A 113,292-nucleotide genomic window follows, 5' to 3' on the forward strand; every position below is an offset into this window, starting at 1 on the left:
TTCAACATTCTACTTTTGACCATAAGATACAGTCACAGAGAATATTTATCAAGCGCTTTGAAATTTTTAATCTCAGCCATCACTTCCTTGTGCTGATGGGGAGGGACACGAATATCATCAGGACATCCCGTGGTCCTCTGGATCCTTCTTAGTCCGGTGGACGACTGCGGTGTAGGATGTCTGTACATCACCACCAGCATCTCTACTGACTGGCTGAGTTCTGTTTGTCATCAGGTGAGATGCTAAACACTCTCACTGTCATCGACTGAACTGCTTGAGGTTGCAACTCTCCCGACTATGTACACCAGCGACAAGAGCTCCACCGAGAAATTGTCTTCACCATGCGACTGTTCAATTCATTCATGACGGCTTCAATAACCGCCACGGATGGGGAGCAAGATGAGGATCATTTTTCCGAATGGGTCACTTTCCTTCTCATTAGCGGGATTAACGATTGACAGTGATTCGTTGGCTTCGATAAAATCACATCTTGCAACGAAACAAAGCCGTTAAACTCAGAGTCCGGAATCATTGACTCTGTTGTATGAAAGAGTTTCCCACAGTCAGAGTTCAAAGGTGGATTTCGCTATCGCCGTTTTAAATTTATTTGAAGGTTCTTTTATATAGAGAAGGTCGATGAAATAGATTTTCTTTGCCTTCATTTATTTTTTCATTCGTTTATTCATCTCTTCTCTAGTACCAATGGCGGAATGTTTATGCCCGGGGCTGGGGAAAGTGGAAAGATGAGGCAGCTGACAAGGCCGCTGATGACAGTCTGAACGACATTCACGAAGCTCACTACAGACAGCGAGAATCGATGAGAAAAATCACTCGAAGTCAAATACTCCAGGGTAAACCCAAAAACTTTACATCCAGCGAATCCAGATGTAAAATCCCAGAAAGACACAATTCTATCACAAAATTTTACGATGTTAATTCAAAACTTTACTTTTAAAGCAAAGTTCAGAGAGGGGAAAGAAGTGACCCCTGGTATTACATGGTTTACCGAAGTGTGTTTACGTGTTTACCCTGTGGTCTGTAGTTAGTTCAGTCTGTGAACCAAACCTACCTTGTGGAGAGATTGGATGAGGGTGGGAGGTCATTGAAGATGAAGTGGATGGGGCTGTACCTCGTGATCACAGAAGGGTCGATGGTATTTAGATGAGCTTACTGGGTTGTTCTTCGTCTGCTGATGCTTTATTCTTCACCTGTCCACCCCACTGCTAACTTAGCATAGTCACAGTCTCTGTGCTGAAACACTCGCACTGAATTGTTTTAATTATTATCAGAGATGTTTCCCATCGTGGAATCCGACATCGCCAACTCCAAATGTTGTTGTACCATCGCCAAGCAGTGACACGCATGCGACTGATGAGTAGTTTTAAGAGTTCAATATCAATCACACAAATTGACAACTGCCGAAGACTGAAGCAGGGAGACTTATTTGCACACAAGTACAACCAACACGCACCGGAAGCACGCAGCGCGTCAGAGACAATCACCATGCCGCTTCGCGGAGCAGCTGAGTTCGACTTCACAGAAGTGACGTGAGTGACGCATGATGTCACATGACACGTGATAATATAATGGCATATATTTTATGCCATGTCACCGAATTCGATGCAAGGAAAGTGGATTAACTCGCGCTATAAGGGGAAATAACCCAACCTGCTATCGTGCGTACCAACCATTTCCAGGGAACAACTTTTTGACTTTTTTTTTTGTTTGTTTGTTTTTTTGTGTGTGTGTGTGTGTGTGTTTTTGTGGGGAGGGAGGAAAGGCTTGAAATATGGAGGGTTTACTTTTAATCACGGTCTCATAAAAAAACCCAAAAATATGTATTGAACTGAGAGACGGCGAAAGATCAAAGAGAAACGGCATCTTCTGTAGCTGACGTTCTGTGTGAAGACATCTGAAAGATGCCAACCCACGTTTCTAGGAGAAAAGCTCTGTCTTCATCAGCACGGCTCAATAAAATGCACACTAGCTTCACACACGTGCATGATTATATAAATACACACAGAGGTATCCATATACAAACATACAAACATCTAAACAAAAAAAAAGACAAACAAAAACACATACATACGCACGCACGCGCGCGAACGTGTGATATTCTGTCACAAGGTGGATCGTAAACAAGTCCTAAAGTTATGGAGAGGAAAATATTAAGTGCAACACTATTACGGCCAAGATCTGCCATTATTATATTTCCTGTTAACATTTATGACATGGCTACCACAAACCTACTTTTTTCATCATTTGGATGGAACCGAAACGGAAAAGGGAGAAGGTGGGCGGCCATCCAGTTATTTGAGTCCGTGGGTGTGAGTCCCACGACGGCTGTAACTCCGTTAGTGGCCGACTCCACCACCATAAACTGAGACATCAGTGAGGCCAGCAACGACTTCTCTTACTGTTTTGTGTTTCGTTCTAAAGTAGTTTTCCCCCTGACCGGGTCTGGAACCTGACGGTTCTTGTCTTGATCAGACTTGTGAGAATAATGTAGGTTATTCACTAGCAACCCTGTTTAGTCGGATTCAGTTTTGTTTTTGAATTAGCAACTATTTAAGTTTAGAAAAAAATATTTGAGTCTTCTTGAGTCAGCAAGTGTTTCTCTCGTTCAATTTTTTTTTTTAACTTCGTGTATGAATTAGTATTATCTAGTGATTATTAACCAAATTAAATTATTAATCAAAGAATATTTGATGAGCAGTTTCGTAAATTTAAAACTAAATAATTGCTAGATTTTTACAGACTGCATTTTCTTGCACAGGATTTTTATTTGTATTTCTTCCTTAGTACGCCTGATCTTTGAGAGAGGCAGCAACAGGAAGAAAGACTGTAGTGTCTGAGTTCTTTTCATTTTGAAGCTCGGACCTGACCTGAGGGACTTCAAAGAGGATTTTCGACAAAAGTGACTGTAATGGTGGATGTTTTTTCTCTAAATGTGGAATTATTAATGTGTCTTAACGTATATGTGTAAAGTGCGTTAATCATTTTTTTTTTTTTTTGCTAAAGAATTGTTTTGATATTACATTTGTAGAAGTAAATTTGTTGGTGTTTATCTCGTCTGAAAGCTACTGTAGAGTGATGGGTGACGGCAACCAAGGTCCTAAATGTGGGCTCAGTGACTTTGAGGTCAAAGATCATGGGGATTGAAAGTCCTAAAATCTCCATCTCCACTCTCTCACTATCACCACCACCACCACCACCACCAGCATCTACAGGTGCTGCACCAACAAGCTGAGGTGGCTCACCCGGGTGTTCAATGCCCACGGCAGAACACGCCCAGTCGTCACTTCCGGTCTTTTGCTCACGCGCAGCCTCCCTCTCCGCCCATCATTCTCCAGCCTCTCGTTGTCGCCGTCTCATCAGCCAGCTGCTCGCGTCATTGACCGCACGTGCGGCACAACACCAACTCGCTAATGAGTGCTGGACGTGCGGCACATACACAGTCAGACCTCGCGCTGCTTGGGAGACAGTCCTGAGCCCACAGTTTAAAGGCCTACCCTAGTGCTAATTCTCTTGACTGGCTGAACTCGGTACAAAATCATATTATTTTCCCGATAGTACATTATTCTTGATACAAACTTTCTCATCAGATGAAGTGGAGAAGTCTCTGATGCCATTGAAGTCGACAGATGTATCCCATAGCTGGATGTGTGTGCTGATTAGGCAAAACTGTGGAATTCTGTGACACCCCCGACAGAAGAAAGATTACACTTTTTTTTCAACTTTTTTTTTTTTTTTTTTTTTTTTTTTACTCAGGACTAGAATCTAAAAATAACTGGAACTTTCGGACAAACTGCCGGCATCCAAGATTATGTCAGCAAATTATTTGTACTCCTAGAAAGGTCATAAACTTTCAGAATGAAAAAGTGCAAAAAAAAAAACTGTTTACTTTATCTGAAATATTTTGAGGGATAAAAAGCAGTCTTTGGTCTCATATTACTCAAAAATTGTTGTGAATAATATATATCGAGTTACACTGCGCGTTTTAAATATTTTTGAAGTTAAGAAAAGTAAGATCATGATGGCACAAGAGGGGTGTGATTAATACAGTGTATTAGAATAAAATATATTTTACAGCACATTAGAACACACCTCTTTATACAAAAATGAGGGGCAGCTAAGACTAGGTCAGGGCAAATAGTCATCCCTGTAAATAGATGCCATATGTAGAGAAATAACAGAGTGCCTGACACGAGATATGAACCCTGAACAACCAATCCTCACTGTATGATGACAGGCGCTAACCGTTGTGTCACCAGACCACCCAACAGTATGCAGTACAGTATAACAGAGCAAGATATCCAGCTCATCATAATAAATGAAGACAAAACAAGGTGTATGTGATCAAAATATACAGCACTACATCATGATATGACTCGCCGACCCCCAGCTTGTCAAAACAAACTAATTTCTCGCTTCTCCTCGGCTCCAGGGATGTCGCTGTATGCCATGTCTAGCGGAAAATGGCGATCGGGGAAGACACATAGAGATTTCACGCCTGTTGTGTCTGCTGAAATGGATGGCCTGTGGTGGTCTGTTTAATGACACCCGCTCCCAGAACCTCGCCAGCCATGAGTACCTCCCAACACACACACTTACTGATGTCCTGCGAGGACCAAGGACTGGAAACAACGGTCTTCGCTGTCGTCCATTTACACGACCACCACTGGCCGGCCATCAATGTTAGTGCTGACGACAAGGCTGATGAGTTGCCAGCGACCTCTCAAGTGTACAAAAGGGCACGAGGGTGGGTCATGAGGCTAAAAATAAACTAAAAAGCTTTCGTGTGCCACTTGTTCCGGGGGAATGGTGAGGAGTGCGAAGAAGAGCAATAAAAAGAGAAAGATAAAGAAGGCACAGGAAGTATGGGAAAGATATCGCAGGTCTAACAGAATTATAAAAATCTATATGGAGATGAACTACACGAACGATTCCATATCTCTCTTTCTCTTTCTCCGTTTTACATTCTTCATTCCTAGAAGATAATCCACCATTGAAAACGCAAGACACACATCCGACGATGATTTTTCTAGGTGACCAGATAAGAATGGTATTCTGGATGCAGTGGAGAAATAAAGTGAAGGAGAAAAAGTGATGAGATCAGCCTGCCTCTTGGTGGTCAGACAAAGACATATCCCCCACAAAAAAAAAACCAAGCAACCTGTCCCAGTGACTCAAGCGGAGAAAGATTTTTTGTCGTTCTCGAAATCGCGAAATTCTCATTGAGGCTTCCGTGTCATTCAGGGTGATTGGCACTCTCGTAATGCTATGGATCCTTCTCCTGAAGAAGATTTTACTCCTCGCAGATATCTCAGAAATGTGTCAGTTCATAAAGTGACATGCAGGGTTTTTCTGAGAAATTCTATCGAGCATTGGCTTTGGAAACATGCGATTTAAAAAAAATTCTATCGTCCTTTTAAGAGAGAAAACACATCGCGTTCATTATCTTTCTGGAAGGCATCAAAGTCTCTAAATCCCTGTTTTATAGTATGTGTGTGTGTGTGTGTGTGTGTGTGTGTGTGTGTGTGTGTGTGTGTGTGTGTGTGTGTGTGTGTGTGTGTGTGTGTGTGTGCAACATATAAAATATACAAGCTATGTATACTATATATAAAAGAGTGCACCTAATGGTACACAGGGTACTAATGATTAGGCCAATGTGATGGACAATAAGGACATTGCAAAAAGTCTGTCGTCTTCCTTCTCTTACAGACTCACATTTCCAATCATTCAGTAGCTCAACCATCAGCCAGCTCACCAAATCACTCTTGGTATGAACTTTATTTTTCAGCCTCTTCCACAACGGTCTCCTTCTTGAGAAAATTATATTTCGAAGAAGCAATAAATTGAAGTACACTTATCGCTTTCCTTCTCTCTCTCTCACACATACATGTGTACAACAGTAGTAAAAGAATGTACCCACCCCACTAATTCAGTAAAAGTGCCAAAGATTTCAAAACAAGAGAAATAAGGACGAGAGTTTTGTGGGAAGAGAGACAGATGAGAGTGACGACATCCTCTAGGCCAGAGACTGAGGGAGGACGAGCTGGCGGCGAGTAACTGCTCTTGTCATGTCGCATTAGAGGAGAGGAGAGAAGGAGCCAGTGGTTCAGGCACTCAACATCTACCAGCACCAGGCCAAAGTCTGGAAGGACAGAAGGTCAGAGTGCGAGACAAAGTGGCGGGTGGGGGGAGTAATTAAGTCTCGAGGTCAAATCAAGTTCAGGTCCTTGCGTGCAGCCCTGGATTAGCCACAATGGTGGACACGGAGACCAAGACACATTTATACTCAATCAGGGCAAGCCAAACGACAGATGGACATATATTTGCTGGATAGAGAGACATTGATCTGTGGGGATGTTTGTCTCGTAGGCCCCACATTTCTAGGCCAACAATGTATAGGTGAGTAGTTTAATATCTTCAAGAGCTCCAGTGTTTTGTAGCAATCAGTTGTTTTGGGAGCCTAATGCAGCCTGCAAGTCATCCATCCATTGACTTTCATGATGGCAATACAGGAAGGTTTTAAGAAATTTAAAGCTTTTCAAATATTTAAGCAACATCTTTTTACGACATTACAAATCAGAATGTTCCGAAAGTGTGTGAGCATTCAGAACAATGTCATCACGAGGGTTAGGGAGAAGAGTCGACCACGGCACGAGTCGATACGACCACAACCCCCCGTAGTTGGTTTGACCAAGACCACAATTTGACCCTATCATCCACTTTGCGATAATTGGGCCATAAAATAATTGGATTTTGATTTAATCATCATTATCGTCCTCCGCTGATGCGCAAATCGATCTTGTTTGTGTGTGTGAGAGAGAGGGGGGTGGAGAGACTGCTTGGAAGAAGTGATTTTTTAGTATATTTTAATGCAGCTTCTATTTGTACGTAGCGCAAAATGTCCAGGATTTTTTAAAAGACTTCCCGAAGGTGGGTCTTCACACTTCACAGGGAAGAAGTTTCAAAGAACTTTGATAACAATGCCGGCTGAGCTCCGTGTATTGAATGGCTGTTGTATTGAACAAAAAGGAGTTTTGTTTGATTTAAATGCGATTAGCAACTGATGCATCATTACCAGGAAGAGCAATTTCGCTGGTCCAATCGACTCAGACATTATCCGTTGAGAGATACTCCAGACGTTGGCTGAGACACAGAACAAAGGTACGCAGGTTCACACAGAGGTGAAGGACGAAGGGTCGAGAGGCAGAAGATAAAAAGCAGCTTGGATGGTGGAGAAACAAAGATCAGGTATACAGACTAAAGTGAATTAGCTGCCAGTAAGGACAATATCCACAGCACATACTGCAACTTCTGGTCAGAATACTTTAATCAGCATCTGTAACATATCCAGCAGCTGCTGTCCCTGTAGATGGCGGCCTCTCCTCCTCGTCTAACAAGGTGATGGATGCAAAGTTCTCTCGCCTCGCTCCCGTGGAATGTCCTTTCTCGGACACTAATTTACTTGACGGCCAGGCTACAAAGTAATCAGCACAAACAGATTTGGTTTAAGGACCACCTGCTACTGGCCAGGCCAAACCATACCATCAAGAAGAAGAGAAGAAGAAGTTTGCTGTGTAGCACAACATTCCTGCCAACAGGCAAGCTCATGTTGTATTTACGAAACAATTACAATGATGTAATACAGGAACAATGCGGAGATCATCTTAGGACAAACGAAGAACAAGGAGGAGAAGAAATAAAGTTTAGCTTCTGAATAAGAGAAAGTAGTAACAAAGCAAATGAGGTTGTCACTTGTCAGACAGGAAGATATATTACTTGACATTCGAATCAACAAATCAAATCAAACACATCCACAACACAGAAAATAAAATGCAAGGCGAGTTGACATAACTCATCATCTCGTGAAACAAATGTCAAATAAGTTTTCACATTATTTTGCTCGGACGGCCTGTGGTGGAGCAAGCACGGTTACCTCAGGAACAACCTAGTTATCATCTTTTTATCTTTCTCTGAAGGAGAAGGAGAATATTTGTTAAAGGTCTAGAGCAGTACGATTTTTTTCTCATGGTTTGATAAAAGATGCAAGATATTTTTCTAAACATAGTGAAACCTACTTTCTTTCTAGAAATGTACACCTACAAAACTCAAAATAAGCAGAAAGAGGCCAAACTCGTGACGTCACGCTTGTCCACAGATACGTTTTATTAATATACAGTCCCAGCTTTCTAATTGGCTAGAGTCTTGACACTTCGAACTTATCCATATCTCATCTCGATATTTGTGCTGTTGGAGTCTTGCTGTGCATGGTGATACTAAGAGAGCTGTTCACTCAGATTTGGGGAAATAGTATCGTGCACTAAACCTGACCTAGTCATCTGGAAAAAAAACTTTTACTCCTTTACAGTCAAGGAGAGTAATGTAGGAATGTTACTAGCAAGTAGAACAGTTTAAGCTTTATTGGAGCAGGTAGAGTACATACAGGGTCTACCAGGGAGATCTTCAAGGAAATTAAAGGTTCACAGGTCGACAAGACATGTTTTGGTAGAAAGGAATAAACCGCCACTAACTGACTGCGAAGAAGGGTCACTTAACCATTAAAGTCTTTAAATGCAGAAAAACCTGTTTACTGTGCAAATGCTTTTGTCGAGAAATTGCCATTAAACTATCCTTTGTTCGCACAGACCTTCTCAGAAATTATCAGGAAATTGTAGTCTTCTTTATGATGGTGTAGTGAACTTTGTGCACTGGCAATGGGAACTGTCACAACTGTCAGGGGCGTCGGTCTGCCGAGTGTTTTAGTGGCTGCTCGGTGCCCTTGAAGTCCAACTGCAGATCGTGGAAATTGTTTCCAGTGTCCTCCTCACCAAAAGTGTCGTAAAATCCTGGAGGAGAAGTCGTCACACCCCGAGGTCTGTAAGCCACGAATAGGAGTATTCCCCGCGGCCACTAACTGTCGCATTAAGTGTGGCTAGAGAGCAGTGAGAACTGACACAAAAATGCATTAGAATAATTGTCGAGGGGACTAAAACAGAACTTTGCAAATAAAGAAGTTATGGTAACATAAAAGCAGCTGGCTTTGTATCAGAGTTGCTTCCCCCTTTCTCAATACCTTTCTCCCCGAACACCCTTGTGACGTCACAGCTGGCACTCTGTACGAGATCTTGTCTTCCAAAAAAAAAAGATGAATGTCATCTGAATTTCTCAGAATTCGCTGCAGGATGCTTGAGTTAGACAAGTTGATGCCCCCACAGTAATCCTGGGTGTGTACCAGAAGTGAGCCAGAACTTCGTGGCATCGTCGATGTGGCTGCTTATATTGAAGAAAATTTTAAAATAGCATCTTGGCCCATGTTGTGCAAGCTCCTGCTTCATTCCACATTGGACTGGAAGTCGGTAAAATCTTGCTTCAGATCGTCAATTCCTTACTGCACGTGGCGTGAACAGCCAGCACCACCACCACCACCACCACCACCACCACCACCACACCACCACCACCACCACCGCCACCTAAACTTTAATTTGGAAGAGATCCATCACTGGAAGAACAGTGACTTAACACTACCTATGCAACCATCTTATATTTTTTAACACGTTTCTAAACTTTCTTTTCCCTCCTACCCATCCTCGTGCTTCCAGACGACCAGACGCTCCCAGCCTCCAGGGAAACAACATCACCTTCCCAACAAGTAAACGACAACACGACTTAGGGAAATAACTCTGACACAAAAGTTATGCCCCTGAGGCCAGTCGCACGACACATCTCTAATTTCAAATACTTTGGGGCTTTAAGTCTATTTATGTAATCAGTTTTATAGAAAAACTGCGCAAAACGAGATGTTAGAACTTTTTTACTTTCGTCCCATCATCCCAGTTTTTCGGATATTTTTGTGTAATATATCCAAATGGTGTAGGACGATTTTTCAAAAAAGAAATTCTGAATTTGCTTTTTTAGAAAAGTCTGCCTCTATCGCTGACATGCGTATTGAGTACATAAGATCACGTGCAAAATAATCCCGCAAGGACGAAGAATTTGAAAATTTGAAGAAGAGCTACTGACCCCTAAGATGTTCATGTCAAAGAAATAAAATTTATTGATGTCAAATAAAGTGTTGTGGTTTTTATAAGTCTAAGTATGTTTCAGGGAGACTTTGTATAAATCTTCTGTGAGCGTCTATTCAAGATGCGAAAAAATATCAGAGACTCAACTAATGTCTGCAACTAATGTCTGAGCAGGTAACTCACGATAACCTCTGTTATTACTATTGCTCGAGTCCCTAGCTGAATATTTAGCGATTCTGAAGTTTTCTTGATATAGAAGCCACACCTTGGCTCTGGGTTTTGTACAGGTCACAAAGAGACATAGCTGGCTGCATGAATGCAGACATACTAGTATGCTCTTATGTTTGATCATAAGGCTAGTTATCAAGCTTCTGAAACCATTGATCTCCGGAAAACCCATGTCCCTCCCCATAATTTCGTGAAGACTTGCAACGTATTCATCGAGTATTGAGGATGGTGCTGATGTGACTGGTACACTAGGCTACAGTCAATGAGTGTCATGTGTCTTTATGCCATGTGTCTCAGTCTCGCAGCCACCGTCACAAGGGATGCAGCGTGAGACTGAATCACTGCTGAAGGAGAGAAGGACAAGGAGCATGTGACAGAACCTCCGCCGGGGGCTGGGAACAAGAAGATTAGAGTACAGCACGAAGGCAGAATAATAAAAATGAAGCCCGATGATGCTCCGCCCTGTCTCCGGGTTGCTGATGTCCCCAGTTCAGTCACGTGACTATGCCAAAGAAAATTCAAAAATGCCCAAGACCTTTTAGGCACGACTGGCTGGGTTTCTCTCTCTCTCTCTCTCACACACACACATTGATAGCATTTAGGAAGAGTCTGTCCCCCCATCGTTTAAGTAAATACAATAAATTGCGCTCAAACATACAGAAATTGTTGTTTAAACTTGTAATTTTTGAATTAGGTTTATGATTGTGCTGACTCAATACGTTGGTCATTATTGTGCATCGTTGGTTCACATGAGTGAAAACGTCTTCCTTCTCTCAAAACCCTAACACATTTTCTGCTCAGTGCTCCTCCCTCGGTGAGGAGGATGTCGACGATAGAGATGGTCGACAACTATTCTCTCCACCACCGCACGGTCAGAAGTGGAAGAGAGACACAGACATTGCTGGACTCTTTGACGTATTAAACAGAATTCATCACGCTTTGTTTTCATCGTTTGGCTTTGTCTCTACTACACCCACCACCTCAAATTCCTATTTCACAAAAATCACAGAACCGTGAAAGCCATTCAAAACTTCTTTTTCATTTAAATCACTTTTTATCCATGTCAATGAAGATGAAAGCTCGTAGAAGATGCTGGCGGTGGTGGAATGCTGCAAGCTCCACATCCACCCTGACCCACCCACCACTGTCCTGGCTTGTGACAGTAGGAAGACTGCTAAATGCTATTGGATGTTGCCCTGGGACATCGATACATTGCCAGTATGGATTCTACCGGCACGATAAAGGCAAATATTATCATCGTCATCATCACGAGACCTACCCCTAGCATCGATTTCGCAAATGAGGAATGGGACAGAATGGGAAAGTAAGACTCTTGGTAAGACAAGTGTTAGAAAGGGTCCGACAAAAAAGTGAAGAGGGTAGGAGAAAGCAAGTAAAGAGGGTAATGGGGAGAAAGAGTGAAGGACGTCTAGAAGGATAAGAGGCAAGGAAACAAGGGTACGAGACAAGGGTACTGATTACAAGACACGAGGACCTGAAAGTGTGTGGAGTCATTAAGGTGAGGCGTTGATGAGAGAAAGAAAAACACTTTTATTCGTTACAGCCGCAGGTTTGTATACTTGTCAGTCTGTCTCCTCTCTCTGTACTTTGTGGCAGCTGTGTCTATCCTTAGGGCTGCGCTTCAAAAAGATAATTTTGCGACTATGTGCTGGGAGGGATGGTTCGAGATTATGAAGTGTGCCGTTCTTACACCAGAAAACGTGGGAAAGTGTTTAGATAACAATCATGTAAGCCTGTCCTAACATCCGTCCACATATAGCTACAGCAAGTTCTTTTCGCAAGTTGTGTTTACTCAAAATATTCACAAGGAGAAATTTCTGGAGCCCACTAAATCACACACCAACACATACTTAGACAAGTTCTTGCAAGTTCTAAACAAGCTAAACCCTTGTTTTTCTCTTAACTGACCAATTTTTGTGCAATTTTGTCTGGTTGTGGCTTTAATTATAAACCTCTGCAGGAGGAGCATGAAAGGAATGAACTTCTTGCTTGTCTTCCAGTAAGACTTCTTTATTTGCTGGATACAATTTTTCCCGTATTTTCATGTCAGGAACAACTGTGAGGCATTGAACTTTTCTCTAAATTGAAGCAAAGCACATTTGCAATTCCAGAACCTGTGCAAATCAGAAACAAAATTTACACAGGCCCAGCAGGTGAATAGGCAATGGACTTCATCGATTAAGGAAATGATGACTTTTTTGCTGATGTTTGGAAAAGAAGAGAATATAGTCTGGCCATGGACTGTTTGGCCAATTCAGAGGATTTTTGCGTGCAAAAGTAATTTTCATGCAGTTTGACTTCTTGGATTCGATTGGGCATCAAGTTTATCAGAGAAAATGAAATGTGGACATTGATATCATTCACACTGGAGTTGTGAAATCGGATGTTGATAAATATGTCATACAGTGAATTTTGGCACACAAACAAAATAACGAGATACACATGCTTAAACATTGTATGAAGGTTAAAGGTCACGGCTAGGTATGTAGACAACAACGACGTTAAAGAGATAGCATGTGTGTGTGTTTCTGTAGGAGAGAAATGTAAGAATTTGTTCTCTTTGCGACCAATATCTCAGTCTTCACACTGGTGTGTTCCAAACAAGTCTAAAGCCAATCCCCAGAACGCTGCTCCAGGAAAGACAGACAAGTCAATACAAAAACCTAGGAAGGACTCCGACATGCTGCGTGCTCTTCTTTATTATGGTTGTTATGTCGATCGATCTTCACCTGCTGTACGTGATCTGCTGCAGCAGCTTCAACACGTATCATGTATCAAAAATGCGGATGTAGAAGCAGAATTTTCGCAAAATCTGAAAAAACAGCAACCCACGGCAATTCTCTTAAAGCACCCAAGTCTTGGCAAAATATTCAGATGAAGCAAGATTTGCTAATATCCATTGTTATCCTTCCATTATCTTTGCTGCATGAGAAGAAATAATATTAAACATGACAGCGATTTACCATCGTCGTCTGTTGCTTCGAATCTGACCCTTTGCTGTTATTCTGAGGTGAATGGGGGTTAGCCGGCATGGGACTGGATTTGGGGAGGATTTCATCTTTCCTCACTCATGTCTGAAGAAGCCGGCAGACGCATCTTCAAAAGAATTCCTCCATTTGGGACTGGACTCCTGGAAGTGTGAATACAGTGAGCCACCATAATGTCTTGATTAGACGGACCTTTGTACAACGGGCCGTAACTCTTCTCGCCCCTTGAAAAGCGAGTGGTGGAGTTATCTGCCAGACTGGATTGGGCTCCAATACATCTCCTTCACTTACTTTACGGGGACCCACGTGTTTTGTCGTCTAATTATTCACTAGCATCCGCCACCCCACCCCAGCCCACCCACTCACTCCATCTTTGTCGGCTGCAGACAATTAAGCGAAGGTGTCTTTGACGATTGTGTGTGTGCACAGTACAAACACTGGGGACTACGATACTATGTCGATGTCATCAACCACAAAAACTGTTTGATTACAAAATCTTAATATCTGTCACTCAGGAAATAGAAAATTAAACACTTTTCCTGCGAAGTTCATGACTATTGCTATGATGCAGATTTGTACTGGAAATTTTGTGCGAATGTAGACAAAACCATGCTCTTTGAAAAAAAAACTGTCATTGAAAAAAATGCGATTCAACCTGTCGATGTTTTCTCCTTGTGTGAACGAGTTCCACAAGAAACAATGGATCTTGGAAAGTCATCATTGTTTGTATCTGTTTTAAAGACGACGACTGGTATTGCTAAGGGATACAGTTTATACTTCTAAAAGAAAATTTCTAAAAATTACAGTTGAATCAGACACGAAGTCCAGGGCGTGATATTACGACATCTAGTGACTACTCATTGCGATTCTGGCAAATGGCGAGCTTACTATAAAAGTGCTGTAAGGATTTTGAAATTTTCCTTCTATGATTCTTTTGCTCTCTCGTTATTGATTGTGTTTAAACGCATGTTTTTTATTTTGTTTTTTTTTTTTTTGTTTTTTTTTGTTTTGGTTTTTTGGGTTTTTTTTTTTGGGGGGGGGGGGGTTTCAGAGCTCTCGGTGGTCTTACATGCGGACATCAGACGATTGTGGACTACAGGAGATTACAGAAGTAAACAACATTCAAACGTCTGTCCGTGTTTCGTTAAACGCCGCATTAACATAGCTTGATGAATGTTTTACTTGAATCAGCAAGTTGTCACTTGACATTAAATGTATATCAATGGTGGATATGTGAGTGTCTTTTATCAGCAGACTCGTGTGTTTGGTTGGTTTTAAATTTTCAAGCTATGTAACAAAAGATTCATACCCCTATATGTCAAAGGTCAATGCTAGACAATGAAGAAGTCGACATCAAAGTCAGGCGATCAAATCCGGTTGCATATTGAATGAAAACGCATGTTTACGTCGGGCGAACACACTGTTGAAGGAAAATAGTCACAGAGACCAGGATTTAGTCTGCAAGATGCTAGGCACGTGGCATTGGCATCTGAGAAATTATAGGAAGCGGCGGCGACTAATCAGCCATCAGAATGCGAGTCCCGGGTACATGTGGACTGAAATAACCGGTCAGATGAGTCCCACAGGTTGGCCTGCAGGATTCCTAAAGACTAAGCAGGCTAGTTTCCAAAATATTCTGAGCACACATGTGGATAATCACATTTCTAAGTAATGGACAGGTCTCCCTTCATTACTGTGCCCTAGGTAGATTCACAAACAATACCAGCGCACACCTAACACACCTAACACAAACTCACTCGCATATAAAACATCATCATACATACGGCCATACAGTTTCATATTTATGTGAGCGATTCTTCATTCAGATACCACTGATTTCGAAAGGCTCCCGATCATTATTAGTGCATTCATGAATGGATACATAGATACACATACACTAAAACACTTTTATGTATACACTCATACGTACGTAATAAGTACATGCGCTCTTTATTTTCAAAGTAACAAGCTTTATATAATTTTTCAACTGGTCATCAAGGATTTAATTTACAAATACAGACATTTGTGTAGAAAGGGAGATAAATGCTGTATCCTTTTGCACAACTCACACTGAGAGGTTGTCTTTCCCTTAAACTGTTTACTATTTACGCTGTGAGCATGTATCAGCGACAACAAAAATTATGGAGGTGAGGATGACGATGACGATGATGAGAATACAAATATTAGTAAAACACTTTTCCTAACGATCCCAATCTATTTAACTGAACGTTGCTACAGATCCTAGCCTAGTTTACTCACAGTTGCTTTTTGATGTATCTTGAAGCAGCTAATGTAAACAGAAGAAAAAAGTATCTGTTGGGGACGAACACACGTCACAGACAAAGCACTGTGTCCCACATGTGTTCTGTCTTACCACAGATTACACAGACCTGTACGTGGGCTTACAATTCTCTGTTATTCGGGAGCTTGTGTTGATTTGAGGGGAGGGCAGTATATTTCACATAACTTACATCAATACATGTGTGTACTTTATATATATATAAAACGAATGACTACACCAGATAAGCCACAGAATGACAAAGGTTACTCAACCTACATATCTACATATATAAATAGCACATTGTCATAAGCGACTCTCAACCTTCTATCTCCTGTTCTTCCATCTTGCTTCGTTTCAATCTTTGCCAGCCATGAAACTTGTTACCGCGCTAAGTTCTACAACTTTTAAACACTACGAAGGCTGCATAAAGTTAACTGCAAAATGGTATATCTGCAGACAAGTAAATAATTAAGATCCACAGATATACCATTTTGCAGATCACAAAAAATGTTGATTACCACTAATGGAGATTTTCAGACATAGCAAGCATCAAATGAGACATACCTCTAAAAATGGTTTAGTTTGTAAAAAAAAAAAAAATGGAAATTTAGACCTACATATATTTTTGTAGGCACAAGCTAGATGTTGTGTTATCTGGCAAGAACCCAGCAAGCGTTCAAAAAGCCATCAGTGGTTTCTTCCGCAATGCTGCCAAGGACTCACAAGAAGGATATCTCACTATAGTTGATTCCCAGGTTGTCTATATTCATCCTTCAAGTGCTCTCTTCAACAGACAATGACAATGACAATTCATTATTTACGAGAGATAAAATAAGCAAGAAAATTATTTTTTCCATTTAGCCCTCGACGTCGCAAGATCAACAGTGACTGGTGGGCTGTTTCTCTCCAAATTGCTCACTGGGACAAATAAAGTTGATCATCATCATGCGTTCCTATAAGCGTTGAGTTAAGGGTGACAACCCATGTTTCTTAAGACAGGCAAGGGGGGTAACCCCATTCCTAACAGTATATTATTGATTTCCTTTTTGGAAGAGACTTTTAGAGAAAACCTTTATTGCGAGAACATCAAATTGTTTCTCTTATATGTTTAAGTTTCATGACAGAAAGCAGAAAAAAAGATACCGTATACCGTATCTGCTTTGGCTTTAGACGGAGTCGTCACTGGACGTCATGGTGATGCAAACTTTGTTTAAAAATAAAATTAGAACATTTTATTAAAAGCGCTTTCTTGGAACTATCAAGTGTTTGCATTACTTTTTTTCACTATCTTTAAAGCTCTTAACATGAAAGATCTTGTTTAGAATGATCAGGGTGAGATCGGTACAGAACGTGATTGAAACATGCAGATCTGATCGAATCCCAACTTCTGTCCACTTTGTCACAAAGATATAATCAGGTATGAAAACTGTCACGTCACAGAGATACAGTTCTATAAATAGCACTGTGCACAGCCAGGTATCAAAATTGACACGTCACAGAAATACCTATTACCGTAATTTTTCCTGTTCTCCCTTTGGCTGCAGCATGGAGAACGTAAGCTCATCGTTACACATTGGTACTGTGAGGCTTCTCACGTCTGTCCTGAATGCGGATGACTGTAGATTTGTCTGACGAAAACAACATAGACAATTTGGAGATAATCTATCTTCGACTGACGCAATAAATTTGAATTAAGAATTTTATTTCTTACTGTGGTACACCTTGAGTAAACAGGAGAATAGATCCTTTACAACCGCAGAAGTGAATCGCCGCCATCATTGTTGTCTCCAAGGAAACACGCCAATGACAGCGACATCGTCACATCGTGCGTCAAATGTGTGGTGACGTCATTGTGGGACTTTTGCGTCACGTCGAGGCCTGCGGACGTCAGCACCATCGTGAGTGGCACCACCTGGCAGACACAGCAGTGAGTGCAGCAGTTACATCCATGTCACTCACTACCGCACACGGAGGCCAGCATTCAGTCAGCATGACAGTATGAATCCTCGAACCACCTCAGGTAGGTGGGTGCCGTCTGTCTACCTGTCTCCCTGTCGCCTCCTTGTCGGACGGCGTGCACTAGCGATAACCGATTAAATGGAGCGGAGGAGGTGTGTGTGTGTGTGTGTCCCACCATCTTTATTCTCAGATTTGAAATCAGAAGTTATGTTCTCGGGCGTATACATGCTGCTGCATTTATCGTATATTTCATGCTTTATTTATTGTATATTTATCCTTCCTTTGATGTATATTTATCCTTCCTTTGATGTATATTTATCCTGCCTTTACCCTGTTTGCTGTAACCAATACCTTACAATGAAGGTGTGACGAAAATGCTTTATACATGTTAGTGTGTACCTCGTGCAAGGTCTTTGTCAGATAACAGTCAACACGCAATTTGATATCGTCTGCAACATTTCTACCTCGCTCCCTTATCTGCTTCATTACATCTGCTCCGAGTCTAGGCTTACAGGTGTAAAGATGAGGTTCTAGTTCAATATCGGATCACGGACCTATGTTAGTTCGTGATTGGATCAGTCTTTGCTGCTAGTAAGTATATCAATGAAACTTGGGATCACTAGTCAGTAATGCTTCATATTACTAGCAGTAGTGCTTCCTATTGCTATAGTCACTAATGCTTCATATTGCTAGTCATTAATGTTTGTTATTACTAGTCAGTAATGCTTCCTATTACTAGTCAATAATGTGTCATATTCCTAGTAATGCTTCATATTGCTAGTTAGTAATGCTTCGCGCACAAAAGACTGCAACTCTTCTTGTTTATGTCGAAGTTCTGCTCTTGCTGTAGCCTACAAGTATGGCTGTAGTAGTGAAATCCCAATACGTGTGTAGTTAATATAAAAAGGTAAATGGTTGTGGAATGAAATACTATCTACGAAATACTATTCGCGGTAATTTGTGCGTACATGCGAGCGTGCGTCTGTTTCAGTTTCCGGCTCCAGTCTACTTGTTCTCTTCGTTCGTTGTGTTAGAGTTCAAGAGGTCGTAATTACAGTTTCCCTTTAACCCCACTGAAGAGATTGCCAAATAGAATTAAGTTGTAAGACTTGGAGTTTACCGGCAGGCCACCAGAAGACTGTCCCTGTTTGTGTATGGAGAAAACATGACAGATGAGTGGTTGCCCCTCTTTAAAACAAAAATGGTGGAGTGCTCCCTAGCGCGAGGGTCGGTGCGCTCAGCTGTGAGCCAGAAGGTTGTTGCAAAGAGAATTGGTTTGGTCACTGGTTATAGGGCCCCTCGGACCTGTGGCTTGAAAAGTCCCCCTGACCACAGAGGTTAAATGTTGACCACAGAGGTGTTGTCCAGCAAAGAGGGTACCTGATTGAGCAGGGGAGACAAAGACGATAAAAGGAGAAGCTAGAGCTCAGCTATGCTCTAGATACGGTGAACCACTTGCAGCCACCTTTTGTTTGTCTTTACCAATGTAGAAAGCGCAGATGAGATAAACTCTTAGCTTCAGTCAGTCTCATGACAAACTCTCTCTTCTTCACAAGTGAAAAACGGTCCTCAACCGGGATGCGAACTCAAACCATTCGACATGTTCAGAGGATAAATCGCAACAACAGGTCTGGAGTAATGTCGCCTAGTCACCCAGAAGTGACACAAACTTGACGAAGCTAGAAGTGGGTTGGGGGAGAGAAATATTACATAAGGAACCCTTGAAAACCTGACACCGGCTTGTGATTGATTGTAACTCGTGTCTCACCCTCCGAGGGCAACCCACTCAATAAAACCCTGGGCTCGGCACGTTGCTGTGATTCGAGAGGCTTGCTTTGTTTTGTTTATTTTCATGATGAGGAGCTACCCGCGTTGACTGAAAGAGGGGTGGCCACTTCTCTCGACACCCAGTGTGGTCAAAACGTGTCCAGTGTTATCCCCATGAAGTTCTTTCTAGGGATGTGTCACCGTTGTCTCACAATGAAGGTAAATTTTTTGCTCCATTTTCAGCGTAAACGACAGGTAAGCACCCGCCTCTTCGTGTATGTAGGTAAACAAACAGAAGGAAAGAGCGGGGGTCCATAGACGGACAAATAAAAGAAAGAGACGTTAAAATGAAGGCAGTTTGATGTTTAAGTCTAGACACAGATAGACAGATGGATGTGATTTCTACATGTCAGTTAGAAGTCGTCATGATTCATCTGCTTCACCGGTATTGCTTTTAAAACGATGTCCTCGTTTAATATCTTGCGTATGTTCTACCATAGTACACAGTTGCATGTGTAACAATTGTCATATAGCTGGTTTTTACAGTCGTCATTACCTCTTATCTCAAACAAAGACTTTTTGACCCGGAAGATAAGTTTTAAGAGCTGATGAACACCGAGAGGGCAGTCCGGTCTGTACTGACTGACATACAAGTAGCTATACCGCTCCTTAAAATGTGGCAAACCATCATCCGCATGGATATACTATTCCTTAAAATGTGGTAAACCTAGCATTTACATCAAGCTAGCTGTATTTTTCATTTTTAAAAAACTTGTATGCACAAAATCTACACAGCTAAACACATGTTTCTTTAAAATGTAATTAGCTAGACTGCTCATTGAAGTAGCCTATCAGATCAGAGAGGACGGTTTGAAATCTGAAAGTTAAAGGTAAGGGAAATAGCAAAAAATGGGCTTAAATGATAGATACTGACTTAAATGATAGAAGCTGACGTTCTGAAGAGTTTCTCCTCAGCTTGTCGAGTTTTATTTATTCGCAACCATGTCTAAAGCACAACTTCAGGTGCACAGAAGCCGCCAAGTATTGAACTCTTTCACGAAGGAAACAGCCAGTTGACAAGAAATGGACAATAAACAGTGTACCGTCTGAGAACTGTGTATTGTAAGAAATAATTGTTTACAACCCACAATTTTGAGCGGAGACTATTTAACGTCAGTCTCTATCAGTGAAATCCAACTCGCCATTTCACTTGTAGTTTCTTTAATGAAGGCGGACTGGCTGATAAGATGACACACATACAACAGGATACATACATATGAATCATGCAAACACACGAGCGCAAGAACGTAAATAATTCTTTATATGAGAAAAGAGAAGAAAGGCAGTGAATGAGATGTGAAATGAAAGCGATTTTCATTCAGGAAAATTAAAGAAATACAAAATACAGAAAAATTCTTTTTTTTAAAAAAACTGTTCTAACTTTTGAAACCGAAAGTAAATCAAAAAGAAGTAGGTTATGACGATAGTGAGAACCTGAACAAACTTGTGTTTCCTCGGTATTTTCTGGCGTTGCTAGCGGAGAGTTTGAACAGGACGACGAACATAAAGCTGCTGGTTGAACTTGTATTTGCAGTTGAAGAGCAGTCTTACAAAGTCGAACATTTACACCAGTTCTTTCAAAGCAAGACGACTCCACCTGTATGATTTGAATGTAACTGCAATATTGACATTAAGCTTTATTACAAGACTGTGTGTTGCCGCCCTCAGACCTGCATTGCACCCAGACATCTCACCTCAGAATCACCAAAAACTCCTTCAGTCGTGATTCAAGCACACCCGGCAACTTATTTCAGTTTGCCTGGTTATGAACAAGAAGGCAAATATTTTTCAAATTTTCCTTACAATATTTGTGCCTGAGTGCGTCCAATAAACAATTATTTTATCATCTTCTGTTATCGGAGGTTTTCAACTGTATTCATAATATTAAAATCTTTTACAAATATAAACAAAGCCAGTAACAATGTACCTTCCTTATTGGCAGGAGGGATGCTCTGAATGACGCCAAAAAAAATATTTGGAAAATCATTTGCTTTCATGTGGACAAAGAAACAGCTTCATGTTCACAGTACACGTAGTCATACATTCTAGTTTCTGTGCATGTTCCTAGTGTATGGCTTATGTTGGTGATCTAATAACAAGGTAGGACGATGACATGTATTAAATGTTGGAGACTACTGAAGGTAATTACACTGAGAATTTTTCAAGCACAGATGAGAGAGCACTACGCGTCTGAAATATTAAGCAACGTTAACAAGGTTGTCATAGAAACCGCAACTGATTAATTCATGACTTCTTTCAGAGGAAACTATAGCTGTCTATTGTAGCTAACATCAGCAAAATTCACCATCTGGTGGCTTACATCTTGTAGAGATGATCGAAGCTGAAGGAAAACGGAACTTTCGATGACTATTATGGCTGAATAAGCAAGATTCCAAAAGCCATAAAAAACAGGAGAGGTCTGATAAGCTATCAGAATCAGTTTCTGAAAAGCCATATATCAATGGATTATGAAGACCAAATATTAAATGTACATATTGATGAATATAGACCTTTATCGTGGTATCAAAGTTAGGGGTTGCTGGGGATGGGGAGGGTTATTAGACAAAGCAGTCTGTTGCCAATGAACCCTAAAGATTTGTCTGTGTAAATATACTTGGAGGTGAGATGTACCTGCCTGTACGAATCATTTCGAGCTCAAATGTAAATTGAATGAGCTCCGATCTTTGATTAACCCAGGAAGGAAGAAGGCACAGGTGAGCTCAATCAATTGATCTGTCAATATTTACTAGCGGCAGTCAAGGTAACTGGGCCGCAGCCATGGTCGTCCTGTAATTACTCCATGATCACCTGTCCCGGCATCCTTGTTAAAGGTGTCGCTACTACAGCAATTTAGAGAACCGGTATAATTATGCTATTTTTACAGCTTATAATTATAAGAACTGCCACTTATTAAGGCTTATTAGTTTTTTTTTATTTATTTTTAATAATCAGGAGTTGGTCTGGTGTTTATAAAATCTATTGTGCTGTCTACCACAATGAGCATTCCACGTATGTAACATAACATCGTCCCTCAGATGGGGTGTGGCCCGATAAACCGTCCTATAGATTCCACTATTGCCCTACAAGTTGTCTCTGAGGTCGAACTGTAGTTTTAAGAATTGTCAGTCAGATTGGACCGGGGTGGAGAGTGTGTAGGGTCTGCAGATCGTGGAAGTGCTGCAGTGTCGGACGAGGCTTCTGCTGCTGCAGCCGTGTGTTGGATGCTGCTTGCTGGTTAAGGTAGCCTTCCACCATTCATCCAGGTTTGCTTTATTTGAAAGGAACGTGCCTGGCTGGGCAGGGCTGGGCTATTTGAAAGGAAAGTGCTTGATTAGTTTGGCTGATTTAATCGACGGTAAAATGCTTCTACCTCGCGGTAATTGTGCACTAAGCGAGGAGGGGGAAGAAGGAGTGATGGAGGGAAGAGAAAGTGGAGCACATGCCACCCGGCACCCATCGGTGTGAACAATTCACATCCAGAAAATGTGCGAGTATCGCTAACGGAGATTGAAGTCCAGACCGTCTGATTCTCATTTTAATGTGATAAACTTTACACTGTCTGTTGAGAAAATCTTCGAGAAGCAGGAGAATGGATTTAGCACATCACGTTAAAGCAGGTGATCGTGCGATGTAACACATCAGGCTAAGGCAGTAAAGGGGTATTAGCACATCAGGGTAAGGTGGGAGACTAATGTTAGCACAGGTTAAGATGCGAGAGCGGGTGTTAGCACATCATGGGTGGGAATGCACACGTCAGGCTAAAATGCGAGAGTGATGTTAGCACGTCAGGCTAGGTGGGAGAGCGATGTTAGCACAGCACTGGTAGAGTGGTTAGCCCGTCAAGCTGGAGCAGGCGAAGTGTAATGTCGGACATGACCATGGAGAGGTCACACGAGGTCACGCCTAGAGACGTCAAGCGTGTAATACCCCCACCCCATGCCTACCCCATCCCCACCCCACCCTTACAATCACGTGCGTGTAATCGAAGATCGTCTCGGGTGCACAGCTCGGCCCTCTTGCTGGCGGTCAAGGAGCCTATCGGTAATCGATGTTGTGGCATGTTGATGGGGAGTGCACAAGTGTGTCGATTTGGCATGTGAACAAAAAGCAAACGGAGAAGTTAGACAGAAGTTTGTGGGCCACACACACACAAGGATCGAAATCAAACCCTTGCGTAACGTCTAATGTTGAATCATTTAACAACATTCATTCATCTATCCATGGATATCCATTCATTCATTTATGTGCCGACGCGCAATTGAGTATACATACGAATATATTTATATACATTTATTTGGCATCACAAACATCACCTCCACCGGTGCAGGGGCCTAAACTCCAGCGACAGCATCACTCCCGCCTCGTGAGTTGCCAACAACGTCCACCGCTTGACGTGATGAACCTCTGGCTCCTGGCAACAACGACCTCAACTTGATGGTTAGAAGCCTCTGACTCTCCTGGCAACAACGACCAACTTGGTGTGAGAAGCCTCTGCCAGCATCCAGCAGCAAGAACAGCCGGACTCGAAAAATACTTTGTTGCTGAACGTGGGGCAGGGCACTGAGCGTGACGTTCTGGCCAACACGACCGTGCCCGCTAGCTGTTAGCTGAATGGCTAACGCATGTAGCAGTCAGCTACAAATATTTACAGGCTTTCCCCGATCCACTGATCCTGAATACCTCAGCCTGTGACCAGGTGGAGTTGAGTCACTTGACAGAAGCTTGCCTTTGGCTTCACGGCAACATCCAAGTAGTCGGCACTCTTGTTGCCCAGACCTTATCAACTTGTTGCTGAGAGCGAGTAATATGTGTGTATAAATGTTTTCCCTTGTTTTTAAGTCTTCATCGTATGTAGTGGATTTCAACAAAACAAGTATATATATATTTTTTCAGGACGTGTGAGGCAAGGATGTCCCACCAAGCGTTGTATGGGAGTCCACTCCAGGTAGGAGCTTTTTCTGCTTACAGGTAACATAGTGTTGCAGACTACCTGTACAGGTGGAGACGAATACCTGACTGCGGGGAGAGAAGAGGGGTGACTAGTGCACAGGGCTGTTCTAGACAGTTCTATCTGTAATCCTCCTACATGCGACTTAAACGTTCTTTATGTCAGATTGAGTTGACTACGCTAGATATGTATCCAAGCGCGCACACACCCACGCACGCATGGGCACACAAACAGAGAGAGGGAGAGACATAAGCGCACAAAAAAGGAACACAGACACACAGAAATGTACATGTCGTGAACTCCAAGGAATGAGCACGCGAAGATGGTCAGAGGTTGAGATTGCCACTGCCTCGGGCTCATCACACTCTCGACACCTCTACCAACTCACCCCGACATTTACATTGAATTGTTAATTATACTTTAATTGACTTTTGAGCCCAGGATATCTAGTCCAGGTATCGTGACCCGCTAATTACCATAGTAATACACACAGCACACTCACTCTAACATACACTCGCCACGTATCTCTTCGCACAAGTCTTTGCCACGTGGAGGGCCATCCGACGTTACTGACGTCTGAGAATCCGTTGTCGTATCCTCCGTCGAATCGTAGCGGCTGACATAACATACACACACTTTCTGTCCTTCCGTTACTAGCTATGACCAATCACTACCTTCCAATGGACAAAAGGACGGGTCGCAGTTCAGCTATTTGTTCTACTCTCCGCTTGTCCGTCCACCTGCGTGTCTGCTCGACGCGGGGAAGCAAGAGTGCGACACCAACACTACTATACTAGTTATCATATGACAACCCATACTTTCGTATGTGTAATACAGTTACGAGTAAGCGAGGGAGAGACATAACTAGAAGGTTCCACAGTGAACATGAAGTCATTCTTGTGATGTGACCCCCATGTCATTTGTGATTTCAGAAATCAACGGGCCCCCAGGCGAGTACGATCGGCTTTCGAGAGGATGCAAGGCTCTGAGGCCGCGCCACATTCCTCGCAGTTCCACAACTTTCGGGGAGGTGTCCTGGGGGCTTTACAGGGTGTCCGTTGTCAGGTGGAGCAGCTCTTCGAGAACAGCGCCAGCTTCCACGTACCACCGCTACCACACCCTGCCGACAAGCGACTGGAGGGGCAGGGAGCTCACCGCGTGACCAAGGCCTCCTCCGTGCTCTCCTCCCACACCGGTCAGGGCTTCCCCGCCGCCAACACCTCGCTACCGCGCAATGTCTCCAAGGTTAAGTGGGGTCAAGGACAGGGTTATGCTTCTCACTCGCTCAAGACAGACAGACAGAAAGAGAAAAGCTGAGGTTATGGAGACATTGCAGGCCAAGATCATAGACAAAAGTTGAGATCATGAAGTTGGGGAATGGGATAGGATCAGAACAAAGCAAGTTGAGATTATGATCAGCAGCTGTTTCCATAAATTCCAGTAGAAATAATGGGAATTTGCGAATGCGTTATTTTGTGAGAGACTTTAGCCTACCATGAGTGGTCTCTTTAAAGAAAATCCTACTGGGTGTGCGCAGGTTTCGCAGATCAAGCTGGTGCATCGCTCAGCCATTCCCGCCACGTCGACCGTGAAAGTGCCTGCTACGTCCTCCCCAACCTGCGTCGTGCACCGTAAGCCGTCAACCGTCGCCTCCGCCCTTGTCTTCGCGCCTGCGCAGTGACGATGGTGACCGCGCGCGCACCAGCTCCGCAACAGTGCGCACGCGCAGGGGCACCAGTGTCGTCTCCTCCGTGCGAGTGTCCGGTGAGGAGGCCCTGATCAAGTATGCCGAGAAATTGACGGAGTGGGAGAAAACAGAAATCCTGGATTTTAGGTCTGCACGCCATTCACATATAGATCAGTTCACTTTCTTTTTGTTGTTCTTCTTCTTGTTCTTCTTTCATTAGTTAAATAAAGAGCATGTATGTCCTCAATAAGTATTAGTTCCAGTCAACGCTGTGATGTTTCATGTGACGTGATCTGTGATTAAAGATAAGAGTAAAACAAACATCAAAGGTATCCATCTCACCCCTCTGCCTTACATCAGGACGGCGTCAGAACTATAGGAGCCTATTTGCAGGATAAGGAGGGAGAAGGGACGAAGGTTTAGAACTCGGTGTCTTCTTGTAGGACCGCGCCAGCACTTGATGTGTCTTCTTGTAGGACCGCGCCAGCATTTTGTCTGTCGTTTGCAGGGCGGTGTCAGAACTCAGTGTTTCTTTTTGCAGAACGGTGTATTTCCTGGGCAGCCAGGCCGCCAAGAAGTCTGTGCAAGGGGAGGGCGTTAAAAATAACGGCTTCGATGATGCCAGCGGCTTTTACATCTGCAAGCCGCACGACCACCTGTTGTATCGATATGAACTACATGATTTGCTGGGAAAAGGTACCTTCGGCCAGGTGAGAAGGAGGGCCTTTTCTGGGTTAAGGACTTTCGAACCAGACGTACAGGTCTCGCCAACCAGGGGTGGCCTTACGCATTTGCCAACTGTGCATCTGCACAGCGCCGCCACGCCAATATATATTGATTATTAAACAGAAAGAAAAATAATGACACAGCTGACGGCAATGTAGTCGAAAAACATCATTTCTTTGTTAATTAGTTCACTGTATTTACTAATGTTGCTAAATCGGAGCAGTAAGCTATGTGTAGTATTATAACGTTCTGCCCTAAAGAGAATATCATGGACCACCCCTTGGTTTTATTGACACTGGTGGGCAAAGGGGCCACCGATTGTTTCTGTGCCCAGGACTGCCACGAGCCTAGAGCCGCCCCTGCGCCAACATTCAGCTTAATAGCATAAAGAAGAAAAAGAACTGCTCGAACGACAAAAACAAGATGAAGAGCAAGAACAACTAGAAGAAAAAGAAGGCTTTCGTGGCGCAGAATTACACACAAAACAATCTCTGGATGAAAATAAACCATCAAAACAACAAGAAAAGGGCAATGTTTCCAGAAACTGAAGAACCTGACACAAATGATTCTGCTATTATACGCATTAAGTTCAGTCATTCTGAACAGAACAAAGGGAAGAGAGCTCTCTCCACTTTCCTCCTCAACTTGTTTGTATATTTAGAACTAAGCCTGTTGCTTACACCACTGCCTGCACATAAGACTGCTTTACTGTCGCAGGTGATGAAGGCCATGGACCACAGGACGCACTCGTTGGTCGCCATCAAGATAGTCAAGAACGAGCGACCGTTTCTGCGCCAGGCGCGCGAAGAAATCCGCATCCTGGAGGCCCTCCGCAGGCAGGATAAGAATGACTCCCATAACATTGTACACATCTTAGACAGTTTCACCTTCCGGGGTCACGTGTGCATCACCTTTGAGCTGCTGGGCATGAGCCTGCACCAGGTACGGAGAGAAAAGCGAAAGCCAGCTGCTTACATTGAATCGGGGATACACAGACATAGTTGCAGTTACTATTGTAGTCATAGCTAGAGATGCTGGTTCTTTCTTATCTCTGCTGGGTCTTTTTAGCACCACCTGGTCACTTAGATACCTGTCTGATGTAAGTATGTACGTCCAACAAGGTTTCTTAGACACCTTCCCACAAAGCTGGTACATTGAGTGTTCCTCATTCTGTGACCTCAGGTGCTGAAGAAGACCCGTGGGAAGGGGATGAGCCTCTGCCGGGTGCAAAAGATCGCTCGCGCCGTGCTCTTCGGTGCCTGGATGTGCTGCACAGGAACAACATCGTGCATTGCGACCTCAAACCAGAGAACATCCTGCTGCGCCGCCCCCTCCCCACTTCCGCCGGATGTACCGCAGGACTGCAGAACGACATCTCCATCAAGGTAATGTAGGACTGCGACATCGGCATCAAGGTACGATAGGACTTGTGACTGAGACCTAGAAGTGCTACTGTTCGAAACACGCGAATCAGTGAGGAACGTTTAGTCCACGTGACGTACCGAGTCTAGCCGCTTGTGTTTGGTGACGTTTGCAGGTAATAGACTTTGGATCCAGTTGCTACGAGCAGAAGCAGATCTATACCTACATCCAGTCCCGCTACTACCGTGCCCCGGAAGTGATCCTGGGCTTGCGATACGGATGCGCCATCGACATGTGGAGCCTGGCTTGCGTGCTAGGAGAGGTGCTTACCGCCAAGCCAATCTTCGCTGGCGAAGATGAGTTTGACCAGCTTTCCAGCATCATGGAGGCTAGTAAAACCTACCGATCTGAGCTAAAGTTACCCAGAGTATCTAGATGGCTAGATAAGATTATTGTTCTTACTTACAGTTAACTAGAGCCTCTTGACGCTAGCAGTGGCTCATGTTCATGTTCTTTTTAATGGCTCCCTACGACAGCAGACAATAAATACAAAAAGTGGGCTAAAGACGAAAATATGTGACGAGTATCAGCTAATGTAGTCAGAACAGACTCAAGAGATATTAAAAGGAGATAAGGCACTGTTTAGAAAAAGGAAGAGGGAGTCGATGAGCAGAAGCAGGATGTCTGAGAGGGAAAAACGAAAATAAAAAGTTGTGTCACAGCAAAATGCTGTTGTTCTATTTTTGTATCTGAAAGCCCACGACAACGGCAAATTAGATAATCTAGAACCTACCAAATATCGGAGACCTAGACCTCTGTTTTGATGCTGCAGGTACGAGGTGTCCCCTCTCGCTCTCTTCTGGACCGTTGCAAGCGAGCGGAGAAGTTCTTCACCGCCCAGGGTCAGCCCCGCTACTGCACGAGCGGCTCGTCACGCGAGAAGCCGCGGGGCCCTCCCATGAGCCTCCACCTCTCCTTGCTCCTAAAAAACACGGAGGTGAGGAGGACGTACATGCTGCCAGTCCTGGCCATACACAGTCCGCCACACCATCACCAGGGTTACAAGAAGTGACACAGAAACCAGCTGTTGTGTGGGACTGTGTTAAAGGATTAGTGGGTTGCACATTTTTTTCAAATCTTTAGGTAAAAAGTCACAAGATGTTATTTCCATTAATTTGGGTGAACACTGCCATTGTTCCTCTTTATACAGATTCTCTTGGGCGCTATTATCGTCTACTAGGATATCTAGACGTTGCAAAACAAGTAGAAAGTCTTCTTGTTTGTCCAGGATTTTCTGTTGTTTGTTCGTTTATTTGTGTCTGCATTTGTTTGTGTGTTCGCTTATTTTATTTATTAATTCGCGCAGGATGGTGTTTTCTTGGACTTTATGCGGCGCACCCTGTCGTGGGACCCTGCTGCACGCCTGTCCGCCTCCGACGCGCTTCAGCATCCGTGGGTGATGCGTAATGGCGCGTTGCAGTCCAAGGCGGTAACCGTCGGCGACGTCCTCAGTCCTTCCAGGGCAAAGGTCAGCGACGATAGCCACGGTCTGCTAGAGCCACATCTTATGTGTTACACTAGTGACAAGACAGATAATCCTTGGAGTCTTGCCCTGTGCTGAGATGTGCTAAATGAGGGGCGTGTCCACTGTTTTCCGTCCATTTCTCATAATTCCACTTTACTCTTCTGTTAATTGCCCGTAATTTCCTGCAAGATCTCCTTTGAAATTCCTAATGATTTGGAAATGTCACCAATGCCACTTTAACTTGCGTCTTTTCACCGTGGACTGGAGGTCATCATTTGGACCAATTAGTGGTATAATTATTTTTGGTGCTCCTAATTAGTGAATGTGGTGCTTTTTGTTTATACTCATCACTAGCATCACTTTCTTCGTATTTTTCTTCAGCTGTTGGAGAAGCCGGGGCAGATGGAAGCCTCCTCAAAGAGCTCCGTACGACTTCCTGTCGCCGAGAACACCTCGAAAGTATCCGTCACCGATACCCAGACCAGTCCTCTCAAAACACAGAGCGACACTTGTCATGTGTAGTCTATGCTCACCTGCACCTGGCCTTGTGCATCTATGGTTAGCCTGTGGGAGCGACACCTCCCTGGGGGCTCTGTGTTCACCTGCATGATGTCTCGACCTTCATTGCTCTCGTGATTGTTCACATGTTTGTACCCAAGCTGCTCCTACATCGCACAAGATGACGGGACCTCGGGGCACGCGAAGAACGATGGGAACATAAGACCACTTCTTGCATTTGCATCATGCCCCAGTCTCCAGATGAGGGACATTGTCTTTGTTCTCCCTGCCATCCACACAACTAGTGAAAAGTGTCAACTTCATCCTTAGATGTCCTAAAACTCGTTCGTCTGTTTGGCTTTGAAGGATTTTGTTGCGAGCCGATCTTTAGGAAGACACTATTGAAAGCATGTGGTTAAATGGTGTTCTCCAAAGAATCCTCTTCAATTGAATGCATGTTTTGGCTCAGGAAGATTTATAGTTGGTGAGACTGTAAGAGTTTGCCAAATAGTGAAAGCATTTTCTCGCCTTGTCCTGACCTACCCGAAGTGATATTCATTTCCTTGCCAACTCCAATTCTTTCAAGTTATAAAAAGCTGAACTAATAAAGAAAATTGGAGTTGTTAGCCTGTCCTGCATTGTGTCTGCAACTGGATCTTGCAAATAGTAAAAATACAGAGCACTTCCTCACTCTAGACATGACACCAACCGCCCACTTGCAGAAACCGTGATCTTGGGTGGCCTTGTCAATAAGACCTGAAAATTCCAGAGCTAATGGGGAAGATAAAAACTAGAAAACTGGAGAGGGACAAACACATGCATCATGCTCTGATGTGATTTTCTTTACCAGATATTCCAAGCAAAATAAAGACAGCAAAATCTCCGTTTCCTGCCCCTGTGATATTACCTCCTCTAGGAAACACAACATACCTTCATTGCAGACTTAGCATTCCTCGCCAACCCTCCAAGAAAAAAAGGTTTGATCTCCCTGTCATGCTAGTGTAGCAGCTGTACGCATCTGGCCAATGCAAGGGCAATCATCTTTAAGAAAGTATTTTGTTTCTTTAGTTATATGCCCACCCAAAAGAAAGTTGTATAGTGCTTAGTTTGAAAGCTATGGTCCTTGAGAGAAAGAAAGATGTACAGTAATTTCAAGCACCGGGATGGCTTCTCCATGTGCAATAATTATGCAAACTCTCCAGTTGCAGCATCAGGCAATCTTCCTCATGCAATCAGATTCCTGGGACTAACAGTGATTTGTATTTTTTGTTCTTTTGTGCACCTTTATGGCCTTTAGTAGGAAAATATCAGAAAGGATTTTCTTTCTCTGATCAGTTTCTGCTGATGTTCTATATAAAATGTGATTGAACATTAATGAGTTATTTAACTGTGGACTTGTGTTGGTTCCTGTGTTTGTGTAGGTAATGATATTTCATGTATAGATGAATCTATATTGGTTTGGAAAGAGATGCAGTATTTTGTTTGATGGCTGTGCAGAGGATCCTCAGCTGAGCCCTGACAGGTGCTAGCTCTGGTGTCCCTCACCCTTGTCCCCTTAACTGTTTAATCAACTAACACTAATGTGTGAGTGCATGTATGTGTCAGGGTGTACACAATTTCACACTTTATTGACTCATTTGGGACTCAAGGTTATGAAATATATGCAAGTGAAATATTATCTGCAGCTATGAGTTCATGCATGTGTGTATATATATACTCTTTCCTACCACATCTTTGGTGACCTGGTGATCTCTTTCTGTACTCATTATTTATACTGCCTTTTTCTTTTTTAAGGGTTAGAACAAGTTTAGCAGTAACAGTGAAAACAAACAGCCAGACACAAACTACCATAATGTCTGGTGCAACACCTCCAGCACTGTGTTCATAGCCATGCTGCCATGAAGCACGTCGCTCAATAAACTGTCCACAGGGTCATAAAAGTCGTTACTAAACATTTTACGGCACTATAAAAATCCCTGTCCAATAAAACATTGATTATTTAAAAGGTACAGTCACAAAGTCTTCGGTTATAAATAATACACACTGATACACAATGCCCAAACCATGCACAACTATAATATAGTGCCCATGCTTAAACAACCCTCTGGTTCACAACTGCAAGTTTTTCAGTCAAGATGTCTACCTGAATGTTAACAGTAAGTAAAGCTAAGCTCATGATGAACCTTTTCTTTTACTCAGCAAAAATCACCATGAAAAAAAAAATAGCTTGGTTGACTTATAGACCACTGAATCCTTTCTCAAGATTTTCACTTCTGCATGAGTCAATCATCACATCACCATTTCCCCATATCTTTGTAATGGTTACTTGTGAACTTTAGTAAAGGTAGTGCAACTTTTTGATTATATTCCTAATCCGATTATCCAGATAGCACTGTTAATAGGATTTGAGGACAGTCACTATGACCTGACTGCTGCAGTGTAGCAATATCCACACCATGTGTCCAAAATCATGATAATATTGCAGCACTGTTTCCCGATTAAATTGTATGCCAGGATGGAAACAGATTTACAGAAATTATCTGATCTTATCTCTGCCTACTTAAGGGCTATAAGAATAAAAAAAAAAAAAAAAAAAAAAAAATAAGATGGATGTAAAATATGCAAAATACAGAAAAAGTGATGCAACAATAGTTGTGTACCTAGCAACAGTTTGAGCAGGTCATAAACACTATGCTGATCAGCTGCTGAACTAGCCAGCAGCAGCAGGTATAAGTGGACTGGTGTAGATTTATGCTATACCATAACCATGAAACAGTCAAAATTCTGTTATGCCTTGTGAAATTGCTTATAGTGGAGTGCAAAACACAAAACTGTCTGTCAGTAGTCCCTTTAATTTCCTTCTTTCCCCGCAGTTTTGCACACACACACTCACACATGCACGCTCGCGCATAGGATTCATTTTCCTAGAAAACATCCATGAAAGTTAAGAATATAATAAAACCTTCATTTTCACCGTTTTGGCCATTTGCTTTTCAAGCTTGTTTTCTACAACATACTGTCTTTTTTCAAATGTCTCTAGAGATGAAGAATTTCAATGATCAGCGCATGTGCATTAAATTTCTCCTGTACACCCATAATTAGACAGCCACTTCCAAGTGTTATATTCCAAAGACCTTTGTTCTATGATCAAAATTCTTATTAAAATGTCTTTTTTGCTATCTTTCAGAAGAGTAAACTCCCCAACAGACACCAAAATTTTGACAAGATGAGCATCACACAGTGGTCTTTCTTCCAAATTTACTTTCATATGAAAACGTTCAGCAACATTATGAGACTATTCCCAGAAGTGTCAATAACTGCCATCATGATGCCTCTACAACATTAGTGTACACTTTTAGGACATCTGGGTGATCGTCTAACTTATCCAAAACCTTCGCTATCAGCTCAATGTCTTTGCTGCCCAAAGAAACATCATTTAATGAAAGAAACGTGACTTCTGCAGACCTTACTGGTAGGTTCTTTGCCTCCAGTTCCTTCTTTACTGAGTACACATGCTCTGGAGCACTGAGAAACTGGAAAAAAGTACAACTGTCAGTTATACACACATACAAACCACAACTTTCATGGGGATTGTCACATGTTAGTCACTGCATATCTCTCATTGTATACATTTTTTATTGTTTTGCTTGATCTGAGATCATTAAATTAAAGGTCTCGAAATAAAACACTTTAAAAGCTAAATTAAAAGGTCTTGAAAGGGAACTACCTGATAATGATGCACATCAAAATTATTACAATTATAAATATTTTGATACATAATTAGCACCATTCAAATGTTTATATTTTAATCCCAAGTCAGCGCTGAAGCTGCAATGCGACAAACTGGCCAGGCCAGTAAATGAAGTTTCTGATAAGTACCTGAAGAAATTTTTTTCCCTCCTCATCTGCTTCCAAAGTGACTTCCTCAGCACCAACTTCGATTGCAAGTTCAATGTACTCCTCCATGTTTGGAGTAGTCTCCCCTTGGTCTGGGATATCCACCATCACCAACCCTTTCTGTTCAAAAGTCATTCTTGCCAAAAAGCTATTTTCATAAAGTGAAAACCTGCAATGAAAGTGGTCAACTGAATAAAAAATATATGTTTTTTAGCAAAAAATAAAAAATTCTTTGAAATACTTTCCAACACTTTGTTAGGACACTTCTTATGCTGGTAATTTGTGCGTTTAACTTCAGCACTCGGATTCATGAGGCATGCTTTCCCAGCCTATTACGCTAGTCTAGCTAGGTAACTCTGTTTCCACTAGATAGTGCCTAAAACCATGCATTCAGTGTACGACTACCCAAATCATCTGTGATCTCATTCAGCGCAATGAGTCCCCCTTTGGCTAAAATACTGCGCTTTATAAATTCCCATATTATTATTATTACTTGACATGCTAGTTATTGGAAGGGGTCCCTTTTGAAAACTTTTTCTCTGGTAATATGGTAGAGATCATGCTTTATATAGTTCAACAGAACCAAGCAGAATTTATTTAGACCTAACAAATCGACTGGAAAGATAAAACAGAATTTTTTGGTGCTTATTGTTTCTGTCTAATTTATAATATAAGAGTAGCAGAAGCCAAAAATAAAATGAGACTGAATATTGCAATAGATATGGCGCACTCTGTTGGTTTTTTCCATTTGTCATTTTGTTTCATTGATCATTGTTCAGAGTGATTATGGCTTGAAATTTTGTTTTACAAAATTTTTTTATGTTTTAGTTGTAGGTTTCCTGCTTCACATTTGACAATTTTGGAGAATTCAATGCTGGTCAGTTAAGAAAATTCCCCTGCTCGGTGACTCATTGATCAGGTTAGTCTGTGTATCAAATTAGCCCCCTAGTTCCCTTCCCAAAGAAAGGATAGCTTCCCCCATGGTTAAAATACAATCCCAGAGCAGAATGTTGCTAGCTTGGGCTTTAATTTCTACATGCCATTCCACAGTATGAAGTCTGTGAATGGTTTATGAACCATTTACTCATCAAGAAACTGCTTTTCTTTAAACTTCCTGTGTGATCATCAATTTAAATAACATTGTGATACATAGGCACAATTGCCACAGATATAGTTTAGTAAAGCCACAAGACTAAATATTGCAATCAACAAAGTTCTGTTCCTTTTTTGCTATTATTCATTTAGGTTTCAATTGAAAATAAACTCATAATTTTGTTGTCTAATATATATTTAAGGAACATGTTTTGGTTGGAATGGGTAAATAGGAGTGTAGCTCCTTGGTTGCTTTCTTGATTTTTAAAAATGTTTCTGGTTTTTTTGTGGGTTTTTTTCTTTTGTTATTGTTTTCTGAAGGTAAATTTGGGCAGTTTTACCTACGAGTAAGCTGTCAATGTCCATTAATATAGGATGAGGTCATTACACTTACCCGCACTTTTTGACATAACTCTGCAGCTCTTGGCGTGTCTGGCTCTGGTTTACGGTCATTGCTTCAATTAGCATGATACTCCCCCCTGGACCCTTGGCTTCAAACACGGTTGGAGGCACATCTTTCATCTTACCCTGTGGAAAGACAACTTTGATAAACTTTTGTTAGTGTATGTTTTCAAGAAAGCACCATGCTTTATTCCAGTTGCACCAGCTATAACTATATAAATGGCCTTAAAATTTCAAAACAAATCTAAGATCTTGAGATTCCAATCCATTTAGTCTCTCCCTTAGATATCCTTCATGTGTATGCACATAACTGTAAGGGTAGCAACATCCAATACAAATGTTAAAGTTTAAAGTTGCTAATGATAACTAGCTCAACACTGTTACTAGAATACCATGTCAAAGACCCAGCCAATGGGAAAGTTAAAGAACCACAAATTTGATGAATCCTTGTTAACTTTTATTAAAAGTTAATAATTGCAGTAATTGTGTGATCTGATCCTGAACTGTTTTGGTAAGAATTAAAGATCTCAAGCAACAAATTCAATGGAAACCAAATAAAGGCAAAAGCAACAAAAAAAATGCCACTATCAATGCCCTAAGTAAATATTGTAAATATAAAACAAAGTCAGAATAGCTTAAAAGCTAGCAAGTTTAGCCAAAAAAAGTATATTTTCAACAAAAGAATGCTACTTTATATCTATATTTAACATAGTATAGCCAAGCATGTTTTTAAAACATACCATCTGACTCAGCACTCTTTCAATATTTGCATTTGGAATGCATTTTGACTTGGCCTCCACAAGAAGGCGAGCAAGTAGAGGATTATTCTTTGGGTCAGCTGAACCTTTCTCTGTATTTTAATAGAATATATATACACATATACATATACGTTATATATATATATAATTAGTTGAAAAACCAACTGATGATCAAACAAATGATCACTCATGAGTTGGACAAAGTAACAAAAAGATTGTGTATTTGAATACAAGCTGATATTCTAATTAGCTCGAAAAATTATATACAATTTGCACTTGTGCACAAATGTGCATGCTCCAGTATATTTTTTTTTTATGTTCACCAACCATCAAATCTAAGCTCATGTACCTATAAAGTAATTCAAACATGAGAATACTTTTGGTGGGAAAAGGGGAAAATTGCAACAGCATTGGTTATAAAAATAAATAGAACAATATCAAATGTGACTCTACCTCTTATGATTGCCCTTGCCCTTCTTGTAAAGTCTTGGATGGTCCTGGCTTTCTTGGCATCTTCAGCAGCCTTGATGTTCTTGATGTTCTGCCACTTGCTGTGCCCTGCCATGCCACGCACCAGCTGCACCATGTAAGAGCACTGGTTTGCTCTTATTTTCACCTTACTAGGCATGACCAAATGGTATGTACTACAGAATTTAGGCACGACTTGGTACCCTTCTGAATACACCTGCCAGAAGCTAGAAAAACTGTGTTGTCTCACAGACGACCTCTTACCTAAATTCCCATTAATTTGTAGTCTACTGACTTTAAACAGCTCTCTGCTCCAATTTTGAAATGCTTGGAAATTATTCTGGATGCTTCTCAACGCCATTGCTCCCTAACCTAATATTTTCATACAAATTTCAGTAAGGCAGCATTTCACACAAAAGAAAAAGTCCTAAATGTAATCTGGCTTCACAAAGACTAACCAAAGGCAGTTTGTAAAATGAAATGTTGATGTTCAAGATCTGCAAAATACAATGAACATAGAATGTCAGGAAAAAATGCGACCTGGATTTCACTGGATAATTTCCTATTTATTTTATTCCCTTTATTTGTAGTGCATTCAGCTGAGGCGTATTGTTAGATGCATACAGGTAAATTGTCTTTTAGAGCTACAATCCATATGTAAAACGCTCTGCTTCAGCGATCAGGAATATAATCATCATCGTTAATATTGACAAATAAACATTCTACTTAACAATCATCGCTCATTTCTTTAAACTGAAATGCTATAAAGTATAAACTCTGAGTTGTCTAACCCCAGTTTTGGATGTAAGATGTCTACACTGTTTCTCTCCTCTGAATAAATTTCTTTTATTTCATTGTTTAATTTTAATTAAGAACAGTTAATTTTAATTAAGAACAGATAACTGAACGGTTAATAGTGTTCGTGAAATTAATTGATGAGAACTCAAAAGACGAAACTAAAGAAGGAGAAAAACATGAAAAACACACCGTAACGGCAAGGTGCCCTAGTCGATAGGAAGTTAAGCATTCGGAGTTATCCTTCTGTCAAACAGCGTTATGTCCCTTGGATTACTCTCTCACGTTCTGACAAAAATAAACAGCTACATTTATTTATCCATGATGTGATTTCCCTCAGTGTTCTCTGATTTAAGACCTTTTTTTCTGACTTCTTTGTGTGCATGCTTTTCTGTCTTGTGTTTGTGACTGTTCACGTGTCTGTCCGTTTGCTGACGTGCTTGGGTCTGTTTTAGGTCAACTTTCTGTATATTGGCTTTTGTTGTAAAGTGAATTGAGCTTTCTGTAGGGGAATGTGCTATAGAAATTCCTTTAATTATTATTACGATTTCCACATGAGTGTCATTCAAGTACATGCACTTGCCTTTCCTGAAGAATAGAAATATTGCGCTTCTTCCCAGTCAAGATTTCTTTATCTGGGCAACATTATAATTATTCGTGTCTGTTGGTAAATGTATGTTATTGTAATAGTATCTTGTACTAAAAGTATCCTTTACTCTCTCTCACACACATACACGCATACAAACGACCATACTAAAAGATTCTGTAGTTCGTGAAGTTGAATTAATATTTTATTCATATTTCTTGGCATTAAGTTATCAGGCGCATCAGAACAGTTTCGTTTTTTACGAAAACACAAACTAAGCTATTTTGTCCCACGCGAATGCTTGGTAAAATATAAACAATTCCGACGATATGGCATTGACCAGTCAAGGCAGCAGGTTGGCCACATCAGACTGACAAAAAGTACAAATAAAATAAATAAAATAACCGATTCCCGCTGTGTACGGTCAACTTTCCGGCACTCTGGCAGGTGACAAGAATGAGGCGTCGAAGTTTTCCTAGACTTTACCTGGTACAATACGTAAAATGAGATGCAGACTTTTTGCATGATTACAGAAAATACTATTAGAATTATAAGTAGCTAAGACCATGTAGGGAGGGGTAAGGGTGATAAGGTGTAAGAGATGCAAGGAGTTAAAGAAAAAGATGATATCTGCTAAAATAAACTCGCTTTTATGAGTGTTGGAGAGGAGCGAGTGGGGAAAGTGAAAGATGAGAACTGCTCAACAGAATTTCACAGTTTTGTGTTGCAAACTGTTAACATTACATTGTGGCTCTTCGTTACCGCAACATAATTCGATTTAAAAGCTCCTCTTAAGCTATTTCTACGTCATGTCTAAATCTTCGTAGCAAACATACATTATCAAAATTATGCACAGCACAGCACCTTGTCGATATGAGGTGAACAACTTATAATAAATATGTTACATCTACAGATGAATTAATACCACAGGCCCTTCTTAGTATCAAGGGACAACTCGCTTTCGACTCGTCCATAGAATCTAATGAGAAAAAAGGGCTCGGATAAAATTGAGCTGCTGAGCAAGTTCCTGCTGAGTCAGGTCCTACCCTGAAACATCAAACAGTTCACACAAAAATGATCCAGTGTGCCGAGACGATGCATCAAAGCGATATGTACCTGTCGTATAAACCGGGGGTATTCCTGGTACGTTGATGGCTGCGAAAACATGAACTTTTTCGTGTTTCTTTTGCTTTTTGTTTTGTGATTTTCACTTTGTCCATTTTCAGCGAATATTTCTACAAGAAAACATTAGCCTCATAACTGAAAGTATAATGGTGTGTGAATGTGCGCCGTCTGTGCGTGTGTGAGTGAGTGTGTGTGTGTGTGCTGCTTGGGTTGAACTTCTCTTCCGCCGGCAGGCAGGTGGAAATCATCTGCAAAACTGAAATGTTGATGAGGATGAGAAACAGCAACAACAGCGCCACAAACTACTACACCCGACAGCAAAGACAAGCAGGCAAGTCAAAATCCAAAGGAGGGTTTGGGGAACTCGGGTGGACAACACGACCTGGCGTCTATCCTCCACTCGCCCAGTTAGCCCCCTCCGCTCTCCTAACTACACTCGCTCAGATTGAGGAGTTGTTTCATCAGTGGCGGGATGAAGTCCATGAACTGGCGCATGGCCGTTAAGCTCAGCTGCGCCGTCTGGCGGATCTCCACCACCTTGTCCATGATGGCACTCATGTAGCGCTCAGCGTACAGGAATGAGTACTCAGACTCAAGGTAGTGCTTCAGCAGGATGATGTACTTGTCCCGGAAAGTGTTGATCAGCTGCCGGTCCACGATGTTGGCCTCGCGCGGATCGAACATTACCAGGCAGTGCAGAAGGACGTAGAGTGTAACATCATTCTTCAGGATAATCTGCGACACGAACAGACGTTAAAATCAGCTGGAATAGTTTCTGGTGTAGCCTCCACCAAAGATCCACATATAAGTAAAATGTAATAATGCTTCTAACACAAAGAAATAAAATGGGTTGGCAAGCAATTAGACTGACCTTCACCGATCTGCAGAAGATGGACAATCTGCGAATGACATCCTCGTGACCAAATATCAGCGCCATGCTGGCCACGGTTGTCTCTCCGTATCTGGACAGCCAGGCGTCGCGCTCTACGACGAACAGGGCTGACCATCGCAAGAGAATCACGCGCAAGCCAGAAGCCTGGGAGAAAGAAAAAAAAAAGGAAAAGAAAAATGTCATACTGATCATAATATCGTGTGCAGTTTCCATTCTAAAGAAAGGAAGGCTGCACTCTCCAATCACCTTAGCCGGTCTCATAGCCTTGACAGAGCCACCCACACCAACACAGGTAAACCTTGTTTTAAGAAACCTTGTGATTGCTAAGGGGGACACGTGGAAACCGACGCACACAATCATGGCGATTTTATTTAGTCTGTCCAGAGAGAAAGGGAAAACTATTTAAGCAACCTCTTTCTCTGCCAAGATTTCATCAGCAAAGAGTATTTCGGGGAGGGAGGGGGAAGGAGGGTCTTTGTAAATAAATATGTAAGCCTCCATTTAAGGTACTGACAATGATGCTGCCAATGATGCCAACTCTGACAATGACATCACGACTGACGCTGACACCGATAATGACACAGGCATAGTGATAGACATGAAAATGATAATGACAGACATCATGACAGACGTGGGCCTTGTCAAAATGACATGACAATGTACAATGACGCAAGAATGGTGTTGTATAATGCCCATTCATACTTCCAAGATGGTCCCCATCTGTGAAGTCTCTCCATCGCCACACCTACCTGCAGTGTGGCGATCTGGTCGTCCTGCCGCAGCATCTGGAAGTCCCCCAGGCGCTGCACGAAGGTGACGATCTGCCTCACATTCTTCTCTGCCGTCTCAAAGATGTTCTCCAGTGTTCGTGGGGGCGGTGGGTTGCCCAGGCGGCACCCAAGCTCGCTGGCTGGCACGCGCTCGGGAAGGGTCAGGATGGTGTCCTGATAGGCGCTGGACAGCTGCGTCAGCAGAGTCTTCTCCTCCTCCGACAGCCGCCAGTACATGTGCGGGTCAGAGGGCAGAAGGTCGCGCGGCACGTGCTGGAAATCCGGTTCCAACGGTGCAGGCGCAGCAGAAGGGGCCGCAGTGACATTAGGAGTGTGCCGGCTGTAGGTGGTCGAGGAGGAGTGGGGTGAGAGGGGACTGTGGCAGGATGCCTGGGAGGTGAGTGACGGCGGCTGCTGCTGCTGCTGCTGAATTTGATGGAAGTGCTGCAGGTGTTCAGACAGTCGACATCTTGCCTCAGGTCCTTCGAAAGGAAGCAAAAAACAAATGGAAATTGTTTGTCTTTTTTGTTGGGGGATGAGGGCAGGAGGAGGGAGGATTGGATTTTAAAGCAAAACTTTATTGTTCTGTCTTTGACATGCTAAACAACTAAAAACCTGTCCTGCAACCTTTTAATCTCATATTTTGTGTTTTATTTGTTTTCCTCTAGAGACGTAATTCATTTTAATCTTCATACTTCACGGTGAAAGAATGTTGGGCATGGTAAAGCTGTTGAGTGACAGAGGACAGGCATGTGACAAGACCGAACAGGGCGGGGTACCTGCGACTGGCTCAGGCAGCTCGGTTGGGCGGCATTCGGGTGAAATGTTAATGCTGCTCGGATGCTGATGACTAGGGCCGTGGGCAATCGTCTCCTGTAGCGGTGGCTGCTGCTGAAACAACATGTCCTGCAGAACCGACTGCTGATGTTGCTGGTATACCAGCCCCACCGGGTGCGCGTCGGGGCTTGCAGCTTGCGACGTGTCGTCACGGGGAAGCGGAGAGGTCAAGGAGTACGACTGACTGGATGACCCTACCTGCAAGGGAGCCAACAAGCTGCTAATGAACACGGTTACGCCTTTTACCTGAAGCAGCCACAACGAGTTGTTCATAAAGAGTGTTGCTCATTTACCCACAAATCTCCCCATGAGCATTTACCCGCTTTGCCCCACTGTTAAAGGAGGGCTGAATGTGCTTACATAGAAGAAGTACGAGAACACTTATCAGTAGGCATCAAATGTCTTACAAATTCAGTCAAATCATTAAACACACATACACAAGGTAGAGGAAACCGGAGAACCCAAAGAAAACTACCGAGAGTTTTGTAACAGGTGTCACATTCAGAAAGATATTCCGGAGCACAAATACGAACCCACGACACTAGATTCTCACTGTCGTGGTGACAGGAACTTTAGCCACTGCGCCAAAAACCGCCCGACATACCACAGATACCCTCCACTTTCAGCAGGCCCATCTGCTTTAGCAAAAACAAAACAAGTTGCTCGTGAAGATAATTACACCCAACACTGACGTCACTAGAGTCTTTGAAGCCGCACGTGCACCCTTTGCCACGAGCAAATAGGCGTCGTCCAAGGTTTGTTGGTTGCAGGTACAGCAGGGAGTCAATAACTGAGACCAGTTAGTTTAACCCTGAAACCAGGGGATGCAGTCAGAGAGAGAGAGATCACGAGTGCAGAGGCGAGTTCTGTGACCCCACAACCCAGGATTCTTGCTGGCTGGGTAAGAAGCACTGCGCCGCTCGACTGCACAGTCGTCTAAAGCAAGGAAAGTACACTGAGAGCCCCCCTGATAAAGATAAAGACAAGGAGACAATCAGCCCCACATGTATTTATAATCCAAAAGGTTAATGACTAGTGGCAGCTATTGAACAATATAGAAATGCTTTCTTTGATGACTAACAGGACATGCAAACCAAACGAACTTATCATCCCGACCCCTTTCTTCGGTCAACGACTGACATTTCTCCCAGTGACTATTCAAAAATGTCTTACACACATTCTTCCCCCATAATTTGGCAGTTCACAAGATACCAGGATCAAACCGCCACAGTTTCGGATCTTACCTGAAGCATGTTTTTTGTAACACTGTCAGTCGCGGGGGTTTTTTTCGGGAACTACAATTTCCTAACCTTTCACTCCTCATTAGTAATACAACTTGACACCAGGTGAAGTCAACAGATCGTCACTACGCACCTGAGAGTCGCCCATGTCGTCCAGCGAGTCCCTCGTCAGGCGCTTGACGCGGTTCAATGTAACCTTGTCCATCCGGGCCTTGCGTTCACTCTCGTCTGCAACATTTGAGCACAGCAAGGTCAGAGGTCATCTCGTCATGCCATGGTAATCCACAAATCTTAACCATCCCAGTTCAACGATCATACAATTAAAACAACAGTGAAGAAAATGCTCACACCTAAAGACTCCTGACATCCACAAACACTGACACAAGAATAGGTGGTTGGTGGGGAGGGGACGCCAGAAAATATCGAACACAGCGAGAAGCTGGTGATGAACTCATATACTAAAGGACCTTAACTGGACACATTGTTGGATATTTTCACCAATCATTTCCAACTGTCATGTCAGCATTTTTCAATTTTAAGTCAGATTCGAAAACGTGTTGAAGAGGTGTCACAATCATCATAATATAAGTAGTGCTCACCCAGGATGAAATCGGCTTTCATGCCGACATCAAAACATTTCTTGAGGCGACAGGACGGACAGAATCGCCGCGTCTGAATCGTGATGGGGCAGTTGTTTTTGAACAAACACGAGCTGCGCTGCAACCAACGACACTTGGTTAGACCTCGCGCCATACTGGCGAGAACATTCATTTTCCTGACATATTAGTAAGATAAGACAACAGCATACCGCTGCACCGTAATGTATATTGACTTTATGTGTGCATGCTTATAAAAACTGTAAATAAACTTGAAGCAAATTAGTGCCTCTCCTCCGCTCCTCAACCTCTGCTTCCGGTTCCGTGTCAGGGGTCATCCTACCTCCGAGCGCAGCGCGTTTCTGCGGAAGAAGGCCTTGCACGACTCGCAGGTGATGGCGTCGAAGTTGTGGGCCAGGGCCTTGTCGCCGCACACCCGGCAGATCTTCTCGTCCTCCCGAGGTTTTTTCCGCTGCTTCTTGCGCGGCATGCGCCTCATATCGGCCCCACCTCCGCCCTCGCCAGCCAACAGGGTCATGGGCCAGGAGCCGGGAGCGGGGGCCTTGGCCATGTCCATCGTCACCAGTGTTACTGCCACCGCCTCCCGGTCGGCTGCCCGGTCAGGGTCGGACAGAAGGCTGCTGGACTGCGGACCTTTCTCTTCTTCTTCCTCGCCCATCTCCTCCATCTCCTCCACCTCCTCCAGTTTGGTCACCGCCTTGAGGGGGAATCGCGGGGCCTCCTGCGATAAGGCGTCGCATGGCTCCATGTTTGGAGACAGATCCAGAGGCGTGGAATCTGGCGACAGGTGAGCTGAAAAAAAAGCAGAAACTGTAGTCCATCAACAGATGGAATAATATTATCTCATAAATCAAGCAGACTGCGGAGATGTGTGTTTGCTTGTTTGATTGTGGCTGGTGATAATTATGAAAAAAATCAGTTTGACGGATCCTTACAACATTTGGTGAGATTATTCCTTTCGTCTAAGGCAGACCTGGGCAAACGCCGGCCCGCGGGCCGGATCCGGCCCGCCTCCTGTCTCTGACCGGCCCGCCCTTGCCCGCCCGCCGGTATATATACTATATATACAGTATTGGGTAAAACTGAGTTAACTATATTAGTCCGGCCCTCTAGAGTCTAGAACCATCCCAATTTCTCATCCGGCCCCTTGGGAAAATTAATTGCCCACCCCTGGTCTAAGGTCAGGACGTGGGGTACGTTTCGTTAGTGTGTGTTTCTCCGGAGCATGTTTATTTTCTCCGTTCTGTTACTTAAATCTCTATAATTTTTTTACCTACAGAGCCTGCTGCAGCATATCTCTACCGCAGGGCAAGCTTGGACAAAGTCGTAGTTTCAGATGCACCGATGAGAGATTTTGTATCGAAGGAGGAGAAAAAGATGAGGATGAGGGGAGGAATTGGAACGTAGTAAAGAGGCAACTAAGTCACGTGGCGCCTTCACTACAAACGTCGTGCTCCTGTTGCCGAACATAAGCTGTCAACCTGTCAAGTTAGGCAAGAACATATAAGCACAACTGTTTCACAACTGACGGTTGTTGACGTATTGTGAATATGGGTGAAAGGTGATAAGTTGTAAACTTTATTTCCATTTTTATAGTTGCTGGAGTTAGTTTGAAGCTGAGGACGCAAGATCACTAACTCATATCGGTGACTCAGAACGCCCCTGCAGCGCAGTTGTTAAAAAAAAACAACAACAACTCACTGGTCACGACGGTGACACCCGTTTACATAATTCATCTTTGAGTTTTGTTGGTATTTTTTCCTCTGGGTACCTGTTTGTTCGCACCTCCAATCTTCAAGAGAGTCGCTCAAAGTTCAAAGGATCTCTACATTTACCCACCCACTATTCCCTCAAATCATGAACTTGTATTACTGGACTGTTGGCAGATAATTTTTTCCCAGTTAACTACTAAAACGAGGCATGATACTACAAAGCTTCCGGTTTAGTCACACTGTTTATTTAGGCTCGCCGAGACTAACAGCGGAGAACTTCGCAAAAGGATAAGCTCTGGTCTTGGCAGACAGACAGCAGTCCATCTACACATGTCCGTGATCAAATACACCAACCACATGTTTACTATCAGCACTACCGCAGTAAACAAACTGTTTAAAAAAAATCAGGATGTTCAGGTGCATATATACCAAAATTCTACGTCGATTCTGAGTTTGTCACTTTGAGGTAAAAAAAAAAAAAAAGAGAGAAAAAAAAAGAGAATAAAACTTGTCCACAGTTTCAGAACACTTTTGTGCGAATGGTGCACGGACAGCAGGTCCGCTGCGTTACCGGTTGCCTAGGAGACGAGGCGATTAGATTGAACGCAAAAGCTGGGCATAGTTGTCTCAGAGGTAGGTGACTACACACCCGGCAAACCAGTTGGTCTGTCGATAAGACGAAACACAGTGGCCCGTTATGTGGACACGGAGCTAGCGGCCATTGTCGTCCCTGACCAAAAGCCAGAGATAAAGGTGAACAATATGATTGAATATTTCTGACAGTTACATCACAACGGCCGTACCGCTCAGTCCAGTTGGGTGACTACCTAATCTGAAATAGGCACCAGCCCTTCTCACTCTCTCTCTCTCTCACACAGGATACATATTTCTCTCTGGATGTGACACCTGAGGTTTTCTCGGAGTTTCTTTGCTATGGATCTCCCCAAGGTGCAAGTTGCCCGCTAGGTGGAGCCCCTTCCCCACCACATCGCGCACGAACGTACATGCACCTGCACGTGTCAAGATGTGACACTGGAGGTCACATTTTTTCCATAAAAGCGGGTACCTAGTGTGGCCAGGACCCACCCCACTACTTCTCTCATAACTTTGTGGCGTTATGACAACACCCGTTAATACTCCCACGACGCCCAGCAAAATGGCAACCAACACTTTAGTGCTTCTGTCCTCTCACTTCCTAGTAAAATGTCTAGTGATATGGAAAACCTGTGAAACAACTTCTTAGCGCCATAAAAACAACGAAAAAAATAAAGGGTGGGTCGAAATTCCTTCTGTAAGTTGCTAAGTCAGCAAACCTAAGTTTAAGTTCCTATCTCAGTTTGCTCGTGCACAGCAGCTTCGTGAGGAAAAAAAAATGGAGAAAAGATGGATAAAATTCGTTGTTTGGTTACTAAGGTTTCTAAACTATGTCGCGACTAGCCACCAGAACAAAGATCGGTTCAAAATGCCCGGCACCGAAAATTATTCCGATCATTCAAGCAACCGCATGATGATTTAGTCGCCACACCCGTGACACCCCGCCTCTATGGTCCATGTCGTCTGTCCCTGCTGCGCCACCCGACGGTGAGGAACAGAACTACATGTAGTATAAACATGAGAGAAGGTTCTTACTGACAGAACACGTTCAGCCTGAAGAAATCCTCGAGAAAGGCTTAATGAAAATAAACGCTTCGCCAGAACTAGCATACTCATACTTGAGAAAGACTTAAGCAATGTAAAGTGGTAAGGGATTTTTGTTTATTGTTTAAATGGTAGTGCTGTGCATGACAGAGAAAGTCTCACAAACTTGTCGTCCACAACACCATGTCCAACAGCCGCTTTCGTCCACCTCACTCCACCCCCACTCCCTTGTTACAGCTGGTTGGAAAAAATATTTACTTTCAGTATTAATTGTTGTTCTATTTACCACTCTTTGCTAAATTATGTGGATATTTCCGTACCGCTCGCTACTGCTGAATTGTTTAAATATCTCTATCAAACTGTCGACTAACCCTTTACCATTCATTGTCACCAACCTGCCTGAATACTTCATAAGTGTTCTGTCTCAGTTTTTCTGTGTATTACCACTCTATACCACGTGTGTGGATACCTCTGTACCACGTGTGTGGATACCTCTGTACCACGTGTGTGGATACCTCTATACCACGTGTGTGGATACCTCTATACCACGCATCTGACGGGTGGCGTTCACCTGCAATATGATTAAAGGAGGCTCAACTTACCTGCATACATCTTCCAAACAACCTGCTACCTGCACAATGTGTTTTCACACAAAGTACAATTTCTTTGTTTTACACTTTTAATCTTCTGAGTTCCCAGCCACGCTATCAGGATCTGTCGGACGACAAAATATTCCTCATTCCTTCCTTGTAATCTGTATCAATTCAGTCACTTGGTCCAACTGTACACTGTTTAGTTCAGTTAAAGGGTTAACCCAATCATCGCCGTAAATATAAAGTGATCTGTCCTCTGACTTGTAAGTTGTACACAAGCGCTAACTGTACACATCCGCCCAGTTGTAAACAGAACATATTCCTTCAGTTGTGAATAGAACACATTCCTTCAATTGTGAACAATACATATTCCTTCAGTTGTGAACAGCACATATTCCTTCAGATCCTGTCAGATGTGAACAGTAAGTGTAAGTCCCTAAGATGAGCAATACCGATCCACTCACGTATCTCGTACATATACCCATCCACTCAGCTCAGGAAAGTCTTCGATCATGTGGTATTGTTCACGACCTGTGACCTCCTGACACTGCAAGCCATGGCTTATGTCAATGTAAGAGGTCCTTTGTGTCCCTTCCTTCCCTGTTGCTGGTCCGGCGACAGTCCTCGAGCGTTTGAAATACAGAAGTGCACCCAGTGTGTGTGTGGCTGTCGCTCGGATGAGGACAACCCGCCTGGCGTACCTTTGATTTTTTAATTTTTTAAAGTGTGCTGTTCCCATGAGCACCGTTGCCTATCGGGAAGGCAACAGCAGGTAGACGATACAGTACACCTAAACTTTATCTCGCAGCGAGGACAAACAGGACGATCGGCGTGAACCCACACGGCGTGACACGTGGTCCCTGCTGACGCCATCATGCACACACGCCACCCCGTGTTTATGAGGCTAGGGAAAGTGGAGGTCAAAGGTGGGGGGATCAGGTGACAGTTGGAGGTGGGTGGGGGATGGAATGTCGAGATCCTTTCGTACCGCAAGTCAACTTTCTGCACCCTACCACCATAATTAATCGTTGCTGTATCAGCGACGTGTGCGTGTTTGTAGATGTTGAAGAAACATCGTATTTACCTACATGCATGTGGGCGTGAAGGTCAAGGCAGACTGATGTGATTAGTCATCCTCGTTGTCAGCTGCTAAAATATTCGCTGTATATCTCTGTACAAATGGTGTTCATACTACTGCTGTGGTGTTGCTGTCCCCATGCTTACTCTACAACAGTTAAAACAAAAACCTGCTTTGTTTTCGCTGCACATTGACTACAAACCGGGTTTTTGTTTTCAATGTGCAGTTTCAGTTGCTGTATACTGTATAGCATAATGAGGAGCAGGTTCGCAGTTCCCTACCACTACCCTGCGCGTGCAGTGTCAACTCCATGACATCCAGGGTGAAGTGCTCGTTCCAAAGTTCATCAAGACCTTCCTCTGACCGAAGGAGTACAAAAGCGATCGCTGACTCAAACCAAAAACAGTTTAGCAAACCTAGATTTTGAAAACAGCGATCTGCTGCGCCTGCTTGCCAACTGCTTCACAAACCGGTTTTTGGGGGGACTGCCGGTCACACAACGAAGGTTTGTGTGCAACAGAAGCTGATTGATAGAGTGCATCGATGCTGATCTCATAGTAGTGTATGTGTGTGAGCAGTGAAACCTCGGTTCTCGTCGATAATCCACCGAAAACAATCTGCGAAATCCCAAGCCGAAGAAAACCTAGGCAATCCTTTCCATATGAATCAATGTCAATTCAATTCATTCTAAACACTCTAAAGTACATACCGAAATCACATTTTATAGAGAATAAATATAGCCATTAATACTAAGCAAAATATAAAATGATATAAAGGACTAATGTGAAGAGCTTGAAAAGCAATGGAACTGTTTCGCTAGGTGCGCAGGGTGATGCTCACACAACGAGAAACATCGAGACAGAAGAGCGCGAGGGTCGCGAGAGTAGCGAGGTCACGTGGACACCGACAAAATCCGAGGCAACCGACGAAAACCGTACTAACACCATTGTTCTAGCTTGTTCTAACATTGTTCAATAAAACTATTGAAAAACATGTCAAATCAGTCATTTCAGCAGTTGTACTGCCGGCTGCACGAATGTTTTATATTTTCTGGAAACGAATAAGAAATTTTCAGAACGAGTTCTAAAGCAGCAAACAAAAGCCAAACAGGTTTACAAAACCGTTTGGAGAAAGCTGGCAGTGGAGATCACACGGAAAACATGGCTTTTTCGTGTTTTCTGACATGTTCCTTATGACACAAACAAAAAAAAACATCATTCAAAAGAAAAAAATACAGGAGCAAAGCTAGAGCATCAAGCAAAGCTAGAGCATCAAGAATAACTGGAATAGCCCCCCAAAAAAAAACAAACAAACAAACAAACAAAATGTTAGAACACCATGAAAACTTAGTACAAGAACAACAGAAAAAGCTAGAGCAACAGGAGGAACACGCTAGAACAAGGCCAAGAACAGCAGGAGAAGACAAACTCAGTCGTCCATGACGAGCCACACGACAGTCCATACAGTCGTCTACAAGCACATCCCATGGTTCAGTGCACCAGCACCGCGTTATTGAGCTGAACCTTGCGACACTCGAGTGGAAAGTGAAGAAGTGGTTGGATAAGTACTCGTGCACTGACAGGAAGAGTGAGGGTGTGGCAACCACCCGAATCTGTCGAGTGATAAAGTCCAAGGACGGCACACTGACCTTACTAAGGGCCGTGCACCGCCACAGAGGCTTCCTCACTATCAGCAAGTGGAGACTAGCGCCCTCCTCATTATCAGCAACAATAAACAGGCGGACACAAGTCAAACCCCAGTCCCCTCCACAAGTCTGAAGTTACAGAGCAGACGTAAGGCTGCCTCGGGGGTAGTCAAGTTATTATGGCGCCTCGGTCACTGTTGTCATGGAGAAATTTCCTCTGTCAAGAATGGCTAGTAATTACTCCCGGTCCACAGCAATTACTTCTGCATTAATAAAACAATTAATCATCAGGACAACCTGACAGCTGATAGGAAGCCTCTGTATATAACTTTCTTCACGCTTTATAAGTAATAAATCAACAAATGAATGTTCCTGAAGACTGTAGTGCGTGCTACCACAACCTACAGGCTGAAAAACTGTCTTGATGGACCTCAAAAACATTTAAAAGTGCACATAGCTCTTCCAACTCTTTAGCAAAGCAAAACAGACTGACTTTAATTCGTGAAGTAGGAGGTAGTATTTGTCAGTTAGTTTTCCCCAAGTCTTTTCTCAATGCACTCAATTTTCAAAATTGTGTGGCACGATTCCCAGATTCTAGAAGCCAGCATTTTGACGACTGCGTTGAGAATACTGAACGAGAAGGCTCCCGAGGGTTGATGCTGATGTCGACAACAACAACAAAACATGGCGGTCTGATGGACTTGTGTGTTCAATGTTGGTCTTGCGAATGTTAGTGGTGATGTCTTCGTATATACTATGTTGGCTATGTATGTGCAATGCTGGACTCGTGCCCACATAAGAGTTGCTGTGTGCAAGGTTGGTTTCTTATGCATCCTACCAGGAACCAGACATGAGAACTTGACATGGACTGTCGACATGAGACCTTAACATGGACTGTCGACATGAGACCTTAACATAGACTGTCGACACATCTGAGACCTACAGAGAGCACACACATACAGTGTTTGTTTACAGGACCCGCTAGAAAACATGCCGAGAAATTTTAATCCCTCCACTGAGAGACTTATTGCTGGCTTTGAGCTTGGGTAACTTCTTTCACATCCTCGATCCCTCCCTAAGGCGCGCATTTTTTTTTTTAATAGAAAAACACACAGAGAGAGAGAGAAGATTGTAATAAATGAAGCGTTAAGCCAGGAACTTTTTCATGCGATGCAATAACACAATCTTCAGGTCACACCGACTGTTGAGCGAGTGGAAGCCGGGTGGAGGCTACGGATGAGCGAGCAGCTGTTCGTCACGAGGAAGCGAGCCAAAACTCGCTACCCGGCGTGATGCTCAGTTCGTTAGCAACAAGAGGGTTAACCGTGCACCCGGTAAGATGCGCCGCTGCTGTTCCTCAGAGAGTGAGGCTGCACCGCAATGCACTGCCAATGATGAGGGGAGGTGTGTGGGGAGGAGGGGCTGTCGCTCCATCTTTTCAGGACGCACTCGACAGTGCAGGGTCACAGATGAAGGGCGCAGGATCCTTCGTGCGTTTTCAAGGTGCGGCAACAGCGGTTAGACAGCAAAGAAAGATGTGGTAATTAAAGATGTTTCTGCTAAACGAACTTCTTCACTTCATGGCTGTCACCATCAAATTAAAAGCCATGTCCGCCTGAACGTTACGGGTGGTCTGTCCGCTGACCAGAGCCCTCCACTCCCACCCGTCGCTAAAGATCTTAGTCACAGACCGCACACGAGGAGCTGTGTTTACTGGACAGGGAATTAAAGCCCTCGTCTCTGTCGACAGAAAATTCTTCTGTCTCAAGTCACTGATTAATGTAGACTATCCCCACAGTCACTAATCCTGTTGTTGTAACCAAGTGGTGTTGTGTGTCTTTAAAAAGCATGTGAATAAATTTGATTGTCAGATGTGTTCGCACATGATAAGAAACTGAAACCCCTTGCCTGGAAAACAAGAAAGTGAACGCCCTCAGTGTGTCCGGCATGCTTCGCTTGCAGTGTATCTGTAATATGCTGATTAGAGCAATTAGCATTAGTTCCTGCTTCGTGACGAATGTGTCAAACACGTGTCAATTATCTTCACTAACAAGTTCACTATTCTTTTATTTGTATCTTCCTCTTCTTGATTCTCATCACTTGCAATATCAAAATTAGGTACATTCTGATTTATACGATGCGTTATTATTTTTATAAATTATTATTACATTCCAGCCTTCAGATGAACTTTTGTGAGGAATCGATCAACGGGACATGAATCACACGTACAGCCGAGCGACAGTCCGCCATTTTGTACGGTCACGTTAGAAGCAACGGCGTGTTCATCTGCCACTGATTGGCCCTAAAACCCGTTGTGACGGATCCAAGATCGAGTCACCTGCAAGTGTCTACACTGTGACTCGACTAGATGCCCCTCCCCTACTCCTACTCCCACCACCCCCACCACCTCCTTGCCAGCCGCTGTAAACACAAGGACGTGTTTGTAGGCCTCCTCACACAAAAACTTGACGGCGTTTGTTTGTTTCACGGCGGGTCACCTTGTGCACCTTGGCAGTTGGGAATCCACCTGACAGGTACAGGCGAATACTGCCAGCCACTAAACAATCGACGTACCGTGAACGACGACACTGCCAGGAGAGAGTGATGAAATGTACGGGCAAAACAAATGCACAAAAAATACGCAAATATTTATTTGTGTTATTATACTTTTAAATTTTAATTTAACCATTTAACATTGTTTATCTCATTTTGAAAACTTAGTTTAATTGCAATCAATCAGTCTGTCAGACGGTGAATCTGCATTTAAAATTACTTTTAAAATCATGTCGGTTCGTCTGCTACAGATACTAGTACTGCCACCCAACCAATTTCTAAATATACTTAGCTAGGTTTAACCGAAAGACATTTATTAGAACTGGATTTTTTCTTTTCAGACGTTGTAAAACGTGCGTTAATGACCCACCGGTCTGTGCATTGTATGCAAGTGTGTAGGGTGACACAAGAGCGATCACAATGAACAATACAGGAACACATTATCTTAATGGAAATTCGCCGCGGCAGATGTACCCAGTTCGGCGCTATCAGGTCGCCGTGGCCTGTTTAGTCGCCAGGTCGTGGTGGTGGTTGTGGTGGGAGGGGAGAACGGGAGAACGCACACACAGACACATAAACACACAGCGGCTCACGTGACTGCCACGTGATGCTGTATTTCAAATGGCTGTGGGCCGAGTCCGCCATTGCTGTGTATCGCGCACTTCCCTAATGATCGCCTCGCTAGCCACGACATACCACACTCACACGGTATCTGCATCTGCAGAAAAATTCTGCAAGTAATATTCACAATCTCTCATCGATTTAACTTGTGAGACCACAAGCCAAAGCCAGACATCTGTTTCACACACCCGCATGGTTAGACGAAGGCCGACGGCAGCAAACAGGCCGACATATGCACTACCGCGCACCTCCGAGTGCCGAGTGTCCGACTGCATCCGTGCCGATCCGTTGCCAGGCGATCTTGACCCCCAGTGAAATGAAGATAAACGGACGGAACACTACAACTATTTTATGTAACCAACCCGATAATGAAGAAGTTTGAGAGACTAAAAGTACTCACCGAGCACGCGCTGTTATCGAAGCAGTGCTGTGCGCCTGGCTGGGTACACGTGTACCGGATGTGTTCGCGGCTGTTTGTCGAACTCAAGGCTGTCCTCCAAAAGTACACGCTGCTATGGAAATGGCGCAGCCGTTAAAAGCAGTGACTATTTTTTGAGAAGTGGTCTCTATCTCCAAATTATCTACCAAACAATGATACTGTGTCCTTTAAAAGGATGTCGATGGGTTCTATTTATTTAATTCTGATACTTGTTGGTTCGCAATAGCGCATGTCAGGCTACACCGACCTTGACATGTTTTCCTGTTTATTTTATTTTCGATGAAAGGTTGCAGACAAGTGTTTTTACTGAAATATCCAGGGGAAAGTGAATTAACAGCAGCAGCACACACTGATATAAAAACGATGGCTCGGTTTTGGTTCAGATTTCTGGCTATAAACAGCTGTTCTTTGAGCAGCGCCAACGGTCTGTGACTGAGGAGTTTGGTAAACCTTTACTCTCTCGTCGAGGAGTGGTAAACCTTCTGCACCACCGACTGTAGTTTGTTAGTCTGTCACTACTGTTCGCATTTTTGACCCGTCACACTTGAACACGCATACATTTGAGGCCGGCCATTGAATGGCATGACACGCTGCAAGCGCACAGGACTTTTTATTTTATTTTTCTTGTTTTAAATGTCGGGGACATAATAACTAGATTAAAATACAGTATGGTTAACCTACTTGCTGTATGTAATCACAAGTTAAGAGGACTTCTTAGAGTGCGATCATGTCAACATAAGATAAAAGCTTAGTATGGTATGGGTGACGTGTACGTGTATAGATAGGCGATGCAGCTGTTTCTACAGGTGTGGAGTAGTACAGGTGTTTTGTACTTTGTGAAGTCTCGTGTTACCTACGAAGGGAACCAACCTACAGGTCTCTCTGACATCTTTTCAGGTTACAGTGAACCTCGGGTGTGTACTTTTAATTATGTTAAACTTAGCTTGTGGGTGGGGTTCGTTACAAAAATATTCTGCGCGCGTGCGTGTGTGTATGTGTGTGTTATAAACATGCATCGTGCATACATGACAGCCCGTGCTTGCATGCATCACTAGTCTTAGAAACAAAATGTTCACGTGTTTACTTTTCAAACTGTTATTGCCATCGCACCCAGCCTGTCGACTGTCGACTAACAAAAAGGTTGACAGGGAGATCATTTACTGCTTATGGGTGCTTAGACATATTTGGCAACATTCACTCTTCACGAGTTGGTTTGGCAGCGTGTACAGACCATTTGTAGTCATATCTCATCACGATCCCTTTTATTCCACTTTTTTACCTCCTTATTGCCTTATTGTGTAGTTTTTAGTTGATTTATCACTATGACTTGTTTAGGCACAAACTAATATATATATAGTGAGGATGCTGCATCCGGACCCGCGGCTGTGAAGGGGGCCCGTGATGTAGATCCTAATGCACTTGTCCTGATGTCTGCAGTCTATATTATGTTACTAAATGAATGTAGATATTGACAATTGAATTTTAAGCATATTATATATCCTGGGAAAATTACGATTACAATAAAAAGGGGCCCTGAGAGGTCGTCTACCCTGGGGCCTGTGTTGGCTCTCGGCGACCGTAATGGTGATTGTGCTAATTAGTGACATCAAGGTGAATATATTATCTCTCTCTCTCTCTCACCCACACATGTTATTATCATTGTGTCGGTGCGGCAAGTAACCAGAACGACATGACAGCTTGTTATATGGACGAATGACTAAATATTTGCGTGGGCAAATCAACGAACTTTCCGGCTTGTTGACGAAATAGGTAGACCCTCCCGCTTTTATGTCCAAATTCCAAAAATAAAGTTCCATAACCGACTTGTCAGGCCTTTACAAAACATTATATTACACGGTTCATTGCGTAAACTATACGCACCAGCAGACAACTTGAGCATGCGCACACACACACACACGTTTTGCTAGAACTTGTTTCTAAGGATACTGGCACAGCTTCAGATGCTGTAATGTCTCCACATACGCCAAGATCGGTGATGAACACAAAACCAATGTGCGGTAATCAGCTTCGACTGCCTGAACCAGGTTCAAACCAGAAAGGATCGTTTGGTTAGGATGTCGCTGTAACTGGACACATCTCGCTAATTTGCTCTATGCCAGACATGAAGACTCTTGCCAGACCAGCCGTTATATTGTGTTTAGTTTAGGACATTCCTCAGGGCCACCTCAAGCCGGTATTTCACCCCCACCCCCTTTTACTTTGAGCGATGTGATTCGCCAAATTAGGATGCAGTCCTTGTATATTGAGAGATGTATTCCGCTAACACTAACGGTTGTCATTGTTTATTGATTGATGTATTCCGCTAGCACTAAAGGCTATCATTGTCACAGTATTCTGAGAAACACAAATTTAACACCGGAGTCGTCTCACAAAATATGCAAACACTGAAATTCTTCAAGTGAAAAAAAATTGAGCACGATTACTAAGACAAATTTGCCAAAAATAATAAGAGGTAGCATATTCGGGTTAAGTTGATGCAAAAATCAAGGCTATAACTCGAGCAATAAATTATAAAATTTGTAAAAATTTGCGGACTTTCCCCTTTGCCATTTCAACCTTATAAACGATAACCGTGAAAACTACAAATGAGGAATCGCTGACAGGTTACTTCCCCTGGCTTAACAGTGCTTCAGAAGGGGAGAGAACTGCGTCTTGTGTAAAGCCCATGAACATAATAATAATTAGGATAGATATAGCGCTTTTGCCAATGATGAGCTCAGACTGCTTTACAGAAATGATAAAGAGACTGAATCACCAACAACCATGAACCTTATTCGCATATAACAGACACGCTCACGTCTACAACAAAGTAAATATTGACGCACGTTATGCAAATGCATGCATGGTCACAGTAAAGTTCTACAAAAGATGTGCTTTGTGATAAGAGAATCCTTGTTCAGACCCAAAGATGCACTTTAGAAATGTCAGTTCGGGGTCAGCCCTACAGGTGCAGACAAAAACAAAGGCCAATATCAAGGCTCTTACTTGTCTACAGGCATAAGACTTGTAAGATGCTTTTACGGCCACCACCACAACCACACACACACACCCTTCTAATGCTCGGAGGATATGTAATTAGCGAGAAAAACTGCCTGCTGACAAGTTGATCAGGGAGAAGGGGGCTAGAATAAAAGATAAACATTAGAGAAGAAAGAGATTATAACGCAGGACATCGTCAACAATATACAGATTGGCGAACTAGTAAAAAAGAGAAAAAAAAGAAGAAATGTTAGGAAAAGGTGAGCACTTTCTTTTATGGATTCGAGTTCTGCATTCCAAAATGTCAAAAATTCCTAGACCTTTTACTTTAAATTTTCAAACTTAATCTTCATTTTTCTTCCCTTTGTACCTGATATACCTGACGGGCACCTGCTTGCTTTTGACGTCATTGTAACCAATGGCTACCCCGTTGTTACCATGACAACAATCGCCTATCCGCTGGATGTAGTGTGATGAGCCAATCACGTGGGAGGGCAATTAATCTAGTGATGACCACGAACATAAATAAAATGTAGATTCGAAGTTATCTCGAACATCTGCACCCCCCTGATCTCTAAACAGTTATGCGCCTACTTTGACATGATTTTTACATTTCCGCTTTGCGTAAAAGGTCGTCCATCAAAAATAAAGTTTTTCACACATAGACAAGCGTATATGCATGTGTATAGATATTTTCACACATGTAGGAGCGCACACAGACGGATGCACATCATGCATTTTTGCACACAAACAGAAGAGAGAGAGAGATGTAGGGGACAGATAGAAAGAGCATAGCAGTAAATATCTGATGCCGCAAAGGGATTTTAATTCATTTTATTGGGAGCCATAACAACACACCAGCACTTACTTTTAAACTGTCATTTAATTTTCTTTCAATATCACTAGAATCTAACTGAGCAATGGTATGAAAGATTCCAGAAGTCCTTGACCTACAGGAACGACCGTCTCCACTCACTTAACAACCAAATATAACCAACAATTACCTATATGCTTCAATTTGCTACTGGAGACAGGTGTTCAAGGGAATAAGTAAACTATCTAACCAACTCCTATCTGTCACTTTTGAAATGAGTTTTACTGGCTTCAAATGTGAAAGATTGAGAAGTGGGATTCAACCTGGTCATTAACACCGAAAACAAGAACAGCCGGCAACCAATTGTTTGTATAACCGTTTGGGAAGACATCCAAAACTTTGGTGAGTAGTGTTACTAGGCCAGGCTCAAGACCTCGATCATGAGAGGCTGGATGAGGGCCGTCCACTCCTTGAACATCAGTGTCATCTTCTCAGCCAGAACCTTTAGATCGGCCAGCTTCTCGCGCAGAAACTGCAGGTAGGCATCCGCGTAGGTGTAGGAGACCTGCGACTCCAGGTAGTGCTTGAGTAGCTGCAGGTACTTGTCTCGCATGGAGTTGACCAGCTGTCGGTCGGCGATGTTGGGTTCGCGGGGGTCAAAGAGCATGACGCACTGCAGCAGCGCATACATAGTGACATCATTCTTCAGCAGGATCTTCAGCGAGCGACAGAACTCCGCGTGCTGACGGATGAGTTTCTCGTGACCTGTGACCCTCACGAAGAAGGAGACCGGAAGTTCCCCGTACGCCTTGATCCAGGCATCGCGCTCTACCACGAAGCAGGCAGCGCCCTTGAGGATGAGGGTCCCCATGGCGCAGGCTTTCAGAGCAGCCAGCTGGTCTTCTATCTGAAATTTTAAAAAATTGCTAATCAGTGTTTTATTGCTTTATCGCATAGTGTGCATTTTATGTTCAATGGTGCACACTTGGATTGTCTAACCACTTAGAAACGCCGACTGACTACCCTTAGAATTAATGATTAGAAATTAAGAAATCAGCCCAGGAAAAGTTAATAACTATACGATACTACAAAGTGGAGAGAGAGAAGTAAACACTGGGATAAGCAACTAATTATGGGGGGAGGGGTATGTTGACAAGAATTTGGAGCAGGTCGCCTCCCTTTCGCTCATGGGTATCTGCAAGAAAGGAAAATGACGGCAGAAGGAAAGAGTTGGGCCAGGCTTTGTGTACCACTTAAAGTTGCCACTAGGCTTTTTTTTTGTACACGCATGGAAGAAAAATATATAAATGTATTTGTCTTATGAGACAATAAAGTTGCATTGTACCTACTGTATATATCTATTTACAAACCTGTTGTGATGCATTCTATGTGTGGTATGACATTGTATTGTGCAGTATTGGAACTTTACATCACTGGTTCGTCTGTGAATCGACAGACCGACCTCACCTGCAGCTTCCGGTAGTCGCCCAGGCCCTTCATCAGCTTGACGACATTGTGGGCGCAGACGTCACAGCGACCCAGCAGGTCCTCCAACGTGATGTTGTTGACGGCGCGTTCCGTCCGCTCGGCAGCGCCCCCTTGTTGCGGCAAACGCAAGATGGTGTTCTGGTAGGTGGCAGAGATGTGCGTCAGCAGGCCACGCTCCTCCCCTGTCAGCCGCCAGTACATGTGTGGGTCAGAGGGCAAGAGGTGGGAGGGGACGGGCTGGAACTCTTTGGCTGGCGGGGACGAGGGTATATGCCACGTGCCGTGCCCTGCGGCTGCTGTTGCTGGCGTCACCTGCTGGCTCACCATCGGGTTGCCACTCGGAGAGGGCTTCAAGGGACTGGTCATGTCGGTGCCGGGGGAGAAGTGATGATAGCTGCAGTCCGTGGTGTTGAGGCTGCTGCTGTTAATGCTGTTGATGCTGTGAGCGTTGAGCGTCTCGGTAGCGGCGGTGTTGCGGCCGTTGCTGTGGTTGCCGTTCCGAGGGCTGCTGATGGCGTGGTCGTTCTCCTGCTCGGCGAAAGCCTCATGGCGATGGTAATCATCACCAGAGAGAGGACTGTCGCCAGAAGTGACTCCCCCCACAGAAGATCCGTCCCGTCTGTTTCTTCTCTTGCCTCGCTTGTCCATTCGGAGTTGTCTCCTGCTGTCATCTGAAGCATCAACCGACATCTGACTCATCCTAGTTCTAACCACGAGCACAAATCGTGATGTCTCAACAACAGGTCACTAGCGTCCGTCAAAAAGTCTGATGTCAGGAACGACGGTATCGCCCCTGACTGTGTAACGGTAAGAACGAGTGGACCATGTGCATAAGTAAACTACAGGGGATCATAATAATAATAAAAAAGGATTAAACCATGTGAAATGGTACTTGGGCTCCTGTACAAGCCCAGCGCGTTAGTATTATACAATATTATGTCATATTCAGTTGTATTATGTTCAACTACTGACATGTCGGCTGAAGGCGACGGATTCGGTGCGTTAACCAGTATCCTGTCGCATTACACGTCGATTTCGAAACGCTACTTACCCTGTATCATGTCACCACGCCTACTAATGTCAAAACACTTTTTATCCAATATCATATCGCCATACATGCCAGTTCCGAAACATTTCTTACCTAGTATCATGTCGGCGCGCATGCCAATATCGAAACACTTCTTCAGGCGACAAGCAGAACAGAAACGTCGGGTCCGCACGTTGATTGGGCAAGACCTTTGAAACGCACATTCTCGGAGCTGAAAAAAATTGCAATAAAAATTATGTGTGTAAGAACAAAAGCAGATCATCTTGTATTAAGCGTCGTCCGGGTGGATTGTTAGTGCTTGTAAACTGATGTACCAGACGTAGACCAACACTTTATCGTTATTTTCGTGGATTTTGATACCGGTGTGAAATACATATTGCAAAACAAGCTTGACACGTGTTGGGATGATTTTAAAGATTTGATTTGTGTGTTTGTTTGGCTGGTGTTTCTCACCTCGTCGCGTTTAAAAGCGTTCCGACGGAAGAATGCCTTACAAGACTCGCAGGTGATCACATCAAAGTTGTGAGCCACCGCTTTGTCGCCACACACCCGACAGATTTTGTCCTCCAGGGGGCGCTTCTTTCTAACGGTCGTTGTCGTAGTGGTTGTGGCTTCCATTTCGATGTTTTCGGTCTTGGGAGGAGTGTCCTTAGTGTTTGCCTCAGGCACCCCGTCGGTTTCCTCCATGACACTACACCAAAAATTTGTATGCAACTTTTATATACCATAAAACTTGTAATTAAAGAAGAGATGATTAATGATGATGGATATTGGAGGATGGATGATGATGTCTCCTGGTTACTGTGTAGTACATCTAATTAATAAGGTTATACTAAAGGCAGAGGAAAGAGAGGATTAGGATCCGCCAAGATGCCGATGTGTCACAAAGCTAACTTCGCTTGCTGCCTTATCTGTACTATTATATACCTTAGCTTAGAACTTTTTACCCTGTTAGATCATCATTCGTGACAAAATTAACTATACAACACAAACATCGCTACATAGGTAACTATGCGACACAACTACAAACGTAACAAATGATACATAGCTACAAAGATAACTACCAGACACAGATATAACTACAAATACAAATATGCCTTTAACTGAACAGTTGAAGAGACACGCCCCACAGTGAGCTGTTTTGGGGGCACTTTGGTTTTTGTTTTTCTTTCGTTGAGCTACTTTGCTGTAATCTCTAAAGCGGTCGCCATAGGAGCCAGAACCACCTTTATCAGTTGACGTTCATATGTCTATCTCATTTGTTGCTAAACATCATGATTGCTTTGTGCAATGCGTCTGAATTAGACCTTCAAAGTATGAGGTTATCAGTAATCTACGGCAAACGTAGTGGAAAATGTCAAAAAATGGTTACTGAGTCATCGCAACTTCAATATTTTCATTGATAAGACAATGATGAAAACTAGTAAAATCCGAGCCCTCGTGTCCGAGTGATCCAAATATAGCTGCGTGACCTAAAAATGTCCTGAATCTATCACTCTCCATTACACCCTGGATATCTGGTAGTGCTGACTGGTTACCGTCCTCAGCAGCCGTTATCAAAGTCATACCAGGAATAAACAATATACTTTAATTTTTAATTTTTAAAAAATCAGGTACCTCTCTGCTGCCCATGCTGCACACTATACTTCAGTATACTACTATGCTCCTCAAAAAGTAACAAGGAATAAACTACTACATGTCCGTAATGTTATTTATCCTCTTTGCTTCGTTATCGTGTACACCCTAGCAATCGCACCATACAGATGATTTGATCGATAGACGAGATTGTATCCAAGAATCACTTGATGTGGTGTTATCACAGATTACTAGTAATGATGGCTTTGTAGATCTGAACGTCGACTGTAGAACTGTCGTCTGCGAACAGAGGCTGAACCACTCCATTCGCCACTTTCGGCATTTATGATCAGCTGAACTGATTGTATACTCTTGCGAGAAAGCAATATAAATTTGTTTTCCGAGTTATTCTTTTCTGAAGAAGATTATAAAATTGTTTCAACAATTCATAAAGTACATAAACAAAAACGACATACGAAACCAAATGAGTCTGCGAAGGAAGATAAGCTGAAAATGTCTTGAAAGTATTATATCGGTGGATTTGCAATTCAAGAGGTATGTCACAGACCACCCTATGAGCAGCACCAAAAATAATAAATATTTTTTTATTAAAATTTATAACTATTTTGTTCGCATCTATAGTAAATTACTGAAGAAAATGAGCGAATTAAAACGCATGAAAGTCACACGACAGATAAACTGGATCAATTATTTCTGTCATAATTTCTAGGTCTGTTATTTCGAACTTGCAAGACTTGTATTTCTTATTTTTATACTTTTTATTAGAGCATATTATGCATAGAATAGCTGTCGTGAAATTTATAAGAAAGAGCAGACTCGCAAACTTACAAATCCTAGAAGTCTGAGGCTGATCTGAAACTAAAGGATAGACCATGACTAGCCCTGCTTGAAGTCAACAAGCCGCCATCTTGATACTCGTTCAATGATACGGTCTGAGTATGGACGAGTAACACAAGTTTGTGGTCTGAGTATTTGGAATGTCCTGCTGAAGTAGTCCTTATATATATATATCAAATGTTAACGTTCTACACTTTTTGCTGTCTTAAACTGCTTCAGTTCTTTGATTTCAAAACTGAAGAGGCAGTACTGTCAATGTTCATGTTACATGCTATAAGTGATATCACGAGTCCCACAAGATGGTTGCGGGATGGCATCTATGCAGTAATTTTAGATGAGTGCTTCCACCTCACCTAATGTAATGTAGCGTTTCCCACACTTCGAATAGGAAGCTGCATACTACTAAAGACCTATTTAGAACGCACTAAATATTAACAAAGTCATGCGACAACAAATCTGGATAGTGATATATTGATAAACATGAGTTACGAATAAACATGGCTCCTCTTCCTGCTATCTTGCATTCTACGGCAGTGACAGTCGCCGGACAATGCCAGGCCGCAACATTTGCACAAAAGGTCCTCACACTACATCTTCAGTGTTATTCATTTCCCTTGCTGGCGACTTAGTTTAGAGAAGCAAAGCTTAAAAAAGGAAAGGTCAAAGTGTGACAATTACGGAGAGCAAAAACTCATGCCCAATGAAGCTGCCACTATGGCGTACTTACTGCAGGTGTACCAAGGAATCTTAGCCGTTGACACTTAAAGGGAAAACGTGATCTCTCAGATTTAGGTGAGTTACGGCGCACTGCAGCATGGGATATCGTGCACCTTCCTGTGGTTATCGATAAAGAGGTCTTGCTGTATCAGCTGGCACTGAGAGCGGACACTATGCCGTGTAGTGTTGACAGCTGTCATGTCAGTTGAAAGAAGCCCAAGCAGGTGACAGACGTGTGTCCATCTTTTGTTTCAGCTTATGCCAAATGAACATGCTGTCGCCGTCGTTGGCTTTTCTTCCCTACCTCCGTGAATGAGAAACAACAGTGAACATTTTAGACCACCCTCAGTGTAATATATTTAATAATCATGAGAGTGATAAATTAATCACCCAGTATGCCTGCTAACCAATTGATCCCAGGCATCAAATTGAATTTTGACCAAAACCTCGTGTCAGACATTCCTCTTTCAGGTGCAACAGCTCTGATGGCAATCTGTCCGTAGGCAGACAATTCCAGTCAGCAGCATGAGTTTTAAGAACACGTTGTTTATCACTTTGCAAAAAAGACAGAAAAGTGCATCTAGCCATCAGATTGTATTTTTCACCCAAGAAGAGAATTCAGGTTAGCTGCATCTAGAGATGCACAGCTATATTCAGGTGAAGTCTAAATTGGAACGCATCGAAAACACAATTTGTCTCCCTTGCTGCTCGAGCCAAGGAGGGTAACCCTGTCGGAGCTACAAACATTAAGTATCAGAGTTACGTTTCTTGGCTTGTGCACTACTACACACATTTTCTGTGATACTTTAGTGCATTGCATGTCTATGGACAGGTTAACTGGTAAGATACGATATTTTGCAATTAATTCCAATCTCTAATGGTGTCAGTCTTTAAAGATTTTGCGTTTGCCCGATGTTCTTGTTTTAGTAACACAAGGTTGTTGTCAATAGAATACCTGATTCCTTCGTTATTCTCTCCAGTAAATGTTCTACCTTGTTGTGAGGTCATGGCTGCGTTCAGCAGAAAGAGTGCAATGCATTGTGCCCCTGCTCCACAGAGCACCGACAAACATTAGCTTTTACAACAGATCTTTATACAAACACACTCAACACGAGTTAGTGGCCATGAGACCCCCAAGCACAGCATGTCATATACGACAAATATAATCAGAAATGTAAATGTGGTCTTACGGGTGGGTGCAGGGACGATTTGAAAAAGGATGTCAAATGGCGTAGGTACTATTCAGGTCGGGTGGCGCAAATCAAACATATTATTGCTTTAGACCGCTTGGTATGCAAGTTTTATTTGATTAAGGATGAACACTCGTACCCAAACCATTTCGTCATTTTTTTTGCTGTCAGGGGTGTCATTCGGGTGGACGCTATCACCAGGTATAGTTTAGGTACGTATAGTGTTAGAAACTCTCTAGTTCTATGTCGATGTGTGTGTGTGCGCGCGCTCGTGCATGCATGTGTGTGTGTGTGTGTGTGTTCGTAAGCAATTGTATATATGTGCACATACGTGCGTGCGTGAATGAGTGTTTTTACTTGGACGTCAAATGTGTCACAGTCCAGAGCAGTGCAGACCGCTCCTTACTTCCCTGACCTCCACGTGCTCTGCTCGTGTGACTCTTCACCCCACGCTATGGAGGTCGACGACGGGCACACACATGTAGAAGACGAGTATGATGACGATAATCGGGAACTGCCCCACGTGCCCCGACAAGGCTCGGGCTGGCTCACACAAACGACTGAAGACGTCCCGACCAGCTCATCCTGCGAGAGTTTTCCAGGTGGTGCTCCTGGCTGCGAACGAGAAGGTGCGAGAAGATCTTGCTGTGTCTGCGGCGACAAAGCCTCGGCGTACAACTTTGGCGTCTTGACCTGCGACACGTGCAAAGCGTTCTTCAGACGCAATGCCACCAGACTTGAGGTACGTGCTGATATTTGGTGGCTAGATTCCCCCATCTTTGCTGGCTCACTAGAGATGTGTTGGCTCAAGACCTGTAACTCGCTGGATACAAGCACCTTCGTTAGTTGCTTGCTGGCGAGATGCAATCATCGCTGTTGGCTCTCAAGATGTCGGCATCATTTATAACGTGGACAGGAGGGATGACAAAAAGGAATGTGAAGACAGACTTAAAATATGGATCACTTTACTGCCAAATTGATTTGCTGTGTAGATGGTCTTTAAATTTCTATCCATTTGGAAAGTAGTGCGTCTTTCTGAGTGGAAAGTGTGGGCTCAAGAAAGCTGTAGAATAAGTTGATTGCTATGACTGAAATGTATCTGAAAGTGAGACAGAGTTAAATCCGTTTATTTAAATAATTAATAAAATGGTGCAAATATTATTCTATGATCAGGTAAAGCTCAGTGCAAGATACATATCTCCTAATCTGAGTTAGTAACGCCTTTTCCTCTTTCGAGATACAACTCTACAAACCATCATGCACATAGAGAAGTCAGCAACTTAACATAAATATGTTTATGTTGGGATGACCTCAGCCAATGGAAAAACTGGGACAACGATATTGATTAGGCACGTCTGCGTACAAATATGACATCTTGATTTTGACCTTTTTCTGTCGTGGTGAGGGAAGCCATATTGATTAATATAATTTGAGTATTTACGGCAAAGACAGAATGTTAGACATCATCTGTTGTAGTCGAGGTCTGAATAGTTCAGGTATAGTCTCAATAGTTCTTAAATACGGTAAGAAGATGAAAGCAATCATAAATGATTTTTATTTCTCTTCCTGTTATAGGAGCTGAAATGTGTCTTCAACGGAAACTGCGTCATTGACACGGTGACCCGGAAGTTCTGTTCATCTTGTCGTCTTCAGAAGTGCTTTCGCCTTGGCATGAAGCCACAGCTTATACTGAGTGAGTACCGGGCTGTCTTCTTCTTCCTTCGCTTCTTCCTCAACCTTCTGGTCTTCGCCAACCTGCACTTTATTTTGTTTATTCTAACATTGCTTTCTGCATTGGTGTAAAGTAAATACTTGTTTTCCTAATATAGCTTTGCAATAAACAGCTAGTTAAACTGTTTTATCACGCGCAGTCAGAGATTAAAACTAGCAATGTCAGTTTTCTGTTTTATCTCTCGTGCACTCACGATGATCAAAGGAATTGTAAATATTGTGGCCGGTCTGTAGGTCATGTAAATACCTTCATGGACGGCTTATTATTATTTCTGTTCACTCAAGCAATAATAATAATAATCCGTCTAATCGAGCAGTTTCTCACCTTAATCGTGAAGTTTATCTGTGAGGGAACTGCATACAAGTGATGTAAAAATAGCTGTCATCTTGTTTCAGACGATGAGAGGAAGAAAGCAAGGCTGTCGAGAAGCAATAAACAACGAGAACAAGAACAAAAGTCGGAGAGCAGGTCTCAAATTACTCTATCTCAACCTTTAGAGAGCATCTGTCATTTTACTCAACCTCAACCATCGCGGTATCAGCATCCTGCCCTAACACCAGGTCCTCAGCCTTCACAGTCAGTGCCTGTTTGTGTAGCTTACTCAGAGAACAGCATGCAGGAATTCACTTCTGTGCAGTCATCACCGGTTAGTGAACTTTGCCCCATCGACCTCTTACCAGTGTTTGCCAGCGAGCCCTGTGGTTCATCGCACGTGGATTCAGCACCTGTACCTCAGGAAATGAGCGCATCAGCCCATGGTAAACGGTTTGATGACATGGCAGGCACGTGTCATGAAGCCTGCAAGTCACCTTCTTTTCAACACGTGTCACTCTCTGATTTGCCGTCCGACATCAAGCGGTACTGGCTTCTGTCGACCGAGGAGCGCACCCTATTGGCGCACCTGACTAGCAAGTACCAGGAGACGATGCTCCGGATCACCCACCGCGACCCCGACCAGCCCTTGGAGGTTATCACGGTCCTGCAAATGGAATCCTACCTCAAAGTTCTAGAGAAGGTCTGCTACCACTGTGTCAGCTTTGCCAAGGCGGTGCCAGAGTTCCGGGAGCTGAAGCAGGTGGATCAGATCGCCGCTCTCAAGGCCTCCTTTGTGCAAGCCTACGGTATATGCGCCTCCTCCTTCTTTGTCCCAGAGAGCGATGTCTGGCGCATCTTCCTGGGCGACATCAGCGTCAGCCAGCTGCCCTCCGACTTCCACTCCACGACCTTTACCCGCGATGGCGCTGACCTGTGCACGCAGGTCAAGGCCGTGGCTGGCAACGACTTGACCTTGTATGCGCTGCTGCACATCCTCGTCCTGCTTGACCCGCGTGAGGGCACCATCAACGAACCCACGGAGCTCAATACTTCCCGTGACAAGTACCTAATCCTTCTGAAACATTACCTGCAGTCCGAGTACTCCTACGTCTACGCAGACCGCTACTTCACTGCGCTGATGAACCGTTTGGTTCTACTGTACGATATGGGTCAGGTGGCCGCCAGCCACTTCAAGCAGTTCTCACACCTCTTTCAGCCGCTCTTGGCCGAAATGCTTTCGGGGGACTAGACTAGACTTCTTTACCACGTACTGCGCATCGTTGGATGACAAATTTCCTGCCAGACCTTGAGAAGCTGCTTGATGGCTACGCCAGAAGTAGACAATAAACTGTTTATATTCACCATGTCAAGATGACCTAGCCTGTTCATACTAAAGGTTTCACCATCACACTGACAGGAGTCAGGATGCCCCAGCCGGTTCATGCCAACCACTTCACATGTGACCATAGGCACCGGAATGGTCGCTGCCCTGACAACCACCATCGGGACTTCAGCCATGGGCAATGATAGTGTGTAGGATGTCATTTTGTTATCCTGAAATTGTAGTCACGCTAAAAAAGACAAAACTATTTACCTGTTGGCTAATGAATTTGAAACATACAAAAGTCTTTTATATATATATGTTAATCACAAATATAATAGCTTGCATAAACATGTATGATGGTCATATAGTAAATACTCAGAGAAAATGTTAATAACCTGTTGGTGTCATCAATAATCAGAAAAAATATAAAAATAACAAGTTAAGAAAGTTTTCAATATGTTGTGAGTGGCGTATGTATGTGTGTGTGCAAAAATGAAAGATTATCATACATTATTTAATCGAGTCTTCTTTCATAGAAGTCATTAACTATTCTAAGTAACATTTATCTGAAATAAATCTTTCACAGACAGGAACTACTCTAGACATGCACTAAGAATTTTATTATTTTAAACCTTGGGTTACACACAAAAAGCTTGCCTTTGTGTCTATAAAACAGAGATTATTGCAGTTGGCAGCATCTCCCACCCACTCCTTGAGTCTGGCTGAGCTCTGACTAGAGACATGATCAAGTGACAAATTACTGAAATACTGATACTTACAGTCAACAACTTTATATTCACTCAAAACACCATCAGGGCCGGCAGACAGCAAGAGAGCACTTCAGTCGTTGTAATCCCTGTTTCTTTTTTTGTAACCTCCACTGACGACTAACGATTTAAGAGTTCCGTGTTCACTTTGTTTTGTAAAGGCATTCTCTCTAAAACTTTGGTACAAATGAGTACATATAAATCTACCTCGGTCAGAGAATTTCTTTTCATAAAAACCTTTTTCACAGACCACCAAAACATCCCCTTCCAGCTCCTTGACTCCAGCTTAGACCTTCCATCAAAAATTCGAACTAGCATTCGGTCAAAATGTTTCGACTAAACCATCGTAAAGAGCTCACCCGCTTTCAAAAAGCTCAGAAGCACAAGACGAAGCAGAAAACCGGAAAGTGTCTTCACAGTGGTCTTTACCTTTAACCTCAATGAGTTTTCTTGAGTATTCTGGGTCACGGGATTACGACCCCAGTATCCGGCAATGAGTCTTGCCATTTCTGAACATGTCTTTCTTCCTCCCGTTCTCTGTCATATGTATGTGGTGGAGCTGTGTGGATGGCGCGTATGCGTGTGTGAGAGAGAGAGAGGGAAGAGCAAAAAGAAAAAAAAAGTGTGAACAATGTACAGCAGTAAAGGGTAACAGCGACCCAGGCAAATCTGTCAGATTCGGCACTCGACCTACTTTGTGCCCGAGCATACACATCAAGTTTCAAAGCTGGTAAGAAACTTTTTGAGCTTATGTTTGGTAGAAAGTGTTCCTACTGTCTTCAGTCCTTCTGTACTTTAATTCCTGCTCTGGTGCCAGCGAACTATTTAATCATAGTAAGTAGATGCTCTCACATGATGTATGTCAGATGCCCATACTGTTGGTTCATAACAGTTTTCGAAAGAAGTTTGTCATCATAAAGAAACCTAGTTCTTACCCATAGCCCTATAACCCAGCACTAACTCTTTACGTGTTATTTTATTTGTATCAATATTTTTCATGCTTTCGATTAATTGTTTGCTGGTTAAGTTTGCTTCTGGTGGCACAGAGCAGGTCAGACTGTGCTGCTGTCAGCTGTCATAACCAACACCAAAGACAGCACAACACAAGTCGGTGCAACCACGCCTAATGTATGTTTTATCTCGGTTATCGCCACAAGAACATATGTCCGCCATCGCGTAGAGAGACATCTCAGGTTACAAGGTTCAAAAGTTCAAAAGTTCGAAGTTCGCATCACGCAACTGCAGATGGTACAGTCCGTGATATTTTTATAGACACGCACATAATGCACATAATTTTTTTTCAGAGGCATTGCAAGGCAGGGCGGTGTGTCTGACCCAAGTGGTTTTATGTTAGTTGTTATCGCTGTGGTGCAGTATTGTTGATCACCCCCTTGAACCTCTCTCTTTCTTTTTTTTTTTTTTTTTGGTCTCTTTAAACACACATCTTCACCTCGCTCCCTCAGATTGTGTAAACAACTGCACTTATCAGCACATACACAGAGTGCATACACAGCCACAGCATTACAGTAACATAAATAATTCGGGATGAAAGGTTTCCATCAGTAGTCTAACTCTATAGAAGGATCCCAGCCACTGGGTTCAGGCGATCGGCAAATGACCCCTGACCTTCACAACGGCTATGTCAGTAAATCTGGGAAAGTTTAGGTGTAACTACCCACGGCTATTTCATTCGTTCTACAACGTGTGCTGCAAAACTACTGAACAGTTTTAGAAAAAAATACTACATCTCGTTCGGCACCTCGGCTGTTGGTTTTTGTGCTCCAGCTGTCTGCTCTCAGAACAAACATGACATAAATGGAACTCCCCCTGCTTTTGTGCACTGGCCTACAGGGTATATGAGTGCCTTCTTTCATCCTACCCTCCCCCCTTTCCGTCCCTTTTTAGTTTTTTGTCCTCCCTGAAGATCGTGTCTGTGATGGTTTGACATGGAAGGAAAAATTGATGAATAAGTTCATGCATTGGCAGGAAACTAGGGCTAGCTGTCTTCTGTTGGAGTGGTTGTGGCAGGACTGTCAACGATTACACTGAACACAGAGACTGTTTGCTTACCGTCACCCTGTAATTTTCACAACGAGACTCGAGGATCTGTGTGAACATGCAGGTGGGTAAGTGTTTCTCCACAGTTTGTTATTATCTTTCAAGCAATTACCGACATCGTTAGAGATGGACTAACGGCACTAGCTTGGCTGTTTTGTCCGGAATGCTTAAATTTTGTTTATGATTTGTTTAATGTTTGTCACTGTGGGACATTTTCACTAGGTCAGCCAAGAAATCATGCTCTCTGTCTCTCTACCCAAGATCCTGCAGGACTGCTTTATTGGAGTATTCCAGTTCTCACTTGCACGATCAACCACTCCCTGTCGACTGATGCTGTATCCTCGTGTCGTCTCACTGTCACCTGACCACCCGAGTTGGTTTCTTCTATCAGCTAGCGTTGACTTCTCGCAATGTCACGTATCAAACGAGAGAAATTTGGCAGACAGTCCTCTTTCATCTCTCGTCCCATCGTCTAGAATTCATCCCCCCCCCCCTTCTTGTTTTTCCAACTGTTTTAAGCCCATCTTAAAAACTCATCTGTTTAAGAAATTTCATGATCCATAATTTCTCATGCACTTTGTTTATATTTACCACAGTGTCTGCTGAAGTGTTTCTTGTTTGATTAATTGTCGGTTCTTTTGTTGCTTGTCTTGCATAGCATTCATCTCGCCTCCACACGGGAAAATGCGCTCATCTTTTTTAAACACCTTATTTTCTGAGTAGTCATGAACTTTGGCCGTTGCAATAATATTGTAACAGAGAGAAAGTAGACCTGGAGTAGAAGATGTTTAGTAAATATTTTTATTGTTCAGATCACTTCGTCCGCTCTGTCTGAAGTCGTGGGTCTGAAGGGACGGAGCGAAGCCATGGATCGGACCACCAAGCCTGGCCATTGCCCGAGCAAGCAAGAGAATAGGACCGAGGAGAGCGGCTCGAACTGTGCTCGTGCTGGCATCAAAAAGCACGCGCGATGTGGTGGACGTCGTCGTCAAGCAACGTCCTCAAGAACGTGCAGCGTGTGCGGGGACACAGCGTTTGCGCACAACTTCGGCGTCCTCACGTGCGAGACGTGCAAGGCCTTCTTCCGGCGAAACGCCATGAAAGAGGATGTGAGTTGCCTGCCCTTCAGTCACCAAGGGGTGTGAGGGTGAGGGTAAGGGTGCTAACAGAATGCCTAACGCCTAGAATGATTTTAAAATATTAGCAATGTATTCGATTTGAAATTTTCTCGCCTACCTCTCATTCAAAGTACCTAACCCCAGATCAACAAAACCAACAGCCCCTATAGCACGATGAACCAGTGGCATCAGAGGACAGTTACATACAGGTTCTTTTATCTCAAGTCCTCTCAGTGTCATATTTAGAGGAAAAGCTCTATATACACGCACAAATTTTTTTGTGTGTTACAGGGACTTCAAATAACTCAATTTTTACAACGGAACAAAATTAGTCAAAAACTAATTTGGAAGATAACGGGATAATGATCCAGCTTCCGTGTATCTGTTCAATCCAATCTGCATATGTGTGTTCAGTCCCTGCTGTGTTTGATGTACTCAGTATGTTAATTTAGTTTCTGTGTATGTGTTCAGTTTGTGTATTTTGCCCCATGTATGTATGTGTTTACTCCTGTGTTTATATATGTCAATCCAGTCTCTTCAATGCGTGTTTGACGGCAACTGCTCCATAGACGTCAGGTCCCGGCGCCTGTGTTCAGCCTGTCGCCTGAAGAAGTGTCTGGACATGGGCATGAAACGGCAACTGATCCTGGGTAAAGTATATCATGTCACGTGGTCAAGTACATCACTTGACTTTCGTGAAATACAACATTTTTGGTAAAAATACATCTTAAGTGCGGTGGCTACGGCACGCCATTAGTAATGATGAAAGGAAAGATTTTCCTAAGTTTTTTTCTCGTCGCATATTTAACGTGAGTTTGAGGAGAAAATGAAGATGGATTTCTGATTAGATAGCAGTTATGTCCTCTTTCATGATCCTCCTGCTCCCTTTCTAATTTGTTTCTTCCTTCTCTTTATCTTATGACACTAAGCTCTAGGTTTGTTCTCGTGCTTAACATCCAAATTTATGTTTTCAGATGAAGACAGGAAGAAAGCAAGGCGTTTGAGAAGGATGGGAATGAACAGTCAGAAGGAGCAAATGTCCGCTTCAGGACAGCTGCTGCCTGCCACGCCTGAGGAAGCCTGTCCCATCATACCAGATCATCACCATGTCACGCCATCATGCCACGCCATCATACCAGGTCACTTTTCCGATCAAATGCAATCATCCACTTCCACTTTCATCGAAGAGTTCTTCAAGCAAGCATTGCAGGACACGCAGCAAGGTGAAGACGACATAAGTCTTCTTCGAGTGTCCTTGACCCTGGAAAATCCCTCCATTTCGTCCTTCCTGTCATCCTCTGCTGTCGATGCCCATGTATCTTCCACCCCTGACCTCCAGCCCGAGGAACTGCAACAGCAGGTGCATGAAGTGACAGCAACGACATCACCAGTGGCATCGTCGTCGTATCCCGCTGGAGTGTTCCGGGGCTGGACGCACGAGTTTCGCCACGTGCCCCGGGAGCAGTTGCCATCAGACATGAAGCAGTACTGGATGCTGACGCGCGAGGAACGCTCACTGCTGACGCACCTAGCCACCGCGTATCAGGACGCCACGATGAACCGCGCGCCCCACGACGGCGCCGGCCGCTACGACAACGATGACGGCGACTACATATCATTAGAAGTCTGCATGCAGTTGCTGGAAAGACTGCTGCACCGAGGAGTGCAGTTCGCAAAGGCCGTTCCCGAGTTCCAGAAGCTTCCGCGTGAGGTGCAGATTGGATCGCTGAAGAGCTCCGCTCACTGTGCAACCATCATCGATCTCTCTGCCACCTACATCATCGAACGGCGGATCTGGGCCACGGAGCTTGGCGAGTTCCTTATTGACCGTCTGCCGTCCGTTCTCTTGGATGATGTCGCGAAGGAGGAGCTGGAAACCTTCAGCAGGACGCTCAAGGCGGTGGCTAAAAATGACGTCACCATCTACGCGCTGTTGCACGTGCTGGTGCTGCTGGATCCTCGCAACGGTCCAGTGGAGGGCAAGCAGCTGCTCAACGCTTGCCGCGACAGGTATTGGATCCTCCTGAAGCACTACCTTGAGGCTGAGTTCTCTTACCAGCATGCAGAAGACTACCTGATGGCCTTCATGGAGGGCCTGTACAGTCTCAGAAAGATTGCCTACACCGGATTCGCCTTCGTTGAGCGGTTTTCATCCTCGCTGAAACCATTGGCTGCAGAGATGCTGCAAGACTCAACGATCGAGTGACTCGGCAGAGAGTCTTGAACGTACAATTCCAGTGGACTGCTGTCTGGTCACGTGATACAGCTAAGCTCCAGCACTGGCGCGAGAAACCAAGCTCATCCGTTTTACTTTGCGCATGCGTGATGACCAATGTGCCAACGTTAATCAATCGTAGCTTCAAATAACTTTCAACTTAAAACTGTTTTGTATATATTGCTGTTGAAAACAACATGTTTATTCAAATTTAAGCGTCGATGACTATATTAGGCGGATGCCCACGATACAACGGGACTTGAAGCTGCTGAGACTTCTAAACTGGGGCTGAGAGAGAGGGAGAGAACAAGAGTTAGACAGGTGTCCACCCAGACAGACGTCAGGTGTGTTATGTTAATGGCAAGGGTTCGGTCCATCGTAGGCCGTTCCTTCGTTTGTTCACTCGATCGTTTGTTTGTTCGTTTGTTGAAGACTTGATGAATGATAGAGGATAACGATTGATGAGACATGGCTTTCATTCCCCCCTCCCCACTCTGGATATGCTTGTAAAAGGCAAGTATCTTCGCAAATAGACATAAAGACCAGAGACCTGACAGTTTTGTTTGCATAATTATTGTGTGAATAGCTGTGGCATGATGAAAGGAGAGGGCGGCATACGATCTGTGTCACTGTGTCATGAGCTAATGAGTATGGGTGTCATTCGACCTGCGGCATGATGAAATGAGAATGTGGTGACAAAAGAGAAAGAAGAGCTAAGTGAAGTGTATACTCAATGACTTCATGAATTCCGGATCGCTCTGTAATAAATGACAACTGCTTTTTGTGAGCATTACATGTTTACACGTGGATTTCTGTTGTTAAAGACTAACTTTGTAAAGGCATAATCAAAATATATTTTAATGTGTACATAAGGAAACGATCCAAGTGTATGTGCATAATATATTAAAACGACTTTGTCATATGATCACGATGTGTGTAGATTGTTGTAATGTTTGGACCAGATAAATCGAGACTGGCATGCTGCATGGACATGATGAACTGGGACTAGATGGTGTAAATATTGTGAGCGGACTCTAGCGTCCTGTCTGGACATGAGATGAACTTACTATGAGGGTGGAACATGCTTGCCTTGAATAAATCTTGAAACAGAAGTTGATTATCAAGTTTTTAAACACCATACAGGCTTAACTCGCTTGATCAGCTTGATCCGATATTCACTTATAATTATACATAATAGACAAAATACAGAATACAGGGCACGCAGACGAACACATTGAGGGGAAAGAGAAGTGATATTTGATGCACACCGAATGCTATATGCACTTTCTTCACAATAAAAATTTTTCCTTAATGAAAAGATCTATAATTTTGTTCAAATTTCACTTTTTATACATCTATCAAAGTACATTTCTTTAAAAATGAATGAGTTGAGCTCCTGTTGCCTATAGTTAATTTTTTTTTTAAATCAAGCTAAATGTTCTTTTATGTTTATATGTTGTAATGTCTGATTTTTGTACTTCTGATGGCGGCTGTGGTGTGAGCCCTCCATCAGTAACGTACGTATGTACATACATTTGTCATACCTCACCCATTTTTAAAAATAACTCCACAACATGAGTTCATAATCTACGACACGAATTTTTTTTACCAGATAATCACCAGCACTTTTACAGACCCTTGATTTAATTTTCATCCTCGACTGCAACAGTCTGTCGTCTGCTACGCTGGGCAAGAAGTGACCTACTTCTCTTCGACTCGTCAGAAACAGTCGATAAGTTTAAAATAGAAAACAGACCTTTCTCGTCACCATTCAGCCACTGACAAGAAAGCAAAACTTTTCGAAAAGGTTTTGCTCGGGTACTGGGTGCGAGGAGAGAATGGAGTATTCTTTTTCTTCTCCTCAAATATTTGCCCTCATCCACAGTAGTCATCGCTCTAGTTACCGCCCTCTTTGTCCGTGGGGGAAAACGTGGCTAAAAATAGACCGAAGTTGCTGTCCCAGCATGCATTAGTACCATAATGTCGGCGTTGTTGAAAGACGGCTTGCTCTTTGACGCCGATGTATAAAAGGTGGTTAAAAGAATATTAAACCATATTTCTATACCCGAGTTTAAGGAAGACCTCACCTCTGTACCTGTTTGTAAGTATGAACCGTAAGCCAACCTTTCCTGTGTGTGGTGCTGAATCGCTTCCATTGTTGTTTGGTACTGATACTGATCGCATTGATGTACCGTACTACTGTAGACGTGGTTATGTCGATGCTTTCCGCTTGTACAAGTTACCACACAGTCACGTTTGGATGCGCTGTGTGACATCTGTGGCCCTTGTGCACGAGCGGTCACAACACGTGCTACTGATGATTGACACTCGGCGAAGCTCGTTGCGAAGTAACTGTGTAGCTTGCAGTGTTGACTTAGGTGTCTTCCCTTTGTCTTCACTAATTTTTTATTTTAAAATACTGATCGATAACAGGGTTAATGAGCAGTAAGCATCAGAAGTAAGATGCATGCTTATTATCGATCGAGTTAGTAACTGCAGAGTGCTACACAACACATTCGTCATAAACGCAACCTCAGATATATCGAAGGTGCTGCAGTGTTGAAGTTCATGTCTTGTTAGAACTCCAAATTTGTCGTTAGAGCCAGCAGTTATATCATATGAATACTGCTTTTGGTGTTTGCATGAATTAACTTAATGTTGTGTTCAGGCCATTAACACTGACTGTCTGAACTACTCTACATTGCAGTCTTGTTGATGATTTAGCTTGTAAAATGAGTAGGGCATGTACCATGGAGTCCATTGAATCTGAGTTCTGTAACTCAGCATTAACTGTCTTTTATTGTGCTTTTATTATTATTATTTATGAACTCATTTTCTGAAGACATGTTTCTTTTCATTTTATATCTCTCACCAGCAAAACTGATGGTAAATGGAATTTTAAAAAAAATATCAGACTTTGGTTATTGTGCTTATGTGGAGAATAATATTTTTTACATTTTTTGTGCACTTTTAAAGTTACAACAATTTTACAGATACAGATAACTGCAAAGTGGTAGATACTTATGATGGTCACCCTTGAATTGTTCAGATCTATGCAAAGGGAGAGAAGTCAGAGTTGCCACTCTGGACGTACCACCGCCGCTGCCACCGCCTCTTCCTAGAATGCATGTGCAGCCCTTGCCCATGCCTGCACCACTTGATAGAGACCATGGCATGCCGTAAGTTGTTTCCCTTCAGTCACAATGATTAGTACTAGAAATTTTCAGCAACTCAGTAATGCATGTGATGTTAATTTGTTTTTACCACTTATGCCATTTACAAACATTGATAAAACTATTTATTAAGGCATGACACTTCTTAGCAGTTGTCATTTCTTCTCTATTCATGTTGCTAACCTGCATTCAGTTCTTCAAACCAATTATTTCTTTGTTACTTGTCATGGCTTTGCAGTGTGGGTAAATCTGTGAACCAATATAATTTTTTTCCTCAGGTAATGTGTAATTCTTCTGCTAGCCAGTGACCAATAAAATTTCCTAAATTTACTTGCCTGATGTTTTTACTGAGGTATGTCTGTTACAATATTCAAAGACAAAGGCACTTTAAGAAATGGTGAAAGGAAGTTCTGTGACTGTGGCACTAGTGCACTCAATATTTGATTAGAAGAACAAAGGCTTGGTCCAGTGACTGAAAACCTGTGTCTGTCTAACCAGCAGTGATAGGGCATATGATTTATGAGGGTAATGTAACAGATGTTACAGGCTGAGGGGACTGGGCTCTCCTTGATATTGTTAATGTTTTATTGTCGTGGTTCGATTTGGATAAAAGTGTTGGACCTTTTGCTGCTTTTTCTTCCTCTTCTGGTTTGCAACAGGATGGTATATATATATATAGTGTTATTTTGAAGTGCGAACTGTGTGGATCTATTGGCTGGATTCCTGTCTGCCTGCTTCACTCGCTTTGGCAATGACCTTGAGCTACATTGAGTAAACTGAAGTGATGATCACCCTTTTGCAGTTTCATGTGAAAGCATTTCTTCATATTCTCAAGATTACTCAGTATCGTCCCAGTATTGTCCAGATGTCACTAACCTAATTCTCTGGAGTTGGTATTGTTACATCTACAGTTATCCCCCTTTACTGTCCGAACACAGTGAGTCCTCGCATTGTTCTTTCCTCTACATCTTTGTTACTATTTTGTTCTACATCTTTGTATCAGCTCTTGTTCTCGTTATTTGGTTCCTCTTTGTGTTTTCTGTATTTTATTTTTCGTTTAGTGCAGTTTTTTAATTCTTTTATAGCTCATATGCTATTTGTTTGTTTTCCTGTCCCTTCTATGCTGTCCATGTTTCTTTCTTGTTCGTAAGCGCTAAGAGCATGCTCCTTAGGAGTGTGAGCATGCGCTTTACAAAGTTGCATTAATTATTATTATGTTGGAAGGAACCAGTTGAGCTCCAGCTTATGCATATCAGTCCATAGCTCCATGGACCAATTATAGCACCATCGCTATGACCACTACAATATGGAAACAATATGACTTGTTCTGGCTTGGAAATAGAAACTGTTGTTAGATTATCATTATAACAGGGATGAGTATAAAATGAAAGACATACAAAATTTTTTCACTATAATTATTGAGGACTGCTTTTTGCTTCCTGTATCAGCTGAGTCATGTATCAGTTCTTGTACAGGCTTTTATGCACTAGAAATATGATACATTTTGTTTTTAATCAGTTGATGCTTTTTTGAGTGGATATTCCTTATGCTGCCCACCAACATTTATCCCAGTCCAATTGTGCCTCTATGTTTATCACTGTCAACTTTAAAAAAAAAAAGCTACAAGTGATTGCAAGTCTGTAATTCTGTGTATCTCACTTCCAAAGTAACTAGTTAACTGTATTTGTTTTTATTATTGATGAATGAAACAAACCCTCAGCAGCAAGGACATCTTTGATCATAGATTTACATTAATCTTGCGTTCGATCTTTTTGCTGCTATGTGGTAAAGTGAACATTTTATTCTGTTGCATGTCTGGGGGCTCAGTTTGTCTGTGCCACTAGTGTTTGAGTTTGCTTAAGACTAAATAAACTTGTGAGCATGCATTACAACGTAAGAAACATGCTGGATCATAACAATAACAAAAATGGTCATAAACATTATTTTATGTTAATTTGCCATCAGTTTCTGTCAGAATAAAATCAGAACAAATCGTGTTAAATCATTGGCAAAATTATAAACATTCGTCAGTTATAAATATTTAGCAGAAAAATTTGTTTGGATATGTATGTGCTGTATAAATAAGGACATTTATACTCGTATACACTTTGGTGAAAGTGCCATATTTTGCCAAAAAAATATTTTAGAAAAATTTCGTCAGCTTTTCACTAAGCAAGTTATTTGTTAAATTGAAAGAAATCGTTGTGTGTGCTGCCTTATGACTGATAGTAGGATGCTTTTCTTGACTAAACAGCAGCTTGACATTTTCTTACCACCTCATCACCATAGGTAAAAGGGGAGGGGGGTAGGAGTCAGTGGTCCATGGGAAACTATGAACAGTCAGAAATAGTAATCTCCCTTGGCAAATTCCTCCTTTTTTTATATATAACTTCATGCTTCCTGTTAGGTCACGTCCACCTATATTACAGTTTGAGTGAATGTGACAAACACTTTCAGTCAAATTAATGATTTTCTTCATTTTTTTTTTTTTTTAACATTTTCAACATAGTAAAATATTTTACGACTGGTTTTATGGTTATCAAAATTTTGATCATTCCATTAAAAATTGATGTCTCATAAAATTTAAAAAACACAGGTTAATATTGAAAGTTATTTAACAGTCATCAGCAGTTTTATTTCCAGGCTATAGACACATTATATTTGCTTGATAATAACGTTGGTATCTATGTTGTGAGAATTTATCATCAAGCAGCAAACCCCATTCCACTCTGGCAGCCAGGTGCATCCTGAACTTTTGACTTCCCCCATTTCCCTTATGCTGTCTGAAACCCGACCACTCCTGTATCATTGAGCCAGTCCTGCCTACTTAATGTTCTTAATCCTAATCTTACATCATGGTCTGCCTGAAAGAAAGGTTAAATGACAACACTGTGAGTGAGAGAGAGAAGAGTAGGGGAGAGGTTGGGGCTGGTCAAGCAGAGGTTTGCAGCTCTTGTGTTTCTTGTGGCATTCTCATATTATCCTAATTTATGTAACCATGGCCCAGTGGGTATTGATTTTCTTCTTGCAAGACAAACTGGGAATGAAACAAAACAAGTCAAATGGTACTGACTAGAATAACAATGATGTTCACACCAGTTAAGGATGTTTGTGCAAATTCTTGCACATGGCACAAATGTGTATTTGCCTGTGTCCTGTGGTGTTTATAGATAAACAGATAAATAATTCTTTATAATAATGTTCAAAAGCATTTTAACCACATAAACTGCCATGAGCAAAATCCAACAAGATGCTTGTATAACTGTATTTTCAAGCACAACAACCAGAATCTGTACGCAACAATGCATCTTACAAGTAGAAGACTAAGAGGGTTATTGCAACAGTTTGGTCTGAAATGAAGCTGTTTGGTGACTGCTGTGTTTTAGAATACTTTTCTTCATGTACATTATTTGTTGAGTTCAAACCTCAGTGCAGGAATGTATCTCTTGCAACATCAATGCCTGACTGGCCAAACCCCATTATGTGCATCATTATAGGAAGATCATAAATGGCAACATTATTTGCACCTTTTATTATTTCCAGCTGGCTTCCCAAGTGTTCAAGGCCTGTTTCATACAGCTGAAGCTTTCTTTCCCAGCATCACCTCTCAGCCGTCCCCATGACGATATTAGCCTACATGCTTTAGAAAATTCTTTGTTCTCCTTTCTCTATAAGCGCAACGTCTATTCTGTCATTAACTCTTCTTGTCTCGAGTGAAATGGCAAGAAACCAGTATAGTGTCTTGGTGTTGATATTGAAAAGACTTTTAAGTCTTCTGGTTTCACCAAATCTAAGTGATTTCAATCTGTGCGCTATGTTGAAACACACATTAAAAAGTATTTAAATGTAAAAAAAAATTATGTATCCCTTTATGACTATCTTCAGTTAATGGTGCTGCAAGGTCCTTGACAAGTCCAGGCAAAGCTCTTTCAAGGAACCCACATGGTCTGAACTGGCATATCTACAGTGGAATTACCTCAATTTAATGGAATTTTGTCTTGGATGCAGATAAAGGGCTTGTCAAATAAGGCTAATAGCCCATAGTTGTTTTAGGAGACTGATTTATGGATTCTTTTTGCTTAGCTTCACGTATGTGTGCTGGGCAGACTTGGATTGCACAATCAGACCAAGGACTGCCATGGTAACCGTGTAATAGCGGTTAACCGACCACATTGGAGTCAAACAGGGAAGATACAGGCGTTCAAGAAAAGTTTGAGAAAAAAGTAAATATTGGCCGGGAGGATGCTAAGGTCAAACAAACAGATAGTTTGCTGTCAGAATTGTCAGTGTCTGACTGGAACAAGCATTATGAGGGGGCGGGGGGGACAGCAGTCCAGCAGGTATTGATGCACAACTTTGCATGCTATTGTCATCCCTTTAAAATGCTGTGAACAGTTTACCAGCAGAGCAGTTGTGTTTCCGTTAGGGCTTGGGGAATCAGTAGATTTCCTGGTGGTGGACAGCTGTGTTTAGCTTTAGCTTTGTACTTTACATCTACCTGCTCCCCCAAAAAAGGGTATGCTTCAAGCCTTTTTTCTTTTCTATTATTCATTTTTAATGTTGTAACCTAGACAGTGACCTTATTTTCAAAAAAATCATGCAGAATTTTTAAAACCGTAAGTCACAGGAAGCAAAGAATTTCTCTTTGCTTCAGTTTTTTAGCCAGTGTCAGACATGAACAGCTAGATATTTCCCTGAGATTGTTGACAGCAGCGATCCTTGCAGGACTGGTAGCTGCAGTTTGTTTTAAAGCTTCTCTGTCCTGATTCCCATGTGCCAGGCCACTGGGGCTTCAACATCTCCAGCTTTATTTCTTTCGGAGCCCCCTGTCAAGGAGCTGATGGTGAGGGATACTGGCAGTTTTTGCACTGTTATTTTGTTAAAATTTAAAGATCTGAACCTTCACATTCTGTAAGGTAAGATGTTTCATTACTCACATGGGACAGCCATTTATTTAAAGCACTGTAAAAGCTTTACTGCTGTTGACCCATGAGGGATGCCTCATTTAATAGGTTTTTTTGTGATTTCTTGTCGGATGCTAGGCATACCTATGTTTTCATAAACAGGAAGTTTCTAATCATCCCTTTTTCTCCAAACAATAGTTAGTCTTGATATGTGGGAAGTTATAAAGATGAGTTACTTTTTGGCTCTGGTCTTTGTTGTGCATCCTCTGTAGCAACAAGTATTGTGATTTGGGGAGTGCGCCTTTTGTCTGCAGGGAGTAAAAAAATTAGCTTCTCAAATGTGAATTAAGAAAGTGTCTTCTATCTTATGTAATTGACATGTCATATCTGGTGACTTAGTTTGCTTTTTTTTTTTTTAATCTTTTTGCCTGGGTATTTTGTTAAACTTCTTTGGCTGCCTTTTCCTAAACTTTTCCTGATTCACTAGACAGAAAACATCTTAAGTTTGGTTTGAAAATTTAAGTGCCTCATTTCTCATTCGAACAACATTCATTATTTCAAAATGTTCAAAATTTTTCTCACTTTGCATTTCATGAAATACATTTTGTTATTAAAAAGTAACAGTACCATTTATGCTGTTTGAAATGTAGGTCTCCTTCATGTAAACATAAAGTGAAGCTACGAAGTTGAGTGCTAGTTCTGAAGACCTTGTCAATAATAGAGAAAGCAATTTAAGCTATGCTCAGAAATTATGCAAACAGAAGAAGACCTTAAAATTTCCTTTGTATAAAAGAGATTAAAGGCATTCCCATTTTTTTTTTTTTTTAATATGCTCAACAAGGAAGAATAGCCAGCTGACCTGAAGAATAAAAGGCTGGAGGCTCACTGTATTTATCTGGGTTCTGCTTATTATCTTCACTAATGTATCAATGGATGCAGAACTGATCATAGTGTTATAAATAAAGAGCTTATGTAATGAGAGTTTAAAAACCTTGAACATAGAATTCAGAGCATCCATGGAAGATACATAAATGTATGACTAGACATTGCTTTGGCTTGGAATTTTATGTAAAAATGGTTCACCCTGAGTCATTCAGGCAACTTCATTTGACCCATGATATTGCGTTACACCGAGTACCAGTTCAAGTATGGTTAAAAAGATAAAGGTGATGGTCGTTCCCTAAACTTCTAGGTCATTAGGAAGAGAGGTGTTGGGGCCCTCACTTTTGTCAGGGCCAGCTCATCTCCCTTCCCACCTCACCTTCCCCAACATTCTGTGGAATCAGATACCAGTTCCCAACAGCTAGGTCAACTGGGGGAAGGTTACTGCGACACACAGGTATCAAACCAGTGCACCTCTCGATTCAGATGCCTGCCAGTGCTCTAACCACTAGCCTGAGTGTGAAGTTGAGTCCAAGGAGGCTAATGTGTCCGACTTGGATAATTAGCATCATCAGGTCCTGTTTCTAGGTCGCAAGGCTTGAAATGCCAGATTTCCGAGTGACAAAGATAATTTGCATGAGAGTATCAAAGCATCAATCTGTTACATGTCAACATTTCAGTGCTCAGCTTCTGAAGTTTTCTTTACAGTTACCTAAACACGTTTGCAACTAATTCCCGATAGTTTGGCAGAGAGGAACACACAAAAAACGAATTGAAAATTGTGAACATGGGAGCTACAGATGCAGAGAACAAGCAAACTGCACAACAGTGAGCCAGGAGTATCTGCTCAATTGACAGGAACTGCAAATCTATCGTGGTCCATGAGTGACGCAGACAAGGAAGTACATCAGGTCACACACCCGGCAACCAATGCACACAACTTGTTTCACCATCTTCATCAGTTAGATGCTCCATTTTATTTCCATTTTTTGCCAAACTGCTTCACTTATTTTGAATTAGTCTTAAAAATCAAATATGAAGTTAGCTAGGGCTTTGAAGACATGTGTTTTAAAAGAAAGTTTCTCAAAAAGGTAAGCTTTTGCATATACTTTTGTAGTTATTTGAATCTGTTATTAACTCTTGCCACTATTCACAGTGATGGGCAGCTGATAAATTGCTGCATCAAAATGTGGATTTCATTGTGTTTATTCAAGAGAGTCTTTTCAAGGATTCCTTAGACTTCAGGCACCAACTATCTTGATATAGAAGCCATGATCTGACTAAGGCTTTGATTTGCACGTAGGCATCACATGCTAGCAGGCTTGAACAGAAAGTTTCAACTTGGTTTATTGTAAAAGATAAGGCCATCGCTTGAAACCAGCTTAATACATTTGTCTGCCCTGTTTTAGAAAATGAAATTATTTTCTTGCTATTCCCTATAGCACCTCTTACAGATCATTGATGCCAAGTAAATTCACTAACATTCACAGTATGCATAAAGTAAATGCCAGTTAAGAAGTGTTAGTGTTATTGCTAGCTTTGTAAAATTGGTTAGCAAGCTTTGTTGAAGTAGAGTTCAATCCTTCCCTGTAGAATGTAGCTTCAGTATATAAATATTTAAATTAAAATTTCTCAATAATACTTAATGTTTAATGAGTGGTGATTAACCTGGAACTCTCTAGAGTTAGTTTTTGGACTGCTAAGTTAAACAAAAAATCTGTTATGTGGTCGGAGGGGGGGGGGTGGTGTAGAAATCAAGTTCTCAATGCACACCACAGAGCTTTGTTGTGTTCATTTTACCATGGAAAAAAATTATGGATCTTAAAATTCAGGGAACACCCTTGATAGGGAAAGAGCTTGCTAGCATATTGCATTGTCTTGGTTTCATTTATGTGACAGGTTTGCCTTCAGCTAAAACTCCGGGGTGAGGGAGAGGCTGTTTATTTACATAGGTTTGTACAGCCGTCTGTGTATGGATGTGACTGTTGTGTTCTAACTGCTAACCCATTTATAGTGCAACAAGCAGTCACTGGCATGGAGTTAGGACATAGTTGGTATGTACCTGGTGTCATGGAGATACCTACTGGAGGATTGAGACTTGGTGATTACTACTTGGATTGGTGAACCGGTGTCAGGAAAAGCAGCAGAGATGGGTATCCAGGGATGTTGTACACACCACGAGGGTGGTGTTTACCATTGTAGTTGAGATAACCTTGCACTTGTGTCTCAGCAGTATTTCTGTGAGGACGGGGGCGCTGCATGCTGTGATGTACTGACGGCGAAAGTCAAATGGCGATATTTCGATGCAGATGGCGCGCGTTTATCCGAAGCAATACGGTACAGGCTGTGGCACTTAGGCTCATTCCCCGCCGCCTGATTAGCGTAGGTTCCGCTCCAAGGAAGTTCTGCTCGCGAAAACAGCGACCCTGCTGTGCAATCGCCGTTTCCTGCGCGCTCTTCCCTCGCCGCAGCTCGCCTATATCGACTTTATCGATCCTGCCGCGTAGGGCAAAGGTCACTCGAAAAAATCGAAAAGAACGAACGATTTTGTGTCCCGCGCCGTGGCCAACGGGAGGAAGCGAGCCTTGGAGACTATGGCCGCCAACCGCCCTCGTGCGTTGTTGATCACTTTTGAGTTAGGGGTAAGGGTAGAAAGCAGCAACCTCTCTCTCTCTCCCACCCCACCACCGCTCCCCACCTGTTTTCTTCCTTGCCACCCACCCACCTATACCGCCATCTCTCTCTCTGCTCATTTTCCGGCACACCGGCAGACGGCCATGAGACGGTGCATCAAGCGGTGGTCGTCCAGTCGTGCACTGCTTGGACACGCACAGGGGGACGGTAGTAGTGCAGCGTGCACGCCAGCGGCCGACTCGCCCAGCCCGTTGACACACGCGCGCGCGTGCGTGCGTGCACGCATATCTTTTTGCTGGCAAAAGCTGCACGGCCGGCACACAGCATCCACTGGCGTGTTTGGTTTGGTTTCGATCGTGCAGCAGACGACGAGAATGAAGGGAGCAGCGTGCTTGCACCGCCATGTACTGTGTACCCACGCGAGCGCGTGCGCACTCCAGCGCGGGGCCGGCGACTTTCCACTGCGTGCGTGCGGCTAAAAATAGGCTCTGACCTCTCGATAGCACACGTGTATCGGTGTGTACGTGCGTGTAACCTTCGCGAAGGCGGTGGCACAGCAAAAGGTGGTGTAGTGGGGGGGTCGGAGGTAGGTGGGCCCCGGAGGAGAAGCCTAGGAGGCTGGGGGCTGCGCGCCGCTTGTGTCTTTGCCAAGACTGCTGTATACAGGCACGACCTGGCGCCCTGCACACTGCCGAGATGCAGGAGTGAGCGAAAGTGAAGAGGGGACCCCGAGTGTTGACCAGAGGAGAGAGAGACTGACACAGCTTGTGCTTCCCCCAGTTTCACCAGCCTTGTTCAGATTGGATCAATCTGTCGCCTGGCCTGTCACCCTTTGCCACCACTCTCCCTCCCTTCTCTCCGCCGCACCCTTCCTCATCATATTCCTTGCTGCCGTTAAAACGTCGGTAACATTTTTAAACGAGAAAACCGTAGCTGTAAACAGCGGGTCCCACAACAACACACGGTCAGTGTGTGTGTGACGGGAGATGGCGAGGCGATGACCGCTCCGTCTTGACGAGGGAAGATCTGCAACTCGCCAAGGGACCAACCAGCCACCTCGCATGTGGACAGTCGCGTGCGTGTCCGGCACATGTTGTGGTCACCGCCGTCTGCTGCTGCTCCAGTGCTGCACGCGCAACTAACAGTGAACCCGCGGCTTTTGTTTTTGTTTTCATTTTTTTTTTAACCTCGGCCTGCTGTTTTTCGGGGTGGAGCTACGGGCGCAGATGACCACACCTTCTGCAGGTCTCACGCCGGTGTACGAGTGACTGTACACCAAGGCCGCGCGTCAGCGGGACACGGAGGATCATCGCTCCGCTCGTCAGGAGACGTAACCGATATACGCCTGAGTTTGGGTTCACCGCCACATTCAGCATTACGTCCCCTGCTTCGCCATAGGTGCAAGTGTGAGACACTAAATTTTGCACTAGTTGCAAGCAGTGTGGCATTTTTCTTCCACTGCAGACCTGTCATCTGCACGTTTAACATTAACACAGCCAGTACTTCACCATTCTCTACGGGGTGAGGTTTGCAAGTTTGTGTTTATACAGCCTCCGGCGTTTGTTGTGACGGCAAGTGGTGGAGGAAAGGCAGTTCGATCGCCTCCGGTCAGTGAAGATTGTGATCGCAATTCCACAAGTCGTGTTCACAGCTTTCACAACACGCAGGTCTTGACAGTACAACTCGTCCACCGCCAACACCCTCCTCCTCCCCTTCCCCCCCACAAAAAAAAAAAAAAATTCAGTACGAGAGCACTGCTGTGTCGCCAGTCCCCGAAGTACAGGTGTCAGTGGCGAGAGGGGTCGTCTCAAAGGACCTACACCAGTCTCGTTCTGCGCTCGTGTCCAAGAACATTGCTTGTGTCGCTCGTGCGAGCTGTCACCGTAAACCATGAACATGAGCATGAACAGCATGGGTATGAACGCTCCGGTGCCAGGGCCCCCCGGGCCGGGTCCAGGGCCTGGCCCTGCTCCGCCACCTCCGGATCCATTCTACTCATCTCCGTTTTCTTCCTTCTACAGGAGACCTACTCCCTACATGGGCCAGCCGGACTACCGCATACACGAGCTCAACAAGCGCCTGCAGCAACGCAATGAGGTGAGAAAGTGTGTCACGGACGACCAGCCTCCCGCCTGTGTGTGTACTCGAGTGTGTAGTGTGTGTACGCGTGCGTGTAGTATGTGTGTACCCCACTGTTTGTGTTTCCTGTGTATTATGTAACGTGTACAGCTATGTAATGTGTATGGCCGAGTAATGCGTAGCTGTGTTGTGTAATCTACAGTGTCACGTGTTTGTACATGGTGTATATGTTGTTACATGGTGTGTGTCTGCCATCATCATCATCACCACCACCACCAATCTTTTTCAGGAAAACCATTGTGATGGTCGTGTGTCGCTTGGTTTTGCTTCCTACTCCCGCAGCATGGCCATGATGCCTCCCGAGCCGTGTCCGTGCATGTAACGCACTAGGCGGCTGTTACACACTGTGCTCGTGTAGCTTGGAACTGTGTCAGTGTGTCTGTAATGTGCGTGGTGTGAAGTTCACAGGGCAGTGACTGCTGTTACTGTGTCAGTGTTCGTGTAGCCATTGTCTCCATGTGACGTGTAGTATACTACTGCTGTCCATGTGACGTGTAGTGTATTACTGTTGTCCGTGTGACGTGTAGACGTGTAGTATACTACCGCTGTCCATGTGATGTGTAGCGTATTACTGCTGTCCATGTGTGTGTGGAGTATTACTGCTGTCCATGTAACGTGTAGCATTACTGCTGTCCATGTGACGTGTAGCATTACTGCTGTCCATGTGACGTACAGTATACTACTGCTGTCCCTGTGTGTGGAGTATTACTGCTGTCCATGTGACGTGTAGACGTGTAGTATATTACTGCTGTCCATGTGTGTGGAGTGTTACTGCTGTGTGTGCCCCCCGGGGCACTGTGACTGGGAGGTGTTACCAACTTAACTGTGTCAGTGTATGCTTGCTGTTTTCTACAGCTTCTCGTAGCTCCCGGCTGGCGAGTACAGTGGAACCTCGGTTAACGAACTTAATCCGTTCTGGAAAGCTGTTCGTTATCCGAAATGTTCGTTATCCGAAACAATTTTTTCCATAAGAAATAAAGGAAATAGATTTAATTGGTTCCCAGCCTGTTGACTCGCTAATATTTGAAAGTTACAGGCTATATAGGTATTTGTTTTAATGAGAACAGTTATAATGCAATATAAATGGAGTTAAATAAACATAAAAACATTAACGAAGTAATTTAAACATCAGAAAACTTGCCGTTTTGACAGAGTGGTTGGAAGCAGGTGTGGGGAGGAAGGGGTGGAATTACTGATTCCCCCTCCATGAGCACACGTGACATTATAAAATCGGGGGGGGGACTTCCCTTTTCTGTAGCTTTGAGGTTAAAGGACAAAACTTGTCCAGTGTCTATTGCTTCTGCCTTTTTTTGTAAAACTCTTCGATAATACGACATCACATATCCGACAGACGCATGCCACCTTCATACTTTGAAATCATTTCCGTTTACAGTTCAATTGTTGGCCGCTTCCCTGTCATTACCTCACTACTAATAATTGCTCTTAATCTTCTTTGGAGCCATGATTGAGGATTATCTTATTAAAATAAAGCACAACAATCACTAAATAAGAAGGATGCGCATAGATAAGGATCGACTGATCATAACTGTGTCTCGAGCGCGAATGATGACATGCTGGTCGGTCACGTGTGGTTCACGTGGCTGTTCGTTATCCGAAATTTTGTTCGCTATCCGAGACAAACTTTTAACGAAATTTTTGTTCGTTAACCGAAATGTTCGCTATCCGAGGCGTTCGCTAACCGAGGTTCCACTGTATTTGAATCCAGTTTTTATCAGTCCCTAACCTCCAATGATTCCTTCAATCCTCCCCCCAGTGTTGAGAAGTAGCTTTAGTCTCGTTTGTAAAATGTTTGCGCGCACACACGGTCCTCACCAGTTCTTGTAAACGCGAACTAGTCCGGTTCTAGTCGACACTGCTCCTTTTCATAAAGGTATTTTAAGAATTTTAAAACTCGTTACCTTTGGCTTTGGCACTTGCTTAAAAACTTAACAGTGCCAAGAGATGTCTGCGGCAGTTCTTTCAAAACAACAACAAAAGTCTGAAATAGTCTGACCATATTTAATGAATTTGACGGTTGAAGAAAATGTTAGTAACAGAACCTACAACCATCGAGCGCACCTGACTCGATTAACCAGGTCACTACAGATTTTCCCAACAATCGGGTGCCCACATGCTCGAGAGGGTAAGGGGGATCTCCCGATGGACGTGGATTGAATCTTTGTTGCGGACGTTCAGTTTCTAGTCACCTGTTTCCTCCCAGCTGGGTCGTGGGGTCGGCACAGGTAGCTAGGAGCAGCTGTGCGTGAAGGCCCAGGGACGGGAGGTGATGACTGAAAGATAATTCCAGTGTGGCCATGTTTAGGTGCAGTGAGGAATCGGTGAGTGGTACCGGTAGGAGTTTGCATCCACCCAACGGGTTAACATGTAAACTGCTTGCGTTAATGGGAAATATTTGCAGTTCTAAAGGGGTGGGTTTATTAAATTTTGTATTCATAATGTAAACTTGAAGCAGTTTGGCATCTCACCCTTCCTGGTGCCTAGACATCAAGCAGATCATGGCGTCGTCGTGCCGGTTGGCAGGGAGGTGGGATTGGGGTGGGAGGAGGAGGTGGTGTTTCCTACTGCACCCCGCAGGTCACATTTTCGCTTCGATGACCTCTGTGAACTGAGTACGTCAGCGGCCTCGGTGCCGCCCCGCGCTGTCCACGCCCAGGCATGCGCGGTAGGTCACGTGGTCCGTCACGTTGTCCGGGTCTTTTCATTGTCACGCACGCGGGGGAGGTGGGGGGAGACGAATAGATGTAAGAAAGGGGGGGAGAGGAGAGGTGTATAAACTGATGGTGTAGGCGCGAAAAACGTTATCTGCCAGCCCAGGTAGTGTTTCTATATTGCCAAGTGCGTTTTTGTTTGTTGTGTTGGGTTTTTTCCTGGTTACTGTAACGTGACAAAAGGGAGTTAAGTGGTAGAAATAATAAATGTTGAGGTGTTTGTTTCACATGAACGACCTGCTGCCAGCAGACTTCACAGCTTTTGTGATGTTCGATAAATAAGACAGCCAGTAGACAACATCTTGCTCAAAGTCGACTGCAGCAGAGCGCTCATCACCCTACTCTGCATCTTGGCAAGAGGATAACGAGAGAGGTTGGAGATGTGGGGGTAGCGGGTGGCTGGAGCGGCCAGGCTTGCTAGGCGGAAAACGTCAGCGAGTGACGTGCGCCCACCTGAGGGCGTGCTGCCTCCATCGCAGTCCACCTTACATTAGGAGGGCCGTGTGACGTTACGAGCCCACCTGCAGTCTCCGACACAAAAGCCCACGTGTCAGTGTGCATTGGTAGCTTTTTCCATACCAACAAATGCCCAGAAATTTCCGAGGGTGTAGAGAACAGAGACTGGACTTGATGTAGAGCCTAGCATAACTGAGGGCCGCGCGGTGCAGACAAGGATGCAGCATGCACGTCCAGTAGCAGCCGCGTTCTGAGCGCGCGTGGGCGCACTTGCATGCTGCTTTTCTTTAGTCGTCGGAGGACTTGCAGCTGTTAACTGGAAACAGCACAAAACCACATTGCTTGTGATATTACATCGCGAAGAGGGTCCTGGGCGAACGATTCTGACAACATCATTATTGGGATTGATGTATATATGCCGAGTAAACAACATGTAGAGAAAGAAGAGGGTTCCCTAAACGAGATGGGAACAGAGGAGACCCGGTCATCATGGTATTGGTGACAAGTTCTCAACCGCTGCGACTCTGGGCCATCCTGAACAATAAAAAAGGGGGGGGGGATTTGTAAAATGTTTAAATCGTAATTGGAATGACGTCTGAGTGAAGACAGAAAGCCACGGTTGAGGTGACTTACATCGGTAACAAAAGCTGCGCAGTCTTGTCCTCCTTGACTTCAGATAATGCGACACTACGTGCAGTGGAGCAGGGAGAGGTCGGGGGAGTGGGGTAGGGTGGTGCTGGGCCGCGTGCGATGCGAATAAAAAGTGAACGAGAAAGGGCGAGATAGCGACCGGCCCAAACACGCTTGTCGCCGGCGACTTGGCTAGGGTCAACAGGGTCACGGCGCGCCGTGCACGGAACGGGGTCAGGGGTCGTGCTGTGCGTGCGCGCGCTTGTGTGTGTGTGAGAGAGAAAGAGCCTTAAAAAAAGATTCACAGACGGAGAAGTGCATAAATGAAAGATATTGTCACTTGTCGGTAACAAAGTGAAGGTCGCACCTCTGCTAGGTGAGATCGCAGGCTAACACACCAGCCGGGTGTTCATAAACCGTCAGTGTGTTGCTGTGCTTGTGTTATGATCCACTGTTCACAGACACCAACCCTGTAGGTCTCCATCAGGTCACAGCGCAGTTAACACCAAGCCTGTAGGTCTCAATTAGGTCACAGCGCAGTTAACACGAACCCTGTGGGTCTCCATCAGGTCACAGCGCAGTTAAAACCAACCCTGTAGGTCGTCATCAGGTCACAGAACGTGAACCCTGTAGGTCGTCATCAGGTCACAGAACGTGAACCCTGTAGGTCTCCATCAGGTCACACGGGGCTTTCCACCCACACGGGCGTTGGCCGAGGTGTGTTGGTGCTGCATGTCTTCAGTTCGGGACAACAGCTTTCGTAAGGGGAATGATGATAATATTTATACGCACGTCCCTCCCTTCCGTAATGGGGGAGTTAACACAAAAACCTTCTGTTCATCCGATCAGCACGAGCACTCGAGTGTATGTGTGGTTTGGGCGGGGAGGAGGACTTTTGGAGCTGGAGCAGGAAAAGTTGGGGGCTTAATGGCCTTTTGAAGTGGTTTTGTCAGATCTGATTGAGTATATGTAATATACTCATATGTAATATGTTTGAAATACAGCGTGGATCCAGAGTAGGTTTTTTTTTTTTTTGTGTGGAAATGCCGGAGAATGTACGAATACACAGAAAGAATCAAAATAGGTTTGCATCTCGAGGTCAGCCTGGGGGTTACCATACAAACCCTGTTGATGTTCGCTGGTGTGTTTGAAGCGGTGGGTTGGGTGTGGTTAGCGGTGGCAGGTGCTGATGGTGAATGTCTGTATGTAGTTGTAGTCGTCGCATCTGCGTTTATTATGACGAGGTGGTACATTTTCTTTCACGAGAAATAATTTTGAGGACCAGTGACTGCTTTTTCAAGACTCTTTATTCCGAGTTTACAAAAGCCTGATTTTTAACTGGGGCGGAGGTTATAGTGTGTGTGGAGTGAAGTCTAATCACCTGGGTATGACGTCACTAGAGTAGAGTGAGAAGGCCGCGGCCATTGCGAGAGCATCTTCTCACACGTAGGTAGAGTGTTGCCATGGCAGCGACCCCGCACAAGTGATGATACGGTTTGACCCCTTCGCGAGAAGCAGTCGCCACAGTCGATGCGCAGGTTGCCAAGGTACTAGAGTTACTTCAGCGTTTGGGTGTCGGTAGTTGGTAATTAAGTCACCCAGGGTATTCCAGAGTAATTAGCACTCCTCGGCGTGGCACTTCATGTGATGAAGTAGTCGGGCGTTCAAGTCGAATTGTGAAATGACTGGCATGCGACATGACAGTGATGGACGCGCGAAACAAGCGAAGAACATTCTATCAGTGGACACGGAACATGGCGCACGTGCATGTGTTCAGCTGCAGTCCAACAATCGATGCGATGGCAACGAGCTATAAATAGCTTTGACATCATTCCATTGCGGGGAAGGGATGAAGGACTCGAGCCGCCCGCTCTGCTCCTTTTACTCGCGATTCTGTTCGTGTGCGCGCGAGAGAGATGACTGTCTGGAGGGAGGAGAGAAATTTAATTGTGTAGGGGACATCAGCTTGGACCATCCCTCTTGTTGGATTTTTTTAACCCTCTAGATTTTTGCAGACTTGTAACTACAACGTGGGTAGGTGGAGGGTTTGCTCTGTCTAGACCCGATGCTGCACAACTTGAGGGAGGGGGACAGTAGGCAGCTTGTAGCGTCACGTGACTAGTGGTTAGTCATTGCCCCCTCCCGTCTTCCCAGTGTCAGTGCGCACAGTAACCCACGTCAAGTGGTTACTTTGGTCTTACCAACTTGTCTTCGTTGACTTCAAACCCTCCCGTCCCCCGACGGTCAGTTCCAGGGGAGTGTTGGGTGTGCGCGAGACGGGAGTTGAACCATGACTGTACAAGTCTCAATGAATTTGGTAGCATCATTTACCATTGTGCTGGTAGGTCGTCTCATGCTGTACGTCCAAACGCGTTGCGGAGTGGAAATAAGTCACGTGACTAACTGACGCACACCGCGTTCTAGCTAACAAGTGGCCTGAACTCCAGAAGTGATATCGTAAGATGAAGATTAGGAAGAAGTCTGTAGACCTCCCCCATCCCCGCCGCCCGAACCTTTCAGTAGTTTACCTGTTTATGGTGTTGTAGTCGTAGAAGACATCAGATTAAGTCACAGTTCCGACTGGAGGGAATGTACACCTCTCCGTGGCGCACAGCTCGCCACCGCGTGTTACGGAGCGCAAGACAGTGACGTACGCGTGTAGTGGGGCGTGAGTCAAGTTCTCCACAAGTGTAGCGAGGGGGCGAGACGCACTGCACTCCGCTGTTGTCGGGAACAGCGACATGCTGCACGCCGTGTGTTGTGCAGCGTGACGTCGGTGACGTAACATCCCACAATCCAGCTGGGACGTCGTGACCCCCTTGCACCCCTACCCCTCCTTGCCCACTTTTGTGAGGCCGGTCATGTTTGTGTGTTGGAGGTTTACTGCCAACCTTCCTCGGTGTACTCCATGCCTGTCGCGCGTCAGCACGAAGCACACTCGCACGCGGCGCTCACAACAGCGCCTCCTAGCCGCGAGTTCCCATACTTCTCTCTCTCCTCCACCCTCCCCACCCCGTGACACCCCTGACCTCCCAGTACCCACCCCCCACCAACACTCATTTCGCTGGCTCCACCAACAGACACGCAAGCAAAATTAGGGACGCACCCCACCTCTCCCACCCAGCCTTCAGAGGTGGCGGGAGGGATTGAGACCGGTGAGTAGCCGATGCTGCAGCGTCTTAAGCTGTCTTCACATGGTGTGATGTCAACAGCCACGTGTGGTTAACATGTCTTATCGTCTGCTGGGAGCATTTTGTTCAGCAGGTGGTCAGTGACTCACCTGACATTGGTGACGACGACTTCGCCTCTGATTCCTATCTCGGCTTGTCCACACTTCTTGCAGATCGTCAGACTAGCGCGACTGTATGACCTCACCCGGTGCAGTCGGAGTGTGTCACGCAGCCTTTAGCGATGACAAATTCTCCAACGGTTTTTCTCGGTCCTGTTCTGAAATTCCGGGGAAAGCATTGTTCTGAAATATAAGGAACTCTGCGGTTGTCTCCTTATTTTCAATACCTGTTTCATTTGACTTAAAAACATCTTGAAGCGACATTGAGACAGTGCCACACAGCGATCACAACTTTTTAACAATATATCCATAACTACGATTGTTTCCTTATTTATTTTCACGTAAAAGGAATCACAATGCGGAAATACAACTTTGTTACATCTGTAATCGGATTGTTCATGGCCTTTGCTTCTCTGTGCGTGTTAGCGAGTGCTTACGGGTAGAAATCGCGAAACGAGTTTTAGCAGCATGGGTTAAAGTCCTTTGTCGCAAGGTAAAGACTTTGTAAACTAATCACTCTTAAAACATCGTAGTTTTATTGGGTTTTTAGCAATAATAGAAACCATACATACACCACACACTGGCCTTGCGATGGCAGTACCTCACAGTGGGTCCGCAGTGACACTTTGCCACATGACATGTCAGAAACACGCGGGCTGCGGCGACCACCACCACCAACAACAGCAACAAAATAATAATAATTGTTGAAAGGGCGTCTGTCGTTATGTTTGAAAGTAAGTAGAGTGGCAGCTTCAGGTGACCATCACTAAAGCTGACTTAGGTCATTTACATTATTGTTGACTTTGTTTACCTTACCGATGTGCCAATGTCAGCAGACAAAGGCGGGTGTTCTCGGACCTGGGTGTGGACAGAACTTGCCTTGTCAACGATCATTTTCTTAACATGTTCAAAACGACTAGTTTCGCGAATCTCTGTCCTAGAGACTCCGGAGTTGGTTCAGGCAGACGAAAAAAAATCGTTTTTGTTTTCTCCTTGTCTGAAGCAGAAGGGGTGCGTGTCCAGAAAGGTGTCCACTCTAGTCGGGTGGGGGAATAGATGGGTAGTTGGAGTGGTTTTTTTTTTTTTTGAGTCTGTTTCTGTATCATCACCACCTACATATAATCACTCGCATCTTGCAGCACAATTTATCTCCGACCTGCAGCTTGTGACGAAGAAGCATCAGATTGATTTATTTGTTGTTGTGGAATAATGCGCCATGTTTCGACGTACATCCGTTTAAAACCGCCGAAGATGTGCGCGTGTATGAAGGGGTGGAGGAGGGCGGAGGAGTGTGGTGTGGCTGCCATCGATGGTAGTGTCACCTAGCGGCTTGGTCCGCGTGACGTCACCCTGCCTGGTGGCCGGGCAGCGGTCGGTGTACACTGCGTGGGAAGGCGAGAGCTTTGCCTCTGGGCCCGTGTGTGTGACTGTACCGTATTCCTTCAGCCCAACACTTTGATTCCTAAAATATAATTGTATTCAGCATTTTGTTTAATGTGATAGTGACGTTATCATGTTGGTCAAATAAGCCGCAGGGGTAGGGGTGGAGGTAAGGGTGTGTGTGGGTGGGGTGGGGGTAGAATGTGAACAGAAGCACCAGCAGAAAAATTTGGTTTCTGGCCCTTAATAAATTCATCTGAAGTATACTTTAAAATTTGTTGGGTGCACATGCGGGCTTTATAGAAATTACTGGCCCTTGTGTGGAGCACAACTAACAGAAAAATATGGCAATCATACGTTGATCATGCTTGCAGAGATCTGTGGCTGGTGTGCATTTTAGTGCATACATGTGTGGTTGTGTGTGTGTGAGAGAGAATAAAAGATCTAGGCGGTATTGGTTCCATTTGATTATCATTAGTGAAGTAAAAGAAAGACTTTTAGCAAGCTTTTCACTTTCTGATGCAGGAGAGCGACAACTTGTGGTGGGATGCTTTCGCAACAGAGTTTTTTGAGGATGATGCCTCCCTCACACTCACTTTCTGTTTGGAGGATGGGCCAAAACGATACAGTAAGTATACGGACTTTGAGAAAATAGAAGACAGCAGAAGAGACTGTTCAATCACTAAACTCTATCTGTCCCCTTTGTCTTTTACCTTTCCCTTCATCATTTACTTTTCCATTCATTATTTACCTTCCTCTCATTTCCTTTCTTCTCACTCACTCTTCTTGTCTTCGCCTCATCACATACGTTCTGTCTTGGTTGTCATGCATTGTGCAGATGGTCAGTGTGTGGCTAGGTCTTGGTATTTCAAGTAGGGATTAGAATTATGCAACTTCTGTCAGTTTTGATAAGAGCTGATTAAAGTAAGGTATCCATGTTTATATATAATGTAGTGTTTGATTCAAGCTTCAGGATAACAGAATTGGTGTTCTATTAATTTTGGCTTGCCAGTTTAGAACTGGGAACATTTTGAGATGATGTAGATTGACAAAGAGACATGTCTTCATCAGGAAGATTGCTCAAATGTAAGAACAGTGGCAACTGTGAAAGATGGGCTTTGATTTCTGTCCACTTGTAATTAACCTTGTGATTAATTTTAATCTTTCTTTTTTCATAATGTTGACATTATCCACCCATTATTTGACAACACTAGTTGCTTTTTCCCCGGAAGATACAAGACTTTGTTTTTGTCAACCATTTTTATCTTGCCAGCAATTTATGGTTGATGTATTGTGCTTGCCTTTTTTCTCAACAGCCATTGCCCGCACGCTGATTCCCCGTTACTTCCGCAGCATATTTGAGGGGGGAGTCACTGACTTGTACTATGTGTTGAAGTATCCAAAAGAGTCCTTCCACAATACTACAATTACCCTAGACTGTGAACAGGCCTTGATGGTCACACAGCATGGCAAACCCATGTTCCCTAATGTAAGTATTCTCAGATATACTTTAGTTGTATTTTTCAGGAAGTTTCTGTAATTATGTGTTGCTTTTCACACACTTGTAAAGTCTCCAGAAACATAGCAGCATTTTTCTGATACATTTATATATATAACAGCCCTAGGCAATATCAGTTTTATTCACTTTAAAAAAAGAGTTATTAAAAACATTAAAGCATGATTTATGATAATGATTTTTGTTAATTTTGTATTCAGCTTACATGGTGGTGGGGCAGGAATAAAAAGTAATATATCTGTCTGTACTTGTGTGTCTGTTGCACTGAGTATGTAGCAAAACACATCAGTTTCAAGCTTGCTACTCCTGTTAAAGAGAGCTTCTCTTCACCCCACCCCAAAAAAAAAAAAATCCAGTTTTCAAATCATGACACCTTTGTTGTCAAATGTTTCACCAATGAGTCTTAATGCCCTCTCAGCTGAAAATCTAGATTGTATCCATGATAGAGTATATATAATAAAGAAGGTTTATAGCCTGTGTATAAAATTAAGAAATATGTCCAGAGTGTCTGCTGGCTACAGTGGATGCACAACTGACATCAGTGTTGAGCTATAAATGCCATCATATGGTTAATTGTCATTGCTGGTGCAGCAGGTAGCATTGGAAGATGGCGAGGATAGTTGTGAGGAGTACATCAGTGTAGGACCAAATACAGGGTCTTTATAAGTAGGTAACAGTGAAGAAATTCTCAATGACTTCAAAGATTTCTGGTGACTTATTCCCAGGTAATCACAGAAGGAAGGCTTATACTAGAATTTACATTTGATGACCTGATGAGGATCCGCTCCTGGCATTTTGCCATCCGCCAGCATCGGGAACTTATTCCACGCAGTGTTATAGCTCTGCAGGTTAGTGTGCACTGTGTATGTCAAAGTTTTGGTGTGAGTAGGTAGATGGGTATGCAAGGGAAGATAAATGCAAGCTTTCAGCCAAAACGTTAATTATTAAAGATGTGATTCAGGTTCTTTCCCATTAGTAACAAAAAAAATGTTCTCGATGTATGAGGTTCCCCACCACTCCCATCCCTTTTATTAGGTTTTTCTTGACTAAATAACTTTTCTTGTCTTTTAGTTTTTGCCTCTTTGAGTAAGATATCTCATTTTCCTCTAAAATTAGCAAATGCTTCAGTTCTTTTTTATCTAAAAAGATGATGTTATGGGATAGGATGGACTTGGGTTTGTAAATTAAACTTTTGGGCCCTCTTTTTCCCAAGATTCAAGAACTTCTATAGTAACATATTTCTTGTCTTGTGCATTTATCTGAAATAAGATTTATTTCACTTAAAGAAATTGTTTCCCTTCAGCATGTTAACACTTCATGATCTCAGGTATAAATTATTTTGTTTTTCTTTGTTATTGTTAGTTTGGTTTTTTTTGTAAGAAAAAGAAGGAAACAATGCAATTTGTAAACAATATGCCCTGTTGACCCTCAGATGTGTTTTACTGGTTGACAGTATTTGTTCTGTTAGTTTAAATGATCTGTGAAAGCTATCTTTTTCTTACAGCAAGACCCAGCAATGATAGAACAGTTGTCCAAAAATATCACACGGCAAGGCCTGACAAACTACACACTTAACTTTCTAAGGGTAAGTCTTTGACGTGCTTCTTTTTTTTATTTGTATATTGTTATTGTCACACAAGGAAGAGAGTCCAAAGACATTTATTTTCTTAGATAAATTCAAGAGTTACGGATTGTACAGAGGACACCTCTGAGGCTGGATCTGTCAGTTTGTAGTAAAAGTAGTCCATTGATCTTTAGTTAAATCATCTTCAACTGAAATAATGTCCCATGAAATAAGATATGGCTAATTGCTGTCATGGCTCTGAGCCAGTTTGCTGATTACATATAACACACTGGGCTTTATGATTTTAAAGCTGTTTTGTGTAGTAGCTATAAATGTGTTTGTGCCTGGACAGCTGTGTGTCATATTGGAGCCCATGCAAGAGCTGATGTCTCGGCACAAGGCTTATGGCCTGAACCCTCGTGATTGTCTCAAGACCACACTTTTCCAGAAGTGGCAAAGAATGGTGGCACCTCCAGGCAAAGGTTAGAGTTTATGAAAAAAAATGTTTACACAAAGTATAGATTCTTCTTTTTCTCTTCAGTTACCTTTTGTGCTGCTGTACTAGTGTACTATGGTTATTTATATGTGTGTGCAAGTACTTGCATGCTTGTGTGTGCATAATACTTGTTAATGTCCACAAAGATAAATGCAGAAAGGATTTGTTAGTATTTTGACACTAATGCACTAGCAGTGGTCAAGTTCTAAGTAAAAACCCAGTAAGGATTATAAATGTTTGTCTTCCATACACATTAAATAAGTATTTCTCACTCTATGTACATTTATATACAACATATTAGCAAGTCAGATTGCATATTATTATACATATGAAAGAAAAAGAAAAATTGCACACAAAAAAATGGTGTGCAAAAATCTTATCAGGGTAGGGAATCATAAGATGTAGAAGTTGAAGGCCTTACTGTATAAGATGTATAATAAACCAGACATGAATGGTGATTTTTTTGTCATTACATGTTTTATTTGTATAACATCATAATAATAACAGAAGCTAGTTTGTTCCATCAAGGATCAGGTTGACATCGACTATTACATTGTTATGTACATTTTTGTGCCGAGTCAGTAAAACCCTTGATATGTGTATGTGGGGCAGACCACCAACAAGTTTTACTGAAAATCTGCCCTTAAAGATTGCCATACCATGGCCTGGCATCCCCGTAAGGGTTTAATTGGAGTATTGTAAGACTTACTAGCTTTATGTATAGTCTGTATATATATTCATATAACATATAGTTTTAATGTGGTAAGTTAATCATAAAGCTATTTCTTTTGGTTTAATTTTGATAGAATCCACACGACCACCCAGCAAACGACGGAAGAGGAAGGCTTCTACAAGTAACAACAGTAACACAGGCAATGCCAACAACCGGGACGTGCCCCCATCAGGCAAGCAGAAACGCTCTCCTGGTCCTCCGGGCTTCAGCATCGGATCCTCAGTGCCAGGGGTAACTCTTGACACTTGCCACCTCCATCACTGGCCTTGTGACCCCCATCTTCTCTCCAGACCCCCACCCATCCCACCATCACCTGCCCCGTGTGGCCTTTTTTTTAAAAAAATCATATTGTTGCATGCATATGCATGCATGCATGTATTTTCTCACACACACAACATACACACACAATTTTCCTTATTGATATCCTTGATTTGATACTCTTTTGCTTATTTGGTTTTCGTATTCTCCTTATTCCCAGTCCCATATAGACCATCTGGCTCTGTGGGTCTTTCAACCTGGTTTGTTGCTTGGGTGCAGGGCATTTTGACCCGCAATTCTATCTCCATCAGATGCTTGGTGCTTGGGTCCTTTTTCTTTTCTCCTTCTTGTCAGATATATGTTATGGTGATGGCTGGCCACCTAAAACATTTAAACGTTTGGAAGAAAGAAGTGGAAATCAGGTTATTTGTTTCTCTTTTATCTGTTGTAAATAACAACCAGAATGGAGCAGTATTCCAGAGGTTTTGGGGTTAAAAATCCTTTTCATCATTTGACAGATCTATCATTCCCTATTTCACTCTGGGTTCTTAAATGATTTAACATACTAAACTTCCATATAATTGATATCCACAAATATTTTGGTGATGGTGAATTTTTTCAACCATAAGCTAAGTACACCAAACTCTTATTAAGGTGTTGTCATGTATTTTTATTATCGTTATGTGATGTTAGATTAAATTAAAAAAAAAATTATTTTCTTCTGTGGCTTCTTGAACAGAAACAAGTACATTTCTGTATTAATTTTTTAGTCAGCTAAAAGCTGATGAAGCAGTCAGTATGTTTTTATAGTTATTATTATTTGATGCTAGATTGAATTAAAAACTATAATTTTGATTCTTCTGGGGTTTCTGACAAAAAATAAATTATTTTTGGTTTTATTTTTGAGTCAACCAAAAGCTAAATAAAAGGTTGTGTATGTTTTTAAGGACTGTTAAAAGGTAATCTTTAATATGTACTAAATAAAAATGTAGTGCAACAGGAAATCAAGTCATGCAACAAATTGTAATGGAAACTCTGACACTTTAAATGTCCCCTGTGTAACATTCTACTTCAGGTTGAATTTAGACACTCTGGGTTGTTGGATTATTTGTGAGGCTGTATTCAGTAGGATAAAGTGAAAACATTCATAATTGAAGAAACACTTGTTTAACTAATTTTGAAGATTGCCTGTTAAAGTTACATTTGTGTACACAGACAAGGCACGAGTTGTTCTTGATTGTTCAGTTCATGGAAATAACTGTACATTTGACTCAGCTGACAATCTAGAGATGGTCCCTTTCTTTGAGACCTTTGTCAGTTGAAGCACTGGAGGACATGAAGACAGGTTTGAGCTGTAAATTATTCTGACTCGTGCAAGTTCTGGTCCTCTGTACTGTGCCTTTGGCCAGTTGTGCAGTTCATGTTGAAACTTCGTGTAGCACCCCTTAAACTTACTCTGGATTTGCAGACTTCCTGTCTCTGGACCTTTTGGCAAAGGCCATTTTTAATGACAAGCTGTTTTTCCTTATCTGACTGCAATCATTGTAAGTCAATACAAAGACACGATACTTTCCATAACAGTTTTTATCTGTTTCTTCTTCCATCTGCCCTTTTTTCCATGCTCATGAAAACAATCTCAGAACTTTTTGTTAATTTAAAAATACAAGTCACATTGACAGTGATGACCCAGTTCTTTTTGAGGCCCCCATCAATCATCCCCACCAGTCCCTATCTGTGGCCTCCCCCCTATTCCCTCATCTGGATACCCTCACACCCATGCCCCCCTCCATTTCTGTTACTGTTGCATCTGAGTTTGCAGTATTGATTTGTGGTATGATTTCCTTTATTGTGATGCTAGTCCCTGGGATCTACTCTCACTGTAGGGCACTGCTAGGATGCCGAGCTGGGGCCTCTCTGTCTTTTGACCTTCCATGCCAGCATCAGTGAAAGGGGATTTCCCCTGGCTCATTCTTGCCCATTTCTGTTTTACAACTAATAAATCGTGGCTGAAATTTCGCACTGACTGAGCTGGAGCATGCATGGGTCACAGGACAGAGGATTCAGGCTTTTTTTGAAAAAAAAAGAAACCAAATGATTTTCATGCTGCTGTTTTTGTGCATGAGTGGATGTGTCTGCAGATACCAGGAGAGCATTGTAGACATTGTTTTTGTCATATTGTGTGTTGTCAGTATTGTGAAATGTGTGACAGGCATTGTGAAATGTGTGAAATATGTCTTGTTATGGTAGAGGGATCAAAACATTTACAAGAAAAACAAAAAGTCCTTTCTCTATGATTTTAAAAAAAAAAACAACAAAATTTAAAGAGGCATGAATTTAATCTGTTCTGTATGTTCTGCTTAAATTCATCAATAATGACTTTAGATGAGCAGTGTGGTGCATTTTTCTCAAAGCATTATCTTGGAAAATGTTATGTAGTGTTGAAAAGACATAAATTTTATAAATAAAGCAGTTGTTTGTGGCAGGCAGTGGTGGAAACCTGATAAAATCCATACTTTTTCTCTGATCCCCACTAAACTTGGCAAGAGTATTTGTTTTGATTTTGGTTCTAGCATAGTTTGTTTGGTAGGTGTACATTTATCCATATCATGCTTATTTTTTATGTTTATTTTATCCCTTCTAAGATATTACTGCTTGCTCCAAATGAAAATAGTACTACAAGAAAAATATTGTAATGTGCCCCTACTACACAAAACAATCATTGACACTGTCATAATTTGAATAATTGTCAACTGCATTGTAATCTAAAATAACATTGATTGCAAAGAGAGGGCAGTGAAGAGGGGAGAGCAGGAAGAACAAGCAGCAGTTAAAGAGAGAGGAGAAAGAGAGGAAAAGCCATCAACAGAGTTGCAAAGAGAGAGATGGGAATGAGGAAGAAAGTTGTGTGCTACACAGCACTGAACCAATTTTTATCACCCTCTTCACTGGTAATGCCATGCTGACCACGAGCTTTCAACTTGTCAAGTTAGGGAAGAAACATACAAGAGTACCAGCAAGTATTTTATATTGTACTACACCAAGACCACACAGAAATAAATTTGACTCAAATGAAGTGGCAGATCAAAAGTTGACAATACAATTGTTGCCGGAAACGTTTGCTAGACAAATTATGTAAGCAGCACAAAGTGCCCCACCTAGTCGTTGAACATAAATGAGCAGTTTTGATAAGGCTAGGATTTATAAATATCCCTTAGACTTCAGTTTTTATTTATTTAAGAAAACTTGCCCAGCACATCATGTGTATTTGGCAGGGAGTGCTGTATTTGCTTTTAAAATCTTCGTAGCTCCACAGCTTTATTGTAGACATGCCCTATCTTTATCATTTGAAATCAACTATGTAGTCAAGTGTCAGTTACCTCTTCATCGTGGAAGCCCAGGCGATTTTTAAAAACATGTAGAAGTGAAATAAAAGTAGATGCAAATGAATGCAGGTTATCTGACACATGGCAGCAGAAGAAAGTGGCTGATGCAGAGAGTTGGGTAGTGGCTTCTAGTTCTTGTCAGGAGATAAATAGTTCAATAAAGATATGTATCATATTGCCTGCCCTGTGAAATATCGTGTGAAGTACCCCATAAAATAAGCTAGATTTCTGAAGCAGTCCTAGATCCAGTCCCGTATAATCAGTCATGCAGGGAATTTACCTGCTGACCAGCTGATAGGTCATAGGTCAGGATGATATAGTGCATGACTGGGAGATGCTTGGAGTCAGTCTTGACATTGCTAAGTGTTTTGTACTGCATATATCCTAGGACACTTTTTTAAACTAGAAAGGATATATGGCTTCTATATGTCCTTATGTGCCTAAGCAGTTGCATGTGTATGAATGAGTGTAAGTGATTTAATTCAGGGCCTCTGTTGTTTATAAATGATAGGTTTTTGTGGTTTGCTGTTTTACACCCAACCAGCAACAAAATGCTGGGTCTAAATGTACTGGTAGCCAGTGTATGTTGCTAGCAATACTTCTTGCTGCTGCTTTGTGTCTTGACACATGTCATGAGACAGATCTGCAGTGACCATGCACCAGACTAGCACTTCAGCCATGCAGAACTGTAAGACCATAATAGTTGTTTATGAATCAGATATGAGGACATGACACTTCTTTTAGCAAAAACCTGCAAAATAATTTACATGGACAGTATCTATTTTGGGGGGGTTTTGGGTTGGTTTTTTTTTTTTTTCAATTTGTTGGCTAGTTATTAACAGTGGATTGAGGCTAGTTATCAACGATGGCTTGTTATAAAAGGGAAATAGTCCCTATTTCCACTAATACCCACCCACCCTCACTCAAATATGATAGTTTATAACTATGTTGACGGGGGTTTTAAGGTGCATTTAATTTTTCACCGAACTAAAACATTTTCTCTTTGTAGTTATCATTTGCATCAGAAGAGTATTCTGCTTTACTTGTGTAAACTTTTCTGTCCCCTTTGTCCATATAATAAATGTACAAGATTTTTCACATGTGAAATGTGAACTAGCCATTGCTGAAAATATGTCCAGGGTGGTTGCTGTGCATAGCAAAATGAAACAAGTTAATGTAGGCTTCTTTTTTTTCTTGTTTTTTTTCTTTCTTTTTTTTAAATAGAAACAACTTGATCAAATGTTCTTAATGTTACATATCATCAATCTGTAAAGATTTCACTCAGTGGTATTGGTTGGAAACTTTAGTAAATTTTGGTAAGAATAATAATTTTTTTATATTCAAATGACACCAACAATAATAATGGATGTTAACCATGCCCATACCTCCAAGCAAAAGATAATGGCATAGCACAGCAAAGAGTTTTTAAATTAAAGTGACTAACTAAAAGAAAGACCAGGATCACAGACCATGCAGGTATGTGGGATTTAGGAAGTGGAAGAGTGGAAGAAATGTCTGAAACATTGACACAGAATGAAAAAAAATGAGCATATGAACATGTGAAAACTGGGACTAAAACTTAAAGTACTCCAGAAGATGTCTGAATTGTTCAAAATTTGTGGTGCAGAGCAAAATTGGACCAACTCATTGGGGAGTGAACAATTTAGTCTGGTATGTTGTAGGGAGGGCTTGGACAAAAGCCGAACACTATGTTACATTAGGTAGTTAGTGTGCAGCTTACATTGTGCTAATCTTTATTTAAAGACAGTATTGTTAGCAGCATTATTGTGAACTCTTTTAAAAACATGTCAGCTACGCAGTTGGAAGATAGGAGAGAAATATGTTGTTGCTTATACATTGGCATCAGCATCAAGAAAGGACTAATGTGGTAGGTCCTGCAAAGTTCAAGGAAGATGAGCTTGCAGTGACATTCTAATGAGAATGGTACATCAATGTGTATCCACTAAGAAACATGAAAAAGTGACATTTTCCATAGAAGGCTAAATGGCCGGTGAAGGCAGGTTTAAATTTCAGATTACAGCCTGCTGGAATAATTTGTTTTGTTGTCTGGATATGCCAGAACATTTTGAAAGTGTTGATTCTGCACAAAAACTTTCCTGTTCTGATGATTGCCTCACATTTCTTAACCTTTTATTTTGAAAATAATAGTGTTCTTCGGTGATTCTGTTTTTACAATCAATCAGAAATGTCTATTGTTCTAAACTGCTCGTATGATCATTTCATTTTGAGGTAGATTTTAAAACAAAGTGATGAAGAGCAGCTTTTGTTCTCCTCTTTTGCATTGTTCTCCTACAAACTTTAGAAAGATTTTTTGGATAGCAAACACGAAGTCATTAGTGCATTGTCATAGGACATTAAGAAGGCTGACATAAAACCTGATAGGAAAGAAACCCAATATTTCTGAGCTTTCAGTGAGAGAGAGAGAGCACACATTACTTCTTTTAATAAGGTTGCCATTACCCAGAAAGTGTATACAAATAATATGGCCTTTTGATAACGCATCTTTATTTGTGCATCATACTTGGATTCTACCCCTGTAATCAGATCACACCTCACAGTGGGGCTCTGTAATCTGCATGTGTATGTTGTTCTTTCACCCAGTGCAGTTACTACTAAGCATGACAGTTTGCAAGCTTTACTACTAACAGCAAACTGACAGATACTGCAAGTGTAGAAAAAAAAAAAATCAAATCTAATGTAAATGATGTCTTCCCTGACATTTCATTTAGTTTTAGACATTTTAGTTTGCCTGCCTAGCTTCATGTTAATCAGCTTTTCTTTGTTACATTCTTTCCTCCTCCATTGCAAGTTGTTATGCCTGCACAAGGTTCTTTCTTATATTTTTCTCCTTTTTCTTATTTTCTTATTAGAGATGATAGTATTTAAGCTCTGATGCAGTTTTCAGGCTTGCTTAAAAGAAGGGACAAGATGCAGCAAAGCTTTGTCATGTTTTTTCAGAAGGAAGTGGTGCAGGAAGAAATGATTCAGAATAGGGATAAGATATCTTTAGGATAGAAGTTTAACCTTATGATATAGATGTTAAGTTCCACAAATTTTTGGTGTGGCCAGCAAAATACTTGGCCTTGTCTGCCCAACCAGACACTAACCCCACATTCTTTTTCCTTGTGATGTATGTGCATGTTGCTAGCCAGAAGTTTACATCCCACTGCATGGGAAAGGCAGCTTAACATATGCTCAGTTCTCTTGCACATAGATTAAGTTTGTTATCATCATGGAAAATGACCTGCCAGTCAGATTCAGGTCTAAAGCAGATAAATTAGGTGCATGTTTGACCATAAACAGGCATCCCCCTACCTCTATGTAATATGTGTGTGAATGCAATGTCTGTTGTGCAAACTTTTTCACTTGAGAAGTTTTAAAGAGGTTTTATAGCATTTCAGGTGATGCTAGATATATTGGTAGATTCAGTAGTTACTATAATATAAACAGACAACCCACACCATTTAGAAATACAAGCACAAAAAAGGAAAAGACATTGTATGAGAAGGAAAAGTGGTTCACCTACTATTTGAACTGAGTAACAAAATCAAATGTCTCTCAAAGCAAGGCCATTTATATCTGGACATACAGTAATAAATATATGTGCTGGATTTCTGCAATAAGGCTAGTTTGGATATTTGATAAGTTGGCCTGTATTTTGTCCGCTTGGATAATCTTTATATATCACAACAAAACTTAGATTTTTTTCCCCTTTATAGAATCAATAAGCTGATGCTTATTACTTGCTGTTGGAGTAATAGATCATTATAATTGGAGATATGATACCATCGTTAAAAGATCAAAAGTTTTTCTGACCAAAAATCTTGGTGTATTGTCTGAGTCTTGTAATGAACCTTTCATATTAAGAGTACAGAGGATGGACAAATTTAGCAATTAGTACATTTGTGACAGTGAAAAGAGACCAGACAGATTTGTTTCTTGACTAAAGTGTTGCTGACAGTTGTATCTAACAACTGCATTGCCAGCAATCTCAAACATCCCACATTCAGTAACACCCAGGAAGAAATAAAGTCATTTTTTGAAGACCTTTCTCTTCAGAGAAGAGTTTAAAATGGAGTTCTGTTTGTTAAAAGCATTTACAGTGATAAACTACTTCAGGACAGATCCTTTTTGGAGTATTTGCAACTGGCAGTTAGCTCCAAATAAACCAGTTAGCAAAAGACCTGAGACTGATGTGAAAGCAGTTAAGAAAGAGCTACTTTGTGTGTGGGGGTGGGTAATGTGGAGTCCTCAGAATCAAGCATTGTCTTTAACTGTATCTGAGCCAGATTTATGTAGTAGCAAATGCGAACAGTCCTGGCAAACAAGGTCAGAGTGATGGTATCGATGAGTTGCCACCAGTTTGTTCTTCAGCTAAGTCAAGTAATGCCATCACAGGTCATCTGATAATCAGAGGTTGGATATAGTGGAATGTTTAGGAATCAGACTACTGTTTTTTGTAGCTAAAAACCTTAGTCTTTTGGTGGAGGAACAGTCTAAGTCAAAGAAGAAAGGATGGAGGAATGTGTCAGTTCCTTTCCCCCTTCTGCCAGATATAATACTGTCTTAGTATTTAGGTATATTGATAATGCAAGAGAAACAGCGGTGTATGTTGTCTTGGGGATGGAAGGAGAAGAATATGACACAAAATAACTAATAGCAAACAGTATTTTTCAAGGCACTCAACATCAAATTTTCAAAGTCGGTATTATGGCATCAGGAAGTATTGCTACTTGTGTATTGAACTGTCCATGTGGCTTGCTCATTATTTTGTGTTTGTATCACTTGCGGAACTGAAAGTGTGTCTAGCAGCCTGCTGCTGCAGCAGCAATATAGTGTTTGTCTAAGTGAACGAAAGCTTGTGTGGTGATTGGAATATGCATTGATGTGTCCTCAACACTGCATCCACATCATATATACACATGCAGGTGGTCAGTCACACAAGTGTCACATACATGACACGGCCGTCTTTTGGCTTTTTTCAGGACGTGATGGTAGTGGGGGAGCCAACTCTGATGGGCGGTGAGTTTGGAGACGAAGACGAACGACTGATCACGCGTCTGGAGAACAATCAGTATGAGCCAGGGGGACCCGGGCATGGAGAAGATGAGGGTGGAGAACAGAAGTTTTCAACATCACCTGCCTGGGGCGGGGGTCAGGGGGACAAGAAAACTCCACCATCTGCGGTCTCCTCTGCACCACCTCCAACCTCTGTTGCCTCAGAACCAGAAATCAAGACAGAGTAGATGTCAGCACACAAGCAACTTGAAGGATGATAACAGGGATTGCTTAATACACATACAAAAAAATAATCGTGGTGGTGGGAGGGTGGGGGTGTTGTGCTGGTGTACTTGTGTGACCCAGCAGAGGGGCACAAGGAGCGTGATCTGATAAGTTCTCACATTCTAAAGGAGCGTGTTCCACGAACTCGAACATTGTCTGACATTCTAAATGTTCATGACTGCATGATGGTGACAGTGATTACACAGAAAACAGTGTCTGTACGTGTGGCTTGTTCTGGAGTAAAAGAGACAATTGGCCCCCAGTGTTAGTGGGCTGTTCTGTGGAAACAAAAACATTTGCGTGTAAATGTACATTTGTTTGTTTGGGGGGTTTTTTGGTTGTTGTTTTGTTTTTTTGTTTGGAATGCCTTGATCAAGAGGTCGAGTAAAGTGACCACACACAAAAAAATAAAAATGACGATACTGTGTATCTTTCATGTGGCAGGGCTTAACACATTCAAGAGGAGGTTCAGGAACGTTTGACATCTTCATTCATCAGCTATGTGTATTTCTCATACATTTTTAAGCTTATTCTAGAGTCACTGTCCATGTCCTATCTGTTTTGCAAGAAATTGGCTCATGGGTGTTTGCAGTCTTTAAAATGCATGTGTGAACATCTAGAGTTCTTGATGTTAAAAAAAATGTCTGTCAAATATTTTTCTACCATGTCATTTTCTTGCATGGCAGACTTGAACATTACTTTTTGGGAATAAACATTGTTGTCAAAATCAGGGTTCCTGGGATTGGTGAAGTAGGAGTGCTTTTTTTAATAAGAAAAAATAATAAGGGTGCCTTGGTCAATATTTAAGGAATTAATGGTTTCTTTGTTTTGAGCAACTCTTTCAAATTATAAAAGTGTTAGTTGTATTCTGTCTAGAATTCTTAGCTTGAAAAGGAAAAGCGGGAGGCATGGAACAGGTTGGCGTGAGAATGTTAATGGCTGGCAGGGCAAGGCTGTTGTGTCCCATGCTGGTTTTAGTGGAAGACAGGGTGGATATGAGGAAAGTTGCTGGTTGAAATTGGTGTGTTAGTGTGATGTTGATCATTATTAAATCATGCATCATATCACTGCTTGTTATCAGGACTTATTTGTAACAACTACCATTTTGGTTGATCATTTTAATGAGCAATTACAAAACAATAAGGCAGCATAGATGCAAATTCACTTAGCGTGATAATAAAGGCAAGCTTTTTTTTAATAGTCATCGAAAGCATAGCCCAAGGTGTTCTGAAAAAAAGCTTTTTTTAAAAAAATGAAAGTTGTGGGAATCGAGAAGAATTTCCTTATTGTAGTGCCAATATTTTTTTTTAAACTAGTCGTGGGGGTGCATGCAGGCAGTGAGCAGACAAAACGACCTTGTGCAAGTGCTATAAAGCTTTTTGTATGTAAAAGAAATGGTGGTGGCATATGGATATATCACATCTGTTACAAAGTCTTGTAAAAATGACCTTCAGTGATGCATAGTAAATTATAACAATAGGGGCATTAGCTACTGCATGTTGCTGTCCTCAGAATGCAAGAACTTAGAGCTCAAGGTATGTGCATTTCAATATTCCTTGCAGTTTAATTTTTTTTAAATGCAGAGAAGTTCTCAGGATCTTTTGGGTATCCAAGATAGCTTCATCCAAGTGTAATGGTCCTAGCTAGCTCTAGGCGTAGTCAAGATGCACTAATTGGATTTGCCTGTAACTGAAAGCAGACATGGTAAGCCATAAGAATTTGGTGTATTTTCAACAATCTTGAAGTATGCTTTAGTGAGTCACAAAATGTGGCTTTGGTATTTGTATCTCTTTGGCCATTGAGTCATTTAGATTTAGCCTTGGGACTTTAATAGGAAAGGAAATAATGCATGATGTGCAGCTGTCCTGTGCAATGTCACAACCTTAAAACATTGTTCAGAAATTTTTCTGGTTGAGAATACCTTTGGTCAACCAGGTCTGGTAAAAGTACCAAAAGTTTCAGTTTTCACATTGTATCAGTTAAAAGTGAAAGTATACATTGTGGAAGTCATTGCTCACTTATTTAAAAAAAAAGGGGGCAGAGAGAGCTGTCTAAATTATTTATCACATCGGCTTATTGGCATGCACTATCAACTGATGCTGCTTTACCAGCAGGAAAGATAACACATCCTTCAAGACTGTGAACAGAAAAGGCAGAGGGGGAAAACCAACACAGGAGATGGCCATTATTTGCATTTCTGGACATTTTGTTCCTTCCTACTGATAATGGAGAGGTGCTTGTTTTAATGATGTGAGTAATATTCATGAAGCATCTTTATCCACCCTTTCCCTCACATACAGTAAATATGGTGGTGAGTGTCGTTTAATTCAACTGAGGCAAACACTGAATTTTGCAAAACCTAACAAAACAGATATAGAACTGTTCTGTAACATTTTCATTTCATTTATAATGTAAGAGTAGCATTGCATGAAAACATTTCACTCTCCATGGCTTAATTTTTAAATGTTTCACTTTTGGTTGTTTGACCCCTCAACACCAGAAAACACTATATGCCAATGGGTTCAATAACTTCACCTCCTCAGTGGCTTCTTATCTGCTAGTTTTCCCGTCAAGATAACCATTTGGTTCTGACTAGACTGCTTATGTCCATAAATATGAGCCCTGGTACCACATTATATAGCGCTCAGTGCACAGTTTGGCAGAAACCATTGTTGCTGCAAAAACATTCCTGGTACCACTATGATTGGCATCATGCAATCAGCCTGCCATCAGTCAAGATTAGATTATGTTATCGTTAATATGATGAGAAAAAAAAGGCACGTTTCTCGTAGAGAATCAGGGATTTATCCCATCTGACCCGGAGTTTTGACTCATTGTATATTTGATGACTTTTTAAATGAAAATTTTAGCATACTTTGTGCTTGAAGCACGTGAAAATAAGAGGATGTTTTATAACTGTTGTTAACTGACATGTCTTGCTGTTGTGTGCTACATTGTTATAATGTTGTGGATTCTGTTACTTTAACTACTTTGACAGGTTGGTCTATTAAAAGTATTTGATTTTGGTACATGATTTAAGAAATTTTTAGTCTCCAAAAGATATGTTAATACAATCGATGCAGCACCCATTAGCATGATAGTTCTCAAAACTATATCGGAATTGTTAAATAAAAGTTTCAGTAAAGCCCATTTTTGGCTGCTCTTTGGTGTTCCACTGGCTGGGCATGGTTTCTTCCATGCTCGCTGAGCAGTCAAATGTCTGTGGTAAGAGACAGGACAATGCTGCATAGCTCTTGATAAAGAGGTGCATTTTATATGCACAAGCTAATATTTTTACAGGTAGAGATTTTGGTGAGACTGTCATGCAAGAAAAACATGCTGCCATCTTTTGTAGATGTTAATTTTGGCATTTTTTAAATATATATTGTAATGGTTACATCATACTGGCACAATGCATACAGCCTATTAAAAGGTAAATTTATTCCCTGCCTTAAATTTTTTCAGACTGATGATGTAATTACAGCAGAATGTATGACCACTTAGTTCTTCCGGTAAACAGAATATTTTTAACAGTACAAGTTTTTGCTATTTTTATTTTAGACGTTCACGTTTCTTGGTATACTGCGTAAGGTGTTGAAATTTCTGCAATGCCAACAGCACAAGTATTTGGCCACAAAGTAATTTTTCATACACATCAAGAGATCTGCGTACAAGAATATTAATCAGCTTTGCTTTTAACAAGAGTAGCACCTTAAGAGCTACATCACTTGTTTACTTTTTTTTTGTGGCACAGCACTTAC

At 42.6% G+C, this 113,292-nt stretch overlaps 7 protein-coding genes and 1 long non-coding RNA gene across 20 annotated transcripts; 4 read left to right on the forward strand and 4 right to left on the reverse strand.

Annotated features, from left to right (window-relative positions):
* Positions 1-15,042: 15,042 nt before the first annotated feature.
* On the reverse strand, positions 15,043-17,566 carry LOC112564773. The gene is made up of 4 exons (XR_003099265.1): positions 17,263-17,566; positions 17,064-17,179; positions 16,702-16,755; positions 15,043-16,335 (listed from the first exon to the last, which is right to left on the reverse strand). It is a non-coding gene; the product is annotated as an uncharacterized LOC112564773 (long non-coding RNA).
* A 7,694-nt stretch (positions 17,567-25,260) lies between these two features.
* Positions 25,261-31,475, forward strand: LOC112563921 (dual specificity tyrosine-phosphorylation-regulated kinase 2-like). The gene is given in 10 exon segments (XM_025238395.1): positions 25,261-25,530; positions 25,878-26,119; positions 26,514-26,682; positions 27,416-27,640; positions 27,881-27,946; positions 27,949-28,083; positions 28,236-28,448; positions 28,893-29,057; positions 29,427-29,588; positions 29,967-31,475. Coding segments are annotated over 10 exon segments (1,788 nt in total). The 3' UTR covers positions 30,108-31,475.
* Positions 31,476-33,324: 1,849 nt separating this feature from the next.
* LOC112565073 (probable transcriptional regulatory protein THEYE_A1868) lies at positions 33,325-37,758 on the reverse strand. Its single transcript, XM_025240326.1, has 6 exons — positions 37,688-37,758; positions 36,686-37,197; positions 36,215-36,324; positions 35,467-35,600; positions 33,963-34,149; positions 33,325-33,616 (listed from the first exon to the last, which is right to left on the reverse strand). The coding sequence occupies exons 2-6, from the start codon at positions 37,059-37,061 to the stop codon at positions 33,407-33,409; spliced, it is 1,017 nt and encodes a 338-aa protein (XP_025096111.1). The 5' UTR covers positions 37,062-37,197; positions 37,688-37,758; the 3' UTR covers positions 33,325-33,406.
* Positions 37,759-38,268: 510 nt separating this feature from the next.
* Positions 38,269-53,961, reverse strand: LOC112564061 (nuclear hormone receptor family member nhr-8-like). 2 transcript variants are annotated; one of them, XM_025238630.1, is made up of 8 exons: positions 53,804-53,961; positions 43,886-44,355; positions 43,546-43,663; positions 43,080-43,174; positions 41,648-41,903; positions 40,848-41,350; positions 40,078-40,242; positions 38,269-39,941 (listed from the first exon to the last, which is right to left on the reverse strand). In XM_025238630.1, exons 2-8 carry the CDS (start codon positions 44,309-44,311, stop codon positions 39,633-39,635), a joined length of 1,872 nt encoding a protein of 623 aa, XP_025094415.1. In that variant the 5' UTR covers positions 44,312-44,355; positions 53,804-53,961; the 3' UTR covers positions 38,269-39,632. The 2 variants fall into 2 exon arrangements, with proteins under 2 accessions (XP_025094415.1, XP_025094414.1); XM_025238629.1 differs by lacking the exon at positions 53,804-53,961 and adding an exon at positions 47,516-48,288.
* A 3,699-nt stretch (positions 53,962-57,660) lies between these two features.
* Positions 57,661-62,082, reverse strand: LOC112564065 (nuclear hormone receptor family member nhr-8-like). The gene is made up of 5 exons (XM_025238641.1): positions 62,020-62,082; positions 60,646-60,883; positions 60,286-60,403; positions 59,124-59,815; positions 57,661-58,563 (listed from the first exon to the last, which is right to left on the reverse strand). Exons 2-5 carry the CDS (start codon positions 60,877-60,879, stop codon positions 58,072-58,074), a joined length of 1,536 nt encoding a protein of 511 aa, XP_025094426.1. The 5' UTR covers positions 60,880-60,883; positions 62,020-62,082; the 3' UTR covers positions 57,661-58,071.
* Positions 62,083-64,078: 1,996 nt separating this feature from the next.
* On the forward strand, positions 64,079-68,346 carry LOC112564062 (vitamin D3 receptor-like). Of its 5 annotated transcripts, XM_025238634.1 has the most exons (5): positions 64,115-64,182; positions 64,704-64,744; positions 64,912-65,274; positions 66,108-66,225; positions 66,660-68,346. In XM_025238634.1, exons 3-5 carry the CDS (start codon positions 64,987-64,989, stop codon positions 67,826-67,828), a joined length of 1,575 nt encoding a protein of 524 aa, XP_025094419.1. In that variant the 5' UTR covers positions 64,115-64,182; positions 64,704-64,744; positions 64,912-64,986; the 3' UTR covers positions 67,829-68,346. The 5 variants fall into 5 exon arrangements, with proteins under 5 accessions (XP_025094420.1, XP_025094419.1, XP_025094418.1 ...); XM_025238635.1 differs by lacking the exon at positions 64,704-64,744 and having other exon boundaries at positions 64,079-64,182; XM_025238633.1 differs by lacking the exon at positions 64,704-64,744 and having other exon boundaries at positions 64,158-64,182; positions 64,841-65,274.
* Positions 68,347-69,188: 842 nt separating this feature from the next.
* On the forward strand, positions 69,189-75,173 carry LOC112564064 (vitamin D3 receptor-like). Of its 4 annotated transcripts, none has more exons than XM_025238637.1 (5): positions 69,189-69,400; positions 70,657-70,792; positions 71,541-71,837; positions 72,379-72,496; positions 72,821-75,173. In XM_025238637.1, exons 2-5 carry the CDS (start codon positions 70,787-70,789, stop codon positions 74,050-74,052), a joined length of 1,653 nt encoding a protein of 550 aa, XP_025094422.1. In that variant the 5' UTR covers positions 69,189-69,400; positions 70,657-70,786; the 3' UTR covers positions 74,053-75,173. The 4 variants fall into 4 exon arrangements, with proteins under 4 accessions (XP_025094422.1, XP_025094425.1, XP_025094424.1 ...); XM_025238640.1 differs by lacking the exon at positions 69,189-69,400 and adding an exon at positions 70,951-71,101 and having other exon boundaries at positions 69,444-70,792; XM_025238639.1 differs by lacking the exon at positions 69,189-69,400 and having other exon boundaries at positions 69,444-71,101.
* An 817-nt stretch (positions 75,174-75,990) lies between these two features.
* LOC112563543 (LIM domain-binding protein 2-like) lies at positions 75,991-113,067 on the forward strand. Of its 5 annotated transcripts, none has more exons than XM_025237578.1 (10): positions 75,991-76,092; positions 77,111-77,240; positions 87,676-87,751; positions 96,803-96,905; positions 97,594-97,766; positions 98,519-98,641; positions 99,298-99,378; positions 99,710-99,839; positions 100,660-100,817; positions 109,234-113,067. In XM_025237578.1, exons 2-10 carry the CDS (start codon positions 77,185-77,187, stop codon positions 109,492-109,494), a joined length of 1,161 nt encoding a protein of 386 aa, XP_025093363.1. In that variant the 5' UTR covers positions 75,991-76,092; positions 77,111-77,184; the 3' UTR covers positions 109,495-113,067. The 5 variants fall into 5 exon arrangements, with proteins under 5 accessions (XP_025093363.1, XP_025093362.1, XP_025093364.1 ...); XM_025237577.1 differs by having other exon boundaries at positions 76,006-76,162; XM_025237579.1 differs by lacking the exons at positions 75,991-76,092; positions 77,111-77,240 and adding an exon at positions 83,738-84,111.
* Positions 113,068-113,292: the final 225 nt, after the last annotated feature.

The sequence above is a fragment of the Pomacea canaliculata genome, linkage group LG5 (assembly GCF_003073045.1).
Source record: "Pomacea canaliculata isolate SZHN2017 linkage group LG5, ASM307304v1, whole genome shotgun sequence".
NCBI lineage: Eukaryota > Metazoa > Mollusca > Gastropoda > Architaenioglossa > Ampullariidae > Pomacea > Pomacea canaliculata.

Bases quoted from the DNA above. Each gene is read 5' to 3' on its own strand.
- LOC112565073 (XM_025240326.1), bottom strand. From the start codon at position 37,061: ATGGCGTTGAGAAGCATCCAGAATAATTTCCAAGCATTTCAAAATTGG. The intron at 35,601-36,214 runs GTATGTTTTAAA...GTCTTTCCACAG, and splicing joins AAAGAGTGCTGAGTCAGATG to GGTAAGATGAAAGATGTGCC. The intron at 33,617-33,962 runs GTACTTATCAGA...ACTTTTTTCCAG, and splicing joins AGGGAAAAAAATTTCTTCAG to TTTCTCAGTGCTCCAGAGCA.
- LOC112564061 (XM_025238629.1), bottom strand. The intron at 43,175-43,545 runs GTGAGCACTACT...CAAATGTTGCAG, and splicing joins GAAAGCCGATTTCATCCTGG to ACGAGAGTGAACGCAAGGCC. The intron at 41,351-41,647 runs GTACCCCGCCCT...TTCCTTTCGAAG, and splicing joins GCTGCCTGAGCCAGTCGCAG to GACCTGAGGCAAGATGTCGA.
- LOC112564065 (XM_025238641.1), bottom strand. From the start codon at position 60,879: ATGGAGGAAACCGACGGGGTGCCTGAGGCAAACACTAAGGACACTCCT. The intron at 59,816-60,285 runs GTAAGAAATGTT...TTGATGCTTCAG, and splicing joins GCGCGCCGACATGATACTAG to ATGACAGCAGGAGACAACTC. The intron at 58,564-59,123 runs GTGAGGTCGGTC...TTAAAATTTCAG, and splicing joins GCGACTACCGGAAGCTGCAG to ATAGAAGACCAGCTGGCTGC.
- LOC112564062 (XM_025238633.1), top strand. From the start codon at position 64,876: ATGAGTGTTTTTACTTGGACGTCAAATGTGTCACAGTCCAGAGCAGTG. The intron at 65,275-66,107 runs GTACGTGCTGAT...TTCCTGTTATAG, and splicing joins GCAATGCCACCAGACTTGAG to GAGCTGAAATGTGTCTTCAA. The intron at 66,226-66,659 runs GTGAGTACCGGG...ATCTTGTTTCAG, and splicing joins GAAGCCACAGCTTATACTGA to ACGATGAGAGGAAGAAAGCA.
- LOC112564064 (XM_025238637.1), top strand. The intron at 71,838-72,378 runs GTGAGTTGCCTG...ATGTCAATCCAG, and splicing joins GAAACGCCATGAAAGAGGAT to TCTCTTCAATGCGTGTTTGA. The intron at 72,497-72,820 runs GTAAAGTATATC...TTATGTTTTCAG, and splicing joins GAAACGGCAACTGATCCTGG to ATGAAGACAGGAAGAAAGCA.
- LOC112563543 (XM_025237576.1), top strand. From the start codon at position 87,545: ATGAACATGAGCATGAACAGCATGGGTATGAACGCTCCGGTGCCAGGG. The intron at 87,752-96,802 runs GTGAGAAAGTGT...TTTCTGATGCAG, and splicing joins GCCTGCAGCAACGCAATGAG to GAGAGCGACAACTTGTGGTG. The intron at 100,818-109,233 runs GTAACTCTTGAC...GGCTTTTTTCAG, and splicing joins TCGGATCCTCAGTGCCAGGG to GACGTGATGGTAGTGGGGGA.